General features: G+C 46.2%; 31 protein-coding genes across 31 annotated transcripts; 14 read left to right on the top strand and 17 right to left on the bottom strand.

Annotated features, from left to right (window-relative positions):
• Window positions 1–2,221: 2,221 nt before the first annotated feature.
• NUU61_001616 (uncharacterized protein) lies at window positions 2,222–3,742 on the top strand (the record flags this gene model as incomplete). The annotated part of the gene is made up of 3 exons (XM_056652198.1): window positions 2,222–2,411; window positions 2,472–2,805; window positions 2,860–3,742. The coding sequence occupies 3 exons, from the start codon at window positions 2,222–2,224 to the stop codon at window positions 3,740–3,742; spliced, it is 1,407 nt and encodes a 468-aa protein (XP_056515127.1).
• A 1,999-nt stretch (window positions 3,743–5,741) lies between these two features.
• On the top strand, window positions 5,742–6,296 carry NUU61_001615 (uncharacterized protein; the record flags this gene model as incomplete). The annotated part of the gene is made up of 1 exon (XM_056652197.1): window positions 5,742–6,296. One exon carries the CDS (start codon window positions 5,742–5,744, stop codon window positions 6,294–6,296), a length of 555 nt encoding a protein of 184 aa, XP_056515126.1.
• Window positions 6,297–7,886: 1,590 nt separating this feature from the next.
• On the bottom strand, window positions 7,887–8,803 carry NUU61_001614 (uncharacterized protein; the record flags this gene model as incomplete). The annotated part of the gene is made up of 2 exons (XM_056652196.1): window positions 7,887–8,679; window positions 8,769–8,803. The coding sequence occupies 2 exons, from the start codon at window positions 8,801–8,803 to the stop codon at window positions 7,887–7,889; spliced, it is 828 nt and encodes a 275-aa protein (XP_056515125.1).
• A 492-nt stretch (window positions 8,804–9,295) lies between these two features.
• Window positions 9,296–11,494, bottom strand: NUU61_001613 (DEAD/DEAH box helicase; the record flags this gene model as incomplete). The annotated part of the gene is made up of 3 exons (XM_056652195.1): window positions 9,296–10,381; window positions 10,556–10,726; window positions 10,790–11,494. 3 exons carry the CDS (start codon window positions 11,492–11,494, stop codon window positions 9,296–9,298), a joined length of 1,962 nt encoding a protein of 653 aa, XP_056515124.1.
• A 3,486-nt stretch (window positions 11,495–14,980) lies between these two features.
• Window positions 14,981–16,246, bottom strand: NUU61_001612 (uncharacterized protein; the record flags this gene model as incomplete). Its single annotated transcript, XM_056652194.1, has 1 exon — window positions 14,981–16,246. One exon carries the CDS (start codon window positions 16,244–16,246, stop codon window positions 14,981–14,983), a length of 1,266 nt encoding a protein of 421 aa, XP_056515123.1.
• Window positions 16,247–20,904: 4,658 nt separating this feature from the next.
• Window positions 20,905–21,306, top strand: NUU61_001611 (uncharacterized protein; the record flags this gene model as incomplete). Its single annotated transcript, XM_056652193.1, has 2 exons — window positions 20,905–20,932; window positions 20,954–21,306. 2 exons carry the CDS (start codon window positions 20,905–20,907, stop codon window positions 21,304–21,306), a joined length of 381 nt encoding a protein of 126 aa, XP_056515122.1.
• Window positions 21,307–22,674: 1,368 nt separating this feature from the next.
• On the bottom strand, window positions 22,675–23,349 carry NUU61_001610 (uncharacterized protein; the record flags this gene model as incomplete). Its single annotated transcript, XM_056652192.1, has 1 exon — window positions 22,675–23,349. The coding sequence occupies one exon, from the start codon at window positions 23,347–23,349 to the stop codon at window positions 22,675–22,677; it is 675 nt and encodes a 224-aa protein (XP_056515121.1).
• Window positions 23,350–24,912: 1,563 nt separating this feature from the next.
• Window positions 24,913–25,657, top strand: NUU61_001609 (uncharacterized protein; the record flags this gene model as incomplete). The annotated part of the gene is made up of 2 exons (XM_056652191.1): window positions 24,913–25,375; window positions 25,539–25,657. 2 exons carry the CDS (start codon window positions 24,913–24,915, stop codon window positions 25,655–25,657), a joined length of 582 nt encoding a protein of 193 aa, XP_056515120.1.
• Window positions 25,658–28,627: 2,970 nt separating this feature from the next.
• On the top strand, window positions 28,628–29,134 carry NUU61_001608 (uncharacterized protein; the record flags this gene model as incomplete). Its single annotated transcript, XM_056652190.1, has 1 exon — window positions 28,628–29,134. One exon carries the CDS (start codon window positions 28,628–28,630, stop codon window positions 29,132–29,134), a length of 507 nt encoding a protein of 168 aa, XP_056515119.1.
• Window positions 29,135–30,031: 897 nt separating this feature from the next.
• NUU61_001607 (uncharacterized protein) lies at window positions 30,032–30,829 on the bottom strand (the record flags this gene model as incomplete). Its single annotated transcript, XM_056652189.1, has 1 exon — window positions 30,032–30,829. One exon carries the CDS (start codon window positions 30,827–30,829, stop codon window positions 30,032–30,034), a length of 798 nt encoding a protein of 265 aa, XP_056515118.1.
• Window positions 30,830–37,558: 6,729 nt separating this feature from the next.
• NUU61_001606 (flavin-containing monooxygenase) lies at window positions 37,559–39,629 on the top strand (the record flags this gene model as incomplete). The annotated part of the gene is made up of 6 exons (XM_056652188.1): window positions 37,559–38,089; window positions 38,144–38,308; window positions 38,357–38,522; window positions 38,573–38,641; window positions 38,692–39,384; window positions 39,436–39,629. The coding sequence occupies 6 exons, from the start codon at window positions 37,559–37,561 to the stop codon at window positions 39,627–39,629; spliced, it is 1,818 nt and encodes a 605-aa protein (XP_056515117.1).
• Window positions 39,630–40,758: 1,129 nt separating this feature from the next.
• Window positions 40,759–41,821, bottom strand: NUU61_001605 (Kelch repeat-containing protein; the record flags this gene model as incomplete). The annotated part of the gene is made up of 2 exons (XM_056652187.1): window positions 40,759–41,313; window positions 41,357–41,821. 2 exons carry the CDS (start codon window positions 41,819–41,821, stop codon window positions 40,759–40,761), a joined length of 1,020 nt encoding a protein of 339 aa, XP_056515116.1.
• A 12,909-nt stretch (window positions 41,822–54,730) lies between these two features.
• NUU61_001604 (uncharacterized protein) lies at window positions 54,731–55,210 on the top strand (the record flags this gene model as incomplete). The annotated part of the gene is made up of 1 exon (XM_056652186.1): window positions 54,731–55,210. The coding sequence occupies one exon, from the start codon at window positions 54,731–54,733 to the stop codon at window positions 55,208–55,210; it is 480 nt and encodes a 159-aa protein (XP_056515115.1).
• Window positions 55,211–55,818: 608 nt separating this feature from the next.
• Window positions 55,819–57,769, bottom strand: NUU61_001603 (uncharacterized protein; the record flags this gene model as incomplete). The annotated part of the gene is made up of 2 exons (XM_056652185.1): window positions 55,819–56,006; window positions 56,296–57,769. The coding sequence occupies 2 exons, from the start codon at window positions 57,767–57,769 to the stop codon at window positions 55,819–55,821; spliced, it is 1,662 nt and encodes a 553-aa protein (XP_056515114.1).
• A 4,793-nt stretch (window positions 57,770–62,562) lies between these two features.
• Window positions 62,563–63,849, bottom strand: NUU61_001602 (uncharacterized protein; the record flags this gene model as incomplete). Its single annotated transcript, XM_056652184.1, has 1 exon — window positions 62,563–63,849. One exon carries the CDS (start codon window positions 63,847–63,849, stop codon window positions 62,563–62,565), a length of 1,287 nt encoding a protein of 428 aa, XP_056515113.1.
• Window positions 63,850–66,554: 2,705 nt separating this feature from the next.
• Window positions 66,555–67,940, bottom strand: NUU61_001601 (uncharacterized protein; the record flags this gene model as incomplete). The annotated part of the gene is made up of 1 exon (XM_056652183.1): window positions 66,555–67,940. One exon carries the CDS (start codon window positions 67,938–67,940, stop codon window positions 66,555–66,557), a length of 1,386 nt encoding a protein of 461 aa, XP_056515112.1.
• A 640-nt stretch (window positions 67,941–68,580) lies between these two features.
• NUU61_001600 (uncharacterized protein) lies at window positions 68,581–68,972 on the top strand (the record flags this gene model as incomplete). Its single annotated transcript, XM_056652182.1, has 3 exons — window positions 68,581–68,670; window positions 68,739–68,778; window positions 68,869–68,972. 3 exons carry the CDS (start codon window positions 68,581–68,583, stop codon window positions 68,970–68,972), a joined length of 234 nt encoding a protein of 77 aa, XP_056515111.1.
• A 424-nt stretch (window positions 68,973–69,396) lies between these two features.
• Window positions 69,397–71,483, top strand: NUU61_001599 (uncharacterized protein; the record flags this gene model as incomplete). Its single annotated transcript, XM_056652181.1, has 4 exons — window positions 69,397–69,744; window positions 69,906–70,197; window positions 70,323–70,593; window positions 70,652–71,483. The coding sequence occupies 4 exons, from the start codon at window positions 69,397–69,399 to the stop codon at window positions 71,481–71,483; spliced, it is 1,743 nt and encodes a 580-aa protein (XP_056515110.1).
• A 283-nt stretch (window positions 71,484–71,766) lies between these two features.
• NUU61_001598 (uncharacterized protein) lies at window positions 71,767–71,949 on the bottom strand (the record flags this gene model as incomplete). The annotated part of the gene is made up of 1 exon (XM_056652180.1): window positions 71,767–71,949. One exon carries the CDS (start codon window positions 71,947–71,949, stop codon window positions 71,767–71,769), a length of 183 nt encoding a protein of 60 aa, XP_056515109.1.
• Window positions 71,950–78,672: 6,723 nt separating this feature from the next.
• NUU61_001597 (uncharacterized protein) lies at window positions 78,673–79,614 on the bottom strand (the record flags this gene model as incomplete). Its single annotated transcript, XM_056652179.1, has 1 exon — window positions 78,673–79,614. The coding sequence occupies one exon, from the start codon at window positions 79,612–79,614 to the stop codon at window positions 78,673–78,675; it is 942 nt and encodes a 313-aa protein (XP_056515108.1).
• A 3,581-nt stretch (window positions 79,615–83,195) lies between these two features.
• On the bottom strand, window positions 83,196–84,376 carry NUU61_001596 (uncharacterized protein; the record flags this gene model as incomplete). Its single annotated transcript, XM_056652178.1, has 3 exons — window positions 83,196–83,714; window positions 83,765–84,258; window positions 84,337–84,376. 3 exons carry the CDS (start codon window positions 84,374–84,376, stop codon window positions 83,196–83,198), a joined length of 1,053 nt encoding a protein of 350 aa, XP_056515107.1.
• Window positions 84,377–87,294: 2,918 nt separating this feature from the next.
• On the bottom strand, window positions 87,295–88,023 carry NUU61_001595 (aminoglycoside phosphotransferase family protein; the record flags this gene model as incomplete). Its single annotated transcript, XM_056652177.1, has 1 exon — window positions 87,295–88,023. One exon carries the CDS (start codon window positions 88,021–88,023, stop codon window positions 87,295–87,297), a length of 729 nt encoding a protein of 242 aa, XP_056515106.1.
• Window positions 88,024–92,842: 4,819 nt separating this feature from the next.
• Window positions 92,843–94,017, bottom strand: NUU61_001594 (folylpolyglutamate synthase; the record flags this gene model as incomplete). The annotated part of the gene is made up of 3 exons (XM_056652176.1): window positions 92,843–93,739; window positions 93,791–93,943; window positions 94,000–94,017. The coding sequence occupies 3 exons, from the start codon at window positions 94,015–94,017 to the stop codon at window positions 92,843–92,845; spliced, it is 1,068 nt and encodes a 355-aa protein (XP_056515105.1).
• Window positions 94,018–96,029: 2,012 nt separating this feature from the next.
• NUU61_001593 (uncharacterized protein) lies at window positions 96,030–97,767 on the bottom strand (the record flags this gene model as incomplete). The annotated part of the gene is made up of 4 exons (XM_056652175.1): window positions 96,030–96,316; window positions 96,417–96,928; window positions 96,982–97,522; window positions 97,575–97,767. The coding sequence occupies 4 exons, from the start codon at window positions 97,765–97,767 to the stop codon at window positions 96,030–96,032; spliced, it is 1,533 nt and encodes a 510-aa protein (XP_056515104.1).
• A 3,743-nt stretch (window positions 97,768–101,510) lies between these two features.
• On the top strand, window positions 101,511–102,693 carry NUU61_001592 (GTP cyclohydrolase I; the record flags this gene model as incomplete). Its single annotated transcript, XM_056652174.1, has 4 exons — window positions 101,511–101,740; window positions 101,833–101,969; window positions 102,029–102,333; window positions 102,391–102,693. The coding sequence occupies 4 exons, from the start codon at window positions 101,511–101,513 to the stop codon at window positions 102,691–102,693; spliced, it is 975 nt and encodes a 324-aa protein (XP_056515103.1).
• Window positions 102,694–105,881: 3,188 nt separating this feature from the next.
• NUU61_001591 (uncharacterized protein) lies at window positions 105,882–106,796 on the top strand (the record flags this gene model as incomplete). Its single annotated transcript, XM_056652173.1, has 1 exon — window positions 105,882–106,796. The coding sequence occupies one exon, from the start codon at window positions 105,882–105,884 to the stop codon at window positions 106,794–106,796; it is 915 nt and encodes a 304-aa protein (XP_056515102.1).
• Window positions 106,797–108,845: 2,049 nt separating this feature from the next.
• NUU61_001590 (uncharacterized protein) lies at window positions 108,846–109,307 on the bottom strand (the record flags this gene model as incomplete). Its single annotated transcript, XM_056652172.1, has 1 exon — window positions 108,846–109,307. One exon carries the CDS (start codon window positions 109,305–109,307, stop codon window positions 108,846–108,848), a length of 462 nt encoding a protein of 153 aa, XP_056515101.1.
• A 2,934-nt stretch (window positions 109,308–112,241) lies between these two features.
• Window positions 112,242–113,922, top strand: NUU61_001589 (DUF2841 domain-containing protein; the record flags this gene model as incomplete). Its single annotated transcript, XM_056652171.1, has 5 exons — window positions 112,242–112,322; window positions 112,381–112,585; window positions 112,645–113,040; window positions 113,104–113,286; window positions 113,339–113,922. Coding segments are annotated over 5 exons (1,449 nt in total), but the record flags the coding sequence as incomplete, so codon positions are not given.
• Window positions 113,923–116,251: 2,329 nt separating this feature from the next.
• NUU61_001588 (uncharacterized protein) lies at window positions 116,252–118,303 on the bottom strand (the record flags this gene model as incomplete). Its single annotated transcript, XM_056652170.1, has 1 exon — window positions 116,252–118,303. One exon carries the CDS (start codon window positions 118,301–118,303, stop codon window positions 116,252–116,254), a length of 2,052 nt encoding a protein of 683 aa, XP_056515099.1.
• Window positions 118,304–120,025: 1,722 nt separating this feature from the next.
• On the top strand, window positions 120,026–122,144 carry NUU61_001587 (uncharacterized protein; the record flags this gene model as incomplete). Its single annotated transcript, XM_056652169.1, has 4 exons — window positions 120,026–120,224; window positions 120,273–120,480; window positions 120,536–121,840; window positions 121,889–122,144. The coding sequence occupies 4 exons, from the start codon at window positions 120,026–120,028 to the stop codon at window positions 122,142–122,144; spliced, it is 1,968 nt and encodes a 655-aa protein (XP_056515098.1).
• A 613-nt stretch (window positions 122,145–122,757) lies between these two features.
• On the top strand, window positions 122,758–132,283 carry NUU61_001586 (uncharacterized protein; the record flags this gene model as incomplete). The annotated part of the gene is made up of 3 exons (XM_056652168.1): window positions 122,758–123,049; window positions 123,103–130,908; window positions 130,968–132,283. 3 exons carry the CDS (start codon window positions 122,758–122,760, stop codon window positions 132,281–132,283), a joined length of 9,414 nt encoding a protein of 3,137 aa, XP_056515097.1.
• Window positions 132,284–140,544: the final 8,261 nt, after the last annotated feature.

Genomic DNA, 140,544 nt, shown 5'->3' with positions numbered 1-140,544 from the left:
AGAGAAATAGTGCAGCCATTAAAAACCCCCGGAATGGTTCCATATCATTTTGCCGTTTCTTTCGAACCTCTATCATAAGGCACATTGCATAAAACAGAGGGATATGGCCGATGTCTGCACTTTTGATCACCCGGTATATTTCCTTTTTAATACCAACCCAATTACGCGCTCTGGTATGACCCCTAAACCAAATCACGAAGATTTCCTAGTAGGTCAGCTATGCCATTTCGCCGCCATTCAGATTTGATCCTACCTCGGCAGATAACCAAAGATCTAGGTCGCTAATCATTGCGTGCAAACTTTACTGAATTTGCTCTTAAGGCCTTCTAGCTTTTAATATGATAAGTCCTGGTAAATCTATTTTTGTTCAGTTGTGAAGGCTCAAGTTCGGTCCTCTAGTCCACCACACTGTGGGTGTCCTGCCCCACGGGTACATACAGTCTATTTTAAGTTTGATATAGCGTTGCTTTCCAATATCAGCCTGTCTATGTTCAGAAAGAAAGAGTAGCACCGCCTTCCTCCCTCCCTATCTTTGTGCCCGAGTGATGCCAGCTCGATACTATCGATGTCCCTTAATGCCGATGATATGTGGAGCTCGTCCCCAAGGGAATTTGTGTGCCATTTTTGGTACCTATCTAGTTACGTCAATCTGCTCAGAATTTTTACTCAAACGTAAAAACGGAACACTCCAATCCCCGTTTATTATAAGGGGAACTAGTAGCCTATATGTCTGCTTCAGCGCTGCTATCAATGCTAACAATGACCGCAAACAGCTTTCTGCCTTGGGTTCGGATCATTCATGAAGACGGCGAGAACCCTATGATTGAGCTGTATGGTGCATATGATAAAACGAATGGTCGCTGTCGACCGGCTATCGTGACTTTCATCGGGCATGAGTTCGATCAAGAAGCCGGCGTCCTTGGAATTGATTCATTCTTGCATTTCATTGACCAGCAGGCAGTTGCGTGTAACATTGTTCGACGGGGGATAAGCACAAGAAAAATTCGCAGCCACCGTGTCAAGAAAAGGGCAGAGCTCCCTTACGACCATCCCGAGCTCCTCCTACATAAAACATCCTACATACTTAGTGACCTTGTCTGTATCGTAGCCAAAACGCTAGACGAAGCAGCAGATACCCTTATTCAGTGTTTTTCGAATCTCTCTAGCTCTAGGAGCGCCAACCGACCACAGATTGTAATAGTAATAAAGCATATCCCCCACGCCTGTCCATCCTCTACACATCAAGACACAGCGAAGGAGGACCCTGGCATGGGAGGATGCCATACATATTTCATCAAAAAATGTTACGAAAAGGCCCATCGCGAAGGGCCCTATTGCTTAGATGGTCTCAATGCTCACTCATTTGAGAGAATTCACATATGGCCGGATTTCCTTTTGCCGGCCACCCTACCCGAGGTTTTTCTTCCTATCATACAATCTCACCTGAAGGGCATTCAGAAAAGACGCCGGAGAACTGGATGTTTTTGGACCTTGAGACAGTTTGTCTGTCTGGCGGAGGACTTGTGGACAGCAGCTGATGTCTTGGCGGTGGAAGGGCGAAGCTTTCCCAGAGTAATCCGGGAGCGATTGTGGCCTGGTCCAGGCATGAGGAACCACTCGACCCTCGTCAGTTGGCTCTGTCTATCGAATCAAGAGCGCCCCTTGATATCGTATATAGTTCCTATCCTAGCAAGACTATTTTCTCACGATGCCCGGATTCTACCACATAGTAGGTTGAAGATTTATGCATTTTATCATTCTATCTCGACCATCATCTCTTTCTAACCATTTAATTAGAATTCCCGCCAGAAGAGCTTTTCTATACTCTGTATTACCCTTTATGCCAAGAGGCATGGACACTAGCAGCCGCAAAGTCCCAGATTGTAGCAAATGCTGATCGTGACTTTGTTTATCGGGGCATCGTGCGTAAGATGGAGATGTGGTCGGAGGGGTCGGAAAAGGAGACCCAAAAATTGCTGAAGAATGTCACCGGGCAGTCCTTCTGTAGTGGATGCCTCTGGGATCTCCCCCTTTAATTTCGTTCCCCTGTGGACATAATATCTGTGAGCGGGATGCCTGGATGTATGGGGATCGTGCGTATCACTGGACCACAGTCGTTACCTTCCACACCTGTCCGGTTTGTAATATGTGCTTCACTTGCACAGGCTGGGTATGTCTATGTAGGGATCGAGGAACTTGCTATAAGCCCCCAGAGTCCCTCATGCAAACAGCCAGAACATCGCTTTCGGTGCGTCTTCGCCCACTTCAAGCAGGGTTCCGAGTTGCGACGTTTGATGGCGGCGGTGTGCTCGGGATCGTTTCGCTTGACTCGCTGAAGGCTACTCTTGCTGGGCTTCCTCTCGCTCTCCCGCCTTGCGAATACTTTGATCTGCTTGTTGGTACTAGCACCGGTAGGCCTGTTACATACTGCTCCCCTCTGTTCCTGTAATCATAATAACAGAGGGTTATAGGGTCGATTATCGCCGCAGCATTGGGGTTTCTAAGATGGTCCATAGCACGGTGCGAGAAATCCTTCAATGACACAGCAAAGGAAGTGTTTCCAACCTCAGATAGCATGTTTCGATCGATAGAACGCTTACTGCGACTGCTTTGGACCGGCGCTAAGTATCCGAGCGGGACCTTTCACCAAATCCTAAAGAACATCTTCCATAGAGAACCTGATCCCGGTTGCAAGGTAACCCGAGTAGCGATCACCGCGGCGGACTTTAGCGCCGGGCTTCGATTATTCCGTTTTCATAATGCTGTCCCATCCACGAAATCCCGATATCGCCCGATATGGAAGGCGTAAGTTGCGATCAGCACCCGCGTAATTCCCACCTTGTTGCTAACACCGATTAGAATTGCCACTAGTTGTGCCGCTCCTCTCTACTTCAACCCAGTTGGTCGCCTCCAGGATGGGGGTATGGCTGCAAACAACCCCTCCGCCGTTGCTCTCCAGGAGGTGACTCGTTTGTCTATGATTCCCTCCCGTATGCTAGACTTTGCGGCAAGCTTCGGGACGGGCCAGTTTTGCGGCTCGAGTCCGGGCGGGTTGCTCCGTGTGATGAGGCGCTTGTCGCCGGATTGGATACAAAGACTTGGCAAGGGTGTACTTGGCAATCTGGATCCTGCTGTCTTGTATCAGAGGTTTGAGGGGCAGTTGAGCCCGGAGGAGCTATCCAGACACCATCGCATTGACCCTGTCATCACCAGACCCCGGGTCGCTCTGGATGATACAAATGCTATTTCTGACTTACGCAGGCTGAGGACGGGTCATGATTTATATGGAGACTTGCGATTATCCATACTTGCCACGGCATTCTACGCGATAGTCTTAGCCTCGCCATCCTTTGATGCGGAGGCGGGGTGCTACAATGTACGAATTGCCGTGGTTTCAAGGTGGGAGGACGACGACAGCACTCGCTGGAGCCTATACGGATATCTCTGGTCGTCGAGCTTTCTTGTGCAGGGGGTTCAGCGGTACCGCTTTGCGACGTATTTTGAACTTAAGGTCATGGTTCCATGTCTTTCTACGCCTATTGATATTAGTCTGCAAGTTAAAGGAAGTCCCGCCCGCTCTATTAGCGGCTTGCCTCTCTCGGTTGAGCAGCTTTCCTATCTCCAAGGGATTAGCTACAGTAGGGACTGGCCCGTGAGGTGTAAGCGAAAGCGTGAGACGTTCGATACATTTAATCATCACAAGCGACGGTGCCTAGAAAAGGGCCAGGCAGATATTCTGTAGCGGATACGATAAGACTTCCCCTTTCTCATAGTCATGATAATTAAACCTCGCCTTACACGGCCTGGTTGATAACAATGGCCAGGTGACAACTGGCTAGTGAAGTCGCCATGAAATACAACGTGTAGCTCGCCGGGATTCATTTTTAGCGTCTATGATATAGGCACCAATGCCCTTCATACTGTGTATTTAGAAGCGGTATTTATGACATCTCAATTAGAAACAGGGATCGAAGTCTGGTTTGTTCCAATATTTACTACACCCCTTGGCGATGACCAATTCTGGATGGTGTTCAATAAATCACAACTAGACCATACGCCGCGCTTCGCGCGGCGCGGCGTGTAGGTAGTATACATCTTCTATTCTTCCATCTTTCCCCTACTAAATATAAATACATATCTCTACTACGAGCCGATGATCCTCGCTTCGCTTGGGTAAAACCTGGGTTTAGTATTTAAGGAATAGAGGTTAGGTTTAAATCCCTGATTATGTGAATTCCATGGTTTCCATCCTATACGAGGTTTGATTCTTTATGAAATATATAGATAGCAAAATTTATTTCCTTTTTTAAATTATCTCTATATATATATATATATATTCAGTACTGTAATTATTTAATGTTATAATTTTTCATACTATAATGTTTTATAATTTTTATATCCTTGATATTTTACATTCTTTTATAGCTCATTATATATTTTATAATTTGGAGAGCTTTCATATATTTCCTAAAAGAAATCCGTCCCAAAATATAGACTTAACTTTCCGAAGAGAGATTAAGAATACAAAGTGCTATATCTCTTAATATATATAAATACTAATTTCATACATCTTATATTATTATGTTAATAATAATATATATCAAACGTTACTCCATATTGATATCTATATAACTAAAAGGCTTACTGAATTTACTAATTCAATAGTGGAGTATTATTATAATATTATAAGTAAGAATCTTTATATCTTTATATCTTCCATCTTTCTTTTTTTTTCTGCATTTTTGCGTTTTTGTATTTTTTCATCTTTTTGTATTTAATTTAGATATTTTAATATATAATTTTCTATCTATGTCAAACAGTAAGCGAAAAGAGTGATTGGATAAGAGATAGCGCAATATGCATCCACCATACGAGAGAAAGAGAGACGCTAGGACGTATCAGAGGAGACAAACTAGCGAATAAGAAACAGGAAAAAGGAGGGCGGAGAGGTGAAAGCTAATAAACGTGCTTGAATCTGGCAGGATTTATACTGAAGCCCAAGTTACATTATCTCAAGAAGACTCAAGACAAGACAAGGTCTTAAGATATACGTCCTACCCTAGTCTAGGTGTGACCAGCTCTATTGATCGTTGGATTAAAGCTATGTCTATGTGAAGATGAGAAAAAGATATGGATTCGGATGCAATAGATGGAATTGTTCTATCCGTCCTTTTTCTTTTTCTTTTTTCTAGTAAGCGGAAGGGTTAAGTGCCGTAAGTACATCAAGGTCCTCGAACCGCTTAATTGAAAGCGCACTGTACGTTTTAATCAATGGACATGATCCATGGTCACCGCCACCACCTCAATATGCACCTAGTCCCTGTGGGTGATACTAGATAGTAGGTTTTCCCGCTACTATCACTGCCTTCGAGCCGCCTCACACTCGCCAGCGTGGGCGACCCGAGGGCATGGCTATCGTAATACTGCTAAGTCCAGCATAACTTCTCGCTGCTTTTTCGAAAAAGAAAAAAAATAAACAAAATAAACAAAATAAACAAAAACTTTAAAAAAAAATCCCGATAAAAAAAACCTGACTAAAATTGAATAAAGAAAAAAATTTTCTACTTTTCTCGCAGGCCCTAGTAGGCAAGGAAACCGAAAGAAAACTTAGAAACCAGGAAATACATAGAAAAACGAAAATCGGGCAGCCACGGTCACCCATATATAAGAGATGCCCGGACCGGCTCTAGTCTACGCCTACCAGAGCCCCGATAATTTTCACGCTGACCTACATATAACATATGATGATGGAGAGAATTGAACGCACCAAGACAGGAAAGAATACCACTTGCGATGAGAAGGCTCTTGAACCCTTCGCGCGACGCATTTGCGAATTAATTTCTCAACGGAACGAAGACGCTGCTACGCAGGCGGACATTCGAGAAAAGCCATGTCCCGACCTCCCTACAAACCAAACGGATGATTACAAAACCAAAGAACCGACACCAGCACCCGTTCGGACTACGGAAAGAAATCCATTTCCCGGGGATCCGCCCTCGGCCGAAGTCTCACCAGAGAAACTTACTTGGAGTATCCCATACCACACCGAAGTATCTCCAACTCCAACACTACCATACAAAGACACACCGGCGGGAGAAAGCAAGGAGCTATCAGCAGTAAACGATATCCAGCAAAGCTCGGGTACTGGCAAAAGAACGCGTGACAACAGTACCATGAGCCCCGAGGTCGAGATTCGGCCTGCCAAACAGCAGCGAATCAAGGAAGAACCGGTTACGGACAGCGAAGACACTCTCTCATCAGACGACACCGAGGAACTCTTTGATGTTCTCTGCTGAGGCAAAGGTGCTGACACAGAAGAGGGCAATCTGAAGGAGCGTACTGAACGGCAGGAGGGTCATGTATATATAAAAAAGCTAGGGCGAGCACACAGTGGACTGGAAGCCGAGGAGCCCAAAAACACAAACCAAAAACCATTTGAATAGTTCATCTAGGCGAGGCTTTAGAAAATTGTGGAAGACAGGGGGGTGGGGGAGCGGCACGGAATACCGCGATTAGATTGTTTAATGATGCAGTCTTTCACGCTTACTTCTTTTATTTTAAAGTACATACATACCTTACCATTTTTTCTCTTGTGAGCTACTGGTGATACTGATATATAGGTAAATATAAACACTACCCCTCCAATAGTCTAGTTACACTTAATATCTCCCCTGTAAAACTCGATGCTTTTAATTATAGATATTTCAACAAATTTGTATTGTGTAGTCTTTTTATAAAAGTTTTCTAATATTAAATAAATTGCAGAAAATTAAATAATACCTTTTCTCTATATTTTCTTTTTCAAAGAGCTATACGATCAAAGATAAAGTTTTGAAAATCTATTTTCCACAGTATGCAGGAACGCCAACAAAACGTTCGAAAATTTTCGCTTAATTTCGTATCTTTTATTTTATAGAACTACTATTTTAGAAAATATTTCATGTACTATATTAAACAGATCTATTGTTTTATATATATTCCTATATAAATTTAGAGAAATATTAGAACCTTAAAGTTAATCAGTCGGATTTTAAGAGGCTTTACCTAAAACCAAATTGTCTCTTGTATACTATATTTATATTATTAACAAAGAAAGACATATATGGTTTTAATCGTTATATATTATATTTAATGTTTTAGAAAGACGGAATCTATTCTAATGAAGATATTCGAGTTTGAAAATTTCTAACTTAGTCGAAATTTGGAGTGTAACCAGACTTTTGGCACCGTTGTATTAAACCCTCTCCCGAACTCAAGTAATCAACGCAAGGCAACTACATACAAAATAGGATACATCTTTAACTATTATCCTGTATAGTAATCTAGGCCAGAAAATTTGTAATAAGTGCCACTATTTCCTGCGGTACCAATGCGACTCTCGGAATACCCCGAACATATTTTGTCAATATCACGCCCATGCGCTGAAGATCATAGATGAGGTCCGCGGTAAAAAAATACAGAGGCATAGTCTCTCTGGGGTATTGATAGGGACATATCAACGTTTGGCCTATTGGCACATCGTTTTCTGGCATAATCAAATTATCATCATGATCTTTTTTTTTTAATTCTCACTTCAATGATGTTTATAAGATTTATTATTATGTCTGATCTAATATATCTATAATATACACTCTCTCTTTGAATAGTACAGGATAGCTATGGATATATCTTCAATAGGGGCTTATAAAATATAAATATAAGATCCGATGGTGGGAGATACGATAGCCACTCCTCCAGTCTTTTGGATTCATTTTCAGTTGCACGACGTGGTTTTCGAGGCCCTCTCGGTTGGTTAGTGGTTCGTCTAAGAGGAATACTAGGTTGGGATCTGGTTGGTATTTCCAATGTTGGAGAGGTTTCGACATATTCAGCCTGTGGAATGCACATCAAATGCGGAGAGCCACGGCGCGTCGCTCGTGTAGGAGCCCAGAGGGTCCTTCAAGGTCTCTGGGCAAAGCAGTCGACGGTAACTGCCGCTGCACATTCAAAGAACTGAAATATGTGCGCGCCCACCAGACTAGGAACTGCCACTGCATCCATGCAGCGAGGAGGGCTCTGAAGAGCGTGTTTCCTGTTGTCGAGCGAAGTTCCACGAGAAGTGCCGTCATGCCTTGCACATGACAATAGAATCGTTCGAAGTTACCCATGGAAGCTTCGATATAGCCAAAGAGGACCAGGGTGGTTAGGGCCAGTATGACGTTATTTTGGTAGTCGTCTTGAGCGAGTGAAGTGATTTTCTTAATTGCCGAAGAATAATATTGTTGACCCCTCGTTTGGTGGATCAGGCTTGGACTGAATGATCCCATGGTCGCCAAGGATGCCGAGGACTTTCTTTCGTGGTTGATCCGGTTGATATTACATGATGATAAAGCGAGGATGGCATCTTTTACCACAGGAAGTCCAAGTTGCTCAGAGGTGGAACGGAATATCGGATGTAGAGCTGGTAAGTGATCTTCCCAGTAAGTCGAGTAGAAGACATCTCGATCGGTATGCTGCAGCGAGCGAATTAAGTTGATATCTGGAAGTTTTGGACTCGAGTCGTGTCCGTTGAAGAGCTGTACCTCCGAGCAACTTGGTTCGGACAAGGATGGCCCCCTCCTACGGCTTGTCTTTGTTGGAAGAGCAGTCACCACTTGGAACTTCAAGGGCGGCTTGACACTCTCGCAGACTCTCCCTAGCCTAGCATAATTCCCACATATTGCCCTTTTCTCATTGCACTTGGTCCTCGATGTTAGTCTGGTTCTGGCGGTTCCCCGAATGCGCCATACCTTGGTGCGCCGTTCGCGACAGCTTTTGCCGCCATTGCGCGAGCGGAAAATGCCTGTTTTCTTGGGCCTAGGTGGAGCAGGTTTGTATATTTGATGCTATTAATCACCTGGTCCAGCGATTGTTTGGTGATTGAAAAGATTCCGGTCGTTTCTAGCCTTGGAGGCGTGGGAGGTGGAGGTGGATGACTTAGTGGAAGAGTGCACCGTGAACGCCTCGAGCCACAAACTTCAACTATGTTCTTTGACCAGCATACACAGCTTGGTGTTCGAACATTTTCTGTCCTTGCTCATGAAATGTAATAGACATATTACTGATTAATAAATAGTTGACTAAAAGGATACGATCCACCCAAGGTCTACAAATATACCTCAGGTCGACGACTACAAGAGAGAATAAGACACCAGAGATAAGAATTACAAGTAGATGAATTTTGAGCTCTAAGTGAGCTCGATCTGATCCCTGCACCCCGCCCCTCTCCCCAACAAACTCCCACACACCCGAAACACCCGAGCGAAAGGAACCACAATCAAGCCTTGTCAGTGCCCGAATCCTTCTCTAGGTCGGCACGCACCATCCTCTCGACGACCTCCATGCCGGCCTCCTCGTTCTTGGCACCGCCCGCGTCGTCACTCGCAACCGCCTGAACCAGAGCCAGCTTCGTCTGTCTGAGGGCATAAATCTGCTCCTCGATGGTGTCATAGGTGACGAAGCGGAAGATCTCAATGTTGCGGGTTTGACTGACGCGGTGGGCCCGGTTCTCGGCCTGGACATCCTCCTGGGGGTTGAAGGAGGAGTCGAAAATGACAACCTTATTAGCGCAGGCGAGATTGATGCTAGCGCCGCCGGCCTTGGTCGAGAGCAGGAAGACGGGGATATCCTCTCGCTCGTAGAAGGCGTCGAGGATGGACTGGCGGTCTTCGACGCTGGTGCGACCATCCAGACGCACGAAATCGATCTGCAGCGTCTCTAGCACGTTCTCGAGGATATCCATCACCATCGTGAACTGCGAGAAGATCAGCGTGAGGTCCTCGTTTGCGATAAATCGCGTGAGCAAGGCCCGCAGTTGGTCCACTTTGCCCGAGTCCATCCACTCCTCGTTCTTCAGCTTGAACTTGCCGAGCGATCCCGGGTTGTCAAGGCACATATAGTGGCATTCGAAGTCATTGTACGGCAGCAGCTCCTCGAAGATAATGTTAGGGTTCGACAGGGGCCACTTGTCTTCTTTCAGACAAGCGTTGGCCATCTTGCACAAGGTAGTGTCGTCGTAGTGTCGATGCGCGAGGAGTGGGTGAAACGCTGCTTGTCGGAGGTTCATAAGAATGTTGGATGACTTTGATCCGGTCTTCTTGCCGGCCGCACGGTCCTCCAGAAGCTGCCGCACTTGTTCCTTTTCGTGCTCATAGATACCTCGCTGCGATGGCTTCATCTCGCAGTATTGAACGTGGCAGTGCTTGGCCGAAATATCGATCACCCGGTGCTTCTTACGTCGCAGAACAAATGGCTTTAGCATGGACTTGCCACGCTCGATACGCTGCGCCGATAGCAGGGTCGTATGCGACTCATCCGTCGTCTTTGCTTTGTTCGCGAACACGGCATTCAACTCTTCCTTATGCTAATGGAACACGCCGGGCAAAATAAACCCAAGAAGAGAAGCCAGCTCTTGCAGGTTGTTCTGTAGTGGCGTTCCGGTAAGGAGAAGCCGGAAACGTGCCTTGTTGCGGATGAGCTTTTCGTACAGCTGTGACTGATGGTTCTTGAGTATGTGGCCCTCGTCGTAGACACACACGCAAAAGTTCATGTCTCTTAGAAACTTCGCGTCGGTCTTGGCCTTGGCAATCGTGTAAGTAGTAATCACGACGTTAATGCTGTCGCGGTTATCTTTAATCTGCTCGTGGATTTCGGCGCGCTCGTTCAGACCAGCGTAGTATGGCATGACTGAAAGCTTCGGGCAGAATTTCTGGAATTCGCGAAGCCAGTTCTCGATGGTTGATCAAGGCGCCACCAGATGAGGACCCTTCACTCCGATTTCAAACAGATGTGCAAGGAATGCGATGACTTGGCAAGTCTTGCCGAGACCCATGTCGTCCGCCAGGATGCAACGCAGTTCCTTCTCGAACAGGAGTGCCAACCAGTTGATTCCTACAATTTGATAGTCTTTCATCTCCAGATCATCTGCCATGATGGATGGCTGTGAGATGAGACGAGATTTGCGCGCCGCCGGGACCAGCTGATCATTGTCGTCGGAGTCCACAGAGAATCGGTTCGAAGAAGGCGTGGCGATCCCAGAATCGTGCGACTTAGTGGGATCGATCGATGTGAGTTCCAGCTCGCCCTCACGCTTCCCGAAGAGGTCGATGCCCCATTTCTTCATTTCCATGCCGACAGGCCGGCCAAGCGCCTCGCATTCCGCCACCAGAGTGTCAATGGCCAGGTATCCAATCCACATGTCGATGCATTTGTCAACAATTTTATCTCCGATAGGCTTGGGAGGCTTGCGTCCCTTGCCCTTGCCCTTGGGCTTGGCATCGTCCTTGACTGGTGCACTGATGGTGCGCACATCATCCATTGTTGAATAGGGTCGTTGCGAGATGATCACGTTGGCGGTTTCCTCGGGGATCGCAGCAATATCAGCGAGATCGCGAGCATGGCAAGTGTTGAAAAAATATGAGAACCTTGCGATCCAAGTCGCTAGCGCCAGAACCCCCCACTTGGACATCTGGATCATCCGAATAACTCATGACCGCTTCAGGAGATTCCGAGCGCGGGGGCGACAGCTGCGTGAGCTAACGTATAGGAGCCGAGAGAGACCACTACAATTTGGTCACGCGTTTCACATGATTATTTTCTCACATCGAAGAGATTATATTGCTTCTAGAAATATAGAATTTTAGAAATAAACAAAAATCAAAATCAAAAAAGTAGATTCATAATCTAATATATATATTTCTTTTCTCAATAAAGGCTTTAATTGCTTGAAATAGAAGTTAAGAATATCATGTGATAAGTATTGTGGTTGAAAAACTGTCATGTGATTAGAAAAGAAATAAGTAATTAATTACACAAGTCAAAAAGGGTACCTAATTACTGTCCCTATCAATACCCAGGCCCTGTCAACAATGGAATATCGAGGGCACTCCTTTTCACCCCTTCATGTAGGCGTAAGTCGTCTCCTGTTAAAGCTAAGCGTCCTGTACTTCTTTTCAAGGTAAGAAGGGATATAGGAGATATACCCGATGAATAGAGGCGATCCTAGTCGGCGTGCTGACTAGCAATTATATCGGGACGTGGGGCTATCTTCTCACTTATTGTTATAATTCCCACCCAACTGCCCTCCGGAAAAAAGCCCAGTCGACTCCCGAGTAGAGTAGGTTGGATTCCGATCGCTCTCGATGGGCGGTTCTTTTTTTTTGTTCTGTCTACTTTGTGTTTTGGTTTTTTTGCGCTTCAAAAAGCGCCATGCTAAGTTTCGTATAACACAGCATGCAAAGCAACACATTTAGTTTTAGTTTGTTTTTTTCTACTCGTTAAGCCGAGTGTCACCGTTTGAGTCGAGCTTATTGATAAGAAACGAATGATATATGTAAAAAGTCAGACTAGGACTCCCCATCATCCAGCGCTATTCTCGGCGATGACTACTATTTTTGAATGGCACTAAACCCAACCCCCCCCCCCCCCCCCCCCCTTTTTTTTTACTCAATACCTGCAAGGCAAATAATAGATTTTTTATTGCACAGATGATTCTTTTCCAAGTTGTTATATTGCTCATTTCTGTCAACTAGAAACCTATTTCATCCGGATCATCTACAATGTTTCCTTTCATCCCCTTTTGCTTCGTTTATTCCTATCTCTTTCTTACATGCATCTCCCTCCTCTTACTCCAATACAGTACCGTCCTTTCCACTGTTTGATACTGGTTTCTCTAAACCGATCATTCCTTTACGTTCTCGTTATTTCTTGAAATCGTCATGGCCCATGCACGCGTTGAACTTGAGCATAGTAATAGAGCTGCAGTGTTTCTGTATGCTTTTTCAAGGAAAATGACCTACGTATCACTTCTCCTCCTTGTAGGTCGTATCTAGCTAACTTTTACTAAAAAAGAAGTAGATATAAAACAGTGAGATTGTAGAGACCCAGCAGGGAAGCATGTATATACCTCTGCTACGGATAGTGGGTAGATATCTCATGCCTTATGCTATAGTAAGGGTTGAAAGATAATATTATTAATTTACAACGCTAGAATAGAAATCCTCGTGGACGCGAAGCCTTTTCATCTGCTCGGCCAGGAATTTTCGATCCTAGTTTGGCCATACTGTACAGTCTCAAGTCTACATACACAATTTTATCCATAGCCCTTTGAACCTCTCTGTATGTACCTTATTAGTGTATAGGGTCCATATATTTGAAACTCCTTAAAACTGCCCAAACGTATCTTTTCTTACTATCCCCTTAGCTGATAAGCATGAAAATCCTCTTCACGGAATTTGGTGACTCTGCGGAACCTCAATGGACATCAACCTCATTGTGTCTTACGAACCTACTAAACTATCATGTTATACGAAGAGAGCGGTTGAACTGTATAGCCCCACATATCAAGAGGATGGACACAGATTTAGGCTGCTCATCCCTTTGGCTTTACAGTGATTGCATATGAAAGCAGCAGGTGCCACACTGACTCGGAATGGGGAATAATACAGCATACTTCCTTAGCACAAAGCTTTCGTCGCTTTCGACCCACAGAGGTCTAGCTATTCGCGGAAGATAGGGCTCGTAGAGTAAATATACACTAAAGGCAACATCAATGGCTACAAAGCATCCACTAGAGCTGCGCGCTGCGGGCCTTCAGCGAACTGTGTTTCAATCAAAAGATATCTGGCTATTACAGGCCCGCCTAGCTCCAGCAGTACACCCTGGGCCGGCTAACAGTCCAACCCTTTTGCTACTGTCCTTGATTCAGCGTAGGGGGCACCTACGCTCTGCGTCAGCGTGAAAATGTGGTCAGCGCCGCAGCGCAGCCGACTGTAGCTGAGCAAATAGGTGGTGGTCCCTGGTTGCTAGACGGAGGCTGGGTAACATTGATAAAGTGCTCTGTCCACGACCTCCTCACGAGCTCGGCCTAACTGCCGTTATCAAGGCCCGCTCGCCGCTCCGTCCCGTTACTCGCTCGCTTTACCCTGCGCGTCGCTGACACTAGAGAGGTATCGGTATTGGAGCCATGGCCAGCAAAGGAAGGCCGCGCCGCTGGGGCTTCTTGAGAGAAGACCGGTGAGGAGAGTTCTGGGCTCTTGGCCTTCGAACAGTGTTGAGATGCGGGCTTAGTGTCGTGGTCGACAAACCGTTAAATGGCCCACGACGGCACGTTCAGGGCCACAAAGATGGAGGGACAGGAGTTGTTTTTCGGGCCTTTGGGGCGACTGTTGACGGGACATATCGTAGACATGATAGATTGCGGTCGAGAGTAACGTTGAGTGGAGGTATGGACTGCTTTGAGGGTAGTTGGGAGAAGAAAGAAGGTGGGGTGAACAGAGGAAGGAAACGGGGGCGGAGAGCGGGCAGAAAAAAGGACTATAGATCGCATCTTACCAAGCTCGTTAAATAATAACGTTGATAAAGGTGAGGCAGCAAGGGTAAGTAAGGACGGGACTATACCCTACGCGTGGCCTTGGACCTTTTAGTGCAGAGGCCCAGTGCGGAGGTACCAGGCTTCATATTTCCCCGCCCCGCATGCCCCGATATTGAGCAGGGAAAGAAATGGCCTCCCTGATATAAATTTATCTTGTGTTTTAGTGAATTATCTACGGTCTAGATATGCTATTCGACTCTTATTCCGCCTGGGGATGTGAACTGTGCCGGACTTCCCCTAATGCACTCGACCCGGACTCAAATACGCAGCGTTCCCAAACCATCCTTTGGCGCTCCTGGTGGATCCTCTATATTGTATCATAAGGCGGCCTTCAAATTGTCTCTTTTATATCTATAGGTCACCCTAGTCGAAAAACAAGTCATCGTTAACCAAGCGATTGCTCGAATGTATTTAAGACCAAAAGTTTTCTTACTGATTGTATTGAGGAAAGAATTTTAGGCTCTACTGTATGAAGTGACCTCAATTTAGGGTTACATAGTGAGATGCTAAGCAACTCTTTCGAACCATCTAAGTATTATGTTTCTCAAACAACAGCGTTCTCACGTCGATACAGACCCAGATCTTTGATCTCTAAATCCACCACTCATCTCCAAGCAGTGGTATACTAGGCGGAGGACATAGAGAAAGAAACCGCCATTTGCTCACGGAATCCAAGTCACCAATACTGAGCTGGTCTGTACGAAACACCCCCGGGTAAACCAAACGTTTGGCTTTATGAAACACTCTCTGGGTAAGTGATGGCTGACATACCCGAAAGTACTCTACCAACCAATCCTTTAAGAGATCACGGGGTTGAGATGAATTCCTTGCCCAGCGGAGAATCGATTGATGAGAAAGCGCGTATGACGGACTGGTCTGGACTAGCAGATGTAGGAAAATTCGAGCTTGAGGATATGCAGCCATGGCAAGAAGGAAGGGCTTGTGTGGGATCTGAGGCTCATAGGAAAAATGAGTTGGTGGGGAGTTGTAGGCCTGCTGAAGATCCAAAAGGTACCGAAACAGTCTCTCTCTTCTCTCGTTGATAGCTCTGGTGATTCCGTTCAGGCATGCCTCGCCAGAGAACGTAGGACCGCGTTTCCGTTGCAGGGACGCCCACTCGCCGCTATCACCCGATAAGAACCTTTTTCCAATAGCGCGGCGAAGCAAGATCACAATTTCAATAGACTCCTCCGTCCAGGGGCCCTCGAGTAGGGCATCTGGGATGGATAGAACCCTCACAGTGCGGATTATGTGCGACGCCCCTTGGTGGGTGGATTGATATGATGCTTTGATTATAAAGCTATCTTGCACCGCAAAGTACTTTGCAAAAGGGTCATATATCATGCATAAGTCGGTATTATCCAGAAATGCGGCGCGTAACCCGTTCCCGACTTGGGCATGGCTCGTGTTGAAGTGTAGACAGGCGGGTTGGAATAGGAACTGCCGGCTAAGGGCGTTGAGTGTCAACCCTGGGAAGGTCTCCAGAATTTTCCTGAACCGGGATACCGTGAACCATCGGCAAGTCACAACCTTGGATTGTAGTCTGGCCTGCTCTTTAGGTGGTAACGGTCTATAGAATGTAGGTCTGAAAATAGCGGTAAAGAAATCAAGATCCATATAATCCATCATGTTTGGTGTTGTATCTCTAAGGATTGACTCTCGGTGAAAATGCCGGTTTCGAATACATTGCTGGGGATCGTTCCAGTAGGCCTGGATCACAAAGATTCGGTATATAATTTCCCTGGACACTGCCGCGGCCACTCTGGCAGAGCAGCGAGGGAAGTTCACTTCGAGTGCTTCCAGGTGGATTCTCTCGAGGATTTCATTTGGTAGACATTCCAGAGTACCTGGCGCCATTGGTGCAACTGAAATGTATAGGACTTAGCTCTCTATGCTGTCGGTAATTCAAGGACCCTCCTTGTAAACGTCGTAGAGGTCTACAGTCGCAGATTTATATTCTATCCGTACCAAAAAGCTGCAATGACTAATATTACTCAAGCCATTGAAATTACCGGAGTTAAAATTAAATTAAAATCAGTAAAGACATTGAATATTTTGATAGAGATCCACAATGACCACCCAGATTTTTAGGTGCATCTTTATAATATATTCCTTGTACCTGAGGGCGCTGCCTCACCTCCCGCACATCTCGTCTCACCCCTGCTATAGGTTTTGCCCCAAAAGATATCTATCAAAATCATTCCACGACGTACTGTGCCCATCGCTATTGGATAAAGATATGAGTTTTTCGTTACTAACGCTGTTAGAGGATCTCCGGCATTGACCCCAGCGCAGGACTCACATATCATCCATTCGCATAGTAACTGCTTTAAATTCTGCCATCACAGTATCCAGTTTATTAGCTAGATTGGCGATATCTTCGGATTTTTGTGGTGCATTTTTTTCGCGTATCATGCTCTCAAGGGCTACTAGGCGTTTCTCAAGGCCTTCAATCCGGGAGATCTCCGATATCCTACTCGGAGCAGCTCTAGTGCCTTCCGGCTGATTATGACGCTGCTGACCGGGCTGTTCAACCTTGGCCTTTTTGTATAGCAATGCGGGTATGATATCCTCGGCACGCTTTCGTTTGGCTGGTAGTTGCTGTGGTGGTTGAGTTGGCTTGTAGTATGAAGAACGGGTTAAAGACGGAGGAAGCCTGGGCAGGGCTGTAGTGCGACTGAGGGTGGAAGTACTTGAAAAGTTTGGGCGGGGCAGTGATCCGGGATTCATCGTAGACCATGCAAAAAGGGCTTTGCAATCCCCCTTTGGCTCTATATATATCCCCTTTAATACTCTGTCACTACTGATCTCCTCGCTGGGGTTGTATGCTTAAAATAGAAACACAGACTTGAAGTTCGTATTATTAGGGCTGCATTTAAGCACATTATGCAATGGCATGGATTTATACCAGACGCGCCATTTTCGGCAACCCCCTCTCACGCCGGGACTACCTTTGTTCCCACCTATCCGCCCGGATCAAAAGCTCTTCCTGAGGTAATAAAATGGAAAATGGCCCGGTCTATTTATGGTTTCTGGCTCGTTCATTTGAGTATCTATTTTCTTTACTTCCTGGGCTCTCTTCATCCCAACCTACGATGACTAGAGACTTTGGTCCCTTCTGTTTTACTTTCGCCTCGTTCCTGGCCGTAGCAGACGCGTGACTCCTGCTGGCGGTTTCTAAGCTGCAATTGTTCCTTACAGTAGCCCTATGGAGCAAGTGAGTTCTTTTTCATATAAACCGGAGGTTATGCAGTAGAAAAAAGAATTTTATATGATAACATCGATTGTTTGAGACCTCTTCATCGTGAAATAAGATTGGAATAGACATTGGAGGCACTGTTTCAACCCAAGCCAGCAAATAGCTTATTACAACGTTGATTCCCGAGAAAAAAGTGCCAATAAAACCATGATACATGCGTGAGTGAATACTCTCTAAAAAACCTCTTATCCGACTTTGACCACCCTGCCCAAGCACCCCCAAATCCGGAGAGACGAATGAATCTATTTATAAGATCAACGGGACCCTCTTCCTCATGTTCTTTTTTTCCCCTCTGGGCGGCACTTGAAGGGAGGTTCGATGAAGTATACCTAGCTACCTAGGTAGTTGGTACGTCAAGTATTGTATCTATTTTAGGGCCGCTTTAGATTGACGTGACGAAATTTTGCCTAGTATAGCCTGTTTTGGGGTACAAGCTATAAAATATCTTCGCGGTGTTGATATTAAGTAGCTAAATAAAACAAAAAAAGGGCTAAGTGAAAAGACCTCAAATTATCTACATGTACTCAAATCTAATACCTCCGAAAATCGGCACTTTTGGCTAGTAGGGTAATATCGTGTAATCCCGGACATGTATTTATATAGACATACGTTACATACAACATGCCTGTCATGAGACATGTATGCTGTATTACGTATGCCGACCCACACGCCTCCACTATATCTTACGTATGTAAACACAGTATGTTCTATTACAATACCATAAATACCATCAGTAGATCTATAAAGCAACTCTTGATCCTGTAAAGGCACTATATACCTTTTATTAATCGCTCACAACAAAGCGAGGCTCTGCAGGTTGTCGAGAATAGATAGAAGGACTAGGATCTAACCTTGGAGCATGGCATGGTGACACCTGTCTAATTGGAGGCAGCTTAGGCTTATCCCTTTTTTTCCCTTTGCCTTAAGCCAAATACACAAGCCAATGAAAAGTATGCCCCCGGTCGCCGCCGCTCCGGAAACAATCCCAATGCTTCGCCCGCTCATTGACTGAGACTCTGCTGAGCCATCGGCGGCAACGCTCGAATTTGATGGGGTCGCTGGTGCGCTTCGTGTTCCACTTGTCGATTGACCGATGGTATCAGATGCTTCGAACGAGACTGGTTTGGATCTGTGGGGTGGGTTGATACTGCCTTGCACGACGTCCGGGTCACCCATGGTTTTCATTCCCGGTATATTTTCACTGTTTAACCATAATGAGTGTGAAACAAAATCGAGAAAGGAAGGCAGGAAAGGAAAAGTGTGGGAACTGAGGCCATTTACCTGCTCGATCCGTCTATACCCGTCTTCTGACCCGTGGTAATTTTGTATATCGCTGCATCGTGGGCCGATGTATTAGGTCCAAAGCTCTGGGAATTTAAGACAATCAACCGGGGACTTTCCACTGGAGTGGTGCGAAGTGCGGATAAGTGGGTTGGCGAGAGAAGGTATATAGTAGGCCGAGAAGAGCCAGGAGCCACCCCTTTGTTTAAAGTAGGGTCGACGCTCTGACTTCCCGAGAACGAATCTGTCCTTAGCGATGGAAGGCTCTTTCAATAGTAATATTAGTATTTCCTGCACAAGAGATCGGCCACTTCCTCGCACACACGCACCTCAGTCGAGGAGCCCTTCAGGCCACTCTGTCGCCGTCGAGGTGTCATTTCACTGGCCCCTGGTGTCCACGCCGAGAGAGAAGATCGGTCAATACTTGTAGTAGTGGCCGTTGCCGGTAGCAAGGGCTGGTTCTGGGTATTCCAATCACTTCTACATGTATCGCAGTTTGACGGGGGCTGGACATGCGTCGATCGCGAACGATCATAGGATGCAGTGATGCTTTCCGTCAAGGCTAGGTCCTTTGAATAGCCCTGGTGGGATGATATCCATTTGACGTGCGATTGAACTGGGTGGTATAGAGTAGCGTGCGCTGATCTTGTGGTTGCTGTCGATGGTAGTTGGGAAAAGGAGGTGGTGAGTGGCTGGAAGAATGAGAGTCTGGCTTCTTCGTGTATGCCCAAGGGCTAACTAGGAACCTACCTCATGGCCTAATGTGGACTCGATACTCGCGACCTGAGGACGCTCGCGCCATGACTTTGTTGAGGGAGTGCGAGCCGCATGGTAGGATTCAGTGAAGGAAGAGGTCGAGGATTGCTGCATGGCCTGAGGCCGAATAAACGTGGAATCCATAGAACGATCACCCATATAAAACCAGAACCAATCTAAATACAGTCGGACTGTCTTATTATGGGAAGAATCCCGCATCATATACCGGGTGACTTGGAAGGGGTATGAATTTCTATTTTTATCTCCGTTCATTCTAGCTGGCGACCTAGCAAATCCGGGTAAGGTCTCCCTATAGTCGACTGTCTAGTTGCTAACTATACGCAGCACCTTCCATAATCATCAAACTCTCCAGTGCTATAGGCGGCTATAGTCTATTGGTCGGGATCAATCACTGAATCCACCACTATATGAGATGGCGCTACTGTGACCATGCCTGGGAATTCTTCACTCCGAGGAACAGATATAAACCGCACATCTAGCCCCAATTTGGTTGAGTCTGCATACCCGAGGTAGGCTTAAGTGTGCTCCAATCGAATGGCACTCTCCGAGATGACTGTGATTATTCGCGATCTATAGAGGCCGCCCTAGTCTTGATAATTCTAGAAGGGGAATTTACGGATGAGAGGCGGATAGACACCGATGATCTGTGAGGCAGGTCCACTAATTTTACAGTAGCTAAACGACCGGGGTTGTCACTTGTTCGAGTCCTCGTTAGCTCGACACTTCAGTGCAACTGCCTCCGCCCACGCTTCGCGAGGGAAATGGTTTAAAATATCCCACCCCCCCCCTTCTTCCTGCTCCTCTCTATCCTCTTTCGACCTTCTCTGCACCGGCAAGCTTTACTGCGCCATGAATTCCCTACTCGTATCCCAAGAGGCCCCCCCTCACTGGTCAGCACGCCCGCCTATTGCGGAGTCCAATCGAAAGATACAGGAATACAGCAGAAATTCAAGGGCCACCGGACCGATAGGCGCGCCCCATCAAATCACCCACTACGATACTGGATATTTGGAGCAAGCGATGCCATATTCGATCAATCACCATTCGAGCCTGCCGGCGGTGGCAGCGCGGGATGATTACTCCTGGCAGCTCTCACCCAACCCAAACAAGCCGTGGCAATATAGCCTGACGAGTCGGTTACGCCCGGGCACTGTCCTCCAAGCTTATATCCACACACCTGGGGTAGGTAAATCCCATCATGGATCCGGGGTATATTGCTCAACCTGGTCGGTAGCATTTCCTTCAAGCCACGCAATCCACGTCATTTCAACCGTGGTGCGGGCCCGATATTCTCTGCCCGGGGGCCCAGGCGAGCGACTTCTTTCTCTACACAAAAGAGCGGCTAGGGCTTGCCCAGATCGGATGGCTGGAGCTCGACATCACTATGTACAGCTCTAGGGATCAACTAATGAAGCTGGCGTGGCACAAGAGGGCATTTTTGTGTGAATGGAATGAAGCGTTGCCCACGCACCAAAGTCTGGCTAGCATCCGAACTGAACTCTACGAGCCGGGCCTGCTCCCGGAATATCCGTTCATCCGGGTTATCGTCCGGGCTCGCAATGACCTCCACCGTGGACAAGATCACCAAAGGAATGAATAGGTCGTGCGGCGGTGAATTTGATGGTGTCGGATTAGTGGTCTCTCCGCTCCGCTCTGTGTGGTTTTTCAGGCCGCGAGTCACGGGTTTTGGTGCAGGGCTCGCATCCATTCATTATGTAGACTTAGCATCATCTTCTTACCAATGTTATGATGTCTGCTTTGTCCGAGTCGGTTTTTCTCTGCCTCAATCTCACTGTCTTACTGCCAGAGGTCTCTAGTACTCAATTCGCCTTTTTTGATATGGGACTCTTTTCTCTTTAGTATGGTGGCGAGGCACTAAGTGGCTGCGAAGCCTACTGCTTTCTCTTTCGTCGATCTACCTGCTGTTTCTCTCGCTCGCTACGGTCCGCAATTCTGCGAATAGTATCTCGTATCTCGTATATATAAAGGTCCTATTTTTGGAAGCTACCGACGCGATGTAGTAGTTTTTTCTAGGTTAAATCTGGTGTAGATATTTTACTAAATCGGTTTAGTTTTACGATAGCGAAGCGATATACCTACTGTAGTTCTTCAAAATATATTGGAACGTGCTATCCGCAGCGGTTCGCTTTAAAATCTGGTTCGCACACTGTTTACCTATACGAATTATAGACAGAATTTATAAAGAATTGAACTATCGAATCTAGTGAATAAGTACTCTCTCTTACGAATTATTCAATGATTTATTGGTTGAGGGACGAAAGGATGGACATTTACGACCGTAGAAGCGAGCATATAGTCGGCAACGAGGAACATCGAATTTACGCGCCAAAGCAGAGAAAGTTTTTTTTTTCGCGTTTACTAGCTTCGCAGGCATTAGTAATTCGCTTTTCGATATTTTTGTACGATTCAGACATGATAAATAGAGGCAAAAAGTAGATCGAAATAAAGGATGTGTGTTGAGACGAGAATGTATGTTGAGCGGTGGGTCTGCCTATAGGGGGAGGCTAATGATTTTTATTGTATTTGGAATGCGATAACAAAAAGAGAAGCCTGCTATATAATTACCTTTATAATAGTATCGAGCTGCTATACAAAGGTCAAAAATGGCTAGTTGGGGACGCCTACCTCGATTCATGTATACAGTACTGTATAAAAGAAAACAATTAATTACCTTTATGTTACTGTAGTACATGTATATATTCACCTGCCTTACAGTACGAGGGTAAATACTTACTATAACTCGATAAAAGCAAGGGGGGGGAACTGCTTGCCCACCCTAATCCTTTTTAGATTTTCTACTATCCATACTTAATAAATATCAAAAGTGTGACAGTAGAATTTAGACCTATGTAACTATTAACTATCTAATAGAGGTAAGCGGTAGCTAAAGCGGTGAAATAATATATCGGCTGAGTAATGGATTTTAGCAGAGGTTGGCCACTATCTACTATCGCAGCTGGAGGGCTCTGCGCATTGCATCATAGTCCGGCTTATCCGAGAATGACAACGAAAATGCGAGCCGAAAGAATTCTCGCAGCCCCGGAGGCAATGGCCACAGAAGGAAAAAATTTGGATTGCTGGACGCCACGCGTTTCATTTGGTAGGTCACGTGGAACATCTCCTGGGTCGTCCGAGCCCGAACGTCCTGCCATGGTAGAGAGCCATAACAGGAGAGCCAGGCAAGCATGTATCCTAACGACTGCATATCGTCCCGGCGCGAAAGACTCAGGGCCCTGTGGCGATCCAAACTCGCAAAGCAGGATGTCCCCCCTCTGTCGAAGAGGGGCACTTGTGGATAATGGTGTAGGGATTCTGGGTCACGATAAAAAGATGCTAAGCCATAGTCAAGGAGATAGAGCCAGCCATTGCCCTTGGCCCCAATCACCACATTCGCCGGCCCGATGTCTCCGTGAACCAGTGATTTGCTGTGCAAAGACTCCAGGACCGAAACCAAATCATATCCTACCTTCAGAACTCCTCGGTGGGAAAAGATCCGGCGCGCCTCGAAGATTCTGCTTAGACGAATGCCTTGATATTCTATCACCAGAGGGTTCCGTCGATAATACTCGGCGGTGTGCTGGAGAGGGGTAATCTTCTGGTTTACCCCCTGGACCTGGTACATGGCCTGCCTTCTGAAGATAGATTCCCGATGTTCTTGATGAAGCACAGGCAGGAGATCTTCTCCCGTCCGCGTATTCAGCCCTGCCTACATTAGATCCATCTTTACCTCGGTGAGCATCGGGCCTTCTCTCCTACCACTCAGAATCGTGCCGCGGGTGTCGTCCGCATCGTAGACTTCCTTCATGTAGAGCTTCACTAGTCGAGGAGTGAGTAAGGGTCCCCCGGGGTATACCTCAGCCTTTCACTTACCTCCCGTGCCAGAGGGCCGTTGACTGTATAATAGATGCGGAAAGCGGGCCACAGCCGTAGCAGGAAATGATAGGAATTGAAGTGACGGCCGTGAATGGGGTTAAAACCCTCTTATATATAGGCCGTTAGCAATAATACTCGGGAAAGGCGGTAGTGAAAGAAAAGCACACACACACACACACCTACTACACAATAATCCCCACTTACTACCCTTTTCTTGAATCCACCCCACGTAAGTCTGTTTGACGACTGAGATGCCTGATGCGCGACGGTGGTACCGAATTGGCTCCCATGGATTCGACAGTTCTAAACTTAGAAAAGCGTTTATACAGCTTAAAGAAAATTATGCTGACAATGATACAAGGTCGCTGTAGAACGAGTCTAGTAATGAAGCTAAGTGCCTATAAGTATTGGGTCTGAGGTTGATCCGTGAAAGACGAATAATATCATAATCCAAGAAAAATATAAGAAAACGAAGGGAAGCAAGTCTAAAATGGTTCCGTCATAGTGAGCAATGACTATATACCTGAGAGCATACGGAAATACCCATATATCCGCTTCTTTATGCTTTATCTCCTCTCGGTGGGATTGATTCTTCATTCCTGTCTTCTTTTATATACTAATCGGTAGAAAGAAACTTCCTGTTACTAGGAGGTAAATACAAACTATTTACATGTTGATCTACAATTGAGGGTACTGCCTCCTGCTCCCCGATCCTAAGCTCGAGCTGAGGGGTACATAATGTAGTAGGGGTGTTTAGGAAAACCTGATTTGTAGGTCTGGGTGTTTTGGGAATATCCAAGAGTTTATTGGCACACAGGTGATGCAAAAAGCCGCAGTAACAACAGATCAGTCTACAGGCCATTGCTGAAGTAAATATGGTAGACAAAAACATAAGCCATACCCCAACTATGTCACTACCAATGGGATTACTATATCTTATTGGGTAGCCTATCATAAACAACCTGGTCTTGGTACGAGCCTTGCGATCATGGCAAGAGATAGAGCAGGAAGAAATGGGTGGGAATAAAATAATAAATTAAATAATAAATTAAAATAGGAATTAAAGTAGGAATTAAAAATTGGGAGGAAAAATTGGGGGGGACGGGAAAAGGGAAAAAAAGAAGTGGGAAAGAGTGAGGGGGAAGTCTTACGGAATGCCAACTCGATATCTATTCATATCACCCACCGGGAACCCAGAGCCTAGTCGAGAGGTTAGCGACCGAGGTCTATAATTAGCCGCCTCCGGGGTCGCTATATAGCCTCTCTTCCCTCAAGCCTCTTGATATCAAAATGCTAGCAAATCAGGCTCACCATGCGATCCTGGAAATGTGCCGTGTCCGTAGTCATGAGTCTGCTCAGTGCCCCGGGAGTCATCGGGGCAACCGAGCCGGAGCGACTGGTGCCCCTGGCCAGGGGTGGCTCTTTGGAGTTCATTCCCGTCAGGCCGATCGCTACTACAAAATACGCGGCAAGTTTTAATCTCTCCGAATCCTCTAAACCAGTCTCACTAGGGGATCTCGAAGTTCCGTCCTGCCCGCCGGGCCAGCGGCCCGCTCTTCGGTTGACCTTTAACGCGACGATTCCTTCGGGAACAGGGGCCCTCACACTACACCCGAGCAATGGCCAATCGGATCTGAACTACCTTCTAGACATCCAAACATCCACCAAGTTGAACACCCGGGGTGTTAAAGATCAGAACACCATTTCCGCGTATTGTAATGATTACAACGATACCTTGCCCGCGCAGTCATCTGATCCGCCCTCCGATTCATCCAGTATGCCCCCCCCTCAACTGTGATAACATGGACAGCGCGCTAACAAACTCGAGCCCCTCTAGTGTCGTCGACCCTCGGCCAACCTTCCCCTACCCTGCCATCACTGAGCACAGGTGCGTCCGTTTCCTCCACGGAGCAAGCGATAACATCATCTTCTAGTCAGACCCCTACCTCTTCCTCCCGTCGCGCTTGCCCGTCGAGCCCGGCCATGCAGCCCTCGCAGACGATGCAAACGCCTTCGTCTGGTTTGCCGAGAGGCACTGGAAGCCGTACTATAAGTGAGACAGGCAAAGCAACCAATACCTTGGTTTTAACATTATGCACATGTACATGCTCGGGCTGAACCCCATCTTCATTCTGGTGGACTTGGCCTTTGTTATTCTTTGGGGGTAGAAAATAATAATGTCAATACTGTGGTCGTGCCCTCGAATGGCCCCACACCTTACAGACGCCGCCCCCACCTCCCCCCTGTGCCTTCTGGTTTCTTTGTCTATTATTTAAAAATTCACCATTGGTCAATTTTCATAGCGTCAGAGTATTCGCCGAGGTGGTCCCGCTTTCTAGTCAGGAAACAGTGATCCCTTTCGGGTCCAAACCGCTGTTGTATTTCAAGCGACGTCTCAACCATGCTAAGGAAATGGTATCTAACCCTGGTTTATTTATTTCGGTTCTTTCAATCAACCCAATTCGACCAACTCAGTAATTTAGAAGTTGGAGTATATCTTTATAAGAAGCCGAGGTAGTCGATGGTCCCTTAGTACCAGGCGGAGCGTTTTTACATATATACTGTATCTATGGTGGGACATGGTGTTTCACTAGCTCAAGTAGGTTCTCCTATCGAGCAAGGTTTAGAGGTCGGTCTATCTGTCTATTCAACTGTATAACTATTGATGGGTGATTATTGCCAGATGCAGCTCATAGTGACTAACGAAGCACTTTATTTGTATTGCACACAAGGCCACTTTCCAAGGCTGTACTTGTATATAATCTGGCGACTTATTAGCCATGTAACGATGCTTTTTCCTTGATAATTTCTTTCGCTTTTTATTTTCATATTAGATTTTCTATCTATTTTATTTATTGTCTTCGAGATGGCTGAGTGTGTGCGTCTTGATCCAGCAGCCATCCTGTATATATGTATATATATAAATCCAGCAACAGCGAAATATATACCGGAGGTTAAGCGGTCATATAATTGCCTAGTACTAATATTTGCTGAATGGTATTCCGTGTTGTAAACCAAAGCATTATTCAATTTTTCGGGTGATATATAACGAAACCCTGACTATTGATTGTACATACTCATTGTATGGAAGGGAGACATAGCTGACGTTAAAAATAGAAACACCAGAACGACAGGAAAAGGGCAAAAGAAATATTCGATGAAATAGCAATTGGAAAAAATGGCCAGGGAAAAAAAACTCCAAAAAAAGGATATAAATACTCAGGCTAATTTCTATTAATATAACTTCCTATAGCTCTCTCGTAACAGAGGTTATTTCAATCGCTAGGCACCCACAACTATAGAGCCATCGTTCACTATAAGCCTCACATATTTTCAAAATCCTTGGTCGTATCTCTTCGAGTCTCCTCAAGCCATGCATCGCTCCTCAGCAAATGAATCCGAAGAGGTCTCTTACAGCAAGTGCACTCGACGTTGCTCTAGATGCCATAGACAACATCACCACTCTAGGAGAAAACCCGCAACCACGATTGTATACAACAATTACATCAATGTGGATGCCGAGGGGCTTGATTCCCTGATTAGTCGCCTAGAGGCGGTTCGGTTTCATGGGCCGCCTTCCTATGTCGCGGAGCTGCCAACCGAACCGGACCGTGCTCCACACCCCCGTGATAGCCTATCATATGGCCGTGCCCCAAAAGTGAATCGATATACGAAGCCAACTTGGATTAATAGAGATCGGCGTAGCGCTTAGGTCAAAGTGGTTATATATATAACGGAATGATTCATGTATACTCGGGACTCTGTGTACCCCTACTTTTCTTATGATCTCTTGGAGGGGTTTCCCTGTATACCTTTGCTTTTGGTCTTTCCAATTTTTGTTCATTGTTCCTGACAATTTTTCCTGGCTATTTTTTTTGGGTTATATAAAGTAGGACCTGGCTCGGTCCACTAGGACTTATACATCAGAAATTCCATTTTCTTCGTTAGGTTTATCATCACCTCTTATAGGTTTCAATGCCATCGGCATTGCTAAAATAAGTGGGATTCTATAGATCAGGCATCATTTATAATTCAACATAATGATAAATATACGATACCATAGTTTGGGAATAATGGAATTAGAGCTAAAAAGCAATAAAAACAAAACATTCTTGGGTATTAGTAGGTATACCTCAAGACTTTGGCTATTGGCTCACCGGAACGCTTATGTAACTACAAAGAAAAAGAAATTAGAGGGAAGCCAAAGGGAGAAGGGGAGGGGAAGACAGAGGGGGGAAGAGTAGGGTGAGTGCGAATCAGTGGGAAAAAAAGAAAACAAGTAGAAGAGGGGAAAAAGAATTTACCTCAGTCTCTATTCCCTCTATTTCTTCCCTTATCCTTCTTTTCATCTGACCTGCACGCATTTCCTTTCTATTATTTTATTATTTTGTCTTTAATTTAGAATAAGTAAAGAAAGCAAAAATATGTTTAAAAGAATGATAAAAAGGAAAAAATGAGAAATTAAAAATAATAAAATAATAAAATAATAAAATAATAAAATAATAAAATAATAAAATAATAAAATAATAAAATAATAAAATAATAACATAATAACATAATAAAATAATAACATAATAAAATAATAACATAATGTCATCACGCTTGGACCAGGCCGTTCAGAGAGTTTGACATTTCTTTTAGAAGATCAGCGGAAGATAAGAGTAAATCAATACAATAAATTACTGTCCACAGTGTATTCTACGAATGGCAATATAAGAAGCGCCAACCTCTCCTCGGAAACCATGTCTCTGAAGCTCCAAAATACTTTATCAGTAACTGAACTATTTTCTCGTGAACCAGCAACCGCCGTCAAAGCATACCTAGGAATGGCTAGCACCCCCCTAAGGGCGGCTCCGCGTCCGGATTCTCACCAATCCCCAGGTCCTGAAGCCAGGTCTCCCATCAAAAAGGTACGTACCTATTCGGTATCGAGTTTGTCTTCCACTTACAATAAGAAAATCTAGACACGCCAACAACGAGGTCCCACCACAAAGGACTTGGACAAGGAAATTAGTGACCTTCGAACCATGTTTCAAGAGTCCAACCATTATAATTCGAGCTCTGTGGCCCGATATGAGAAACAGATGGAAGCCTTTGTCTCTAAATTCGAGACGACCATGCCGGGCTGCCATCAGGAAATATTATCCCGCTTATCCTCGCTCGAGGAAATATCATCCCGCTTATCCTCGCTCGAGGAAATACTATCCCGGATACTCGCACACCAACAACAGGCCCCACAGCAGCGTGGACAGCGTAAACCGTCGCTAGCACAGGGCCAACCTCGGTACCACCCGATCATTCCTTCCTCGATATATACCCCGAGGATGTGTGCGTTCCCCTCCCACCTCAAAGTCGGTGAGGGGAAAGATAGGCTAACACTCCAAATAGCAAGGGCTATTGATTTAGCCCAAGCTCAATTGCACTTCTCCAAGGCAGATAGGATAGTCTCGCCAATCTCCCCCGCAGTAAGTCAGGAGAACCAGCACCCTGGCCAAATCAACAACCACGGAGATGTCCCGCGGACCGCTCAGTGAAAGGTCTGACTTGATGGAGACATCGGGGGGGGAATAGGGGGAATTCCGGGAAGACGCCGTGGTCGCGGCCGGTGAGAATCGGATAGCAATGTCTTTATTCCACGCGATTATGCTCTAGCATATACATGTGCGTCACTTCACGTATCCCCGGGAAGGGTGAAGGTGTCTAATTAATTTGTTTCTGTGTTTTTGTTCTATAGTCATGTATAGCTAGTTCCACTTCGACGGAAGACGAAATCAAGGCTTGACTTTATCAGAGCGGACCTTCGCTGAGGCGATCTGGGTATTTTTGCCAGAGGCCCGTTCGCCCTAGCGCTTGAAGACCAATCTAGTAACTGCGGCGAGAAACAATCAATCCACGGACCCCATCGATAGTTTGAGGAGTGACCACGAAAGTCGGGTTTGAGGAACGCGTGCCCAAATCTTATGGACGAAAGAGAGCCCGTCAACACGAACGAAGGGCCTTAGCATCGCTGGACTCACCCAAGGAGCCATCAGGACCAGGATGGAAGAGTGGCGTGGGACGCAGGGGCTGGATAACCCTCTCGGACGATCCAATGGGGCAATCGATTCAAGGGCGCTTAATACCATGCCCCAATTGGATATAGACGGGTGGGAAGAAGGGGGTGGGGGGTACGCCCTGTGGAATAGGAACTACAACAAAAGAGTACAACCCCAAGGTAAAAGATTCATTGGCCATACATGATAGAATAGCGTGATTCATTCGGATACGATTACGCTAATTAGATCATAAAAATGCTCCTGTTTGGTTAAATTGTATCGTCTCCCTCTCTCTTGCTGGGGTCAACGCTTATATTGACCATGTTACAGGTTTTGTAAAGATCGTGGTGGAGTACCCCTGGCTGTGGAAGGGAGAGGGGAAGGGAGGGGGCGGCTTTAATAGGGATTCACGAGGACGTCCACCTGGACTGGGACTCGGGGACTTTCGCCTGGGAAGTTCAACGAAAGGATGACCGAGGTGGGTGGGGCTGGTACCGGAGTCGATGGCTGGTGACCGGGTTTGGGCGCTGGGTTATCAACGGGAACCAAGATGGGCGGGGGGGCAGAGTCCGGAATCTGCGTAATGGCCTCGGATGGTGAAGTGCCTTTCGGAGGAGGGTAAATGTAGGATTCACGCCTGCGGCAGGGGTCAGCCCCGCTAGTATGGGTCCCGGGGGTCGCGGAATCAGCGACCGAGTCCGGCCGTGTTGGTGTAGGGTGATGATCCGGATCAGCAGTGCCGTGCTTGTGGCCTTTTCTCCCCTTAAACCTTCGACCGTGTTTACAGGCCTTGGTCTTTTCTTCCCAGCGTTGCCAGGTCGGGATCCATTGGTCAACCTCGGCCATCAACTGTAAGGTCCAGTGGTTTGTTGGATCGATAGTGCGCCCGAGGTTCGGAACCTGTTGACCCCATTGCTCAAAGCGTCCTGGGCACTGTAGGCGCCGTTGGGTGATCGCTTTAATTCGACGCCGCGTGGGTTCCCACCGGTAGGGACGGCCAAGGGCGCGTGCGAGGTCCGCCGCCACCATTTTGTACCAGGCAACTAGGGTACAAGAGACCCCAAAGTGAGAGGCGTGGCGATTACAGATCCTGAAGAGCAAGGTCTCGTCCTCGATGGTGAGCGGCTTCGCTCGGTCTGGCCAATTATTGGGATTAGGATCGATGCGGTTCGGGCTGGGGGTATCGGCAGGCATTGGAGCGCTCTGGTGATCATCCCAACCTTGATTCCAGTGTCCATTATCAGCTCTCCCAGAGCTTCATCGCCACCGGTAACTCGAGGGGCTCACAAGGACACTTACCGGTCGGACTTTGATCATTCATCGACAGTTCATCGCTGTTCGAGGTGGTCGATATTGTAGTTGATTCTGGGCTCCCCGGTGCTGACTTGGTAGCCTGCAATTCTTGTGTTGGGGATGGGGGCATTGCTGAGTCCATGGCAGACGGTCTGTTGGGCGGTGCGTGGTGGTGTGGTAGGAGCTGAACTGATACAAATAAGGAGTAGTGAATTAGGAAAGGTAGAGAAATATGAATGAAGGACAAAAGACTCGACCCGATACTGTCTTTATATATACCTTTTTTATGTCTATACATCGAACTTTTAGTAATCGATTATAATGACCTTGGAAATGAGTAAATACCATAATAATTTTAAGGAAGGAGAATGTTCCAAACTCTAACCAAACCAAAATCAAAGGAAGGATTATTATTATTAGTTAATTAGTTCATTATTAAATTTTTGAATGACAGAGGAGAGAGAAGGGAAGGAAAGAAAAAAGTATAGACAAAAAATGTGGAAAAAAAAAGCAGAGAACAGTGGAAAAGAAATATAGGGGAAAATACAGGGGAAAAAATGTCAATAACAATTCCGGTTTTAGTTGAGCTAGGATATTTTGGGTTTAGGCTAGTTCGGTCATGGACTTATCAGTCTTTGTTAGCTGAATCCTAAGATATAGACATACAAAGGTATATAAGCAAATAAATATATATAGGCATAGGCATGGAAATATTGTGATATAAACTTACCAAATCTCCCCCGTCCGCTCATACGAGAGAATAGAAACATCATCATTGTTGCCATCCGTGTCAAAGAAGAAGCAGCAGCGACTGTTAAAGGCGAGTTTGGCATTATACGAGTGTTGCAGTGAACCAGACGAATCTTATTCAATAATTGAGCAACCCAAGGTAAGATGTTAGAAAAAGAATCGAAGTACCATTTCAAGATGCAGGTGCGAACATTGTCGACACAGACCCCAACACGCTTAGCAGCCATCACATTTTCTCATGAGCTATGACCAGTGGCGTCTTCTAGTATACCTCTTGCTTTCTCACTTATTAAACCCGCTTTAAGAGCGGACTTAGGCCCTTTATCGACCCCGTATTCTCAGCTGGCCTAACTCAGCCAAAGGTTTTGCAGAAGAGTCCTTGAATATTTCCGGATCTTCTAGTTAGATTCTCAGTTCCGTAGACTTGAGCTGCTCTTCAATTTCCGTGATTTGCCTAACTATCTCCTCGATCTCCGAATTCTTCTCGTTAATCGTAGTTATTATCTCCTCCTTTTCTTAATAAAAATTCTGGCCTAAATTATTTGGAAAATATTGAGAAGGTTGACAGGATCCCTTCGATAGACTTCGGAGGTAAATCAAAAAACAAATCAGACCTGAGAATTCGAGGTCCTTTGGACCGAAGATTCGGTAGAAAAGATAATGTTTTCTAACTCGAAATATTCGCCCACGAACGCGTGATAGCGCATCTCCTTTTGTGTATCTGTGGTGAGAGGGTGTTCCCTTTTTGCTTTTCCATTTTCGAAGCCCCTACGGCTTTAGAACGCGTGGAATTGTGAATTGAGGGGGATGATTCAGGAGTGTTCGCACTAAGAGCTTTATACCTTGCTCGAGGGTTCTCAAGAGCCATCCAATAAATATATGCCAAATAATATAATCGCCTGAATTAGAAGGCCATGGAGTTATTGTAAGCAATCGCGAGTGTAGTAAATTGTACTGCGGTGGAAATGCAAATGGCGAGCGATTTTGGTGGGTCTTGCGCCATTTCTGAGAGCAAAAAGAGGGGTTACGTGTGTGAATTCGGATAATTCAGTCCTTGGTCTGTGATTATCACTAAATGTTAAAATATTGTATATTCGTTGTGGTGGGGAGAGGGAGGAAGGAGGGGGGGAGGGGGAGATCTGAATATGGATTTAACTAATATAGAATAGTGTCGGAATGATTTTGGACCCATTTATAATAGGGGGAAAAAAAAAACAAGTGTCCACGGGTCCACCTAACCTTGGAAATATAGAAAATAGACAGGGATTAGTAAAGTCTTCCAAGGCTGTTTTTTAGTTCTTTCTCCCCCATCTTTCACTCTTTCTAGTTGTCTTAAGTCCGTTATCTTTATTAACAACATGCTATTCGCTATTCATAAAATCCTAGGCCCCCTAAAAGAAGATGAAAAGGAGTAGTGAAGAACATATACCAATGCTGCTTTTCTGCCACTCCTAAACTCACTCAATTTATCTCTTCGTGGAAGTGGTTGGTTAGGTACTGGTATAGATATGGGTTCTTCTTGATCTCCCCACATGGGATATGTTCGAGTGATGCCCGATACGTTTTCAGAACATAGACACCAAGCGTTACGCCATTTGTGAGGTAGGCATTTAATAGAGCATAACAACGCGAAAGGGGGTGGGACTCTTTAATTGGACCTCTAAGCTGATTGGCTTGCAGTTTCGGGGCATTTCTCAGCAACCAGACAAAGTTGTCATATTTAAAGATGGACCAAGTCAATCGACATGTGCTGCAAAAGTGCAGGAAATCGATAAACATCAGTTCTTTGGCGATAAGAACCAATAATTCCTCGGGTAACGCGTCGAAAGGAGCCATTTTGGTTTGGTGCTGTCTTCAAGATGAGGTTGCGATGAGTGATCGAAGGTTGAGGGCTAAAAGAGACCACTTCAACTTGAATCTCTTGTGTAGAAGGGAAGTTCGCCCGAAGACACTTGGGGCAATGCTCATAGGGGTAAATGGGAGATTGAATGAAGTAAAGAAACCTCCAGTTAGATTGAGTCGATTTATAACCTATTTATAAGTTTCCAGGTCGGGTTCAGACAACTACACAAGAGAGGGAGAAACCAGAAGAAGAGATGGTCCCGAAACGAAAATAGAAAAAAGAGGGGATTTGTAAACACGGAGTCAGAAAGAAACAGAGGAAGGAATAAGGAATAACAAAGCGAAAAAAAGAAGAGAAATAACCGAGTTTTTGACAAGTGGGAACTTGTTCTATATGTATTGAATACCAACGTCCAAGCGGAAACCATTCCCTATGGTGCGGTGTTGGAAGAATCACTAGTGTCTTTTCTACAAGGCGAACGGGAGCTTGACCCTGTTTTAGAGAGAAATCTTAGCAACGGACAGGGAGATACAAATGGTGTGCCGAATTCGGACGATCGACAACATCGCCAGTCTGTGTCTCTTACTGGAGAAAACTCAGCAAGAGGATTCCATGAACGAAATAGCGATCCTATAGTGCCTTCCTTATTAATTTAGAATCAAGTTCCTATTGTCTTTAATCCACTAGACTATCGTAACCTCGTTCTGGGTACTCAACTTCCCCTAGGTTCTCAATTTCCTGGTGTCTTTAATACGTTAGATTATTAATGCATCCCTCCAAACGCTCGAGGTTGTACCGCCGATAATTTGAAACGTATGGCATCGTGGGAAAAACTCTTTCACCGTGTCAGGTCTATGCGGACTCCGTGATACGAATTTTCTAGGTATTATCATTCATAATTATTTAGTTAACTATTTCCTCGCTAATCGGCGGAATAAACGGTTTCTCAATCACACAGCACGTATACGCTTTGCATCTGGTGACTCTGACTGACGCAAATGGTCTCTTCGCTGGTCGTGATCGCTTTAATGTGGGCCGATAATCCAATGTAGAGCGATGAAAGTCGATAATCAACGCCCGTCCGAGTTCATTATTCCAAAGAATATTGTCAGGCCGAAGATCCTGATGAAGGATTCCCAAAGAGCGGATTTTCTTTCTTGACCTCCGAATCTCCCGTTGAAGCCACGAGTTCTGCTCAATCGTTGCTGTGCTTTCGCCTCCCCAGCCCATGATGAGCATGTGACGAATTTCACCAGCTCCATGAAGAAAATAAATTTTTTCTAGGTCGATGGTCCCGAGGAAAACAGGTACTGCAGAGCCCTGGACTCTCCGCAGAATTTGGTATATCTGTGCTTCACGTGAGACTTCCTTCCAAAGTCCCGACGTGGTGCCCTTCCCGACAATTATTAATATACTAATACTATATTAATACTATATTATTATATTTGACTTTTAGAAAGTATATTTCTTTTATTTAGGTAAGAAAGAGAACTGTTGCTCAAGATTTTGAGTAGTATTAAGATCGTTTTGAGAGAGAGTTACTATAGTTTTCTGTTGATAGGGTCAAGATAATTAACAAAGATAGAGAGAAAAAGAGATAATATTTTCTAAAATAAATTTATTTATAATGTATTAAAATTGTCTTATTTTAATTATATTAGATAAAATAAAAAGTATTCACTAGTATAGGTATTTAATACCAAGTGTGGCCTAAATCTCTAATAGTGGCCCGAGCTAAATGCCAACTATTCATTTGACCTGTATGCTCTAAGTCCCGACCAGTGTTCTCTAACTGAATTACATTAGCTGGTCACGGATTTCGGCATAAGTATCTTTCCAGAAAAATCAACATTCCTCTGACAGGTTATGTGGATGGATCTTTCCTTATTTGTTTTACCATATTTCTAGCTTACAGTAGGAGCTACGTTATACCAGCGTCTTAGCAGTGATCTTACTAGACCGCGTTAGTTTCGTGCTGTTGGATAATTTGAGAGAGTGGAGAACATGTGACTTGGTAGAAAGAGATCTGCGACGTTCTTTTTGGTCGCGGGACCTGTGCTTTTGTAGACTGTTTCTGTTGTCCGGTCATCTGACTGGATGGAATAGCCAACGCCTTGGCCAAAATTGAACCAATTATATTCAATATCTAGAGGGTTTTATAGTGGACGCCGCTTGCGATTCGGATTTCCAAAGGCGATATTATGTACCACATTACGTGACGAGCTAGTGGGGCCCTTATTATTCTACGACCACCGATATGGCGCTTCAGAGGGGTAGGGACAGTCAAAGCTGTTCTGAAATACGTAGGCCAAAAAGCTATGGAAAGAGTTTGATGTGAATCGGCTGAAAGGTATTCGATCCGAAAGAACGCGATTTATATATCAACAATAATGAAAGCTACTATTACTCCCCTTTTTAAATCTGTCCGGGATTTTTATGTTAACAACCTCGATCTTTGTTATTCTGGCTAGATTTTTAGAGTCGGCTACGTAAGGCTGTACACACTCATAAAGCCACTTCGCACGCCTCTGTAGTTCTGGACTCCCTACCAATTCCTTGTATAGAGCGCAATACTTGCTTAGATCGCAGGATTCACATAATAGTCCTGCCTCTATTTCTCCTACTAGATTGCAAGACTATGAGTGTCTTTAGAAGTGTCTTTTACCGTGATCTCTGTTCCCCTACTCAGGGGATTCATATTAGATATAGGATACATAAAGAATAGGAAGAACCTATATAAGCTTTAAATAGAGTACTCAACAAGCCTCCATATTTACAAAAGTTCAACTCTAAGAATCTATAGTATAGAAGAGGGAAGCCAGGTATATACAAAGGAATACTGTCATATTTTGACCTTGAAAGAAAAAATTTATAAATATACTATTTAATTTATAAATAATATCATACACGGCATTGTTGCTCTTCATTTAACACAGGCGCTAGGGAAAAAGAGGTGAGTGATCAGGCTATTCGGCTGTAGGTTTAAGTGTCTGACCATGAGGAGCGAGATGGCTACTGCAATATCTCGAGGAAGTGACAGCGATTAGCCAGACCAAGAATCCATCTCATCATTGCAAGTGGGGCTGGGGTGACGTTCTCTGCGTCATACCATTTTCCTTATTGCCGAAAAGGTAAAAGGTAAAAACCTGTGCGTATTGATAGAGTTCCTAGGTGTTCAATAGCCGCTGGCGATATGAGGGCGGCTATATAACACTTCAGTCATGTGTACTCAGAATGCCCCCTTGTATCATATACCGGCTAACTGCAGACAAAAGGATTATCGGTACATATATATACTAGCCTGGGCTTTACTAGGCTTATTCAGCTTTTGTAACTGTCTTAGAGTTGCATGATAGATTTTCTTATGCCTTTATTACTTTATATTCTCCTGTAATCCCTTTGCGAAACTCGAAGTTACCCAAGGTATTTAGTATGCTGCTGATGAACTAGGATTCTCTCTAGAGGAGGGGGTTATCTTAACTATACTTAGGCCATGGAGCGCACTCTTAGTATTTTACGAGTATATGTTCGAAGGTATAACCTGATTCTTACGCGTCTGTATACCTTTGTCCCTTTTTTTGTGTTTCGTTGGATTTAGGGATTTGACTTGATTTAATTTTTCTGGAGTTCTTATTATTAAGGTATCCTAGAGCCATATTCATCACTGTATTTTTCCCGTTGTACGGCATTCGATGACAGACTTTTTGATATAGAAGAAAGGACTTTTTACTTACTCGAACTTGGAATCGTATAGTACCTCATCGTGGAGCCGTTTTACGTAACCATGTAACTAACTAGTTAGTTAGTTAACTACCCCGCTGACTAAGCGTTGGAAAGTTTGAGACAGTGCGCTCTAAGCCTGGTATGATAGTAAATAATAAATTGCCGCAATCATGGAAGAGTGCACTATTTATACCCCTAGGTTCGCTTGCATTGCTATAACCTTCACGTTTCGCTGCCAACAGTGATTGGAGAAATATTCCTTGTTTGAAAAGATGTTATTTTCCCTTTTACATCAATTTTGGTTCCATTGTGCCATGAGGCGTCTGCTCCGCGTCTTCGGGCACACCCCTCGCCTACCCCCCTCCAAGATGGAAGCCTCAATAACGGAGGCTAGGGGGAACGTGGCAGACCGAGCTGTTGATTCTCATCGACAGTTAAGGGTGGTGGTCATTGGTGCCGGGATCTCGGGGATTCTGGCCTGTGTGCGGTTGGCGCAGAGAATCCCCAATCTCGAACTATGTGTGTACGAGAAGAACGAGGACGTTGGAGGTACCTGGTTTGAGAACCGGTATCCCGGCTGTGCATGTGGTAGGAACCTATGCCCCTGCCGCCGGCTTCGAGAAGGATCAACTGATAGAGCGCTCAACAAAGATATCCCAGCCCATACCTACCAAGCCACCTTCGAGCCCAACCCGGAATGGACTACTAACTACGCCTTGGCATCTGAGATCCACCGCTACTGGAAATATCTTGCACATAAATACGGTTGCATGAAATATATCAAGCTGAAGCATCAGGTATGCGAGGCGGTCTGGGATGACACGAAGTTTAAGTGGCAGTTACAGGTAAAGAGAGACCCAGCCAGATGCAAAGCCTAGGGGTATCTAAGAAATTGCTAGATTCAAGATCGGGACAGTGGCACCACGTATCCGGATCAATGCGAGGTTTTGATTCAGGCTACGGGATTATTGAATCACTGGAAGTGGCCAGCGATTCCGGGTCTTCATGAGTTTCAGGGTAAGCTAATGCATAGCGCATCCTGGGACGAGAGTTACGACTATATGGTGGGTTTGACTAGCGTTCCGCATAGTCAGGGGACTTACAACTTCTAGGGCCAGCGGGTTGCGATTATCGGTAATGGATCGAGTGGTATCCAGATAGTTCCCGCTATGCTGCCGAATGTGGCACACATTGACCACTATATACGAAATCCGACGTGGATTGCCCCGTCATTCGCAAAAGCCTATCTCGATGGGCGCGGACAGGCACCCGAGAATTGTGATTGGCTCCCTTATATGTTCATCGGCTGCGCTAACACGAAATGGCAGTCGCTTTTCCCGAGGACGAGAGAAAAACGCTTCGGGAGGACCCCCCAAAATATCTGGCAATGCGAAAAGGTAGGCCATGTTTGACGGGGCCTCTGGACGAACTCTCACTAGGTCAATAGGTCTTGAGCTAGTTTTACAGTCTGTTCATGGGGCCACGCTCTTGGGCCACCGACAACAAATCGCCGCGCAGCAGGAGTTTACCCGCCACATGGACCATTGTCTGACCGATCGGCCCGACCTCAGCGACGAGCTAACGCCCAGCTTCCCGCCCGCATGTCGCCGGCTGACCCCGGGCCCGGGCTATCTGCAGGCATTGAAAAACGAAAAGGTGAAGACGATCAAGTCGGCAATAGTAGGGGTCGACACAACTGGCATTATCACCGCAGACGGACTGCACAGGCCGATCGACGTGCTTGTGTGTGCAACGGGTTTCGATACATCGTACAGTCCCCGCTTCCCGGTTATAGGCCGAGGAGGTATCTCGCTCGCAGAGCGGTGGAAAAACACCCCCGAGACATATCTGTCGATCGCTATAGACGGCTTCCCCAATCTTTTCCATTGTCTCGGACCCAATTCCGGACTAGGCGAGGGAAATCTCTTGCTTGTGATCGAGCGAATCGCCGATTACTTCACTGAATGTGTACGCAAGATTCAGCGTGAGAATATTATGGCCATGACACCCCGAGACGATGCTGTTCGGCGCTTTACTCAGTACTGTGATCAGTACTTCTCAGGAACGGTATACAGCGGCGAATGCCGTAGCTGGTACAAAAGTGGCACAGAGGATGGGCGCGTTACAGCCCTGTGGCCCGGTATGCTCTCTATACCACGGGATAACAGCTACGTGTTAATTGTCTATATAGGCTCATCGCTACACGCAAAGGAGGTATTTACACACCCTCGCTGGGAGGACTTTACATATGATCATGGCGGCAATAATCCCATGGGCTGGCTAGGTGACGGGTGGACGGAGGACGAGAAGCGCGGTACTATCAGGGTAGATTATTTGGATGATGACAAGATTGACTTTCCTCCCGTGCCTCTGGAAGGATCCTAGTCAGGGGGCTCCCAACATACGTGGTATCATTCACTGGGAAAGGCGATATGTAGATATCCCATGAATTTCTGACTAAATTGATCATTCCCGGTTGCCTGTTATCAAGAGAAACCGAAACCCGGACGCTCTAGCTCGCTTTGTTGCAAGAAATATATCAATAATGTGGAAGCAGTCGGGTGCATATTCTTTGCCCCTGGTGCTTTGAGCCTACGCAAATAAGTGATGTGGCGTTATAATTTTGTCTTAGTCACCAGTGATTGACTTTGATGGCTATATCCGAGGGTACGCCTCGAATAGTGAGAATATACTGACCATGGCGCCAGGAAGTGCGTGTTTATTCCAATTACTACGGAGCGTACATTTGGAAGTGCATACTTGCAGAGGTAAAGAATCCAGACTATTTGGCCCTCGATGCCCTCTAATCCACGAAATTAGCTTGGCGCAGAGAGGAGGTGTTCGCTTTGTATTTAACGGAACGGAGATACCAGTCCATCTTCAACCTCTGTGGTGTAGGCGGGGAGCTCGCAAGGGCTTGTTGATGGCTCTCCAGCCTGGTACATTTCAGTAGGGGTCTTGCAAATCGAAGAGTGGCCTATGGAGCCACTGGGGGTGATCGTAGACTCCCTAGACTGACTCGAGTGGACGGGTAACTCAACCACCCCACCCACGGTGCGTGTTTGCCTCACTTCCCTATGACTCTCTGACTGAATCTGCCGTCCATCCACTTCACTCGGGCCCCTGGTATGGGGGAACAATCCAACGGCGTGGAGCAATTGCCGAAGAAGCCCATGCCGCTCATAAAGACAGCTAGGGCAGTCACGTTTCCATCGCCACACACACAACCATAACATAGAAACACATACGCAGAGAAAAGGAAGCGAGATTGCTACGGCAGCCGGTACCACCCATTCTGGTCGACCGACATCGCTTCTTTGGTTGGCTGGTGGAGCGGGCGTGGGGTTGTTATAGGGATACCAATGTGGGGGCTGCCTCGGGTAGGCGGAACTAAATAGTGAAGGCAGCTCTGTGTTCGCCCAGGTCGCTGGGGCGGTCCTGGTCGCCTTTCCCTCGCCACTAGAATTGGCGGATTAGCAGGAATATTGATCCCCAAGCTCCTCAGCCGATGGCCTTACCTGCCCCCAATGTTATGAGTGAGCACGGCCGGCACGCGATATTCCTGCCACGAGTCCGGCCGATAGGATGTCTGGAAGTCTAACGAGTTGAGGTTCAGAGACTGAACGATCCCCCCCTTTACGCACTGGGAAGGGTCCTTGAACCGACCGCCCACGATGAGCATTTGGTCCGGGAACACGCGAAAGCACCGATGCCCGCTGCGACCATGCTCGGTGGTTCCGACCCGCCCCTTCACCCAGGTAAAAGATGGGAGGGAGAGAATATACACATCATCATACGGTGTGTGCTCTGCATCCTGTCCGTCGTAACCACCGTAGATATATATATTATGCGAGCTACCATCCGAGGCGGATGCCACAGCCGAGCAGAACAACGTGCGGCCCTGGCGCGGGATATTGCCGGTTGTGTTCTGGAGATGCCTGTAGAGCGTTAGTGTCTCCTCTGGAACCATAACTGGGAGAGAAGGCGGGGGCGTGCCATTTTCGGTTCGCGATATCATAAATCGGAATCGTCTCCATAAACCCTGGACTGACTCGGTCCTAAAGGCGGTCTTAACTGTGGTCCTTGTCGACTAACCCCGTGAAGAGACGTACATTGTCTTCCTTTTGGGAAGCAGAGAGACCCGTGGGATAGATACCCTCTGGGTGAACGACCCCTCCAACGACGGCCAGAACCCCCTGTTGCGATACCGGGATCCAAACCAGCTCTGCATTTGCCCGCCCTGAGATAGCACTCGGTAAGGTGATGTTTTCCCATGATATATCGTCCTGGCCGTTGCCCAGTTTGACAGCCATCATACTCTCGGCCCTCGTACCCGCAGAACCATTATATGCTGCAACGGGACCCCAGTCCTTAGCGTGTATGCCACTGAAGTAAAAGCCTAGATTCTCGCTCGGAATGGAGACATCAGCTCCATTTGTGATATACCTAGTAATACCTTTAGGGAGCGTGCTATTAAAGAAGCCGGGTTTCCAGGATGAAACTTTGGTCTCCGGAGCATACTCCTGATAGACCAAGATATCGTGGGGACCGGGCATGCCGTGGCTGTCACTGGGCATGGTCAGGCCGCTATGTAGTAGTCAGGGTTGATGTGTGCAGAAATCTAGATAGAGGGCACTCTCACCCGTAAAGCACAAATCCATAGCTGTTCCCAAACATCGCACCGTCTTGAAAGTTCATTGGCGCATCACTTGGATGTGGATTAGAGGAGAAAAGGCCGGATATATTGGTGGTTTCGATATCAAAGCCCTGGGCGAGAGGTAGCGTGAGGAATGTATCTTGTGAGCCACCTATTTGCAGGCTGTATGTTAATTATAGGGCCCATTCTGTAGAGGGCAAAACGCACCATCATTCTGCGGGGTTCCATAAGTCCCATCGGAGAGGCCGCTGTAAATTCGTGAGCTGTCAAGGCGCGTCAAGGAATTAAGGTACAAGACATACCTTCTCCACCATAATGAGCCCCCATTAAAGTGTATCTTGTCTCTAATCCAAGCGGCTTGGTTTGTCAAAAGGATGTTCCATAGATCAAGCAGACGGCTTACCTTGATACTGCGACCAGTTACACATTGAGATATTGATTGGCGCCCGCCATTTCTGTCCCCTAGCGGCTGCTATGATACCCGCAAGGATGCAGAACCTCTGTGTGATGGAGTTGGGGAGCATTTTTCACGTCGAATATAGCGAGAAAATGGTAATTTGCAAAGTGATCGTTTCCAAGGTCTGTGTCTCTGCTTATTATATAGCGCAGGCTGGAACCTGAGGCCACAACCTGTGGAGACATGCTTATTTTTCTGTGGTTTTACTTACCAAAAATTACCTGAACCTGTTGGGAAGGCTTACCGAACCATGACATCGCCCTGTCCTTATAGTGAAGACCCGCGTGTGCACGCATTCATATATACATATACCTGAACAGAGCCATATTTCCTTACCATGAGAAGAAAGCCTCCTTTGACAGTCCTATTACTGCTATTTACTGGGGAAAGATCAAAGTTAACTCATGGAAGGGATCAAAATGCGGAAGGAAAACTTCCTTTTAGAGAGAATCTACTCTTTGTTCTTCACTAAAAGCTATATTATTCCAATCTCTGGATAAAATGAAAAGCGCGTCTATACCACCAAAGGACAGGGATATAACCACATCCCTGTTTAATTCTATGTTGGTAAATTATGGCGACGACATACGCTTAGGCAGAGGCCACTAAACCTGGATGAATGCGTAGTCTGTGGTTTTGTTCTCTCTCTCGTAGGAATCAGATATTAATATAAGTTCCGTGGATTGTTTTGCTTCAAGTCTAGTCTATGATAAACGCATTTATCTGATCTTTGCGGCCCCAGAGAAGGGTCCGTCCTTAGAAAAGACACGATAAGAGAAATATATATCGGAGGAACATCTTGACGCTTATTCCGAAGAAGAATGAGCTAGTTACTGGCTTTACAGCGATCCGCGATAGAAGGTGTGCCCAGTCAAGATTCACGACCTGGAGGTGTATATAACTGTTAGTGACTTAATCACTTGAAAGACTTAGGTCTGTCCATAGGGTCCAGTAGTCAAAAGAAAACTAGATGATAGCTATCCAAATAGTATCTTCCATTATAAACAGAAATCGCCATTAAGCTTAGAGCTAGAAAATATTTCTCTCAAACGAAAGAGCAATCAGAACCAGAGGGAAAAGGATAAAGCATGATATGCCAAAGAAATGGTAGACACAAATAAAGAGACTGCACTGAAGACAAGTTGGCATATTGTCAAAGAGCCCGGTGGCATAGTTGATCATGTAGAATGAGCCAATGTTTCGAGATGATGCCTCAGCTAGGGGCGATCGTGGTTGTGGGACACCAGGTGTCTCGGTATTACCATCGTCGGGGGATGAGAGTCGTAACGAATCTTTAGGGTTTTCTTGTGTATGTTCGATTCCATTGGGAACAGAGGAGGACATTGTATCAAGGTTGCTCTTGCTGGATGGGGGTGGATTAAAACCACGATGATCACAATGCAAATAGGTGGGAAGGAGGGGATATTGGCTGTTATTTATAATAACCGTTTGAACCAGCCGGGTGGTATTATTAGTTAAAGAGGAGACGTGGAGTGAGGCGGGGGCTTCTGTTGAACATTGGACTCTAGGGCGGCTGTTTCCCTTATTTCTTATTTTTTTCCCTAATCTTTTTTTAGTAATAACACATTAGACCTGAGCTATCCATAGATGTATTTCTGGTGTATTTCTATTTTTAAACTATCCCAATATTATCGTACGTCGGTGAGTGTCTAGAGCATTGATATATGAATATGGTGCTTTGAGGTTTGTTGTCTCAAAGCCATTCATTGCAGATATGCCCGAGTGGAAGATTTACTTTTGTGGTGATCTTATTCGCCAATGGCCACCCGCAAAATCAAGTGCACCAAAAACATGTCTTCCCTCTTCGAATCCACTATATCATCGGTCTCTCGCATTAATAACGCACCGAAAACCTCTTAATCGGATTATGATTCATAAGCGCCGACGAAATCCCATCCCGTCCTCCTTTACTAGACGCGGCATATGACCATTCTCCTTAATTAATTGACACAAGCCATATAAAGTCATAATTGGAAGAGCCGTATGATGATTTGTTTGAGATTCTGTTTTCAAACCACAGTACAAAGAAATAATTTCAAGACCGACGGCTGTTCTATGTTGATCCATCATAAGACAGTTTAGTTGGCGTTGAGGCGAAGAGTATTAGACCCTGTCTCTGCCAGGGGGGTTTACCGCAGTAGATAGCGGCATCCACCAAAAAACGATATAAACCATAGATAATTATTGATCCATGAAGATTTCGCACTCTACTACACCTGAAATTGCTTGAATAATTACTCTATATATACTCCTTCAGTAGGGTGGCCTTTCACGATGATTTGATGAGAACATATTCGATGAAGGCAGATATGGCCGTGGATATTCATGCATTTAGTGTATCTTTATTACGTCGGCAAGTGTACGATGAAAACGGCAAAGTGGGAGACGTAGAGAATCAAAAAATAAATAGTTAAACATTTTCGGCAAAGAAAGCTTGGTAATAGTATTGGCCGAATGCATTGAAAAAGTGCTAATATCTCCTACGGTAGAAGGTCGGGAACTACGGCACATGCTTACAGCCTTTTTGACCCAGAGGACATATTGAATAATCTCAATAAATGTAATGCTTTGCTGTACGAATAGAATAATAACTTCACCGATTTCTAGTCCGGTAACTTATTGAAAAGATGAGAACTTCCATATTTCTAGATAGTAGCCTCGTTGAAGAGGCACGATGACCACCTATTCCGGAGGTTTGGGGGTGTTTAGCAGGTTCGGGTTCGAGTACAATGGGCAATGTAGAAACCTTGGTAAGAGATAATAATGGCGAATTTGTATGTAGTTGTCCAGAGGGTTGTGTGAATGGCCATACGGCATAATTTATGGCAGGGAAGTGACCGATCTGAGGGATATTATATAGTGGATTTATGCTATGGGACTGGGATTGAGCATAGGGGTTGATAATCTGGCAGGGGTTTGTAAGACACCAATCGTCTAGCATAGGAGTATCGAAATATCCACTAACAGTATATGGTTCAGACAACATGATCACTGGATAAGACCTGTAAGGCTCGTGGGGCATTTTTATAATATTCGTATCATTTGGTTGCCCGTTAAAGGAGGTAGCAATAAGGCCTAGGGTCAATTTATAGATAAACCATTGGAAAATATCTAAAAATAAACAGTGGCAAATCAAGTCCAGTTTTATAGAAATAATAATCTAAGTATTAATAGAGATGATAATAATCATAATGATTATACTGATGATAATGATCGTCATATTAGTGATAATGGTGAACTTACAGCTCATCGCTTTTTCTGCTATTATTGGCTTCATTTTCTTCAAATTGCTTTGTAGGGACATATTACACTAGGTCCTTTCATGCTTAGTATATGGTTTCTTAATGGTAGTATATAAATATAAGATATATATATATATATATAGGCAGATATTCTTATTAACATTGTGATAATAAGTGACCAATGACCAAATACTGATATAGATTGGTATCAACATGCATAGGATAATTATGAGAACAATTAAAGAAGCTTCTGTAAATCTACATAGGTGATATGTAAGAATTTTAAAAGGCTAAAACTGTAAGAGTTATGTCTTTTAGTTCTGATGATTTAGCGTACTATCGTACTAGCGCTATGAAATAGCCAAAGAGCTATCATAGCTATAAAAGAACCCTCCTCCTCGGCCCTTGTTTCACCCATCCTACATATTTTGCTGTGATTTCCTTTCTTTCCTTTCTCTTTTCTACTCTTTTTTACTGCACCATGCAGGGCTCGGGATGTAATTCATTCAACAACCAGGCGACGGGCTAGCCTATAAACACCACCTTCGAGCCAAGGCATAAGAATCTTTCACTCGACGCTAAAGATTACCGAATACCCTTTCCTCAAGCCATGCATCAAGGCGGTATCAATACAATCCATCCAAGTACGGATCTTAATAATTACTTCTATTCACCTAATGGAGCGCTAATTGTCCGCCCAGGTAACATAGTAGCTAACGTGCAGAGCGAAACGGGTAATAACCGCCCCCCCAAAGATCGATATATTATCCGCCATGGTCAGCTATATAAGAAACGCTATAGGAGTCTCTATCCTCGAGGGGGCTTTCAACAAGGTAAGTTAAACACAATTGTCGAAATGGGAAATATGCCAGATTAACCACCGCTCAAAAGATATGCCGTATGGTGTAGTTCGAAACAGGAGCCATCATAACCAAGACTACCTCACACAAGGGATGAATGGACACGCCCCACGATCCTCTCCTGCTGAGGTGCCAAATATCCGTCGCCCAATTCGATCCAGGAACATTGCCCAGTGTAGTGTGTCTCATCAGCAAAATCTTCACACGCTCCCACCCTTGGCAGGCTCTCGAGCTTATTCAAGAAAAGACGGCGGTCAATGCACACTGCCAGGCATAAGGGAGATTCTTTTCGAGTGCCAAAAGCAGCAGGGCTGTCGTGTGGGTGACCCCAGAGCTCTGCGATATCATTATCCTACACCGACCCTACAAAATAGTCCCCCCACTACCTATGCCATGCTATTATCACCCACGACCTAGGGCATGGACCCATGGAACGCGGTTGAGATAGGCATACTGGATATCACAATCAATCCATGTTGTTAGATGTTTAAATGAGTAGTGATGCATCAACTGTTCAACCTTTCTTCGAGAGGGAATTCTTTTCTGAGTGGCTTTCTCTCCTCTCCCTTTCGTGGAGCTTTTAGTTAGGGTCGTTTTACATCGTCGGATATAGTGTATCTCAAATTCCAACATCAGAACCTTATTTCCATATCCAGATATTGGCTTTGGTATATAGTGAGCCTGGCAAGACTGGCAGTTTTCATCACCTATAAAGCTCAATGGCGACATTCGAACTATATACAGCTCTATAGAAGTGCGGAATTTGGGGAAAACTCACCATGGAAGCGGTTTGGTCGGGTGCTCGGCAACTGTACCATCAAGATTGATGAGACCCAGTTCGATTCATCCCTTATTCGGCATTTTGCTGGGGGCGAATCCATGTCGCTATCGCTGGTCTGTAGCTCTCTTGGCTCCCTACCGATGGATCTTGGGATGAGGGACGTACAGATATGAAAGATTCCGGAATAATATGATGTTGGCGCTTTTCGTCCTCAAAGATGCTATGACCCATGGCCCTACAGTATCTGTACCGACATATTCGCATTCCATGCCCCATCAGATTCTCCTGGCGTAGGGCTTGGCGTAAGAGTTTCCCGATTCCAATTCGAGCAGGCAATAGACTGCGGCACGGCTGGGATGATGGCTGCCAGGATCTGTGGTCGAGTGATAACAAGTCATTTCAGCTCTAGTGTTATCAGCTGAGCCACTGCCGTATGTCGTATTGAAACCTACATCTGTTCTCCTTCCTGCCGGGGTGCTATTAGACAGCCTTGGAGTAGTCTTTTCTTCGATAAGGAGCTAGCTTCGCCATTCGCCAAGGTAGTGGATGGAGGAGTTGAAAACGCGTTGCTTTGTGCAATCTCTTCTCCCCTCGAATGGTGATCAGCCTGTTGCATTCCCGTCAAATAGCCGAGGGATGTATTCACCCCTCATCAAAAGTGGGAATCGCAGATAAATGCATCCGCTCTCTGTCTCTGACACTCTGTTCACCGAGAAACCCTAAGGACAGACCGGGTGGGCACGCATGGGCGGCGCAGTGGTAAGTATTAGACGCACCCAGCAGCTCCCTCTCTAATCCCTGAGGACCTTCCTCGAGAAAAGCCTCCCTGTTGATAGTTTTGAAGGAGAATAAGCAAAGCATATATTGACGTAGGTGGCCTAAAGTCGCAGAATATATATTAGACTGAATCTCGTTCGTCGTCTCGTAGTAGCCGATACTAAAATTATGCCCCATTATGATTCACAGTTACGTCTCTTCCGAGGCCCTAGGCAACCTAGCGCAACTCAGGTCGGCAAAGACACCGTCTTGGGTCTGTTAACGTATGCGGGCCCACTTTGGAGATATGAAATGAGCTTCAGATAAAAGCGTGACATTCTAAGCGCAGAAAATCGGCATCCTCTTCTCTTTATAAACCATAGAGTCTTTAAGTCAGTGTCATGGTCAGGGGGCTGCGCGCGGATTATCGTGAATACTGCCAGTGCTTGGAGGAAATCCCTTTTTTCATCCTTGCAGGGTGTCCTACTGGCCCTACAGACATTTTCAATACGTATATTCGGTTTTGTTGGAGTGGTGTAGTGAAGGCTATGGTATTAGAGGAGCTGGATAGCTGGTCCGTATCAGCGTGGAGTCCATCCTCTGCCCCAGAGCCGTCGCTGGCTTGGAAAATTATGGCATTACCGGGGTACATATTTGGACATCTCCAATTCATCAATTGTAGCGGGAGCTGCTTTTTATAGGCGTTGTCCACAGCCAATCGTTAACTTGACGTGCAGTCTGGCATATATATTATATAGATGAAGCTGAATACTACGCGAATCAAATATATTCTCTCTTCACTTTTTGTGATATGGAAGTGGTTTAAGGTTGTTCAATTATCGATTTCGGAAGACCTACTTTTGATAATCTGCAAACTTCTGTTAGATATTACTGTGATGAACCTATCCGGTATGAAATAAGCCTAATTTTGGGGCTTATAATCACATATATAGGGTTTTGAGCTAGTGGCCGTTCTGAGAACAAAATTAGTAACAAAAAGCTAACACTACTTTTTTGGCTCCTAAATTTTTTTTCTGGTTGTGACACCTCCCTGCCATTCCAGACAGTCACGAATGATTACTATGGCTAATTTACTAGGTGTTTAAATTTTTAAATTTCCAATAAGTGTTCGGTTTTTATTCCCAGCTTCCTTTTAGAGGGGGGTTCTTTTGCCTGTTCTTCAGAGGAATATATTTCTGCGATATACGATGTCTTGCTAATAGCAAGATTCAGAGAATAAGATGAAATTAAAAGAAGCAAAAACCATGGACAAATGGTAATAAGAATAATTAAAGCTTCAATGAGCGGAATTGAGAACAATTTCGCAATCTTGGGCTTTATGAAACGAGGCGATTGAGAAGCCGGTACTCTATGATTATCATCGACGCAGAGCCTCTGTATCTACTCAATTTCTAATGCGAAGCGCCGCCACGCATTCCTCAAACGCTCCATTTCCATTATCGCGGTCAAATCCCCATGGATCCACTTCATCTGTGGAGAGATCAGATTTGATGACTCTTCCCTGTACATAACCCAGTTGCCATCCTGCACGCTCCGCCTCGTGAACGGCTAAGTGTCGATCAAATTGAGGAGGGCGTATACCGGACATTTCAATTATTTTATCCATACAGCACTGACTCTCATAAGTCTCCAAAGCATGCCAGATGCCTTAAGAAATTCAGTGACCTTTCTGGGGATAATAGCGTAATGTGTATTAAATCCGTGGAACGTACCAGTCAAGTAAAGTACAGCTTGAATGATTCTAACAAAAAAGATTTTGTACAACTATATGATATTTAAATTAATAACCGACAAGTTAACCCATCTAGGGTTATAGATTGCATCCTCTTGTGACTCGGCCATCACAGTAAATATAGATCCAGGCAAGAAGCTCGCAAGGAAAACTATATAACGTCGTATTTAGAGCCCGAAGAGCAACGTATACTGGCGAGGTTCATTGACTACTAACCAGAAATAGAATTGAGAGACCGAGAATAGCATCCATGACCATTTGCCGAGACGCCTGATGGCAACAATAATATTTATGCTATTCAATATGTCATGGACGATCACGACTTGAATGTTGGCCCTCGGACTGATAAGTAAAACAAGAAAAAGAAAGTAAACGCCAAAGGAGACCCTTTGGTGGCAGCGACTAGGCTTGAACCCACCCTAGTAGAGGCCTACTGCATTATTGAAGGAACGTAGTTTGACATGAATTATAGCGTATGTGATAAAGATCGTCGTATTCCAAGGTGATTATTTACTTGGCTATGGCGATTTTCATTACACTATCTATAAACGCATATCGGGCGTGAATCAGTCGACCGCCTGGGTTATCGCTGTTGCGAGCATCTCCACCGAGCGCTCGGTCGAGCGTTGGCCGGGTCTTAATATCCCTACATGGGGGCATCTGACGAGCTACTTGCTCGCCAATTTTGGACCAGTCCGCCCGCTCGTACAATATCCCCGCTTTGGTTCGACTTAGTTTGAGGCTGCAAATTTCATTCCGAGTAGGTGGCGTGGTGGTCAGATCCGTAGTTCTCGTGGTCAGATGGTATTCGACGAGCAGGCCCAGGCTGTCTGTCACTCTTTGATCAATGGCTGAGTTTTGCCCCGGGTTGTTCAAGGCCCAGTGAGTTTCCGTGCCTCGGGGGAGACAGATTTGGAGGTTGTGAGCCTAGAAAGTGTCGATTAGGTCGCTGGCCTCGGCGCGATGTGATTGCCGCCCTACATCAGATAGGGTCGGTTGAAGTCGCCGGAAACAATAATACTGGTCGACCGCTGCGTATTTTGTGTAGCAGCTGCGATAGAGCTCGTAGTTATTATATTCCTCTACCTAGATATATAAATTCACAGTAATTTGAATATTATATGGATATTGTTATTACGTTAATTTATATATCACGTATATCCTATATGTACAATGGATAAATTTTATCAGGACTGCTTCGGGTGTTGGTTCACTCCTTCACGAACCCCAACAGAATAATTAGCCCCTAATTAATTTGAAATTATTCCACCCTTTGAATTCGTAACTATAATGAACAACTCATTTTCCACCGTCGACCAACGTTTTCGAACCGCCTGCGAAGTCGCTAAGATTCAGAAGGAGCCCAATGCCACGGCATGGGCGCGGGAAAGCCCTAAGAGAGCTTATATTCGCTTATATTCGCTGGATTGAACTGCTCGATCGCCTGTATAAGAGCCAGTGCGAATGCATTTTGCCAAAGCAATACTAGTGCAGACCCTCGGCCACTCAGTAAAACCTAGGTACAATATTGTTTCATCAAATAACCTTCCTGTGAAAGAAAAAAATGAGTTGATGATACTTTACTCCGCGTTAAATGTTTTGCTAACCTACAACCTTCTCAATAGGACAACGTACTCTTGAATATTTGTAATAAATACCTAATTTCATTGAACATGGCTTTTTATTCCGATTTCTGCCAAAATATCAATCTATAGCCAATCAATACCGCTTGATTATCTACACAGTGCGTTCAATAGCTACTACTATGTCCAATTTGTGCACTTTATTAGCCAACGAAGTCGATTTGAGAATTAAATTCTCCTTGAATGACATGTTTCTAGCTAACAACGTCGCCTCTGTTATTGTCAGTATGAATCAGAGTAACACGAGGGCAATCAGTTTCTTTTAATATCGTCTGCTATTTTTTAGCCGTCCCCTCGAGTCGGACCCACAGCATTTTCAGTTGTTGGTCCTCCACACTGATACGAAAACTCCCACCGATACGAAAACTTTCTCTCTTTATTCATCTTCTTCATTATATACTCAATATGCCAAAATTCGACGAAAATATCGAAAATCGCCTTAATAAGGCCTGCGAAGCAGCGAAATGCGAAAATAAAACCCAAAAATCGCTGAATTTGCGCGTAAATTCGACGTTCCTTACGGTCGCCTTCGCGCCAGAATTCATGGTCGTCCACCAAGAACTGCCACCACTCCCACCAACAAAGCACTTGACGATTCGCAAGAAAAAGCAGTTATTTGCTGGATTCGACATCTTGTTTCGCTACAAGTTTCGCCTACAATTAGTATGATTGAGGACTGCGCAAATCAGATTTTAAAACGGAACGCTGCGGATGACGCGTCGCTACGCATTTCGAAGAACTAGGCATATCGCTTTATCGGACGCCTCCCACCAGACCTACAGCTGGTAAAACAAAAACTAATCGAGAGAAGCCGTCTACAAGCAGAGGATATTGGGTATTTAGCAGCTTGGTTCGATCATCTAGAGCCGTACATAGCTGAAATTGGGGCAAAAAACATCTAGAATTTTGATGAAACTGGTTTCCAACTTGGTCAAGGTAAAGCACAAAAGGTCGTTACAGCCAACCCACAGCGAGCACAACGAGGCAATCCTTCGATAGAGAAAGGCGAATCCCTTACGTCTATCGAATATATCGCTGCTGCCGGCTTCGTTCTCCCTCTTTATCTCGTTTTTCGCGGCGAATATCATCTCGAACGATGGTATACAACGACTTCGCTCCTAGACGATTATCGCATTGCTATAAGCCTAAAAGGATATTCAAATAAAAAAGAATCGCATACGACTGGCTTCCACAGTTTCAAATTCATACTGCCTATAGCGCGAAGGGTCAAAAACGGCTACTTTTGATAGATAATTACGGATCGCATTTAACGTACGAATTTATCAATTTTTGTTAACAATTCGATATTGTTCCGATCTATTTTATCCCTCATACTACGTATTTTGCTTAGCCGCTCGATGGAACATCCTTTCAAGCATTAAAACACTATTTACGAAGTCGAAATAGTGATCTATCGAGATGGGGTGGTAGCGTAGATAATAAAGCAGATTTTCTTCGAGAACTACTCCGAATTCGACAGCAAGCCTTTACCCCTCGGACGATTCGAGATGATTTTAAGGATCGAGGTATTTATCCATTCAATCCTCAGAAAGTCTTCGATAGACTCCCAAAATTGGACTCGGCAATTATCGAAGGTCTACAGCCTTCGATGATCAGAATACAACTCCCCACCTCCCTCTAGTTTAACAAACTCGCCTCCTTCATCAATTCGTCGTGTACGGCGAAGTATTGATAAAGCAAAGGGTCAAATCGATGAGAGTCCGCGGCTAAATGATAGCTGTCGATGTCGCCTTGATCGCCTCCTCAAAACCTCTATCGAAGCTACTGAACTCGCCTCGCATTCGTAGTCCGTTCTCGCCCAATATCTTCGTCAAATCCAACCCAAAAAAGTACCCAAAAGTCGAATAAGAATCCCTATATTAGGACCTCTCTCAGTGAAAGATGCGAATCATCGAATTGCGGACCGTACGACGAAAGAGATACACCAGAATATTCCACGAGCGAGAAAGCAGGCAGTTTCGCAGTCACCCCACATCCCACGAGATCGGAATGGGGATATATTGGTATCAGAAGAAGGCGAATTGACTACTGGGGACCCTCCGCTATTTTATTTTTGATTCAGTTGGTGAAATAGTTTAATAATTGATGAATAAAAAGAAAAATTTTCGTATCAGTGGGAATTTTCGTATCGGTGTGGAGGACTAACAGCTGAAAATGCTGTGGGTCTGACTCGAGGGGACGGCTACACTCATTGAGTGATTATTTAGCCCCATTGCCAAGAAGCACTAGACCGCATTAGAAATAGACCCGGAATATCAATATTCCTGTACCAGTCTCAATACCGTTATTTACTTTTATTAAAATACGGTTCCTCGTCTCGTAACTATATTGGCGATCCAAGGGTACTAGAATTTTCCATGGAAAATGTAAACTAGTTAAACACAAGAGCTGGAGAGGCTCGAGAATCTGGCGAGCGTCACTTCCCTTCCGGTCCTATGTCCAAATGACGGTCTTCGGGGGCTTACTCGGCACCCGACCTGCAAATAGTGACTTGCATTACTTGCTTACTGTACTTACAGACTACTCATGAACCCGTTTATCATAATATTCTTCTTCACGCCCTGGAACACACTTGGTGGAAGCTGACACACAACCATGTTAATAGACTCCTTAGGAGCATCTTCTACCTTGGAGGGATGACTTACACTACTTTCAACGATGATGATGACGATGATGCTTACCGACCTGAACTGCCCGATCTATGGGAACGGAGTTGTATGCCCCAACCCCCGGTTACCCGGACCGCGAATGGACGCCATCAGTAATCTGCCCTTCACTCGATCCCGAGGATATAGTTGGTGAATATTCATCTTCCTTACGTCAACATCTATCCGACCAGCAGAATTTTGATCCTGTGGTCGAACGTGCAGATGGAAGTGCATGGGATGAACAATCTCCGGACTGTATCCACTACCAGATCGAGTAGAGGCTTAAATTGAACAATCAAGTTGTGGTCAAGGATAGAGAAAAAGACCTTATTCAACCACATAGATCCTACCGGGAACAGGTAAAAAGGGGTGCATGTAATATCCTAGGACAGAAGACAGCCCGTGGCCGACGGGTGAGACTCGATGATACTGATATGGTATTATCGGTGAACTCCCAACGGAACATCGACAAACACCTTGAAGGTACTAGCGTTGATTGGACAGCGATGAAGAAACAGCTACTAGCGTGGGCCTACCTATTCCGTCGTGGCAAGAACATCCGGCTCCAGGCATCGATGAACTAAGAGGACAGTGCACCTCTTCCTTCTAGAACGGACGAGTGAGGAAAGTCATCGGTGACTACACAGATGCTCGCTGATCGAGACGCTCGGATCGACGCGGAGCAGGTCTCCGGCCAATATTCCGTCTGGCGCGATGTGCTTCGTGTTATGCGATGTCCCAGGCCTCCATGTCGCTACGAAGGACAATACTACTGGCAAGATCCAGAGGGGAAGAGGCACCATAGGTTGAAAACACACTATCTGAAGACCCTCGTCAAATATGTGGAGCAAGCTGGGGTTCTCGAGACCCACGCTGATGTCCCTGATAGTGTTCACGAGCAGCTCTATGCCGAAAACCAGCGACTAAACAAAAAAAAGAAAGCTGCGGAGAACTCTACATCGGGTTCTGTGTGTCCTCCAGTCTATATCAATGTCCTCCCGGCTAGATCATCTCAACCGTCTATACAGCCCTCTGCAAATGATGCTATGCGCACTAGGCCCGGCTGTACTGAATCTATTGTGATCGACGGCCTGCTAGATAACTCTGTGGACGAGTATACTGAATAGCAGTAATCGCGCGTTAGTAACGAGGGAGAACATCAACAAAGCACGCGATGTGATCCTCGGAAATTGTTTCGAACTTATATAGATTTATGAGGATCAAGACCTATGTTTCTTTGTTAAGCACGGCGTCAAAGTAGGTGCCGCCCGGCAGTTCGTTCGCGACATCGACATTTGGGTAAAACGACGCAAAGAAGCGACTTGCAACGGAAATATTCATTTAGTCTGGATATTTTTTATACTGTGATTAGAGAACAGCCTACACTGGCATGCTGCATTTATCCCTTTGTATGGGTTTGGAATGAACTGTAATTTCTTTCGGCGATTATACTGCTATAATAAAACAGGTAAGCTCGCTCTAAACCTTTCCTAATATACTGTTACTGTATCACGGTAGAGAGGATATTGTCGGATCTTAATTTGGCATCATGTATGTCACTATTTTGAGCAGACTTTGCCCGCCATTTAATGAGGTCAATATTGTTTCAGGTTCCGTCCCCACTAGAAGTGAGACCAGTTGGGTGGGGCCAGTCCCCGCATCAATTTTTGGAGGTATCAGATTAATCAAGCAGCCCGGCTTACAGTACACCTGACTTCGCACCATGACCGAATTTCTATCCAAAGTGAAAGGATCCCTTCGAAGGCACCTCAGGGATCTCAAATTGTCCAACAGTGAACCGATTCAGTTCCAGCCCCTCAAGAGAATCTTTCAGTTTCCCGAATACGGATGTGAAGGAGGCATCGGAGCAGCGGTGCAGGGCACTGTTGCCATAGCTCGAATATCTCGGGGAATCATACCACCCTGGCGATCTAAACGCCATTACCCTTTGCACAAAGCAATTGTAATTCAAATTCGGAAAAGGAGTCTCCGGCTTCGGTGAAAGGAGATTGCTTGACTGCATCTGCAAAGTAAGAGCCCCATACATGATTGAGCGACATTCAAAACAGCAGCCTAGAGAACGATGCAAAAAAGCATCTCGTGTTTCATAGAGTTGAACCATCAAGTCGTTGATGGCCTTTTCTCTACATCTGTTCATTGAATCTGCAATTCCATTAGTTTCTCAATACTTGAGAAAATCCGTTACCCTCACCTATGATATTGTCTGGAACCGGAAGTCCCAGGGTATCGATCAAACCTTTGCTCTGGGACATAGCAATAGACGTTGATGATTTGAATTGGGAGGGGAGTTGAAAAAACCAGGCGATCCATAGCCATAAAATCAAATCCCGAGAAGCCGTTGTAGGAACATCCTCTTCTGCGTTCGTGATCCACATATCTTTCAGGAAGTGCAAAGCCTCCTTGCAGTCATAGTAATCTGCTATAACAGCAACTTTGGCGAGCATTTCCACGGTCAGTCTTCTGGGTATAAGATAGTATTGACCATGAATAGCCCGAAGAAGAATCATGAGTGCTTCAATATCCCAGCTTTCTGCAGTGACCTCAACTGAACCTTTTTGAAAGTAGGTTATGCTTTCTTTCCAGCCACCGGTCAATATTTTTTTAAAAACTGAAGAGGCAAGCATCAAATGTTTCGCAGACACTTGAATACGTAAGCAACTGCTGACCGCTGATTTAGCAAAATCCTCTTCAGCGGGCGCAGCGGCGGGGTGTTCTTCAGCAGCAGCCTCGTCAACAGCAGGCGCAGCGGCGTATTCTTCAGCAGCAGCCTCGTCAACAGCAGGCGCAGCGGCGTATTCTTCAGCAGCAGCCTCGTCAACAGCAGGCGCAGTGGCGTATTCTTCAGCAGCAGCCTCTTCAACAGCAGGCGCAGTGGCGTATTCTTCAGCAGCAGCCTCGTCAACAGCAGGCGCAGTGGCGTATTCTTCAGCAGCAGCCTCGTCAACAGCAGGCGCAGCGGCGTATTCTTCAGCAGCAGCCTCGTCAACAGCAGGCGCAGTGGCGTATTCTTCAGCAGCAGCCTCGTCAACAGCAGGCGCAGTGGCGTATTCTTCAGCAGCAGCCTCGTCAACAGCAGGCGCAGTGGCGTATTCTTCAGCAGCAGCCTCGTCAACAGCAGGCGCAGCGGCGTATTCTTCAGCAGCAGCCTCGTCAACAGCAGGCGCAGTGGCGTATTCTTCAGCAGCAGCCTCTTCAACAGCAGGCGCAGTGGCGTATTCTTCAGCAGCAGCCTCGTCAACAGCAGGCGCAGTGGCGTATTCTTCAGCAGCAGCCTCGTCAACAGCGGGCATATCGGCGGGGTGTTCTTCAGCAGCAGCCTCTTCAAAAATGAGCTCTTCATTTAGCAAAAGGAACTCAAGAGCACTCGGATTCACGCCAGACTTACTTTTCTTTTCCTTCTTCCTTTTCCTCCTCTTTTCCTTCGGACTCAGCTCAGGCTCTTGAATAGGCTCTTGAATAGGTTCTTGAATAGGCTCTTGAATAGCGAATCTCGACACATCGGTCACCCCATGAGAACTTTGGACATTACCAAACAACCACGGAAAGGTGTTGGAGTCCGTACCAGTAGATAGGTTTTCATCCACTTGTGCAAACGGACTGTTCGCATTGCGCAATATGATGATCACTTCACCATCTGGATCTAGAGTATGAGTCGGCGAGTTCATACTGATTCACGAATAGGTTCGCCCGAAGTTGAAATATTCGCTTGAGATGGGTGAACGGGAAATGGACTGAGATGGTGCAATTGCACACCCTTAACCCTTGACTGCTGGTAGAGATGGGATAGGGAATGCAGACCAGGGCGGATCGACAGATCGCGGCCCAACTTTTCGGGTAGTAAACTATCTATTTGTACGCTGACTCACCAGATCTCCTGTATCAAGGGAGATAGTTTTGTATGGTGGGGCATAGAGGTGCGAGATGTATTAATATTAGCGAGTACTGTATATGTCTGTTATTATTTGTGAGAAACAGTACAAGACGTACTGGCAGGGATACTTTGGAAAAACCCCCAATACGTACTAGTGTGAATTAGTAATTAGAGTTCGAGAAACAATCAAAGAGTGAGGGTGGTTGCACAGGTTTCGAGACGGACTGACCATGGAAGCAGTTTGGTCGAGTGCTCGGCAACTGTACCATCAACACTGATGAGAACCAGTTCGATTCATCCCTCGTTCAACTTAGGGCTGTACATATGTACTAGATTATTCTTTATTCTTTAATGTATATTCTATTACGGAAGCCATCCATTGAGTATCTCTGTATTCACATTATATGTTGATCCTAATGTCCTTGCTGGGTCTAATAAATTTCCCGATCAGCCAGTGTCAGAAAAAATTACTACAATAAGCACAATATTCTACCACCGGAACATCATGTGTGTAGCACATAGCAAGCTGAGGCTTTGTCACCGAATATTAACCCACGTAGTACATGGAGGTTATTGGGCTACAGTCGTTGTTTCCTGTACGAAACAGTTGGCACTGGATCACAAGCCGATCCACCGCTAATGCTGCATCACTCACTATGTGACTGATGGCCAATCACTTAGCGCCGTCAGCACCAGAAAGTCCACAAGTGTTCCTAGTACCAGTCCAAGCACATTTGGGATCAAGAGCTCCGAGCACAGTCTTTACGCGCCTATCCCAATTTCAAGAGCACCCCTAGCCAATCAATTCGCGCCGTAACTGCATCCATCGATGACCAAGGCCAATCGAAATACACGACCAACGGTGGGCGGTAAAATTCTGGGAAGCGGATGGTCATTGGCGGGTTATATGGTTTGAGAGTGCCCCACTTCAGGTTGACTAAAATTCGATATAAAGGCTCCGAGAACCGGTGCAAGCCAAAGGCGGTCATTTTACATCTCACTTTCTTACCAGACTATCCTTCATTATTCCCCACAATTTGATCGCACAGCCCTTTATATCGCATACTGGCCATCGGCATGACTATTCGGGTCATCACGCCTCCTGTTTGGCCGTCTCCTGACGATAGCCTCGAAAATATAGTGCGCGACATGGTATCCAAAGCGACAGCGGCGGAGGCTTGCATGGAGAACAGCCAGAGACTATTGAAAGACCTTGGTTGTAACCCGAGTCCTGATGAGTGTATTGGCCTGTTACAAAACACAAGTCTCTCCATCGACCAAATCGTTCCCAGGTTCTCCCCACAATCTGACGACGAAGTTATTCGCGAAAGCTGGTCGGCAATCGAAAAAGTCAGAGCAAGGCTGCAATCGGACATCCGAAAGCTCCAATGCCTAAAAAAAGCCCCGGCCGATCAATTGAACTTGATGAGAACAAACAAGGAAATTCGGGGTTAAAATATGTGAGCCACGGTATACCTCAAGGATGGAAAGACAAAGACCATGAAATTAATTGACGTCGCAGGAATAACCTAATGCCATCTCAAATGTTGCGATCCAAGATCAAAATCACGGGTGGCTCGGTACTAAATGGTTTGTTTGACTGCTGCAAGTGCGAGAAGATGGAGAGATATTGATGCTTTTCTTTCCCGACGTTCTCTAGATGAATTTATTCAGCTTCAGTACCTGTCTCCTATACATTATCGCCGGAGTAGTATAGTAATTCGGGTCGATTTAATATTTCCGTGCGTTTTAATCCATTCATTTGGAATCACAGGTTCTGACGCATATAAAGTAATCTTATAAATACCAGAAACACTGCCTTCACATTATAAGTCGTTCATTCTTTGCAGAGGGTGTATGTTGTATTTCCTTTCTTAATTATCAGAAAACTCCTCATCCCCACAATTAGCCTAGTCACCAGCAATTTCTGTTACCTTGCTACTGAGAGATCTCGAAGTACAAAACTGTAGAAGTTGACCCTGAATGATGTCAAACTCTCCAATGACATGAGTCCATCTCGAGTCAGTTATTGACCACCATTACCATTCTCTTCTGCCAGGAGTGAGCAGATTCATCAACAACAAACCTGCTTTTACATATCCTTGTACTCCAAGTCATAAGTCGATCATACTCGACATCGCCTCCTTTGTTACAGGGTCTTAGTTCTTGCCATATTTCCTTACCATAGTCCACGATTAACTGCTTCCGTTAATCGCTTCCCTGGTGATTGCCGTAACGTAACAGGAGTTCCGCAACCAAGGGATATGACATCTTCGTGAGCGACTAAAGTTATATAGTGTTGGGCAAATTACCCGCCGACCATGCATGGGATCTGCTGAAGTCTCTTTCGTCGTATCGAGAGAAGGATGGCACAGTAAGACAGCCAACTTTACAGATGGTGCAGAATATTACCACGAGCAGAATAAATGGCCGATATTATTCGTTTGACGTAGCTTCGGAGGACTGGTCTGTAAAGATGTAGGTTCTCTTACCTTGGTTTTGGAATCTACTATTGATCACCACAGGTATTGTTCCCGTCGAGCTACCCGGAGGCAACCTTCTTAAGCATTTATCGTTACAGTCACAGTATTGCCTCTCTTGGAACGTCGCTCCTTACGACTGGTGGTACTAGCATTGAAACTGGTCTTACTAGCTGCGTGACGTTCATGACTCGCTCCGCCGGTACCTGGAAACAGGAATATCTTGAAAGTCTCGACGCTCTCAAGCGCAAATTCTCTACGGTGCTTGCGTAAGCCTCAGATCTAACAACATGTGCAAGAAACGCATCACTCAAAAATTACCACCCATAGACTTCGCTTGTTTCTAATAGGAGTTACCCCTGGAAGAACTTGGTTTGGTAGGTTTGTCAAATGGAGGCTACTGCCCAAACTGACGCCTGGATAGATCATGACAAGCGATTTGGCCGCCCATCCGGCATATGTCTCGATCGGAATCAACAGAAACCACATGGATATGACCGATTTACCAATGCCGATGACCCTGGGTTTAGGGCTGTATGTGGAGAGTTCAGTCGATGGATTAGGAACGTGGAGGCAAGCAAGACGATCCAGGTGCACCAGGACGGCAATAATAGCAGCTGGCATGACTTAAACGTGGGCTCATAGATATCTGTGGCTGAAAGCAAATAATTGTGGACAGCAGCGCTTTTGTGGTGAGAGGGGATCAGTATTTCTATTAAGAATAGGGTGCCGCCCGGAGGTTGTAGAAATGAAGGCAACAGGGAATTTGTCTTCGATATAGGCAGGAGGAAGATTGATGCCTGCACTTTCCAAGTTCGGAAAGAATTGCTAGAGATCATTGTTGAGCTGCAGACCAATTGGCGACTACAGCATGTGAGACTCTGTATCTAGTTCAGCGTCCCTTCTAATTTGAGGTGGTCCAACCTTGTTGTCCCTGACGATATTGAAATTGTTAAGAATAACAGGAGAACATGGGCTGGTGACAGTACAGAGTGACGAAGAGGGTTTTTTGAGGGATTAAGACCTGACCATTGGATACATATTAAATGTCCATTACTAGACTGTTCCGCATCAGCTGTATCTCTGGCGATACCGAAGATCTCAATATTCCGCACCTTAACTGAAAAAATGAAAGTCCTTCATTGAACCCTTAGACCCTAGTATTACTATATCTTTAGATCACCCGGCGGCTCCGGTTATTATCTAAGTTACATCAGCATTGATGCAGTGGCGATCATCTTATAGCCAGTCCCTACTGTACTGTCAGCCATAAAATGGCTATTCCCTAGCAATGCTATTCTTGGGCTACCTCATACGGCTCCAGCGACCGTAGGCCCGGAAATTATCCGAAAACCCTGAAGAGGATCGAGAGGCACCTCGGTTCTACGGATCGACCTAAAATGTGGGTTTTATTGTGTCATATTATATAACGACCAGCATAATTCAAACAAGACCTGCCCTAGCACAAACTCTGACGCCCGTGTTACCACCTGCCACAACCATATAACAATTGATAAGATACGGCATTTCTCAGAGCGCTCTTCGTGAGCCGGTCCCGGTGCGGATTCCATCCGGCGCCAGGGCGTTGTTCACGCGACTTGTACTGAGCCTTTGGGACCGCGGGAAGATCACGTGGCCAATATGAAGAATATGAAGATTGATATTGGTCACGTGGTAACCAGCCCTAAAGCACATAGTGTTGGGACTGGGTTCTGTCAGCAGTTCTACACCGCCTTCCTGACCGCCCGCAGCGGACCTATAGGCAGTAGATAGCTGCTCCTCTTCTTCTCTGGAACGGACCCTACAGACAGACAATTTGATGCTCTCTCTCTCTTCTGCTCCCTTCCTCAGAGTTCTGCTCTTCCCAGCTTCCCTAGTGCTCTCTAAGATAGAGTGCCTCGGCACGCTCTGCGATAAAGCCTACGCTTTATTGTTCACTACGTAGAAATATATAAAACCACCCCATATGAGTGAGGCGAGGGGTGGTGGGTAGCTGTGGATAAGTATTTCTTATAGCCTCAAGCTGTGAATTGCGCATTTCCACTCTAGATGCCACAATATAGGCTCGGACGGGGTACCATCGGCTTGATACACGAGTCCAGATTGCCTATTCCGCGATTTCATCGTCCGCCATCTCACCGCGAGCCGCCCGCTTAAGCATCTCTTTCACCCGCAGAAATCCACACCGCGACGCAAACTCTGCTTCACGGCTAAGTTGGTTCTGAAGCCAATGCCATTTACTACCCGCGCGAAGCACAGCCGTCATCAGAACCGCCTGGTCCTCCCAAGCCTGATGGCACTCAAAGAAGATATCGTGAGGGACCTTTGACCAAAGGCGTCCAAGCTCCTGGATAAGACACTTTATGACACCGAGGGCGAATTGAATGTCGGCGGGTGAGTCTAGCGGCGTAGCACGCATGATTTCCTCCAATATTTCAACACTATCGCTGGTATGTTGCTTGGTGGCTTGTTGTGCCACGGTTTGTTGTTGATGGTTTTTTGCCCGAGTGTTGCTGTATTTCACGAGCCACTTTCCAATCCCGACGCGGCGTAGGCGGACCGCCATCATCAACGGGGTCTCTCCATCTCGTAGTGCCGGGCGTGAGGGATCCGGGTCGTGGCAAAGAAGTGACGGACCCACGGTTACTGGGTCCGGATGGTACGCGATAAGGGCGTGCCAACACCCCCTGCCGTCCTCATCCACGTCAGCCAGCGTGATGCCCCGAGTCAGGAGGCGGTCCATAAGTTCAGGGGTGGCGTGCTTGCATATCTCGAACAGGTCCGTGGGTCTCAGCCATCCGATGAGATCAAGTGTTGTGTCCGCTTCGAGCTTTTGCCACGCACGTGGAAAGCGGATAGGATCGCCTGCTCTAATCGCGAGGTATGTTTCATCTGGGTCGGAAGTTCCGAGTAGTGGCCTGCGGAGGTACTGAGCATCGAGCGCATCTACGAATAAGCCTTCTATCTCCGTGTCACATGTGGCCATTGCGCAGAGTAAGAGACTGCGGTCTCCGCTAATATACATGGTCGGAAGAATGGCCTTGGTCTGCAAGAGAAAGTCGACGCACGCAAAACATTTGGCAAAGATAGAGTCTGAGGCGGCGTCGACATCCGTGCCCCGGGATGCACTTGGATTCTCGTTAAGGGCGGTTGCATTTGAATCTCCTTTAAGCTGCTGCAGCTTACATATTTTGTTGTGCCAGTGTTTATTGCCAAGGAGAGCTATGCAGACCCCGCCGAATCTGGCGTGCCCAGGCATCGTGATCAGGGTTCGGAGCGCGTGGAGGTCTGTGTGGGTGGCGGGCGGGTCTGAACAGAGGACATTGATTAAGACCATCTCAATCAGCGCATTAGGGAGCGTATTAAGCGAGGGATCTGCCCACGGGGGGTTCATGGCGTCGGTAGGTGTGGTGAGAGGGTAGTCGTCAGGTCTGGTATTCATCGACAGCCGCGGGCGTCACGGGCAGGAGAGATCTGGCGTGATCTGGACATGCTAGCGTTAGCGAACGGCTTGATCCGGTCTCACCTAGTTAGAGAGGACTGTGTACGGTAGTTTCTACCTAGGGGACAGTGAGAGGCAGACCGGGCCGAGTCCTGCCGCCCGGCTCAGTCGTAGGATTGGCGAGCAGCCCACGCGTCAGACTTGTGGATTCGATACCACGGATTTGGGAGGCATATGAGTAGGCGGGGTAAGTGTGAGTATTGAGCAGTAGGGATGACGAGGACAGGATGAGAGGGAGAAGAGGCGGAGGAAGATGCAAGCAAGAAGTTGGGGGCAAAAGGTGTCGAGATCATGGGTGCCGATAAATCACCAACACAGCATTATTTTGATTACAGAACGCCATATTAAAGATAGACGTAGACGTGTATATGAAGAGAGCTGAATACCAGGGCTCCGGTATAGATGGGGTTCTGCCAGGCAGGCGGATAGATCGGTCCTCGAGATGCACGTAGATGCCTTAAGATGCTAGGTAGTTAGGCATAGGTGGAAAAACAGACTGTGGCAAATCATGTCGAATAACTTGGAGAGAGAATAATACATCCATCTATATACTTGACTATGGACTTGAACTTCGGACCCCCAGTTTGATGCCTACAGAGTTAGGCCGAAATAGAAGGAATATTGGAGGAACCGAGGAGAGGAGCCATTGTGCGACCTCATCAAATCCACCACAGGCCAGGTAGGTGTCGAGCGGAGACGGACGGCTGGTCGTTGGACAGGAGTGCTCCATCAAACCTCCTCCCCGACGTGGTGTCGGTGTTTAGATCCTGCGGATGCCTTAGGGTGCGATGGCACGTCCTCGCGTAGGGCTTGATGGGGCGGGCCAGGTAGGATGGTGGCAGCATCCGCGTCGTCGGCGTCGTACACGCTGCCATCAATATACGAGATCGCGGCTATGAGACCAGTCTAGATGGCGTTGTAGTCGGCGAGCGCGGTGGCTCTACGGAGGGACAACTCGCCAGGTTGAAGTGCCTTATGGAAGTGAGCATCCGTGTAATTTGGAAAAATTGGGGGTGTCCCATTCCGTTGGTCGAGCGCCTGCTCGATTGTACCCCAACCATCCACCCAATATTGTTGCCTGGGACGACCCGCGAGTTCAGTTGTATTGAATTTAGGTGGCCACCCAAAGGTCTGGTAACCCTAGAACTACCATGCGGTTTTGCTCTCTCTGTTTACTCTCCTCTGGCCCGTCATTGGTGGCGGTCTGCGCAGCGTTCACAGGTCACAGGTGTGGAGAGAGAGAGAGAACGGGGGGTGGGTGTATGGAGGCAGGACGGAGCAGGAAAAGCCCATCGTCGTTGTAGTCGTCGTCATGAGGGGCCAATAACGCCCGCGGCGTCTTGTGGAGTATTCCCAGCGTCTGTGAATGCGACTCCTCGGTCCAATGTCTAGCCAAGGCAACTATTCGGGAAAAAGAGCACATAATGCAGCGGCAGATATGCATGATGACTCGGGATCGTTCACATCATGTCAGAGACACCCGCATCGTCGCAAAGCGTAAGTTTTATATGGCGGAATTTCTGGTGTCACACTGCAACCTGATCACGGCTGAGCAGGTTTGATGTACGCCGGTTCGTCTGCTCCTATAGGGCCAAATGTAGCAATTGGGTAGTAGTGATGACGAAGGAGAGAAGAGATAGATGTCTGATGGTGGTGAGAGAAGAAGCTATAGAGCTATCTACATAATAGGGCAAGACGGTGAGCGAGGTGCTGGCAGACTCCTCAGGCACCTCTCTCAAGAAGTAGTAAATCGAAAGGTGTGCTGCGGAGCTCCGCGGTGGACGGCTGCCCTTGCGCCGTCTTGTATAGAGCAACCCACGGCTGGCCGCTCCGTGTGATCTCGCTCAAATCGCCAAGCAGGTTCGTTAGCGCGTTATAGATATATCCGTCTTTCGCGGACGGCCGTTCCCCAGAACGCGGGGGTCTTGCGACGCAGCGCTCGCGATTTACAAAGTCTGTGTCGTTAAACCAGACCTGCGCGCAGCAGGGTATGTCTATTGACCTAAGGTCATCATTGAGAACAGTCCCTGGGCGATACTGACAGCGAAAGGCTAGCGGAAGGCTGGTTATAGTGGGCTGTTTATTCTGTACAGTTTGTCGTGGAACTTCGAGTGGCGTGGAATACTTTGCTAGACTCTCTTGTAGAATTATGGACGCACTAACAGGGGGCGAAACCGGTTAGGGATAAAGTAGGGGCGCAACAGAAGCCATCCGATACGCCGCATAGTCGCGGGCTTTCGTCTATATCTAGGCAGTCGAACCATCATCTAGTATTGAAACAAGAGATTAAGAGGGATATTAATCAGAGATGAGGTGAGGGACAAAAGACTTTACGGAGAGAGACGGGAAATCTTGCTATGCGGTAGGGGGATTAAGGACGTCAAGTTCTAAAAAGGAGAACCCTTTTTAGATTGGATATACCTTCTTATATCAATACTCATATTCACCATCTACATATCCAAATAAAGAGCGTCGTAGGAGAGAGACTAGCAACTGGGAACCCAAGACCTTAACGAAAGCTTATCTACCCTTAATGCCCACCACGGCCCTACTACCGCTAGAAAGCCCGAGTCAGAGTAGGCTAACTACCCCTTAATTCAAGCTCGCCTCTGCAATCCACACAGGGGTTGGAATATGCGGGTGCTATGGGGATCCCGCTCGAGAATAGCATGGAGGGTTCGTGTCGTCCGAAAGCAGTGTTTGAGGTTATGAAGAGCCAACCGATGATAGAACGATCCCCACCAGCTAGAAGGGGCATACCGAACCATCATCCGAGCAAACCCATGTATCTCGAATTCTAGGGCCCGACTATACTCCCGACGCCATTTCCGTGCCTGAGCGGGGGAGAGTCCACATTGGACTGGTGGTATCGGGGGCATTTCATGGTCTTGGTGTTTCTGTAGGCCCAGGCTCATAATCCAGCGGTAGAGTTCGCGGTGGTGCTTCATAGAGAGGGGGTTTTGGCGCTTCAGCGCCTTGAACCATGCTTCAAGCATCCATTCGCTCGTGGGCCAAAGTCTGCGCCGAGTAATGAGTTCGCCGATGTTATACGTAAAATGGGAGTCAGGGGGCACGCAGAGCGTGGTTGGATCAGCACGTTGGGAGAGCCACTTGCTGGAGGGGTAGTCGTCTAGGAGAATAGCGGTATGCCAAGGCAGCGGAGACCCCAGTGGAGAGGTCGAGTCTGCTGTATCATGAGAACCTCCCGGATGGTCAAGAAACCACTGGAAGATCGCGAGGGCATTTGGGTTTCCACCGCTAATCACATCCTTCCACCCCGTGCTGGCCCCTCCGCATTTTCTGGCGATATTGAGATTTCTGGCCAAAAGTTCATCGGCGACTTTGACTGTAACCCAAGAGTAGAGTGGCTCAAAGGGCTTATCGAGCCATACATATCGAGAGAGATCTGTGATGGTCGGCGTAGCAGTCGTGATCCGCTGCCAAAAGATGTCCCAATATTCGCCATGGCTGAGCGCTCCTTTAACCGCGGTGTCAGGAAGCCCAACCTCAAGTTGCTGCGTAAGAAGGTCCGTGACTGGGAGATGCTCAATAAGCCACTGGACCGTCGGTAACTGTCCTGCTCGGATCGCAATTTCGAGATAGCCCAGCCCATTGCGATTATAGCCACGAGGTGGGATCAGGCGGAGACTCCAGAACCACTTGAAACAAGGGAAACAGTTTTGCACGCAGTCGGTGATCAGGTCCGTAGCTGGGGGGGCCATCAAAATCGGTATTCTGTCGGCATTGGCTTGTGCTAATTCGCTGTACCATTCTTGGCGGACCTTGGCTCGGAATTGACTCCTGTACAGTGGGTTTTGTGGTCTGGAAAATCTGTTCCATATATTGGTATGGGTGCCTTGGTTCGGAATTGGCTGCGTAGCGAGAAGCCGGAGCGTATGGATTGAGATATGATCAAAAGCCTCAAGGTACTCCTCAATGATTCTGTCGCATACAAGCTCTGGAAGCTCTGGGAGAGTCGCCATAATGAAGAGGGTTGAGGAGAAAGAGAAGTCATGGAGCGAGAATGAGTGAAAGTGCGAAAAGAGAGCCACAGGTAAAGGGCAACTCGAAAGAAAGATAGATGAAGATGGCGGGAGAGGACTGTCTTTGGGACATGTTACTGGCCTCTAGCTGGAGGATTGATGGTAGCCAAAAAGGGCAAACGGTTCGAAGCACTGTATTCAAATAAATAGGGCAATCAAGAAAATAGAGATAGAGGCAATAAACTGTAGTATTCAAGAAAAGGGTTGCATTGATTCTTCCGTTAATGTCTTACTAGAGATATCAACTCTCTCACTATTCGTCGCCACATAGGGTCGCTCGAACTTCATCTCCCCAACGTGTACCTGCAGATAACAATACCAGGCGACCCCGAAGACAGACGGGCCGCCGAGCAGAGAGCCAAAGCGACGCTTTTGATGCATAGAAGGATGCTTGTCTCACGGGCCGCGCAACTCCCGCCGCATCTGCCATCAGATCGCTGTAGGGGACCTGAACTTTTATCATCCCCCCTGGTCGAAAGCGAGGCAGGCGAGCATTTTCAATCAAGCTGCTGATAAAAGTAGGCATCACAATGACGGCAGACCGCCCGTGGACGGGTTGGATCTGCTGACGAAGCGAGGCATGGTCAGCTTTAACGGGCAGGTGTTTGGGAGCGACATGCAGTCGACTATTGATCGTACCTGGGCATCCACCGCACTTGTTGACCGCGTCGTGCGTTCTTCCGCCTATTCTCAGTGGTTATAAGCCGCGGGCCATGTCCGAAATTTGACCTTCTCTAGGCCCCGTCGCCGATTCGTAAAGTGAAGAAGTGGAAGGAGGGTGAGTAGGGAAGCTGGTTGCCGCGTCTCGATGCGATTAGCCAGCATTGGCCGCAGAAAGACATCGAACAAGCTGACCACATCGACACAGCCGTCGAAACAATTCTCGAATCGTTCAACGAGCCCGCCGAAGACACTGTTTCTACGAAGATGGTCTGCCAGCGTTCCTTCCCGTCGTACACCCCGGTCTTCTAACCGAGAGGAAAAAGCGACCAACAGCCTCATGCTTTCCAGCGATTTGCAAAGGCTGCCCGGAAGCAGGAACCATAGCATAAGAAAAAGTGAATTTGCTCCCAAGGCCCCAACGCCGCTCATACAAAAAGAAGGCACCGGCCCAACCCGAAACGCGTCAGGAGGCAGGACGTCTACCCTCGCGCAGCGCACGATATCACGGTTGACGAGAGCAAATACCCCAGCCCAGCATCAAGGGTCCTGTTTTAGGACCCCCAGTCGACATCAGAAGCTAAGCCCTCAGCAGCTAAGAATCCAAAGATAAGGCCTGGAGTAATCAGCATCCGAACCGGAACCGAGCAGCATCCCAGTCAGCTGCATCAGATTCTGACCATCCCCGGCCCCCTCAGCCCACAACAGCCCCGACAAGCGCCGCCAGTTCGCTCGGATGGGCGAATCCGAGTCCGTCGAGCACCGACCTCCACTGCTGAACCAAAGTCCCAACAGGCACTCCGCACAGAAGGCGATGTGCGACGGGAGAAGGGAGGCAGAGGACAAATACCGCCATGCCAAGAACGGCATCTTCGGCAATAGGAGAACCCCGCACACACCGGCACAAGAACAGCAGACAGCAGCTCTGGGACGACGTCAGTGGATGGTAAGATGGCCGGAAAGGGAAAAGGGCAAAGGGCAGGCTATCGACTACACCAAAGGATTGAAGGATTCCCTCCACGCAGCCAACCTCGCCCAGGACCACACACCAGCAGAGCTTGCTCCCCCTCCCCAACCGGCCACAGTATGACCAGGACGCCGCCGAACCTGTCGCTCGACAATATGATGGCTACTATGCTGCGGGACGAAAGGATCCTTGACTATGCAGTTCTGGCTATTCAGAAGCCATGGGTCCAGCACTACGGGCCCTGAGTCAACACGACGCACTATACCACAGAAATCAAGGAGCACTTCGACCTCCTATCGATCACGCACCCTGACATTGCCCAAGTAAGCACCTTTGTCGGCAGAAGCCTAGTGAAACTGCCGGTCCACTACACCCAGCATGTCCTCTTGACATATATCTCCGACCGGGTCCATGGATTCTTCATCCACAACATTTATTACCCACCAGCCGTCATCGAGAACTACGGCATCGGAGATTTACGCAAAACCATTCAGAGGGCAGACAGCGTGCCGCGGCAGAACCACCACATCGCTGTCGGGGGCTTAATACACACGATGGCCTCGGGGCTGCGTCAGGGCTCCCCCAGCTCGCCAAAAATACGGAACGCGCACAGGGCTTCAAAGACCTGATCGGGGGCAGGCCCATCGCAATCACCTCTCCTCGTGGCATCATCACAAGGCCGGTCCGCACCTAAGGAAGCTTCGAAACGACCCTCGACCTCAACCTCTTGTCATGGGAACTCCCGGAGAAACTGTGGCATGTACGAGTGGTGGAAATATCGGGCCTGCCAGACCACCTGCTGATCGAAAGCGAATTTAAGACTGCCCTCACTACCCTCACTACCGGACAGGCAACACCGAAGCAGAAATGGAAGGAGCTTGACGTCGAAAACCTCCGCACCACGCTGTCCCTGCAGCTGACAAGCTTCCCCTTAGTCAACAAACCACAGAAGCCACCGATACAATGGTCCAACAACTCACTGGATCAGCAGTCGATGTCTCGACACCATGACCTAAGCCAACAGCACTCTCTCGCCGGGGATCGACCAACGAGCGTCGTTTGCTGCCAAAGGAAGCCCACCGGGCCCAAAGCGGGATTCTTCTGTTCCAGGAAGCGCTCTACCAGCCCGCACGGGAACCAATATAGCGGGTATTCCGCCACAAGAAAGCGGTGACCCGCAAGCGCATCAAGCGCTAGAGGAACCAGACCGATCTGAAACCTCTCGAGGTGGGCAAGGAACCGCTGTCCCTATCCGACACTCACGCCACCCCCAAAGGCCCGGACCACGCACTTCGCTCTCTCCCATAACAGAAAGCCGCACTACTTACCCATGCCTTCTTCTCGGTCCCCCGACAGCATCGCTGGTTGACATCGAAGGCTTCACTTACCCCGAGCCGTGGCCAGTCCCGCCAATCACGGCGACCAAAGTCTGGCGAGCAATCTACCGCCCCGGGGCCTTCAAAGTGGGCGGGCCTGACGATATCCTGAACGGAATCATGCAAGCCGCACCAGCAGCACCATCAGACCAACACACACCAAACCGGCTTTTCCCAGTGTTAGAAGACCTTTACAACAACTGCCTGGGCGTCGGGTACTGCCCGCAGCACTTCCGCGAAGCAAAGACAGTCGCCCTCACAAAGCCTGGAAAGGACGACAACAAGCCGAAACGATACCGGCCAATCGTTCTGTTCTACACCATCGGCAAGGTCCTCGCAGAGGTACTCGCCTTGCAGCTCAGGTACCTTGCCGAGAAGCATGACCTGCTGCCCCACGAACACTTTGGCAGTCGAAAAGGCCAGGGAACAAAGACGGCACTCTATGCAGCTTTGGAAAGTTTGGCTGTAGGCCGTCGATAGGCAAAGGAGTATGAAAGAAGTGGCACCAGTAAGGTAAATGCGAATGGCAGCTCCACCAATACAGGATCCCAGACAGAGCCACGGCTTTCGCTTCGTTTGGTCCCGGATAATGCGAATTGCGGGGAACGAATAGACCTTTCCCAGATCTTGTAAATCCCACTACTGCGAGATATACGCAAGGAGCATGTCCGCTTCCCTCGTCATCGGCCGAAAGCTGACGACAACAAAGCCATCCATCAAGGAAAAGACGAGCATGCCCTTTTTTGTGAATAAGCTGGGGTCTTCAGGGGTCCTCAGGGAATGGGCGATGTGCGAATTTCATGAGGACTTTCGTCGCCTCCTTCTGCCACAATCGAGGTGCCACAATCGAGGCGACTTCCGCATCCCTTATAGTGCGCGGCGGGCATCCTTTTTCCTCGCGGATCTCTTGTTGAGACAAAGTGCCGGCTGCACTGCCTCTGGACATGGCGATTTCAGAAGTCCTGAATCGAGCGAAAGGGCTCTCGCTTGCGCTATTATTCACTTCCCCCCTCCCCCTGGGGGGATCGTTTGGCCAATCCGTTTCCCTTTGGCGTGTCGACAGGGATATTCTCGAGCAGAATTCCTGTATTTCAGAGGAAGGAATCAATGACATTGGCCGCACTTCGATCATCACCGAGGCTGAATGATCTCAATGGCAGCTGTTACTAGTGGTTCGCCAATTGATGAACTCGCGAACTGCTTCATGGCACCCGTTTTTCCTCTCATAGGCGTAGAGAGTGTGCAGCTTCGGACCGTCGATATAGAACCAGCTGTGGCCATTGTAGCCTGCTTCCACTTCAACCAGGTCAAAAGGTAATTCTTCCGATTGTCCAGAATACTCTCTCATCAAGGCGGTAGCAGATCCGCCTCGGAGGGTTTGACAGTTTACAGATATCGCAGAATTCGGGGTTTAATTGATGGGAGTCCTCATGACGCTTTTTCAGATCCACCCCATTAAAGCAGCCCACCCAGTTTATTGATATTGTGAGTGTAGATACGACCCATTCTTCGGTGGTAGACCTCTCTCCTTTGACGATGATTTGTATTTTTTAGTCCGTCAGATATCATGACGGCTGATAAAACATATCGAATTTCACAATTCAATCGTTTTAATTCTAAATATCTGAACAAATTCATTTGATATAATAATTTTTTCTAATAATTCTCAATATAAGATCAATGTTTCACGATTGACTTCTACATATAATATTTTTATACCCAATTTTTTTCCTTGACAAGCCCTTCCTTTTAAAGATACAAATTCAGGACAATGGAATTTTTGTACGGAACATTAACAAAAATCTTCAAAAATTCTGGTCTATTCTTGTAATGATTAATATATTATTTAGTGATGAAGCATAAGGAGAAGGAACAGCTAGCGGGAGAGCATCAGAGGGAAGAAACAGATTCATGATGAATCTCAACAAACTACCGCGAAAGCGGTCGGACAGGCGGTGGAGGATTAGTGGCAAAACTCCATCTCCAACATTTTACGTAGCCATAGCCGTCCCATAGTCAGACCCACACCTTCGGCGTTGGTCTTCCACTGCTCAATATATATTCCCGTCTCAACACACATTTTTGTTGACTGTCTTGATTGTAAATCGCTACATCCCGTGATTTGACTTTCTATCTAAATTTAAGCTTCTTATTGCCCCATTGCTGCTCCCCACATGTCCTGTAACTATGCCCTTTTCTGCACTTATTTAGATTTTGTCAAAAAAAAAAAAAAAAAAAATACAAAAAGGGTAAAAAGGGTCAAGAAAAGATAAAGAAATATTAGTTCCAGGACGGGCTGAACTGCTTTAGAGCCTCTCTACCCCCATCTCTTGCCACTAATTTCTCGTAACTGAGAGACTCGTTCTTCTTCTGTCCCTCACTATCGACTTCTACCTCTATCGTTGCGTGACGTATGGTCCAATGATCAGTACTATAATACACCCCCTTTACTTGAATAACTGCCGGATGGGTCTGTATATCACGATCAGAGACGGACTAAGTATATCATAGTAAACAAACCTCTTTCTTTTGCATCATAGAAAGATCCCGTGAATTGGAAGTTCCCAGATGGGCTAATGGTGGCTTTTGAGGTACGCTATTATATGGATGGCCTTTATCTATTTTATGAGCCAGAGATTAGCTGGCAAGCAATATTTGGATTTTATAGCATTGGGAATTTCTATTTAAAAGACTGAATAACGGAATTTTCGCAGTCGAGACATGACCTGTGGCAAGTGCTGCACTTGGAAGGGGGATTTGTTGTTTTCGTTTTCTTGAATTATTGAAGAGTAGTGTTTCTAGCAATCAACTCACTGACCTGTATTTAACAACCTATTTCCTATTCGGTCCTCCGCTATATGAGCATCCTCTTTTTTATTAAACCAGCGTAGCGACTGAATTACATTATTCCAAATGATTTTTATGACGTTCATTTTTGGGAAAAGGTATATTCAGACAACAATATCGAATTCTCCGATGTAGGGGAATAAGAGAAGATGAGTGGTATGCCCAAGACGGTTGGACTATATGTATTCAAAAGGTTCTCCGCCGAGGTTAAGAGATGACCTATTAATACGCAGTAGAGGCGAAGGTGAAAACAGTCAACAGGGTGGGCCCAGTAGGCCGGGGATACACCAGGAAATACTACCGCGGCGCTAGTGCCAAAAATAGTCTGCCTATGTATTCCATTAGATCAGTATAGAAGTAGTAGGTCACTCGAGTTGAGTTTTTTCAAGTAGTATTTTCCACCTCAAATGCTTGTGGGACAAACTCTTACAAATCTAGAACCCGAGATCGTCGAAATCTGGGTGATGATAAAAACATAGGTGACTGTTGGCTTCGCGAAGATGAAGTCTAGTACGGTAGATATTTATAATCCTTTGGGCGAATTTTCCCAACAATTCATATTGAAAAAATAAAAACAGAACCCAGATCAGATGAACATTTGCCAAATGTTGAGTCCAACATTCGGAGCGGAATTATAATGTTCTAAATGTAGAGTCAATATTTGGAATGTGGAACAAGCTTATGTACGCGTATTATGATTGGCTAGCTATAATTAATTAAAAATTACTTTCTTGTTCATTTGACCTGCAAGCTCAAATGAAAATAAAGCCTAGAAAAAAGGCGAATGTGTACGTAATTCAGTTTCTATTTCTAAGTAGTAGTAATTCCTTTTTTTTTGGCTTATATCAAGGCAAGTATTCCTTCGTTTCTCTTTTGTATAGTTGTCTAATGCTAATATAATACAAAGATATAGAAAGAGAAACTTTCATCGTTGATTTTGGTTTGTCGCATTTAAGATCACCAAAAATCCATAAAAAAATCCGTGAGAGAGTAAGGATAAATCTGAGTGTAGATAAATGGTAATATGCCACCTATCTAGAAAAGTCTGCCGACACTCGGGATATTTATTCCCCGTAAACTCGACGATTCTTATTGTAAATATGTCGATAAATTTATATTGTAAATAATTTTTTTATCTTTTTGTTTTTTTTTTTTTTTTTTTTTCATCCTGTCTTTGTGTTCTCCTGCAACATGAGTTTGTCAACTATACTCTAATTAGGGATTTTCTGGAGGCCGCAGTGTTTTATGGCAAAGGGAGTAGTACTTTATGCCTGAGTAGCAGGAGTGATATCCCTATGCGATGCAAATTTCTGAATGTGCTTTTTGAAATCCAAATTAGGTTGGCCTAGACAAATAAAGGAAAATTGGGGTCGATGATCCTCTATGATAGATCGAAGAGCGTCTTCTAGAGGCGTTACACGGGACGGCGTTGCCGACCACCAAGCCACTCACGGCAATTCACATGGTCATTTGTAGTCTTCAAGAGACCATAGTATCCCAATGATCCCACAACACAATTTATCGTCCGAATGTTCATTTCCCAGGAAAGGCCACGGTTTTCTGGGTCGCCTAAGGAGCCCACGGGTTCTCTTAGGGATCCCACGACAGACCTGATCGTCGGACCATTTAGGCTAGATCGTGGGAACACTTGTTTCCTGGGAAAGGCCAGAAGGCGTTTAAGATGCTACAAGAGCAGTTTAACGCGAAGTTTAGGGCCATGCGGGCATAGACGGCGTTATGTGTATCTTTGCTATATAGGGGAACCAGTCTGTCTCTGAGGAGTGTGAGTGAATTTAACATTATCTCGTAGATCCCTACTCCGTGCATGCTGTTGTTTTGGAAAACAAATCTAGTATGAAACGGAAATTTGAGAATATCCACGAAGCACATTCTTTAATTATGCCGATCTAGCCATGCTTGCTCCCATCAAAAACACGAACTCATAGACTTTAGATCGCCACATTTTGCCTTTCATTCACGTCTTTTATCTTAATTCATATCCCCCTTTATCTTTGATCTACTTATTAAATTAAGAAAAAAAATTTCTTCTTTTTTTGAATTCGGGTCACCCTCGGTCTTTGAATCCATCTTTAATCTTTATGGAGACCCACCCGGCCCCAGAGGAGGAAGAGGGGGGTGGACGCTTGGCCTGAATATATGGAGGTCTCTCGGGTCTCGACTACGACGAGGATACCTCCCGGCAAAGCGACATGCAGGCTACGATAACTATATGTCCCCCTCTATGGACATGTAGAGTCCACGAATTCTTAAAGAGGAACTTAGAGCCTCGTCCAGGTCCGGGCCTAATTGTCACTCCCCTTGTTAGGGTTCTCTTGTGGGTCGCAACCTCGGAATCGCTGTGACGCCTCTGCGAAGCCCAAAACGGTTGCACCTACGTGGAAATGCCCCATCTATGCCGTAGTTAGTAGCCAGGGCTCGGACAATAGGGTGGTGTTTGCTTTTCCTAGCAAGGCCCACGGCGTGTCTACATTGAGCCCTTGTTTGTCAAAGCGGTTAAAAGGCTGATGGACGTCATGAATGTGCCTTACGGTTACTACAATTGTCAGTTGCCTATAAAGCTGGATCTTGACCGTATAACCCCAGATCCTGGACATAGCCGCGTCAATAATCCGTCGCAGACGGGAGGTTGGCCAGGCCTAGGGCGACTCGGCCTCTGAGTACGAATAGAAGTTTACGGTATGATTAGCCTATTTATAGGTAGTATGAACATAATCTGCAAGAGACTTCGAAACCCTCATTAAGTGTGATATATTAACGTGATAGAGTTATTTCGTTAGCGGGTAAATATCACGCGTGCCTTTCCAGTCGCTCTGGGTCTGTCCACGAAGGCGATACTATTATTGGCGCCTTGAGCATCATTTGGACATCACAATGGCAGGAAGTTTCCAAGTAGAGTCCAGTGGAAAAAAAAAAAAAAAGAAAACAATATAACCATTTATATGCTACCGAGAGTTTTCCTATTAGGTCTTACGGTCAGTGATATCCCTCCGAAGAACTCAACAGGCAAGGCTAGCCGGTAGTAATGAGGCATAAACATGGAAGATAACTTCTATGCCAGAGTGTTTCATGGCAATCGGTACCTTGGAAGCTGGATGGACGTGGCGTGTTGCCTCGCATTTCTGTTTGCTAGTTTCTTAACAACAGTAGCATACAACCAAGGAAGGGGTCATGCTGTTTTCCTTAACCCGAACTTACTAGTTATATGCTACTGCTCTCTCATCATAGATCAAATACGGTCCACTTTCAAATCACGAATAGAGGTGAGAATTTTTGCTATTATGTAGCAAGGGTAATTTAGGCGTGGTAATTATATTAGAGAATAATGTAGAATTATTGTGTAAATTATTGAGAATAAACTCCTCAACGGACTAATACGTTATTCAGCATATAATCCCTCCCTACCACTGTCAATTGATAGCCAATTCAATAGGTGAAATTAATTGCGCAATACCCATGTCCCCCTGATTACCAAATATTCTACTAGCCCCAGAAGCTCAACCAACCTTCCTTTAAAGCGCTCCGGTGATAGTGACATATCTGGGATGGATGGCCTCGTATACGTGCTGGAAGTGTTCTGGAGGTTCTGCAAAAAAAAGAAGGAGCCCCGGGGAAGGAGGCGCGCCGATTTGTGTGTTGGATTGCGAGGTGAGAAATGAAAACATCCGAATCGCATCGTCGGACAGATCTTCCACTATGGCTTCAGTATGTTGTTTCAGGATCTTGTTTCAGGCTACACGTGTCTGCCCCTTTCTGTAGTCTGTTTTCCAGAGATTCTGGCAGGCCTTCAATAGGAGCGTGGTCTGAGCACCGAGTTGGCGCTCTCTGAAAGCATCCGCTACTGCTTGCGTACCTAACCACTATGATTGTAGAGCCATCAAAGGCGTTTGAGCTGAAAGCTGGAGGTCGACTTTAGGACTCTATAAGTTCAATATTACTTGTGAGCGAGGAAGAAAGCACATTCGTCTACCTTGATTCCGTTATCTGCTGGAATGAGAAAAGTAGACTCCGGGGGGCATAGCGATTGAAAGTCTAACACTGAATGGATGCACGGCATTCGACTTAGAACTTTCTATCTATATTTATGCTTCGAAAGATACAGTATACCACAGCACAGATACAAGTTTATAGTTCTTCTAAATTATATGATATTATTTTGCTTTTTGAAGCGCGCGGGACACATATGGGCTCGGTTCACTTTTAGCGGAATGGCAAGCCGACATATGCTGACGACTTGTGTGATGCTTTGGTGTCCAAACAATGTCCACCGACCCTAAGTCCTTCCCCCCCGGACGTGGAACAGAGAATCTGCAAAGTCGAGACCCGTAATTTCTGCATGAAGACCATATTATAGCTTGTTTCTGATCTATCAACCCTCGTGCTCTGTGTTATTTAGGGGATAAGCAAGAGGTTAAGGGGCCAAGAATGAACGATAGAATTGGATGCGTGACCCCTTTGACACGTCACAAATGATCACTGAATTCGCAATCCGTAAGTCTCAGTAACAAATTTTAGTTTCCTTCTCTATAGTTACATGACCACCGCTTCTTTTCTACTGCGTAGCTAATGCAAAGGCAAGGCCACTCTTAAGCCGTTGGGTCAATGTCAGCAAACCCCGTGCCAAATACTTTGATATGGCCACACTGGCATGGTATGTATACTGAACTAATGTATACTGGAGAGATAGAAGCTATGTACCTATCAAGCATCCCTGAGATATGAATGAGCGTTATCTCTAGGGAATAGTAGACTGAATTTTGATTCGCGGACGCCATGTGCTGTCCAAATAGGACAGATATGTTCCTCAAACTTCTACAGAGTTCGAGGTGATCTTGCTTGCAGAGTGCAAAAGCTTGACTAATCCTTCATGTCCTTTTCTTCTAGCCAGTGTTAGGGGTGTCCACCCATCGATATCTTGAGAGTTTGGATTGGCGCCATTATCGAGAAGTAGCTGGACTATTTTCTCCGCTTTCAGCATTACCGCCAAGAACAGAGGTGTTTCTTCATCAAGAATCCTGATCTCGAGATCGACACCTGCAGCAAGCAGAAACTCGACTACAGCTTCATGCCTGTTGAATACTGCATGAATTAGAGGCGTCCATCCGCTGTAATCAGGACAGTCTGGCTCGATAGTAGCAGTATCAAGCAACAGCTTGACAATTGCCTCTCGTCCCTTCCTTGCCGCGTGCCATAATGCGGTTTTCCTATCAGAATCCTGGGAATTTGGGTTGATGCCATTGACAGCAAGCAGTAGCTTGAGTGCATCGGTATGTCCCTTCTGTGCGGCCCACGATAAGGCAGTTCGCCCATCAGAACCCTGAAGGTTCGGCTTGATGCCGTTGACAGCGAGCAGCCGCTTAAGTACTGCGCTATGTTTCTCCTGTACTGCCAATGACAGGGCAGTACACAAATCGGAACCCTGGAGGATCCGGTCGTCGGCGGCAAGCAACAGCTGTACTATGTCTTCGTACCTGTTCCGTGCCGCAATGAATAGATGGGTTTCAAGCTTAGCCGGATGTTGACTGCATGCTCCTGCTGCAAGTGCCTTTTGAACACTCTCGTATTGGCCACAGTCTGTAGCCCAATACAGTGCCCAACCGTCATATCGTGCATCACAACGATAAAGATAGGGATTCAAAAGAATATAAAGGCGTCTGTTTGATCGGACAAGTGAATTGATGTGTTCTGGTGATTGTAGGAGCTCCGCAATATGCAACCACAATTCATTTGGTAAATGACGCAACATTGTGAAGGTATTGGCCTGATTACTTTGCGATCTGTGCGCTTCCGAATCGATAGTGGCAGCAGATGGTGGCAAGGGCGTTGGAGCTTCTGCCAGAACAGAGTCTTGTTCCTGAATGATACTGCGCATTGCATGGTGAAGGACAATGGATAGAGCCAACATCTTATGTCGGTCGAGATGCGGCTCGATGCTCTCCAGAGGTTTTTCGGATAATCTCCGAGCCTACGACCACCGGAGCTGTATATCTAGCCCAAAAATAGTATTACTAGGTATCCACCGTTCCATGTCTCAGGGGTCAGTTTTTTGCAAGTCTAGTCCCTGAGCCACACCGACTCTACGTAACGTTATGGGTGTATACACTGATCAGCACCACTAGTTTTGTTACACGAGATTTATATAAGTCATTGCCCACTAAACGTCGCTTCAATACGACTCATCCAAAACCAGTAAGATTGCTGTAGATGATTCCACAATCCTTTTGAATGTGCGAAGAGAGGCAGCATCTTAATCCACATTTCGACCTTTGCTGATATCGGGCGTGTGCCGCTATGTCTGGACCTGCAGCGGGATACAGGCCCTATCAGGATGATAACTGAAGATGTGTCTATAATATATGTGTTTTCAAAACCTAGTAGTTGATGAAGCCACAGGATGCATATATATTTGGAGATTATCAAGTCTTTTAAACTTTCGAATCGGCTCGCAATAGGGACAGATGTGGCGTGGGGGTTCATGAACAACCATATGCCTCCACTTATCTACCTCACGTTTGAATCTTCGCTGACATTCTTCTTGAGGCCAGTCGTATAATCTTTAAAGTGTGTAGTCACGTGAGAGATACCAGCCCAATCAGAAGAGATCGAACCCATACATAGGCCAGAAGGTACCTTGGTTGATTTTTGGCCGAGAATAGGTCAGCCATACGCCCGGGGTCGTACCATTAGAGCGCATCTACACAATGCTAGCGACGAGAAAGTGTACACACAGCTGGTATAAAGCGGACTTGCTCTACGGTCCACTGGCGTCTCGCGTCGGAAGGGACATCTGGGCTCTCTCCAGACTTCAGGAACGGACCGAGCATATCCCGTATTGGTGGAAGGACTTGGCTGTCAGTGCTCTCAGCTGCTATCTGTTCCGATACAAAGTGCAAGTGAGGTGTCTAGAAGGATATTGACGATGTGTTCAAGCCCGGAGGAGAATTTCTAAAAAAGGGGCGCTGAGTGTTCTGCCCCTTCATGCTTTCTAGATTTTTCAGATAATCCCCGCGGTCAGCCTCGAATGCTAGCATGATCTCAGGCACGGCGCCACCTGGATTAGCCATCATGTTCTGGTCCAAGAATTGGAAAGGGAAAAGAAATCGGAAGGAAAGCGTGATACAACCTTTTATATTGTTTTGCAGGAACAAAGCGCCGCAGGGTGGGTTATGTTTTACCCTATACCCCTAACCTAAGTAGGTAACTGGAGTTGCTATACTACAGGATCCTACATCTGCGTCCGCGTAGGTCATTGGCGCGGAATGGGACCCATGGGATCCCGGCCAACTCGTTACAACTGATGTAGCGGTCGATTACGCATAATTTAGAGGCTCGGGGATTGGGTCCATAATCCGCGCCGTGGAACAGCCCCACTTGACCCGCCGGTTTTCTCCCGACAACTCCGCGTCATATCGTATCAACAAGTTAACCGCTACCATGCAGCGCGAAATACCGGTCGGCTTACCTTGCTATTTTTCTTTTACATTCGGCGTTGGCTGTGCGAGTAATTACATTCGCCAATTTCGGAGCGACTTCACACTAGGCGCAAGATTTAGATATATTGAGATATGTTAATTAACATAGCATGGTCGAGCATAGCTAGTCAAATACATCGAAATAAAGGGCTACGCGATTTCGAACATAACGGACTCTGGAATGTGGTGGCTCGAAAGATTCATAACCTATGTCATATTCAAGCCCAACTGATCCGTCGCCCTTTTTTCTCCATATGGATCCATAGTGCTAGCCGGAAAGTAGCGTTGGCCTATGACGGCAATGATCCGGTCGTAAGTCTCGGGCATACACAAGAGTGGTCTATTTGCGCCAATAATTGCTTTTCAATGCATTCGCCGGAGCTGTAGGGACAAGCCAAAGAAGAGCATTACTAGGGATCGACCGTTCTATGTCCCAGGGGCCGGCTATTGCAGTCTAAGTCCTCAGAAATATGTACTATTCTGATAGTGCCCATTGATCAGTGCATTCGTTTGTGTCGTATCAACTCAGCCCCTATTTTGAACTCGATTAAAATATTAGAGATAAACCGAAATCAGCCACTTTACAAATGCATTTTCAGTCATAATTTGTAGACTGGTCAGAATCTCTAAGAAAAAAAAATACTACTTATATTTTTGGAGTGAAAGTACTTACGATAATCAAGTAGTAAGAGTGTTCAGCCGGGAGCTATGCCAAACGAAGGTACTAACCTAGGAATTCTCGACTCCCTACGGCCATCAGCTTGGGTCTATCATTTCTAGGAGTTCACACGAACGAGGGTTAGGGTTCTGTAGGGTAGATTAATTAATGTAATCACAGAGAGGTGTAATCACAGAGAGGAGAGAAACTGCTTTTCTTCGGCTTGGGGTATCGGTACAAATTGCCTTGAACACCCTTACGAAAGCAATTCGGAACTATGCTCCTCCTCCCTGTACCTACTTATCTAGTCCCCGTGAGTTGATCAATCTTTCCACCCTCGAATGCATCCTAAAACCCACCATTCGCTTCTTGCTCTGCAGTGAAAACAACTGGCCCATCATTCGCGCAGACTCGCACATCCTCACCGAAATCTATTCCAGGATATTTGCGATTTAGCTCCTATTTTATTCTATTTTGTTTCGCGGCTCTGGTGGACGGTTCCCATGGCAAATTCTATATATGTGTTTACATTTCATTTAATATCTCCGAGTGGCTGAGTGTTTTTGTTGCCGAAGGTAGTTGTGGAGTCACAGTTGTTGAACTAAGGCAAAGGTATAGAACTCATTCTCGGACAGCCATATAGTACACAAAAAGCAGAAGAGCTTGAAGAAAATCAATTCACGAAACAGAAAAAGAACGGCCTGAAAAATGAGACACAATGCGATTCGTCTTCGATATCGCGTGGGAAAGAAACATCCTTCAAGGAATTTTGGGAGGGAATAGAATACTCAATAAGGGTTCCTGTGCTTCTGAAATACCCACTAGCAACTGCAGTCGCTGAACTGAGAGAGGTTGAGGACGGACACAACGATCCGCCGGGGTTCAACGAAGCGTTACTTGCCTTAGCATAGAATAATCCAACGTTGTACGCTGCGCATGCTTTGATTACTCTTTGAGCAACCGTGTAATCCCCTTCCCGGGCCGCAATGACAGCAGGCATCAGAAAGTGTAGGCCCGCTGCATCTTCCATGTGCTCTCGATATACCCGATAGTTTTGCTCTACATTCACGAGGTGACCGAACTCTTGTAAAATTTGTCTTGGTCCTCCACTTGCCTGTGTTCCCTGAACAACGGCAGTCAATGAATAATAGTTGCGTAGTTGGTGAAGCGCCTGGAGAGCCCACATCAGAAAGAAACTCAGTTTAGGGGAGTTAGGTACCACACTACCTGAGCAAGGTGACCAATCTTCATATCAATCCCTGCCCCTGCAGCAATGCATTCCTCAACTAAGCGGCAAAGACGATTCCATCGTGAATTTAGATCATGCCTGACCTGATTGGGTTTAAGATACGTTCGCGAGAGGGCGTTGAGCTCGAGCTGTCGATACAATACGTGGTCATCCCTTGATAGGGATTCTGCCATGGCTGGTATTTCGGTTTGAGCAACCTTTTGCAGCAACTCATTGTCCTTGGTCTCCAATGGTAGATCCCAGTTGGTGTCAAGGCTGTGGTATTGTCTTCGGAACCGAATCTCTAGTATTCGCAGCTGTACGCCATTTGCCGATTTAGAATGGCCGAGAACCGTCTGCAGTGGCTGAATGATAAGACCAGATAACTGTTCCAGCTTCGGACTGGAGTAGCGCTCCTTTTCCGCGCCATGGGAAGTGATTTCAATTGTATCAAGAATGAACGGATCGGCCGGAATTTTCTGTATGCTCTGTTGAATGTTAGAGCTGGACAAAAGTGAAGGGATTAATACGACCTTACTTGTCGCACTTCAGTTAGTCTCTTCTTGTTGTCCTGCCTTCCGACGCACCAGCGGTACAATCTCCAACTGAGAGCGTGATATTGCCATCGAAATGATTCGATCATGTCAGAGGATCTCCCGGAAGCTTCGCAGACAAATTCGTCGAAAGGAATGCGTTGAAATATGTTGGAGCTCTGTTGCGATAGAGTACCGGCAACTACATCAGGATTGTCTGCTTGAAGCTGTGATGGAATCCAGTTCCAGGCCCAGCAACCTGTCAGCGGATAGCTTGACTGTGTGTACGGAGCTTCGGTGACGCTCTTCGTCCAAGGGTAAATGCGGTCACAAAACCCGCGGAGTCGACTTATCCATCGTTCATCCTCTGTGGTAGTCGGGTGTGATAATTTGCGCCTCCATTTCATTGGTTTCCTGCGATACCCATTACTTTGCTCGGGGGCACTAGAGCTGATTTCCGTCGCCACAAACCCCGAAGACGAGGAGGTGCGGATAATTGCTATGTAATTTACTGTAAGCCCTCATATATCCCATGCGGTCATTTAGACATGGCGTTCATTGGCGACATCAGACATACCTTTTTCTGACTTCGAGGTGTCTTCGACTTTTCCGAACATTACGTCGGGTACCCCAGGGAGTTGTTATTGAGGGAGGGGAGTAGTTTGCATCCTAATAGGGGCTCAACTGGATGACTTGGTGCGATGGTATATATAGTCAGCAACGGTACGTACACCTGATGCGATCTAGGTTTGTTGGCGAAAGTAAGCCAATTAACCCTTTGGGGCATACTGATCGGAGCTGCACGCAATTTTCCCTTGCAGGAACTCCTTATACGCCTAGCAGAGGCCATGTGGAGTCGCTATAGCGTGAGCACGAGAGTTCTCCAACGCGCATCATGGTTCGGAAGGAGGCTGCAGCCGATATCCACCTGTCCCCGTAATATTTCCTGTCATTACCAAAATTCCAAGACACCAGAAAACAGCTAAATGTGCGATTATAGGTGATTTGAAGCACTTGCTGAAAAGGACAAACCGCAGGATTTGTTTCTCTTTCAATCTAACGAAGTTTACTCGTACTTTTTCTGAATTAGACGAATCACCGTGAACGGCAGCAATAGCTGTCCATCTTTGTCGTTTCTCCAAGATCCCTCCCAGCATATTACCCTGGCTTTGCACCTCCCGAGCCGAGAAAGATGCCAGACAATGGAGTGGGGCAATTTTGCGGAGAAAGGAAGTCGAGTTCAGAAAAGAAATTTTGTACGGATTGTTCGTCATCTTCTCATACGTCAGTGTCTGTTGTCTCAAATACAAAGAGGAATCGGAGCATACCACAGCAGGGCATAACACCTTTTGTTCGATCACAAATCTATTCCAAAGACCAGCTGACCAAATGTGACAATTTCGTCAGGAACACTTTTTCCAATGTCTATTTAGTAGCTTTCGTAAAATATTGATATAAAAGGCCTTTATAGACTTCATTACCTTTCTTTGCAAAGCGCTCTTTCTGTAACGTTTTTAGTTCGGGGCCTAGCTGCAGGCACGCCGGGCAAGCAATATTGAACTACAACTTGTTTATCTAGCGCAGCAAACAGTAATGTTCCGTGTGTGTACCATCTGTGTGTTTTGCATGTTTCCGTTTAATGAGAACACACTATATAGTGTCTGGTCGGTCTGACTGAATCTTAGCAAGTCAAGATATATTCGATATCAAGTCAGGCTGCAACATCCTGGCTAACTTCCAGCTCCGCGAAATCCCAAAAGTGAATTATCCTAGATTAGAATTAATTAGGAGAATAGCTAGTAATCAGTAAGCGAGTTAGCCACCCCATAACACATAGTAAATGCGATAAAATACCACCTCGAATTTCATCATTTATTATTTAAGAATTATATTTAGCTATGTAACGCTATTATATAATCATCTTATTGTACTATGTAAATCAAAGCTCTATTAATATGGTGGTTGTCGGGATATATATATATATATATATCTTAAATTATCTTAGACTTAAATATGATACTATCAAGGTCTTGAAATATCTCTATTCTTAATATTAAAAAGAACCAATATTTGTTGAGATAGTCAATCAACTATTTACTATATGTTATAGGGCGGGCAACTCCTTACTGATACGTTAACGTGTTAAACAGAACAGGCCCACTTTCCTATTCTTAGTCAACCGAACGGCGACTGGGGCAAAATTTTGAAAGTGAAACTTCAAATATTGGCCAGTTAAGCATTGAACTCGAATGGCTAGTCTGCTTGAAAATAAGATACGTCCAGCACCTATGTATGAAATAAGGGGCCGACGACGCTAACGGACAATTGGGCTTCGAAGCACAACAATACCCAATCAAAATCGTGCAGATTACATCTGCACCAATTATCAATGTGATCAAGGATAGCCAGCGCGAGACGTACAAAAAGCCCCTTCAACGGTGACGTGCCTTACGTTGATAGTTTTACTGCTTTGGGGTTAGAAAATCCTAGAATCTGCGCAGGAAAAACCTGCAAATTGAGTTGAGATAGAACACCGTTTTGACCTGTCGCCTTGACCGCACCTATGATTTACTTGGCTTGTATAGGAGTGCACTATCAATCAAATCTTGATTGACTTAATGATATTGCCGTGTACAGGAAAACGAGCCAGGGAACGAAGACACCCACCGAATGTAATTTTTCAAAATGGCTACATATAAACATCCCAAGTCCCTGACTATTTCCTACCAAGAAACCTCTTTTTGCTCTTCTGATATTAATTCCCAACTATCTGAATAATTGGTAAGACAGCGTCCCAAAAGACTAGCGACAAGAAGCTGAGATACACTAGTATCAACAGTGCGTTCAGGATGCCTTCTCAGATTGTTAAATGCCAGCATTGCGGGCAGAATGTCTCTACTACCCAGACACGGTGTCCATTCTGCGACAAGCGCCCGCATGGTCCGGCTACCACCTTACCCACTTCACCAACCAAATAAGTATATCGTGAGTGATTTGCCAATAAGCACTCAGCTTTTCACCTATGCAGTTTTGACATTCCAAAGGACTCAGCGCCCACCGAGGCTTACGAAATCCGCGAAGATAAAAGAGGGGTTTCATTCAGGTCTACGGAATTCTGCTTAGAAGGATATCTCTGGCAATCTTAAGTTCCTAGATCAGCTTGGATGCGTCTACACAGTTATCTCATTTATTGACCAATATTCACTCCTTTCTCAATGGACCCATTCCTCCAAAGCCCAACCAGTTATGGTGCAATAGTGCGTCAACCTAAGGAAACAATCTCCTAAATAGTGCAAGTAAAATTCTGGGAAGATTTCAAGCCAGCCAAAAGATGTAAAGTGCAAAGTGTAGCAAAGGGAGTTTCGTTCGGTGATATATGGATAGGGCCTAGGAAGCCCAACAAACATTACTGCGGCAAGATACTTCTAACTAGGAAGAGTTATTTATGTCCGGATACATATCCCAGGATCCAGGGCTTGGTTGTAGATTTCACGCTATTTGAGTACAGCTCGAAAATGTAAGAAGTTTTACTAGTTCACCATTTGCTTGTCTGCAAAAAGCGCAGTAATCTCGGAATATCATCCACTTCATCGCCTATCGCAGAAGAGGGGCCAAGTCGCTTATAGAAAGGGGCCTCAAAAAACTGTGGGAAGAACCCTGCGTACTCCCAATCGATGATAGCCTTAATCTTCAATGTGCACGGATCCACAATGATATTCGGCTGAGATAAGTCATTGTGACAGAAAACATAAGCCTGGCTATCAGCGGTGTGTTGAGGCCAGACTTCATCATCCGTACATTCAACCACGCGGCTGGGAGGAATGACGATTCCGGAAGGTCCGCCAGTTTTGTTTGACTTGATCCCACGAAGGGTGTGTAGGTGCTGGCAGAGTTCGCCCTGAACGATCACTTTCTGACCTTCCTCAAGCTCAGACATAGAGGAGCCCTCGATGTATTCCGTGACCACAAAATACGCGCCGTCGACTTCGAATGCGCCGTACACAATTGGAACGGGAATATCACTGATGCGACGGATGAACCGTAGGCTCTCAGCCTCATTCTCGAGCCTTTCTCTATTCAGCCGTGGGACGTAGGTTGTTCCCTTTTGTGTGGTTATGTATTCGCTTGGTCGCAAAGTTCGTTTGATGAAAAAATTGCCTCTGCGGTAGTATCCCCTCTCGGCAGTTGTGTCACTCCAGTCATCAGGTGAAGAGGTAAAAGCAACATGAGACAAATATTGATTCGGCAGATTGAAGTCAGCCATCTCATAATTCTGAATGTTCGAGTGAATAGGGGAATAAAGAAATCAAAGGTGTCGCCAGTGTGCGGTTGGGTAAGTATTGCAAAGATGGGATGAAAGAGCGGTGAAATGCGACGAGCCATAACCTCCTTAACCTGGGATTCTGACTTGCACAATTCAGCGTACTGAAGGACCGGAATCGAGATACTCGCACTTTTTACCCAGTGCAGAGTGGGCCGCTGCACCAAAGGCTGGTATAATATGATAGAGCGATGGGATCCGCACTAATGGCTGGCGGAAAGGGAGTAATACACATGGATGACTAGCCAGGATGCAGACTATATCTGCTCTAATGAAATTCAAGAGCCCGACAGCAATTGCCGACACAAGGATCAGCAGAGACAGCCAGTAGTACATGTGCAGGTTTTATCTGCAGTTCACTGATGAGGACATACAATACTTAGATTTAGTATGTGCCTGTCGCAAAATTTCAGGAGTAAGGATATGGCTCGCGTTAATTTCTTTTAGCGGTATTGCACTACCTGTAAATTACGGTGGCTTTTCCTAACAATACATGCCTGGCCTACTTATCGCTGTTTTCTGGTGTCTTGTAACTTTCCCAAATACTGTAAGTGGAATGAATGGGTATTGAAACGGGATATGCATAGATCCATGGAGCCTACAATCCTTTCCTACCGAGACAAGCTCAATTGTTCAAATCACTTAGCCTATTTTCGAGCATACTGCGATTCTTGGGCGGTTTCTTGCGAATTTAAATAGAGAAACTACACCCAGGGAAGGGTGTGTAGAACCTCGATACAGCATGATGTGACTCATTACTAAAATGGGATCGGGCCAAGCTTCCGTTGTGAGTGCAGTGTTCCGGCTTTTGGGAGTTACTCATAGCAGTGACAATATCAAAACTCGTCACTTACTCATCGACGGGTCTGGGATGCTGTAAGTCCATGGATCTACTATTACTGGTGATTCTGCTTTAACCATACCCAGACTACCAGGGCAGTTGAATTTCCAAAATTCCTCTAGATCGATATTGTCTGCCGTTGAGAGCCTCCCCATCGGCTCAATTCTGGTGCTTTGGGAAAGCAGCAGGTATTATCAAACACAGCTTCTTCCATTTATATCTCGCTAATTCGCTTAGTAGATGTCATAGCACACAATCAGACTGCGCAAAAATATTGCCTACGGAAGGCCCAAATATACAGATAATCATATTCAAGGTCCCGCACGAAGAGCAGAACTCAGGCCTATGGGGAGCTTTCTACACTTTTGTCTCAGATTTACTCCCACGCACTTTATCACAATGGCCCAAGCAACGATTCTTTAACGATAATACGTCCAACCGCCTCGAATTCTACGACAAGAATATACGACCAAATGTTACGGAGAACGATAAAAAGAGAGTTCAATGCCTCCTCCGTGTCTATGCGGATACGAAATATGGAGAGCTTGGTTACGCAGTTGGTGATGACGACATTTTGGAAAGCATCTTCTTTAATGTGCACCTTGCGATTTTCTCCGGCAACATCTCTTATTCCTTGTGAAATGATCATTTCGGCACACACTCGACTAATTCTTGCACGTACACCTCGTCGCCACTATTGAGCGAAACCATATCGAATTAGTGGATTGTTTCTTGGTCAAGAAACTAAACTCCGGTCACAATCTTTCTTTTGCCATCATTTCCGGGCTCGCAATAGATCAACATCAATGAAAGTTCTAAACATGCTTCTCACGAGTCGAGTAAACCATGCACATTTTTTTCGGTCTTTTGGGCCCCGACTTAAAACCCTATTCTTCGAGAAAGGGATTCTATATATAGGAGTTGAAACGGCCAGGCTCAGGACTTAAGAAAAGCGAGATAAACTATTTTGATTTATATATCCAAACAATAGGGAATGTTTGAATAAGCACCATGATAGTGGGTTTCTTCAGTCCCACCATTACCGTAAACTGCTAGCATTGACGGGTATTGCAAACAACTCCCATCACATGAATATGCAAGTGGTGCAGTCTGGAAACTGGTAGGCTTTGTCGAGGTTCTGAGGTAATAAGAGTTGCAACGTTCGACAGTGAAATGGGGAGCAAATTGAGTCGACTCCCACGAAATAGCCAATTCATATAGCTCAGCGGAGTTGGTGTTTTGTTTATCCATGTGGGAAACCTGGCTGCGAGGCATAATATCTTTGAAAAGTCTCCGGATTTACGTTTGGACCATTTGACAGTCTTCATTCAGAAGCTCACCCCCTCCTGTTCCTGTGAGTCCTTCGAGCACCTCTTGTCTCGCGTGATAAACGATCTCGCGTGATAAACGAACTCATTTACGGTCTGGGGAAAATTTGCTTGCGACCTGCCAGATAAAGTCTTAATGTTGTATCCCCCAGAGAGCATCGACAGAATGGTCCGGTGGGCACGGATTAAACATTCAATTGTCTCAAGCGTCAACTTGAACATGACTTTATGCTCCACACGCATATCAACGTAGACGATAAGCCGTGAATTTGTACAGAAGGTAAAACGTGTGCCGAACGGCCCCCAAGCTTTTCCAAGATTGAGTCGGGCTCAAAGGAGCATAATGGCCAGGTCGCGGTCCTTGAGGATAGGAGATCCTTGAGGTAATGAATGCGGTCGTTCCGGGTAGCCAACGAGCGTTTTTCGTGATTCAAACGTTTCAAAACCCTTTCCAGTGGCGTTCTTGGTTCGAGATCTAGCACTAGGATAGGTGGCGGTCTCCCCTTAGAAAGATCAGAGGGCGCAGCCGTAGAGGGAAGTAACAGCCTAGACATCACGGCCAGGCCTTGCAGGGACGCAGTCAGCTGGAGATTCGCATTTGAAGAAGGTTTGTGATTTTAGGCCAAGTTGCAATATCCTGGCCAACTCCCATCTCCACGCTAAACCTAAAGGGTGGGCTGTTCCAGGTTGCATTGATTGGGAGATTAACCGATGACATGGTAAGCAGAACAGCCCCTGCTTTCCAATTACATACTTAGCTGTACAAGCGGTGACTGGAGCATACTTCTGCAGGTAGAACTCCGATGTTTGGCTAGTCGAACGTGAGTAGCTAGCTAGGAGACTGGTGCTCCTAGAAAATAAGGTTCGGTCCAGCGCCTATGTATTGAAATAAGGGGGCTAACGAGGTCGAAGTGATCACTCATAAACCTCAATTTAGGTGGGTAAGTGTACTACACTACTAGGCCTCAGTGCTTGCTTGAGAAATGTGTGCAAAGGGTAACAGATGAGCACCAGGTTTCAGCCTGTCCGCAATATAGTGACTCTATTGTTTAAGTGTCTAGGAGACATTTCCTCTCGTCCGACCGGGCCTCCAATATCTGCTCTAATGATCCCGAAGGCTGACTGAATTAAGGGGGGCGTTTCCTGAGCCAGTAGGCGGGTATATCGATTACTGCATCCCACTGACCCTAACGCTTTTCCATGTTTGTTGGGAGCGCAGGTCTCGGTGCACTGGTAACTTTGCAATTTATAATTACGACCTTGGTGAGATAATACGGCGACTTGTAGTGGATGAAACAGTCTCGCCCCAAAAGTCGTAATTTCAACTCAATAGTGACGCTTTATAGAAATAGTACTGTTCGCCAAGCATGTTTCCTCGGTTACACCTCGCCTAGAGCAGCTTAGGCGCTATGCCTGAGACTGGAAGGCAAAGGGCGCTTGGATAGTGCTTTCCAGTGGTGTTACATTGAAAAAATTTCGAAGCCCGGCATCAGATATACCACGACGACCAGAGCGAACACCGAGTTGCGCTTCTTCGAGGAAGGAAATATATCTGACCGATGCAAAGGGATTCTTTCGGCGAGGGCAAGTGCCACTTCTGCAATGCGTTAAGGTGGCAACGGAGGTATATAGGACGACACCGAGTGGGTAATTATTGCCTGACTTCACATCTTGTAATGCACTTCATATAACTATATTACAATTTATATAGAAAGAGATGGCAACGTAAAAAGGTGGATAGTATAATACTCGTCCCTCAACCAGCTGTGCCAAAGCCTAAGTGAGCCCGCATAAAAGGGGTTATTGTGTCATGGTCAAGCCGATTCAACAATAGACTATAAATGCAGTCTGCAAGTGTTGGCTGTTCTCAAATCATAGTGCATTAAATATTTAGACTAAAGGAATGACTTCGTTGCAAGTTATTTCTTTGCGTCGTTTCACCTAAAGGACCATATCACGAACGAACCACCGGGCGGCACCTACTTTCACGCCATGCTTGACAAAGAAACGTAGGTCTTAATAAAGTTGCATAAGGTTCAGACAATGCTCGTGTTATATTACCGTACAGCATCTTCAAATCTCGGGTCGTAGAATGTTAAGAGCCCCACCCACTAGATAAAGACTGCCTGTTATGAGAACTTGACTTTGTGTATCCGAGGATCCTTTCTGTCTTGCAAGTTGGATGGCTTCTTCAATGGTCTTTGCAATTGAAACTTCTGCTGGCTGGTTTCGGGCATCCAGCTGCCCCCATAAAGACGAATACGAATCGAGATGACCAGACCATGTGAACTCAGGGTCTTTGAGAATTTTGCCTGTAGAGAGAGTTCTTTTGTTAAAAAAAAAAAAAAAAAAAAAAAAAAAACCATGAAAGGGACTGGAGAACCAACTGAATCTTGTTAAGTCATCTGTTCTCTCCTGGTATGTTGTGAAGATAACATGATCTGGTGGCGTATTATTGGAGAACAAAGATTTCGTTAATTCCCTTAGAAGAGCTATACCGTCTCGTTCTTCGGAGAAATGTGTGAAAATAAGGACACGACAGCTTAGCCAAGTGTATTAGTAGGCTTTTTCTTCCAAAAAAAAAGATTAGTACTTACCCCACAGGGCAATTTCGCGTCACATTAGCATACCACTCGGCAGCCTGACCCACACTCAACTCGTTATGCGCGCCGTCCACGAGCCACGTAGTAGTAGCCTCCGTGATGATCTCAAACCTCCCGGGCCAGGAAAAGCGCTCCACACCGCACGATATATCGCCATTTGTGAGCATGTTTCCAGGCGCTTTCGCTTGTAGCAAGATCCTAGAAAGCTCAATGGCCAACGAAAAATTTATCCGTTGTACAGGCACACCAAGAACTTCAACATCGTTCGGAAGTAGGTTATTGTTGACTGGGACAAAGTCCAACGTGGTTCCCTTTTCCTCAGCTCGTTTCTTCATAACATCCCTGGGGCCTTGTTCTTGCTGGACAGAAAAAGCGGGAGAGCCGGTCTTGAATATTCCAGCTTTGTGCCAGGCAATGTCTTCCACCGTGGGGCCTAGCTGCGCGACATGATCCAGACCAAGGGATGTGACTCCTGAAACAACAGGTCTTTCTATAACATTCGTAGCATCATATTCCCCGCCATGGTGTGTTTCAAAGATTGCCGCCTCGACCTTTTCGCTGAGGAATGTATGAAAAGCCGTGAGAGCTAGCAACTGCAAAAAGCGCGGTTGCCCAGCAGGTTGTATATTTGGCTGACCATCAAGAAAAAGACGTTCCCAAACTTCAAAGAAATATTTGGTGAAAAGGTCTTCTGTGATAGGCTGGTCATCGATTTGTATTCTCTCCCGAATGCATCGTAAATGAGGAGAGGTATAAAGCCCGATACGCCGGGGAAAGCCTGTCCTCAATCCGTGGGCTCGAAGAAGACACCGAGTAAATGCACATGTGCTTCCCTTGCCTTTTGTTCCAGTGATGTGCACGATATTCAATCCATTGATGTCCCTTTCCTACGACAAGTGAGATGACAGCGTAAATTCACAATACAACCATATGCGTACCGTATAACCAAGTATTCCTAGCCATTCCTTCATGCCGTGAAGGCTCGGTAACCCTCGCGGATGATAGTTGTTTTCCCGTGACCCTCCCGAGGACGCAATAACAGCTGCAGGTCGACCATTGCGCCGTCGCGTTTCAAGGAGCCTGAGCGCACTCTGAAAACCATTAGAACCAGAGAATTAAATAAGCCAACAAGGGGGGTGATAAATACCTCGTAATTCCGTTGCATGGGGAGCACTTCACTGACGGTTTTGATCTTCGTGTGGATGGATACTGGAGGAAAGTGCTGGGGAATATTGAATTTCGGTTTGTTGGGGTCATATCACGTGATAAAAATAATTCTCCGCGGTAAATTTCCTTAGGGAAATGTTTGTGGTACCGAGTTTTTAGGAATATATATCCATTTAATATAATAATAAACAAAATTTACCCGTGGGGCACTCTTACGAAATAAATTCTGTACGCATAACAGTGCTTATCGGTCGGAGCTAACAAACTCGAATCTCCAAAGTGTGGATCGAGGAAAGTTTGGCATGCACCAATAAAAATTAATATTAGAACTGAATAAAACGAGATCAAAGTGTCTGCACCAATCAGTATACTACTTGCGGCCAGTCCACCATCCCACCGTCTACATCCATATACAGGGCCAAAAACGAAGTCTGCGCCAATGAAATTTCCTTGACCTGCATTTTGGGCTATCCCTTGGGTGATGCAGCCTTGCATGTCGTTGGTTCTTTCTCTCGTCATTTAGCGCTGCTCACTGAAGACTCGGCCGCCTACCCTAATGATCCAATTAACCCTAGGAGAATAACTGAATATGGAATACATATCAAATAGAAAGGAGGTCTGAATTCCTTGGTCCCGTTGTGTGTTCATGCGTGCTAGTTCCACTTAACGGCGGAGTGTCGAAGCGAAATACATAATCCACGATAAACCAAAGTACATTGGTCAAAGCCTCACCTGCAGAGGTATTTACCTTGGATAGTGAGATAAAGGTTGCGTTTTGGTTGAACTGCCAGGGATGGCCATTTCCTACCAAGTGCTTTATGGGATATACTGATATCTTTATGCTTCCAAACTCTTAAAATTATTGCAAGTCAGAGCTTTGGACAAGGCAGAGGTCATAAATGTGCGATAAAAACAGACCTGGTTCACCTTACTCCTGAGAACGATGAAGAGACGCATCAACCAGGGAAGAGCAGGAATGATGTTATAATAGTGCATAGGCATAGCAGGGAAGCAGTGGGCATGGAGAATGCTGATGATGATGGTAGATGCTGGAGTCAGCTCCCTATCTACCGCAGTGATAAAACCGGGGAGCCTTGGAGGACAGGATTTCCTGTTCCTTTTCGCGAAATCTTGTAGAGAGAAAATCATGGTGTTTATCGGAATAGTACCTGGGTATTTTCACCCTATCGAGGAAGGTCAGAGCCGATCGGTCTGATTTGTCAACCATATCCATAGTCTCCAGGGCTCCGAACGGGGAATTTAGCGAGGGCTAGTGTGGTATAGATAGGCTTTGTGCGGAAAGCGAACTGGTCGCATGGTAGGTGTTGAGTTAGGTAGGTCCGCGAAGATTGTACTATTTTTGTGAGGCGTCTTGCTTGTGGATTACGTTCAATGGTCAAATATTAACCACGTCACGGCATACAATTTAGATTCTTGCCTTTTATCATGAAGCGCTGACACAGAAGATCATTTTAACCAGTTAATACAGACGAGCCCCTGGAGCAAAACTTGTGCAAGGAAGTTTCAGCACCTCTTATGGGAGCGAACTACCAACCCGTTAGAAGCCACAAAGTATTCACGGGGCAACATTTTATCAGCAGCTAGCAGATTGACAAATTCGCAGCTCTATCCGAGATTTGTTTCAAATGATACCTGATACCATGTTCATTTGTGCCAAAGAACTGTCCAATAAGTCCAAAAAGTCCGATCCAACGCAGGTGAAAAAATACTCTCGCCCACATGAAGCGAATTGGAGTTTCGCTTTGCGTAGGTGATGGTGTGCTTTGTTGAAATCGTTTTGTCTGGAAGCAAGATCGCTCAAGCAGTAATCGATGACCACTTCCAGGAAAGGAGTAATCTGATGTTTGGATGGACGGTAGCACGCGGGTATTCTGAGATTTTCCCAAAGAGTGGTCGCTTCCTTGAGTTGTCCTTTCAAATAAGAAACAAGAGCTTTTCCAAGCAAAGCTCTCAAATGCTCGAAACGAGAGGACCAATCTCGCTTTTGGTTCACATCAACTTCTGATACCAATTGACCAAATATAGCGTCTGCTTGGTCCAAAGCAGGAAGATTTGGATCATCGCAAGCGGTTCTTGCAGATATTCTACCAAAAATAGCCTTTGATACCAGTGTCTCGGCGAAGGTAAGCCGTAGCAAGCGAAATCGCTTTTGACGTCTTGGAAAGATACCTTGCTCGCGTAGGTCCTCGTAGCCTTTGACAGCCCAAAGTGACCAACTTTCTGCTTGCTGGAAATTGTGTAATTCGCAGAGAGTCGCAATATGATGTGACCACAAACTACAGCCAGTTTCATCAAAATTTGAACCCAAAATATCGGTGAGTCGAGTGAAAATCAAGGATGCGGAACGGAATTCAGCTTTCCATCGTTGGATCCTACCCAAAAAGAATTCTCTCAGGTTCAGTTCATGCTGTTCCATTTCACTTGGATTGAATGGATCCCAGGCATTAAATTTTCCCAGTATCTCTACCGGTTCCTTCAGCTTAGAAGGATCGGACATGATACAATCCTGAGCTTGAGATCGTAGAATTGCGCCGCATATTGAATTTGAGCGAGGGTCGATGGGATGTGACGTTGCACCTTCACAGTTCGTTGTATCGAAACGAATACCTTCCAGTCTGCGAGAGATGTCTCTTTTTCTGAGTTCTAAAAGACCTTGGAGGTAGGTTGTGTCGTTTTCTTCGATGCCTGGCTTTGAATCGAGAATGTCGGTGGCCATGGTCAGGGCTTCTACTTTCCAACAAGTGCCGGGGATTTTAGACGACAAAATCAGGGCCAAAAGAACCCGAAAGCCTTCGAAAGGGTTTTCAATAATCATTGACTTCAAGTTCGGACATTTTCGAATTGCTGCCTGAAGTTGAGGCAGTAAGACACGACCAGTATCGGCAAACCTAGAAGTAATCAGCTGAGTGGAATGAGAGGAGATTTCGTTAGAGGGCCTTACCATGGTTCTTCCAAACGACCTGGAAATGCGTGAGAAACAAGCACGAGCCGTTGCCATTCAAGGTGTGGGATTGGCGCTCCTTGAGCGGCAAAGATTTTTCTAACGCCTTGCGGAATTACGAGCAGAGTTCGATCGAATTCACCCGGTTTCTCCAAGATCAGTCGCTTCATGAGAAACATCAAGGTGAAGTCATACGCTTTCCCGGAAACTAGATCATCGAAAATATGGATATAACGTGGAATTTGCGTGCGCAATGATCTCCCGTTACAATCCCATCCTTCATTCTGCTTCATCATGCGAAGAACTAGAATTTCGGGAATATCATCGTGTCCGAGCTCACAAAGAAAGTTAAAAAATGTTTTTGCAGCATTGGATGTTTTTCGCCAGAACGTTTCCAGGTTCTGCGAAATAACTTCAGTGTCTTCGCTAATGGCTGGTCGTTCTTGGTTTTCAATTATTGGGACCTTTCCTTGGTTAGGCTCTTCGTCTAAGGTTAGGTGCTTTCGTTTGGTTGGGACCGTAGAGTCCAAGTCATTTGCTGCTAAGAAGGATATCAATTCAAGGCTCCGATGAGAGTAGACCGACTTACATACGCCAATCGTGGTCATAAACCTCCCAATGCTTGAGTGCATCCCATGGAATCTCCTTTGCAATAAAGAAGATTATTTGCGCATAATCCCGTGACCTCAATCGTGGGAGATCGCGCTTTTTAGCCGCGCATCCCATAAGAATCGCCGCTCGAGCACCCAGTAGATGTGAAGTGAGCCACAGAGCGTCGACATACATTTTGGAACTCTTTATATCTGAGTTTGGCATGTGTTGAGAGATTGTTACTTTTGTCTCCTGAATCTCAGTCTTGTACCGCTTGGTCGCAGCGTAGCTGTCTCTGATGAATTGTGAGGCGCGATCTTGCAAAGAAGTAAGAAATTGTTCCAAAAACGAATTGCTCTCTGATTTGGAATCGCGCAAATAGCTAGTGAAAAAGTGGCCTTGCAACATCAGTTTGCATCTCTCGCTTTCGCTCATGCTGCTTCTGTCCGGTAACTCAAGCCACGAATAGGGTTGGCCAAGGGTGGGTAACCGGAAAAACAGTAAGTTTAGAGGGCTTTGGTCCATGTCGATGATAAAACCAAGATGTACAGCGTAAGGATATGATAATGGGATTCTGTTCTGTTGCGAAAAGAAAGGGGCTTGAGGCACTCCTATGGTGGTCACGACGAGGGACCGTGCGCATGCCTAGTTTAGTCCACAATCACATCACATACAGTGACAGTGCAAATTTATCGACACCCCTACCTGACCCACTTCTAGACTCCCTACTTTCGTAGCACGCTGAATATCTGTTGTTATCCCCAAAATTATTATTTTCGCTATACCACATCGATCGGAAATGACGCCTTTGGTTCCAGAGCACAGTTTCGAGCTCTTCAAAGCACCTAGGTGAGGATATAACCAAGGAATTAATTCCTATGTTTTTTTATACGGCATACGGCAGAATATTATATGATGTGGGGAGGGTGCCGATAAATTTGCACTACCACTGTATGTATGATGGGTGTCGCGGGCTTAAATTAGCAATTCAGTTTCATTTTGAGGATTCTAGCCACATCGCGGGCCTAGACATGGAAATAAAAAAAAATAAAAAATTCAAATCCAAAATCAATCCAGATGGTTGACCAGTTGAAATTTTTGGTTCGCTCTGGATTATTAGTCTCACGTGAGCCTTCCTCTCAGCCGACACTACGTCTAAAGGGGCTAGCTCCGTGGTATGCATAGACAGATTGAAAATTGTTCACAAGGTTTCTTGAATTGACTTTTTTTGGGCGTGCCTTGTTCTGTTTTGTACGCTGAACCTCCTGCCAAAAGAAGACGTGAATCTCCGAGTGCTGGCTAGTCTGCTGTTCGAAAATGAGATATATCCAGCGCCTATATATGAAATGAGGGGGCTCACGACGACAAGGGGCAACTGGGACTTGAAACACGATGATATCCAATCAAATCGCGCAGATTGCATCTGCACCAATTACCAGCGTGATGAAGGATATATGTAAAGCCAACACGAAGTGCGTTGTTTCTGTTTTATACTAATTATGAGAACCACAGAGAGAGTAATATGTGTGCGTAGAAGATAACCAGCGAGGGATATGCAGAAAGGCCCCTCAACGGTCATGGGCCTTACGTCAATAATTTTATTACTTTGCTTAAAAAGATGAGGTGAAAGAGCGGTGAAATGCGACGAGCCATAACCTCCTTAAACTGGGATTCTGACTTGCACAATTCAGCGTACTGTGACGGACCGGAATCGAGATACTCGCACCTTTTACCTAGTGCAGAGTGGGCCCCTGCACCAAAGACAGGCATGATATGATAACTAGCTAGGATGCAAAATATCTGCTTCAATGAAGTCTAAGAGCTCGACAGCAATTCCCGACGCAAGGATCAGCAGAGACAGCCAATAGTACATGTGCAGGTTTTATCTGCAGTTCACTGAATGGCAAAACTATCTGGGATAGAACCCCTCGAATACACGATGATTACCAACTTCGTGTTCTAAAATAGCGGGCTCGAAAACGCCGCGCCGTTGACGAATAACAGCATTGGGTGCGCGACCCTTGTGCATCACCGTAGATTAAGTAACCTTTAGATTATATCTATCATTCAACAATTCTTCTAGGTCTGGTTTGATCCATAAGACGTATATGTGACCCTACAGCACCTTCACCTCACATCCCCTAACCCCCTGTGAGAAAGAATTCGCGACCTAACGGAGGATTCAATTTAGGCATCTGTCTGTTAACTAACGTATTCGGTAAGCGAGCGGGCCACCCCAAAACACATAGTAAATGCGATAAAATACAACCTCGAATCTCGATATTTATCATTTAAGAATTATATTTAACTATATAATTCTATTATATGCAATCATCCTATTATACTGCATCAGTCTAAGCCTTATTAATATAGTGGTTGGGGAGATATATATATATCTTTAGATATTGTCAAAATTATAGTGTATTTTTTTTTGTAATTTCGGTAGAAAATCATTTAATTTATCTAAGACCCAAATATAATTCTATGAAGGTCCTGATATAACTCTACTCTCAATACCAAAGAGAACCAATATTTTGTTGATGAGATAGACAATGATATTTACTATGTGTTTTGGGGTGGCCCGCTCGCGGGTATTGATAGGGACACCCCAACTTTTTCGCCATTGGCACCCTAAAACGCTTATATAAGCAAATTATCTTCCATTATTTCTTAATTTATATTTTATAATCATATTTATAGGATTTTTATTAGTGCAGCTATGCTAGATATATAATCAATACTCTAATTTCTAATAAGTAACGAGAATTATATATATATATATATATATATATATATTGTAATCGGGGCTTATAAAATATAAATATAAAGTCTACTCCGCGAGCTGAAGTACAAGAACCGAGATAGACCACTAGTGTACTTTTAAGGTTATATAGGTCATGTGATTATTTCTTGCGTTGAAGAGATTGTATTATTTCTATAGATATAGAAGGGGTAAAAATAATTAAAAATAAAACATAAAACATAAAAAAATAGACTAATAATATAATGAATATATTATTTCTAAATAAATGCTTTAACCACTTGAAATAGTTATAAGTTAAAAATATCATGTGATTAGTGTTGTGGTTAAAAAATTGTCATATAATTAGAAATAAATCGAGGAAAAAGATTATGTCAAAAGAGATGATATATGCGTTTTGGGGTGCCAATAGCGAAAAAGTTAGGGTGTCCCTATCAATACCTCCTGCTCGCTTACTGATTACATCATGGCTCTCGGAAGCCCTTAGTCATGCCCACCCAGGAAACTAACTTACAGGCTTCGAGAAGGAAGAGATATAATCAAATAAGAGAGCCACTTCCGAAAATGGTACTCAAAGGTGGGGTTGGCGGAGACGGACCAAGATGTGAAGCCAAGGCCACCAGAAAACAGTTGTTCAATAACAAGCTGCTTTTTCACTCAATGATCTACTCAAAAAAAGACAAGACTAGATCAATAAAAGCACCTACCTTTTTTTTTTTTTTTTTTTTTTTTTCGGCATCCAGCGCTACTAGCGCAGAGTATAGTTGATGGACGAGCGGCAAATGAAGAGACAGCAAAAGCGAGCACGATACGAACGAGTTGTTGCAGGCCTATCCCGAAGCCAGTTGAACAGGCACCGCCATTTGCTATTTTGCCACCCCCACCAGCCAAACATGCAGACATACTAAAAAATACTGATTGAATACTACTTAAAATAATATTAAATAGCATTAGAAAACATGAAACAATGAAATAATGAAACCGTTAGTGGGAAGAAAGGCGGGCCAATTAGTCAAAGACAGCCTAAAATAACTAGAAGTGGAAGACAAGTTCAATGTTCACTTGCTTCTCTTCTTATCACCTGTCTTTTGGGATTTTGGAAGTTCGACATTTCTGGAGCCCTGAGCTCTACAGCCCTGACAGGGGTTCATTTCATTGCCCTTGGGCCCATCTCATCATGTCTGGCTCTCCACCTGACCCGAAACCGTCGGCGATCCCCTCCTATATGCTGAACGGCAGCAATCCGTTATATGCTCCTGGGGGAACTCACGAACGCGAGAGTCTTAATTCCTCTATTCGATTTTCTCTTGCGCCCCTCATCCCTATTAAGTTCGACTTCCCCGTGGCAGAATCTGGTCACGTTGATATCAGCGAAACTCTAGCAGTTCGCAGCCCGGTGGCCGCGCGGTATGTTTTCTACACAGAATTCAACATGGTCACTTCCCTCCCACCCCCCCCCCTTTTTTTCTCATAGCGACGATCTGACACTTCATTTGCAGTGGCCAGTCTATATTAAATGCCCAGCCCCGCGACCCCGGAGATGAAGGCCCATTGACGCTTCCCGCGACCGTGAGCCGACCCGCCAGTCCCTACATATTGAACCCTCCGATCGACTTTGACGGACTCAGTTGGCCTTGTAAGACCCACGCCCTTCTTGCTTTTCTCTTTATTTTCTAAACCAAAGTTGCCACCCAGGCCCTGGAACCCGACAGCGATTGGAATCGACACTCGAGGAGACCGAGAATCGGCTCCAAAAGCTGGCGGGCGCCGTGCAGACGATCCTGGAATGTGTCGGCGAGGACCCGGAAAGAGACGGTCTTCTTGGAACCCCTGAGAGATACGCCAAGGCCATGCTTTTCTTCTCAAAAGGTTACGAGGAGAACGTTCGGGACTTGGTGAATGGGGCGGTTTTCCACGAGGACCATGACGAATTAGTCATTGTCAAGCATATTGATGTTTTCTCCCTGTGCGAACATCACATGGTCCCCTTCGGCGGAAAGGTATAGCTCGCTGCGCCGTACATTTTGCCATCGAATCATTCTGACCATGTAGGGCAGATGCATATCGGTTACATTCCGGATCGCCGAGTGCTTGGACTATCCAAATTGGCTCGTCTGGCGGAGGTGTTCTCTCGCAGACTCCAGCTTCAGGAGCGTCTGACCAAGCAAGTTGCCCTGGCGATCTCCGAGGTCCTCAATCCTCGCGGTGTTGGTGTCGTCATGGAATCCGCGCATCTATGCATGGTCATGCGAGGTGTGCAGAAGGTCAGCAGCAACACCACCACTAGCTGTATGCTGGGCTGCATGCGCACGTGTGCCAAATCCCGGGAAGAGTTCTTGACACTTTTGAACCGGGGATGATCGTGGCAACTCGATATCGATCGATCCATTAGAGGACATTTCTGCGGTCGAAAAGGTTGCCGGCGTGCTTGATTATTTGGAACGATCCGATACAGAATTTCGGGTTTCTTCTTGGAGGGTTTTGTTGCGGGGTTTCTCCTCGATACTGAAGATTTAATCTTTGACAGTCTTGATGAGACGGAGAAGTGGTTCAATAGCCGGTTTTCGCATATGCCCCGGAGCTGACTTTCCTGGGTTGCGAGCTCGTGCTTTGGCCTCTGAATCGCCAAGAGTAGCGAGCTAGTTCATGAACAAAATCGTCTTCCGCGCCACCCCTTGGCCACCATCGAAGATGCAGGTTGAGTATTTGAGCTGTTTTCGTTCGTTCCTACGCACCCAAGTTAAAGAAAATGTCTTCCGTGGAAGAGGCCTTATGCCGGTAGGATGATTCCGAAAGCACCCATGCCTCCTTCGTATTTCAGTCTGTATGGGGGGAGGCGTCGCGGCAAAAGTAGCGAGGAATATCATCTACAACCGTCCTCCTATCCCGCTGCCTGCTTGTGGCCAGAATAGTAGTTGTTCTAACACCTTAGGCCCATCATCCAAGCAGGTATTTGCCATCGACACAAAAAGAAATGTACTTCATAATATGTAGGCCATAACGACGTTGATTCAGATGTTGGAAAGGGTTTAGCCTATATAGCGATCAAATCACTCTTCCCCATTGTCCCACCAGTAAACCCTCCCGGGTTACCTACTCGGGGTGAGGCTCGGCGGGCGCTACAGCTCGTGATAAGTTATTTCCAGCATTACCAAGCTAGTATCATGCCGCAAGAGTACGTGATCATTGGCAAACTAATGGAGCATCTTGAGTTAGGCAAAGGCTAGCAGAATAATACACCAATAGACGAGTACGGGGGTATTTCTCGTAAGCCGATTCCTCCACCCCTTCTCCCCTTCCATCCAATCTACTTTCCATATATTTAGTATTTCACGCATCGCTAGTTTTCTCCCTGTCTATGGGCCCTGTGATCTCCCTGGCCCATCCTCGTATCCCTTCATGTCTTGTGCAGTTTACCAGGATTCACTTATACCATTGATGCTTTGTCTTACCTTCCCGAGTATTTCTATTGTTGGTAGTTAGATGGTTTTTAGGTGGTCACAGCCTGGCGGTTCCGCTTTTACGTACATAGCTTCACTTTTACAACTTTAGTATTATCAACTCTGTCTCTTTCTTCCTTTGCCTCCCAAGTTTCTCTTGGTCCGCTCGTTTCCTTCCGTTTGCATTGTGACTGTACAAACTTAACCACAGCAACATAGGTGACCTCGATGCCCGTAAGTTGGCAAACACTGATTCCATATACGGAAATTGTGATCTTCATCAATAATCTGTATCATCCTGACACCATGATCTTGAACATCCAGTATGAATCATTCCCGCTGCTCGACGATGGAACCGCCTAACGTTTACCCGAGGATTGCTTGATTCGAAGACAAGTACGCAGTCATCTCTACTACCCAGAGCTTTTTGGGAGCCCTAACCGAGGATGCCTAGCTAGTGGCTGAGGATCCTTCTGTATAATATCTTAGAGGTACCGGTGTCTTGGGCTGGGAGTGCGAATCGCACCGGTTTGTAACCTCATTCTGCCTCAGTAGCTATGGCTACACCGTGTATTTGTTATACCTATTCCATGAGCGCACACAAGAAGCCAACTAGTATGCAAGTTTCGCGGTGGATCATATACGAGATCATATACGACTAAACTTCTTCGTGATTTACAGAAGCTCTATTACCACATGGATATGCGCCTATCGCGGAAAGTTGTGGACAACAGAACAACAAGCGGTATATAGTTCAAGGCATCGCCTTCCGATCTTGCTATAATTTGAATGTAGAATTTCACCCAAAAGAAAAAGATAGCCACTGATGCTTAAGCATGCTTAGTATAGGCGATTAATTCAGGATGCGGTGGATACTTCTGCTGGATATCACGGTCTCCATCACATATGAGAGGTCTATGAGGCCCTGGATGGTCGAGCAGATTATGGCCAATGAGGGACTATATCACTATAGAATCTCACATATGTGGATGGCTGAATCAAGTGTCTTGATCTGATCACCCCTGTCAAAGCATCTTGACATTGGAAAAATCACGACATCAGCAATATGATAATCAAATCATCGAGAGCTGAGGCATCGATGACATACAGGTCAGAATCTTGAAACACCGTGAGTAACTCATGGGTGAGGACGGCCAACATTGACTATTGAGGCAATGGGACAGTTCAGCATCATAGAAGACTATTATTCTTCAATGACTGATATAGGATAGAGGGTATAGAAGTCGAGAATCGAAAGACAGCAGCAAACCTTCGCTCGGATTTCATAAGCTCAAGATGGGCATAATTACAGCATAGCCAGCGTGACGCCACCTAGAGGGGGCCTGAACTTTGTTCCAAAATTGGACAGGGGATTTCCAGCAAGCTAGCCCATACGTCGCCGTTTTCTAATTCCTTTAGTAATATGATGAAATATTACAAAATATTACGACAATATTTTATTCGCGCCTCATAGAATCTGTTCTAGACTCGTGAGCGCTTGATCTTCGAAATTAGTACATACAGGGGTTGTACGTTGGTGCGGATAGTGGGGCCGAGTCCAAGAACGAGGTTCCTCCGCGATCGACCACCACGTCAATGTTCCCGGGGTCGTATTTCGGATCGCTCTTTTACCTACCGCATAATGTTAACCCAACCCACTGTCTTGGGGTTTTGCTAAAATCGTTTTGTTGGTCGTGGCAGGGGTCGCGGCTAGTGGCAAACTCTGTCAAGGGACTCACCTAGATTGTTCTTTCTAGTACTGAACTCCACCAGAATATATTTGACCATTTCTACTAGCCCAGCTTTACTCATAGGGCTAGAGACGTTCACTGTTGGCAAATTAGCCCTCAGTAATATCGTAAATATCAGCTGATATCTCCACTTTTGTGCTTCCCCCTGATGCCACACTCGAGCATCCTACATGCCAATAAAAAGCCGCTCGATATCCTCAAGTCTCTCCCCTTTGGACTCATTATCACCGACTGCTACCATTCCCTGTAGCGAGAATCCACTAGCTCCGCTTCTCCCATAGTCTGCAGATGGAAGACAATTATCCGCAATTTCGCGGTGCAACGCCTCAGACAACGCATCTGACATCAAGTGACCGCATGGCTCTACCACTCGACAACATAGACTTCGACCAGTCTACCTTTGCCAATCACCTCCAGGTCTCCAACGACATGACCTATAATTATGCATCCAATCATTACCCCCATCAGGCGTCTATGCTGCAGTACAACCAGAGCTCTCCGAAGACGGGCTATCCACTTGAACCCGCCCCCAATCCTTTCTTGTTTCAACCAACCTCTTACCTGCCGGAGGGGGTCTCTAACTCGGTGTCAATGTCCGATATGCTTCCGTTGATGCCATCGAACAGATCCATGGCTCCGCATGGCATCACCCTTTTAAATTCCTTCCCTCAGGCCCCAGTGTCTTTGTCTTCCTCCCACTCTCAGTTCCATACGAGCCTTCGCACCTTGAAGCCGAAAAAACCCTCGGCTCCTATCTCCTCTTTGGGAAAACACTCTGAGATTGGCAACATCTTTACTCAGTCTTCCGGCGGACGGCAAGAGTATAACGAGGGATTTCCGGTCTCTCCAGTGAATAGCGATAATTCTCTGCAGCGGTCTCACCACCAAGCCTCGCGCAAAAGCCCCAAGACGCGGCTCGAGAACGCACAATCTATCATGAAGCAGACACAGTTCAAGTGCAATGAGCCCGGGTGTAGGTGGTCCTTCAAGTATAAAGGCAACCTGACGCGCCATATGACGCGCCACTCCAAGGAAAGGCCTTACATCTGCAGGGTCCCTGGGTGCCACCGCACCTTCACACGCACAGATACCCTCAAGGACCACTACACGTCACACAGCAAGCGGGGTGGTCGCCACCGCTATGTTGCTAGCCTTGATCCAATGTGCGCAGACTACGACCCAGCTTTCTTCTATGGCCAGTTCAAACCTGATGGGCGCCCGCTCGATGGACACAGTCCCGCAGGTCTAATTAAAACGCAGAGTAACAAGTAAGTCCTCTCTAAATTATAAAAGGAACACTGACCAATGAGGCTCTGGAAACAGTACTTCTACGACGAACTCGAGAGGTGGAGCTGTCCCGAATAGGACATCATCACAGTCGTGGCTGGCGACTACGTCGTCTGTTGAACCAGATCCTCAACAAAACAACCCTATTGGAATACAGCTACCAATTCCAAAAGGTAAACATGTTCTATGGGTTCGTTTCGGAGTTAAGATTGACTTCTAGCAGATGAATTTAGCTCAAGGTACCCCGTCATCAACGATGTGCCTATTAGTGCTCAATACTCCACGGCCCTGCCCAATCAAAGTTCTCTACCAACAACGGAAGGTGCTTTACATGAGACCCAGCTGCACAGGAAACAAACAAACACTTCGCGATGTAAACCAGAATGCTGGGAGCACGGATGCAACGGTAGAGCGTTCTCGACTTTTCGCCATCTGCTTCGCCACCAGCGTGAGAAGTCGGGCAAAGATAGAGTGGAATGTCCCTTTTGCAAGCGTCTATATACTAGAAAGGGGAGCCGGGACAAACACGTAAAAAGGGGATGCAAATGTAAACCTCAACATGTGTTCATGGAATGATGTGCAATTGTCTTCTAAGACTATTCCAAAAAAATTATCCATTTATCGTGCGTCTATCTAGTATCTTTTGCAAAGAAGCTTCGAGCTCTCTTTTCCTAGTTGTGATTGATCATATGTAGATCTCTGACCAGATTGACCTATCCAGCCAGGACGGTGCATACTGTGAACTCTTGGACACTATCCAGTTAAGTGCAAGAACCTTGGCCTAGGGTGGATGAAGTTCGAGCATAATACCCGTATCTCGCCGTTAGGGTAGAAGAGGGAGCGCCCCAACAATAGACAAATTGTGGTCAAAATTGCCTAATCTAATTTACTCCTAAATGCAATATAAGACGGCGTAGCTTGTGGACTATTATTGCTACGGTCACGGTTGGTTGTTTGTTGTAATCTTCTCAACTATCAAGAGTCTCCAAGCTCTCGTGTATTTAGTGGAGACCATTGAATTCTCGTTGCTATATCCTATTCCTGAGACTTGTCGATTACATCTCTGCACTTCGTCGCAAGGGGTGCAAATTCACGGGCGAGCTGAGTTAGCTCAAACCGGGGAGGGTTGTGGCCGTACGTCATCCAACGGTTAAACCATCATTCATGTTAGCTTACTATTCTACTTGTGTGATATCAATCATAGAGATGAAGGGATTCCTATCTCTGGCTGAATGGGGGGTCACAAACCGTTGCGATTCGCACTCCAAGCCAGAGACACCGGTGTCTCCTGGAGATTACTGCAGACAGGCCCTCGATGGCCGGTCTGTCGTCCTCGTTCAGGGCTTCATCCAATAAGTACTCTGGGTAATATCGCTGACTCCATAGTTGCCCTCGAACGAGAAAGTCCTCGGGTAACTGTTTAGTGAAACCGTCGTCGGGAAATGGAAAAATCTCCGCTTCAATCTTTGGCAGGATCGTGTCGGGGCGGAGTAGGTTGTTAAGGAATGCCGCAATTTCATTCTTTCATTCCGAAGGAATTTTCTTCTGCAGTCGTTGCATAGCGGGCGGGTGAAGGACAAGGCACCAGAAAAAAGCCAAGGAGATGTCACATGTACCTTTGATTATGAACTGATTTTCAATCCTCTCTCCTACCTTCTCGAGTGGTCGTACGATTCTCGAATTTAATATAGGGAAAGAAAGTGATCCAAATTCAAATATTCTCAAATATACCTTCGTACGATAACAAAAAGTTGCTCCAGTCTAATCATCAACCCTAGACTGTGACCCCCTCCCCCTTGGATAGGGAACTGAACGTGGCGACCTGCTAAGCAAGACCAAATACCAGACACACAAATTTCGGTATTCAATTGGTATCCAAAAGCACCGATTAAATCTCCTTTATCCAATATTATATCGGCGGATTCCCCAAAGCTCTAGCCTCTTCGATCTAATGTTGCTGTTACCCATGGAATTGAATTGGATGGAGCAGCGAGGTTTCAGACGAGAAAGCTCGGCCAACAACGCGATATATGCTCACACATAAAATTCGCGGGGATTGGCGTGTACGATGCGCGAATTATGGTTTTCCAGGAAAGGCGTCAGGGTATCAAACCCATTGACATTGTGAAGATCGGCTAGGCTCGCAGCAAGGGGCCCATCCTCTTGAGGCCACCTTATAAGAGTCCAGGGACGGTTTCTCCTACGCTGCTGGAGCACATAGACTGGAAGAATGGCCTTTGTTTTGTGCGCCGTGTGAAAGTCGTAATCGTGATGGTTGATGTCAATAACCATAAAGGTTCGCTCACTCCACACATCAATAGCAAGGAAGTGAACCCGAGAGTCGCGTTCCCACTCGGGAAATATTTCGCTAGCAACGCCGTTTGCCGAGGCACGATAGTCCTGGGAATCAAGAATATTGGTATTCACTTTAATGACAATTCTTTTAGTGTCGTCGCTTCCGAAGATCTCTTTCCGTATATCGAAGAGGTTGGCCATGAGTAATACGCAATTGCAGGTATATGATCGGAGCAAATAGGATGTATTGAACAGATTTCGAGAAAATGGCAAGTTCTGGAAAGGGATGAGAAATTGTGCTTGACTCTAGGAGAGACGCTTCGAAACGATCCTTCTTATTTCTGCAATTAGGCAAAATGATGCTAGTCCGAAACTAGAAAGTTATACCTGAGACAGAGTATAAATGCGACTTACGTGATAAACCAAGGGGTTGTATTGTAAGCCCGTACTATCAAGCGTAACGTTTACTGTTATTTTAGGAAAACACATATGGTCGCGTATATGTTGCCATGCGGAGTGCACTAAATACATGATAGACACCACTCTAGTATCATCCGAACTCATTGTTCCGCTTGATGGACTCCATCAACTGCCCCTTGGTGAATGACAGTTACCTCTCGTAGTAAATTGCCAGAATTAAGGAAAACTGTTTTCCGAGCTGGATGGACTGAGATATGAGTGCTGTGCGCATTTGCCTTGCACCCAGACAATCGTCCAAGCTTGCTGGACCTCGGTCGTAGTTGTTCAACAGTTGCCTCGTTCACACGAACGACCCTTGTCGACACGGTAAGGGCACCCGCAGCCTTGGTAGTACTTGACGTGCCACTCACACATCTACTGAAATATTAGTTTCCTAAAACTATCAAATATCTCAAGCCATAACTAACTTTCACTGGTTCTTCGGATAAAAGTGGTGGGTTGTTTGACTGGCAAGTGTTCTCGTTTTGCGATGCCGCAGTGTGCTCTTCTAGCAGGGTCAGACGGGGGATACCACAGCCTTATATGCCTTTGTGGGTGGGCGATTGGTCTATCGCCTAAGGTTCTGGGGCCCCTGCGCGGGAAATTAAGGAGACATGATCTGTCTCAACTTTCACGAGCTACCGATCTGTACATGAGGTAATACCATTACCCAACAGGTAGGCATCGTAGACGCTTGAGAACCTTCGAAACGACTGGCGAACACACTATATGAGAGGTGGATTGGGCAGCCTTTCCTCGCCCAACGTGAAAATCTGACGCCGCCTGTAGCCAACTAGGCCAGAACATGAGTTTAATATATCCTAAAAATATATCCTAGGAATAGCAGTTAATGTACCGAGTTGCAGCCTTACCTATGTTAGTGAAACGTATTCTACACAATTGCTTAAGAGCTTCACACTGCCATCCGTCCCATCTGCACTGCCATCCAGCTAATGGGGCTAGTCTTGACGGGGTTCGCATTATCTTTCCCCGCTCTGTCGCCCCTATATCCCGTGACTACCAAGCTGTTCTTCAAGTGACTGGTCCGATGCTGATCATTCTGGAGCGTAGGGTTACTCCTATCACCCCTCCATTACTTGGTCGTTTCCCTGCGTCATCACAGCTTTACCTGTTAAAGAACCTACGTCCAATAATATAAGATTGTATTTTAACTTTCAATGTATTGAAGTGGCTTAGACCTCATACTGATTGGGAATGGATAGGAGCAACGGACGGAGAAGCCAAGTGTTACTCCATTCTTGAATGTATCTGACCAACTCGTTTTGCCTAATTGTGTTCGTCGCTCGGGTGTGGGGTGAAGGCTTGTCCAGTGGTCGCGGGTTTGGGATATATTGACAGTGGACAGAGTGGACAGGGTTGGGCAGAGTGGATAGGATGGATAGGGACAGGGATAGACAGGATGGATAGGATGGACAGAGTCATAAATAAGGAGAGGGTGGAGTGTCGCATAATATATGGCCTAGACACAGCCTAGCGCTAATACCCAAAATTGTACTTCTGATTCCGTAACACAAACCATCCCTAGCCCGATCCTCTCCAGCCAATCGTAGCGATTATATTATGCTGATAGGAGACTTTAGAAAACGGTAAACGCTAAACTAGACTCGCGGTTGAGCTACTAAATCCATTGGCTGTTAAATAAGCTCGGCGCCGCGCTAGTGCTAAACTGTGGTGTCTGTGTAAGGGTACTTTATCCAGTCGCATGTAATTGTCTCCCTGGCGGAATACAACCCGTAACGATGCAGGAAAAGCCCTAAGTAATCTGGAGGCTCCTCAATAATCCTAAATACACAGAAGAACCAACATAACTTTAGGATTATTTAACTACCCGGTTCTCATTATGAAGTTATTTTAAAGACCCTTCCCCCCGTCCCTGGTTATTTCATCCTTCCCGTCCTATTTCGACCCACCTATCTTCGGCTCTCTGCGTGTCGCACCGTATCGTGTATACAACCAGTCCAACCCGGCCTGTGTCACTACTGTCCAATATCTACAAGCTGGACTTCAAAAAGAACCACTAATTCGACCACGTTCCTCCCTCTATTCCATCGGTTATCGGCAGCCCATCCTACAGTTCTCACTCGAATCCCCGAAATCACTACAAACTGCATTCTGCATCGCTGTCCTCGAGTCCCGTAAGTAGATCCTTGTGTGAGCCCCCCTTTTCTTTACAGCCGGCTATGTCGGTAAGAGCTTGGTTGATGCCGTGCGCGGGATTACCTTCGTTTGCCCTACACCTCGCGGGGAACGCAGGGAAGGCTTCCCCCGCCTTTGGGGCGGGCCGGTTTCCCGCTACCGACTTTTCGGAGTGGATTAATGCCGCTTGCATTGAATTATCCCGGAAGACAAGAAATAAGAGCATGAGACTGACTACAAGTCGCCAGGATTTGCGCCACGCTTTTCTAGGCCCTCAACGTGCTACTATATAAAACGGACGACTCCAGTCTCTTAACAGATGCTTCTGCGTTTCTTCGTGCCTCTCCAGATTCCGATCTCGATAGTATCTTGATTTTGTTCTTCTTGCTTTCTTGCTTGAGAAGGCTTTCTGATTGAAACTGAAAACCGACTTCGAGACGAACTAGGTCTCCTATTCACCTATACTGTCCTGTGACTAGTATTGGGCATGCCTTCGCGGTATCCTAACGTGGTTTACAGCAAGACCACGTTGGAACTAGCGCCATGAAACGCTCAGCCTCGGCTCTCAATGAGATACCATCCAGGTGGGACGTTACTCCGGTGAACCTATGACTGAGAAGCTCACAGCTGGTGGTTCATTCAAGCTAACATTTGCTAGCCTATGATAGCTCCCACGCGTTCATCTCTACGCCTGCCTTTCGCACACTATGCCATGGTCTACCTGGATGACGAAGGCGTCCTCCAGGTAGAAGAGTCGCCTTCAATCAAAGAGCAAAACTCGACGGTCTTCACACCCGACGTACGCCATCACTTCCTGGAGATTCTGGGTGAGACGAGTAGCTACTACCAGTCGTTTACAAGCCGTATGTTTAGCCTAGTCAAATTTTTAGATGTGCAGTTCTCGCTAACACTCACCAATCAGCCACACTAGAGTCCTCGCCCCGTCGAGTGCGACGTCGCCAGGGGAATGCCCCTAGTTCTTCTGTCTCCAAGGAAAGCTTGAGCAAGCAATCTTTTGACGGTGATGACTACTCACATGGGTCGACTAACATGGCTCCCCTCCGCATTGGTGATACCCAGAAGTTGCTCTCGTACTATAAGGGCGCCCTCAAGCACTTCCGACAGCTCAACTGCCGCATAGTCGCTAAGGCTTTCATCCGGTTCGTCGAGCCGCGCAAGCAGACCCGACACCCTTACAACGGACGCAAGCCCTCGGATGGCTCGGCCCCTGGCGCGACCGGTGACCCTGAGAAGACCAAGCCTGAGTGGTGGCCGCTGGGTGTGATGCACAAGGAGCCTGACCACTTGCGGACAGAGTGTATGTTTCTTCTCTCATTGTTTTAAGAGATTCCTGCTGACCTCAACCTCTTTCGCAAAAAAGCCCGTATTGAACTCCTGCTTCACATCGTGCGTAAGCTTGGCAGCCAAGGGATCACCGCGGACAAGTTGAAGGAAGTCGCTGGCGACACCAAGCGGAGTCTGAAGCACCCATCCAATGTAGAAATCATCTACGAGATCCTCCGGGTGCGAGAGATGGAGGAACGATTCGAGCGAGGCGAAGTTGGTATGTGCACTCCGAAACCCAAAAACTTTGTTCATGAACTAACACACCGCAGATGCCAACAAGGTGGTCTATGTTATGAAACGCGGACCTAGCTCCAAGGATGATGAAGACGAGGAGTCCTCCGATGTAACCCTGGCAACCAAAAAGTCCTACCATATCGAACAGGGACCCTTGACGCCAACCTCAGTCAAGCAAGTTTCTGCACCACGTACCACGCCCATCGACACCCTCAAGCCGGTGACATCTGGTCGCTCTCTTCCGGGTAGCCTCTTGCAGCTAGAGTCGCTCGGCTTTGATGGCACCGGCTGTCAGGACCAGCCTTACTACGCCATGCCCCCGCACTACACAGACTCCTGCTCGCAGCCCATGCTTAGCATACCCGTGGGCACCAAGATGATCAGCCCGCACAACATCTCGGTCTTCGACTACCCAGCCCACAACGCCTTCTGGATCTCCACACCGAACCACCAGCTCACAGAAGCTACCGGCCAGTACGACCCCTGGACCCCGGCCTTCCGCCATAACATCTTCAGTCGTGTCGATTACAGTGTCCCAACAACCAGCCCGCCAGTGGTCCCCTCTTCCATGTCTTACCACATGCCCGTGACTTTGCCTGCTCAGGCGCACGGTATTTAGCACCCCCATGCCCAATCCACTATGGGCCCCCTGAGTTAAAGAGCCCTGCCCCCCTTCCGCACTGGATTCATGGGCGATCCCTGGGCCACCTTTCCGGACTGCCATTGGCCCATCCCGCCCGAAATAGAAACGGAACGAAACAAAGAAATCAAATAGAAAAAAGAAAAAATACTAAAGAAAAATGGAAGTCCAAGGGACAGGCTAGACCTGATTAAACAGGCCGGTTACAACGACATGAATATTTACCAACGGCAATGGGTGTTTATTTCTTTTCTTCACGACTATACACGACCTGATGGTTATAATTAACCCTATAACGTTATTGTCAATGTGTTTGACACCCTGACGCCTTTCCAGGAAAACCACCATTCACGCATAATTTCCTGTATGACCTTTTATCGTGTTGTTAGCGGAGCTTTCTCTTCTGAACCCACGCTGCTCTATCCGATTCAATCCTAGGATAACAGCAACATTAGATAGAAACAGCTAGATTGGGGATTCCACGGGAATGAGATCGAACAAAGGGTAGTTGGTAAGTGCTTTTGGATACTATTTAAATAGTGATATTGTCTCTAGACTGGTATTTGTTAAGGAGGTCGTGACATCTATTTCCCTGATCTCCTAGCAAAACGCGAAATATTGTATTGTATATATCAGCACTATGTTTAATGTTTTTATTTCTTCTGTGAACTCTAATTTACCTTCCAACACGAGAGACAGGCATCGATAATATCCCCAGTGAACCACTTTCCAGGCCCACTCAAACTCTGAAAGGAGAAACAGCCTGTCGACCCCCTCTCTAACTTCACGATAACAAATACGGCTATATATATATCGTTAGTGACAGTAGAATTTGAGTCTGCTTATCGATAAATATTAGGTAAAAGTCTTGTTGAGTAGATATATCGTGCACCCCATCCTTGACTTTTTATCCCTTCCCACGAGTGAGATAATCTGATTCCGAAATAGTCCAGAGTGATAAATTTGGTTGAAATAACAGAAAGTATTATGAGCTATTGAAAACTATAGAGCTCTCTTGTGTTCTCCCCCTTTAAGGACTACTTCTTTGAGTGCTACTTCTTGAGACTCCCCAGCCACTGACGCCCTCGTTGGCTTATATATCTATTTTAGGTGTCGAGGACGCTTAGCTCAGAGAGGTAACACCTTATAAAGTGTAGCAATAAACGGCCTTCTAATTGCACTAATTAACCGGTGGATCTTTTGCTAATTATATCGGGCGACGGTATATCGAGACTAATCTGTATTTCTACGCTAAGGCGTATATACCTTCTGATATGTGGCAATTTGATATTTAGGCCGGGATACAAAATATTAAATAGATAGTTCTGGTTCTAATATAATAGTTCTTTGAGAATTCTGATTCCAGTGACTCTAAAAGCAAGAATCGGTTTAACTTAGATTATATCTAAAGAGACTATTGATGAGTGTGCAAAACCCTTATCAAATTTCAATAAAAAGTCCTATTAAAGAGACCTGCCAGGTTTCTTAATATTAAAAATACTTTTTCTTTAGGTGTGATCGAAATTTTCTAATTTACTCGGTGCAACCACGAAGACGTATATACATATTAGTCCTCGCGTAAATAAGGTCGAAGACCTCTACCCGGCAATTCTGTCGGTATCGGTCGGAAAACGCACCCAAAAAATGTCTGTGCGGCCCAGACGTCTAGTGGTCTTAGCGGGTATTTCCTAGAGAGGCAGATAGAGCCTTAGTATCGGCTGTATGATTGGCCCTGCCCGATACCGAGAGAGTATCGGGCGGTTAATTGGTCGCTGGTGTTCCTAGCTAACCTTTTCCTTTTTTCTTCTCGCTGTCCCTCTCCGCTCTCTCTCTCTCTGTCTGTCTTTACCCCTTCTCTATCTCTATAACCCCCCTTTCTCTATATACAACTCCTAAATTATAAATACTACTATCAAGTCTAGTAACTCAAAAGTAGGGTTTCAGCTAATATAGTCTATAAATCTTAGAACCCTAGTTTTAATACAGAAATAAAAACAATAGAAAATCTTTTACTATTACTACTATAGTGGTATTAATAATTTATATTTATTTATATATAACGTAATCCACAAGCGAGTGGCCCACCATACTAGATATTTCGAATATAAATCGCTATATATTCGCCACAACGCCTTTAAACCCTAAGACCGGTAGGAAAGGTACAGCAGAACAGACAATCATGAGCTGTTCACAAAGCAGATGTTTGTATAATTTTATTTGAGAAGTATTTGACTAAAGTATGAAAAACATTGACCCGAAATTTGGAAAATATAAATAACTTATCCCCGCCAGACATAAAGTTTCCTCCTTATTCCCAAGAAACAGTGCAGAATAGTCTGGCTCCAGTGTCCGTTGGGCCTTTCCCGGTGTAGCTGTTTTCGGAAATACGTAAAGCAACAAAAGAGAGTTGTTCAAACGAAGCTAGTTGTTGTGCCACCCTGCTGCGCTGGAGCAAGCTTGCTTGAACCACTCCTGCAACGACCACAATACGAATGCAGGCATGTAGGCTACGGATGTGACGGACAAATTCGAGGATTGTGTCGCCCGTGTTGATCACGGAATCCACGAGCATCACAGTGACCATGCCCTTCAAAGATTTGACGCAGATATCGTTCACTTTTTGTGCGTGTAGGAACATTGCACTTGGGAATGCTTGACTGACTCCTAGCGCCATTGGTTCTCCGCCACGCATCAATGCGACTATCAATGTTTCCTTCTCACGGAAGAGGCGATGACCGTTGGTTACATAGCCTTGAACATGTTGAAGGGGGTATGATTCTAGGCCGACAATAGCCGTCACATACTCCACGGCTAGATATCGACCAACCTCCTGGTGTGCTTCTCGCAGTCGTGGACCAGAAATAGTTGAGTCACGCATGGGGGTCATGAGTACTTTAGCAGTTGCTTTCTCTGTTGCATGGGATATGTCAATGCGTCGATAACGATTATGTCGCGTGAAAATGGACTGGATAAACTTCGGATCCGTCAAATCGGCAAGAGGAAGCGGCTTGGTGATGATGCGAGGGGAAGCGTGATGCGGCAGAGTAACCTGGCGAGGCTGAAATCCATTTATACCAATCCGATCTTCGAGCTTCTTATCCATGGACTTGCTCCTGGTCGTCTGTTCTCCCGTCACAACAATGGCTTCATCTGCCTCTTGCATCATCTCCAAATCGACAGGGCTATCACCGAAAGACCACGTGTAAGCGTTGTAAGTCTGTCGAAGCCGGAGAACAAGATCCTTCTTGAGGCTGGGTGTGATAATCAATCCGTTCTCAATGCGCCCTCCACCAAAGACTTGCGCCAGCTCCGATAGATTCTCGTTCTGGAGCACAATCTCCCAAATGCGTCCAATCCCACAGGTAACGACAATTGCACAAATGTGCCGGTGTGCTCGAAGCATTGCAAGAAGAGAACTAAACTCTGCATGAAGAGTTATCCGGGATGCAACATGTTGGCAAAGTTCTTCAAAACGTGCATTGTCGGCTACCTCTTCGTTTAACATCGTAGCTTGACTGAACGACGAGTAAGAATAGCCGAGGGGGCCACTGAAAAGATCTTGGAGAGGATTCTTTCTAGAAAACGTTTTCTCAGGATCATTCAATTGCTCCCAAAACATCGCGCCTCCATCGGCTGCAGCGATAGTTTTATCAGCATCCAGAACAAGCACGGTCTCCGGCCGTTCAAGTTGATGCGAGATGAATTGATCCAGGAGCTTCAGAGCATATGAGCGGTTGTATTCTTCAGTGTGGAGATGAAAGGATTTCACGAGGTCGGTAATCTTATCTGCGGCAGATAGATGGCTGGATAGATTTATGAACAGTATCTCGCGATGATAGCACGAGCGACGCAGCTGGTCCCTCTCATATTTTTGCCATCTTGACAGATGATCAATGGATGTCGTCGGTCGGAATCTCTTCTCATCCTCCTGCCGGCGGTTGATGATGACCTCCACAGCTGTATCAAGGTACAAAATATGGGTGTAAGTGGCGAGGTCACTTTCCGTACAGACCACCTGGCCGGTATCCTCATCATCTTTCCAAAACATGAAGTGGCCGGTAACTAAGGCGGTCTTGGAACTGTGCGAACATTCACTGCGTACGCGGAGAATGGCTTCTCGACGCCTTGCATTTTTTTCATGCTCTTCCAGGTGCTGGAAAGCTTTGAGCCCCCCTGGCGTAACAGTGGAGATAACCTCACTCCCCTCGTACAAAGTGAAGAGAGAACGATCAAGGGTTTGTCTGAGATGATCCAAGATGAATGTCTTCCCAGAGCCAGGTAAGCCGTACAACCCAATAACCATTGGTTGCTGGCCACTGGCTTTCTGGTTGTCGGTGCTGTTCTTGTTTTGGTAGGACATATTTAATGGAATGAATCTTAGAAGCAAGACTGTCTGCACTTGCTTTATTTAAGTAAACTTCCTTTTACTGACCCTTAGACTGACCCGGTGAGCTTGTCGGTCTTCTGCCCAATCTTTCCCTGGACTTAGACCGCACTTGCGTATCAGGCCCTCTTTACGATCTGAGGTACTCACAGAATTCCGAACCGATAATTGCCATTTTGGGAGGGAACAGGGAAGGCGTCACGTTGGATCACCGCAGCTAAGGAGACTTGTTAAACATTGAAAGGTAATGATTGCCGTCTGCCGATTAAGCAGGCGGTGGCAATTTTCGGCCTTCCTTATCTTCCAAGGGCTGGTGACTTGTCAAAGGCACTGCTCACAAAATTCCAGTCAAATCAAAAACCCCTCTGAAGATCATGGGGTCTTTTCTAGATAGATTGGTACAATGCTGGATACGAAGGCTCTCTCTCGATCGCCAGCTTTCCAGAGCGTGGCATCGTGCACGCATCCGCGAGGAGCTTCAAGAGAGGCGAATGGCAACCTCTCCCTTACACAAGCTCAGCGAAACTTCAGATGTCTTGTTTTCTATCCACCGGGCCCAACATGACGAAGTCTTTGTGCGGAAATTACCTCTCTCTCTATCATTCCGCCACCTTCCCGTCTGCGTATATATGATCGCGAAGTTCTCTCTACGATGGGGGTTTTTTCGAGCCGCCGCGTTTCTCAGCCAAGAGAAGAACGATCGAGCCTTGTCTGAAGTTATAAATGCTAGCAAAGACCAAAAGTTGGTCCAGGTGGCCGTTCGTCACAGGATGAATCCAAAATTTGTGCGGATTTGTCGTCTGCTGCGACGCTTTTGGCCGCTACTTCCATAAAAAACCACGAACTGCATGGCTTGATATTACGATACAGGCGACAACCTGAAACCGTGTTCAAAATTGCCCTATGTCTGAATGTGGATGGAGAAGATCGGGAATATTTGGGGCAAACCTTCTTACTGCGCTACTCTATATTCTTGATCGCAATTGCACGCTTGATGAAGAAATAAATTGTGACCAATCATCTTTCAATTATTATGTGGCTTTTGGCGGGGTAAGTTTTTAATGAAGATTGGTGTTGGTTGACTCCCTCAAACTCTCCCCCCACCTTTGATTCGAGGATTGATGACAGCCAGTAACTAGAACATGAACGACGTTCAATCAATTTCTCACAAGAGATATTTTTCATGCCTGCCGAACGAACCGTCGATCCGACCTCGATATAGTAATTAAGACAAGTCAATGTCCATAATTCCGAAACGGGATGACCACCAAGTTGCGGTGAAGGCCTGCAGTCCAGCTTGTGTGACAGAGCAAGTATGAATGCGATGTATTTCTAGGGCCTGACAATGGTTTGCAAAACTAAGTCATTCGCTGATATCAATCAACAGTTAGCATTCAGCAGAGTGAAGAGAGCAGTGCTTGGAAATGTGCTTTAAGAGGTAGGAGTGGTGCGGACCAACACGTTATCTGGTGGTCAATAAAAGGAAATCTGACTTGGATATTGACCAATCTTCCCATTCTCTTATAGGTTGGAGGTCCGAAGTTCCCGCGAGATGAATGTTCCATAGAGTCCATGTATCTTTCAAAATGTCGGTGAGGGAGAAATAGACCGTTTAAAGATGCTCTTTGCCACTCTATTTCTTTTCAGAATCCCACGACGTAAACCATTTCTGTTCCCTTACTCTGAACACACTTTGAAATGAACGCCTCGGCAATCGAAAGAGTCCGAACACTTTTTGGAATTCCGGATGTGCCCGCGGATCTCATCCAAGAAGCTATCACTGTTGCCGGGGCCAGTCCGAAATATCCTGATGGTTTCAAGAACCTCTCTCAGCTTGGTGTGACCAGCATCAATGCTTGTGTTCAGGAATTAGGAATCAAAACCTCATCAACCAGAGGTTTGTCACGTCTTTATATAAGGTCCATATTACGCTCACAAAATTCAGAGGTAATTTCCGATGTCATGACCAACTATAATACCATGGAATATCGGGCAGTCGTAGCGAGAAGGAATGGAATCCAGGACTTGATCGAATACGGTAACAATGGAAGGAAGACCGAAAGGAATCTCGCTTTTGCAATAACCGCACTCGTTGCAACTGTCTTTCTGACACAAGAACGAGATTTTTTTCGAAAATCTGTGATCAAATTAGGGTTTGTTCTAGTAAGAGAAATGAGAGTCTGATATTTGCTTAACGCTTCACTTTAGATTCCTCGACGAGGGAAGTGGGCTTCAGCTGCGACAAAAGTATGAGGCCGTTATGCGGGAGCGCTCAGTACCGCGTCCTACTAGTCCACCGTCTGTTACTGCAGCTTCTGTTCAAGACAGGACTACAATGGATGAGCAAAGCCTACTACCGCCCTTCCGGCAAAGCTCCGAGGCCAGCTTCAGTGAAGACACTCGCTTACCAGCGGCCACATCTGAGGCATCGTTGACGAGCGAGTGTAGCAGCTTCGTCCCGTTCAACCTTTCGACCGAAATTGATAGCTTGGACATAGTACATTGCAGTGCGACCCAATCAGGGAACAGTCAAGTTATCACCCAGGCAACTGACCCTGCGCAATGGATGGATTTATTCGACTCTGAACTTTGTCAGGTCTTTGAGGGCCCTCGGAGCATGAATGAAATGTCTCCTCCAGCAGAAAACTGTGCATTTTCTCTTCAAGCAACAGCACTCAGAGAGCCGATAATTTACCAAGACACATGCGCGGTGAATGTCAACGCCGCAATAGCTTTGGTAGAGGAGCAAATGAGTACTGCAGCTTTGAGTGGCACGACGCGCAAAAGAAAAAGTGTTAATGACAATAACGCCCAAAAACCCAAACGCGCGAACACGGTAATCACTGCCAGATGGGTCAGCTCTTTGACAGAAGAGATGGAAAGATGCCAGTTGAAAGATTCCTTCCTTCCGCCGAGCGTCTTTTTCCGAGAAGAAATCGAGTTGCAGTGTTCCAAGTTGGATGGTCGATGGAATGAGATGTTAACCTCAATTTTGGTTCAAATCGCGGACTCAAATTCATTCGCATGTCTTCGGGAAGCAGTCTGTGCTTCCAAGTCGATGGGGTCAAACAATGCCCGAAAGATTTCTACGGACACGTCCGTGGCCGATCGACTCCATATACTGGAAAAGTTGAATGGAGAAAATGTCTACAACTGTTTCTTGGCGCGGTATCACACTCTGGAGCTTTTCAGAGACTGTGGAGGCAATGAGGGGACAGAAGACCTGAGAATTATCCCTTACGCTGCGGACAAAATGGTGACTCATTCCGGCAGGAGGGGCAACCCAACCCGCATTGCTCTCGCAGAAGTCACGGATAGGATGATGACCAGAGAATTCCCGTCCCTGGCTTCTAATACAGTGGAGTATAAACGGAAAAGGGCGGCAATGAAACGACACCGATTGTTAGCAAGCCGTTTCCAGACATTTGTTGATGCGTTTGGTCCCGCAATCCTCTGCTTTATTCAACCTTTTAACGGTCAAATTGCTTCAAATGGAGGAATTTCCGACAATAAGTATGTTATGTAAGGGATCCATTAAATTTCATTGCTAATCACAATCAGAATCCGAGAAATCAACGAAACCAGCTTGAAAGCCTTTGTTGATATCTTAAATCGGTCTCAGGGTGACTATTTAAGAGAAGTCTGTCAAGCTGCCGAACCGTTGCTGCAGTACCTAGTCTATGAAGACTCCACCATAACTGAATTTGCCATTGAGCGTACTGATGTCGATATTCTACAATTGCCCAAGGGCTCCAAGGGGCTATTGCGCCTGCTTAAGGGCACATCAGGGAATGGTGAAATTGATGAAATCTACTAGCAGAAGTCATTTACGTGCAAAAATTGAGATGGAGAATTATCTACGATATCTGAATTGTGAACAGTAGCACCTCCATAGATAGCAAGACTAAGCACTATGGCCTCATGAATGAATTGCGGTTTGAATACCACTCAGATGAAGAGATCCTCAGCTAACGGCACCTAGGTTAAGACCAAGACTCTAAGTGATTTGGCACTTTCCGTCCGCAATTGTCTTGGAACCTTTCAGTATCTTGGTATATCTAGATATCAAATCTTTATATCCGGTAGACTCGTGCCGTAATTTGCGGATTTTGGATGGCAATGCAGTCTAAGAATAAATACGTGATACACTCGAGCGTGGCCAACCCCTCCTTAGCTGTCTTGACATTCACAGGACATAATTACTCTTAAAGGAAGTATTATATCCACTCAAGGGGTTTCTTTCACTCATAGAAAGCTCTGAGGAATAGGGAAGGCGTCAGTTAAAGATAGACCGCCCCTTGCTACTCCCATAAAAAATATATAAACTTCACCACGCGGCCTCTGTAAAATGCTTTCAGACAAATCTCAAAGAAAGCACTCTATCACCCATAACAGACACGTTGAGGCACTATATTGCTACAAGCACCGAAATGGACCATTTTCCGTTGACAGACATGCAGGAAATATCGTATCTCTTTCATCATATCTTCCTCCCTCCAAAGCTCCCGCAGGAAGACGACTACTGTGTCGGCCATGAGGTTCTCCTGATCGATGTGGTGATCGATGCTCTTCATCAATTCAAGCCCTACTTTTCTTCAGTCGAGGCTGAAGTTATTGGACTAGCTTTGACGATGATCACTCGACTGCGACAGGTTCACGGTCCCAAAGGCGAGGTAGATGAAGTGCAGCTTGAAAAGATCCTTAGACAGCTGAAAGAAGAAGGTGAACTGGAATTCAGCCTACATGGTATAGTCAAATAGTTAATAAGTCTCCAGGTGGTTTCCTACCAATTTACGTCCGCGAGCAAAATGCTGCTATCTTGATCAGCAATAAGGACATGAGGACCCATATCGAATGTTTTGAGCTCTCTCCTGTGAATGAAGCGGTGATGACAACGAAGGGTCGACTTCAACGCACATTTCCTGGCCCGACGTTGGCTTTCGATACCCGTGTCTTCAATGAGCCTGACCTGCTTACGATGTTGGCGCAAACCATTTCCCGCATGAGTCAACAGCCCGTTGCAGGTACAAAGCCGAAAGTTCGAAAAGCAAAACGCAAGCACGACGAGGACAGGGATACAACCGATCCGAAAATGGTCATCGACTTTCTCATGGCCACACTTCGACCGCTGTCTATGGACATCACGGACGAACAAATTCTGAAACGCTGTCGTGAAGAAGTAATGTGGCGTGATTGTCGTTTTCCGTGGCGACGGTCAGCTTTATGGCTTCTCATTCGTGTCGCGCTTCAATTGGCTTTTTCCCGTTTATCGGATGGCCGAGGACCGTCTCAGCTGTACAAGTCTTTTATGATATATCTCATGGGCTCCATCATCGACAGAACATCCGAAACAGCCTCTCATGAGATGCTTCACCTTATGGCGGCTAAGGTTGTCCGTCGACTATTGAAACTCGCCTCAGCGGGAGAGCCGGCGTGGTTTGCTCCGATCCAGTCGATTCTTCAGCGGGTGAGTGATAAAACCCAGACTGGGTGGCAGCGTATCGTGGATCAGAACGACTGTCAAATTGATTTTGAGTCTCTCCTGGAATTGAGATTCACAAAAGATACAGAGTGTTCCTTGCCTCAGCTGGATCGCTTCTTACGGAACATGAGCCGAAAAAGCGAGAAAGATCCGTTCGAGTCGTTCCAGCCGTCTTCGCAGCTTATGTCTTTCGAAACCGGAAGGCTGCCGATGGGCTTGGAATCTTGCCGCCCTGAATATATCGTACAGAACCTTTGTGGCTTTGAAGATTGGGTCGAGTCATGTCTGGGAAACTGGATAGAGGATCATCTTGAAGACGCCGCAACATGCACCCAGCTCGGCCGTTTGATTTCCGAATACCACAAAGTGGCGCTGAGGGCATATCTGCACAACCCCGAAGCCATGTCTACTATGCTGCTTACACTATTGGAATTGTGGATTTCCTGCGACAAGTCAGCCATTCGCTTGCACCCACACTTGAAAGACTATGATCCCTGCATACCCACGGACTGCTTCTACTCCCTCCTACTCCCGTTCAAATCACAAATGATGCGACTTGCCCGTGCGGAGGAGTATCTCGATAAACGTCAGAGACAGGTTCTAAACCCGGGGCCTGGGATTTTCCATGATTTTGGAACCCGGTCTTGCTTCTCGGTTCGGTATTTCGATCAATCTGATGAGCACCAACAGTTACTTCAAACCATCGAAGAGCAGGCCAGCCACGCCAGGAACCAAAAAAGAGCCGAACTGGCAGAGAAACACGCACGTTATATTCACTTGATGACTTTGGCGTCTAAGACCGAATGCCAGTCCGAGGATGTGCTCCTGGATCGAAGGTTTGGTTTCCGCGAGTCGCGGCATAGCCATTCCTGCCCATGCCATGGCTATAAATCACGGGCAAAGTCAATCACGATTGACATTCATGAATGGCCGTTGCCGACCAATCCTCAACAAGCAAAGTCCACTGTCTTCGAGCTGCGGGTCCCAGAGCCATTCGGTGGGTGGAGAGACACCACGCTGTACGTGCTTCACAATTGCTTAGGTGTTGCATATTCCAAAATTGAGAAACCGAGGTCCGAGTATCGACTGAAGAAATATCAAGGGCTCTCCTCATTTTTCTCTTGCCCGACTGACTCCCAGCGGCTCTGCCTTCTATCGCAAATTAAACCTCATGAGAAGACCCATCGCCGCAAGAGATTAATCATCCATGTCGCAGAAGATGATGTTTGCTTGAATAATGGTTTACATTTCCAGTACTTTGACAACACTGCAGGATGCTTTGTGAGCACTTTTGAGAGGAAAGAGGAGACCGAAATCAGGTGTACCTATCAGCTGCCGCAAAGGAGCTCCACGCTGCAAAAATTCCTGTTTCGTCCAGCCAGTAAACCACACGGTCCGTCGCCGAATACCGTGATTGCGACCCAGAATGCCACACCTGTGGAAATGTCACTGGCGGAGTACAAAGCACTCGCAGCGATGCCACTTGGCCTGGAGATTCAATGGCAAAACATTCTTTTGGAATTGTCAATGCCTTCAATTGATATGAAAAAGGTGGAGTCCGCAATATTCATCCGTCAGATTGTCAACCAAGCGGGCCTGCCCAGCAAAGACACGTGGATGAGACGAGGCCATGCGATCTTGCGTAAACCGGATTTCACAGCGAGGTTGTTCTCCTCTATCAGCGAGGCAGCGGAGAGGATGAAAGAGAACTGGAACCTGATCCATGGATACCACACGCTCATACATCTCCTTCTCCGAATACTCAGTCTGTCACCCTGTGAAACGGACCGTCGAAGATGTCTCGGTCTTCTGAGCTCAATGCGCCGAAACGCTTTTCAATGGGTCGAAACCGTCAGAACAACGGCCAGTCAAGAGATTGACGACTCACGCAAGGTTGACCTGGTTGCGAAAGCGGTCTATATCGCTCTGGTCTGTGTTCAAACATTTGATACCGAAACCCATTCGCAGAGCTTTGCATTGCTGTCAGATGTTTCGATGTTTCTGCGGTGCTGCATGATCATCTGGAATGGACGTGACTCTTTGCCCTTGGAAGTGGGCTCCCTGCAGCGCATATTGTACTATCGCTGGCAAGTTTTGTGCTATCACAGCCGTGCAGTATTAGCCGAGAAATGTTCCAATACTTCCCCTTCCCCAATGGACACTGCCATTTTGGGAGCGTGGGCGGCATACCCAGCTGGTTCTATATGGTCAGAGGTATCTCCATCTGTGGAATATTGGCTTCACTCCGCATGTTCCGAACCGACTGAAGAGTGTGTCCGAATGCAGGTACACTATAACCTGCTGACGGGAGAACTTCTTGTCAACGGACTTCCACTCGCGCATCTGCCGGCTGAATATATGTCAAATCAGGCATATCGTATCCTATTTGGGGAAAGATCGCAATTGGAAGTGATGCCAAGTGACCAGCCTGGAATGGAATTTTCGTGCCGAGCGGAATGCTGCGGTCATACGGTCCATTTGGGCATAACCCCCGTCCCCGAATCACCAGGATTCGACTTGTCCGTCAAAGCGGTGAGAGGTGACCAAGCGTGGGTTCTTGTGCCACAGAGACTCTTCTCTGGACATTTCCCTGATGATTTCGTTCGAAATTATACCCACTGGTACGCCATCGACAGAGGGTACATTGAATTCAGACCTTTGTCATCCCCGTGGGTATCATCCGAGCACCATTGGAGATTGCGCGAAGGGGATTCGGACAATTCATGGCGTCTGGAGAATCAGGAATATCAACTGGTCGGCAGCAGAAGCACGACCGCGGATACCTTGGCTAGGATCTTCAACCCCTTGGAAAAGCCTTCCGAAATACATGGCCGGCTCAACAAAGTCAAATCCACGTTGCATATAGACCTTCCGCGTTTGCGATTGGAGTTCGTCCTCCCGGAGCGCTCCACGTCAGTTCAATGTCGACAGTATCCGGGAATGATCATTGATGCGAAACAAGCATGCAATACGCTAGTCGGACTTCACAGTAAATTGATCCTTGTCAACACTGATTCTTTTCAGCGCATCATTCTCATACCTGAAGGCGATGTTGCTTGGTCAAAGGCCGGCGATCATGTTCAAGTCAACGTGCTATGCGAGGCTCAATGGCATGCATATTCCATTGATGAGCGGCTTGGGCGTTTGGTAGATAACGGAAGCTTACAGAGCAAGCTGTTCCTTACTTATTTGCATGCCACCACTTCATACTTCCTTCCAGATCCATTGACCAGACGGACCGGCACCGAGCAGGCCCTTTCCATCCTGCGTTCCGCATCCGTCCGATCATTCGATCGACTCCGACCAGAGAACGTCGCGATCCTCACCAGAATCGCTGCCCTGACCCCACAGAGAAGATTCTATCCAGATAATGAGCAGGTGATGCAGAGTGTGGAGTGGAGGCACGCTCTCGGCTGCTTGTCACAACACCCAGGGTTTCACGAAGAGGTAGCAGCCATTCGGGATCAAAACTCACGCGTCGTCTTTTACTACCCTGGAGAAGAACCTGCCACGCCTTCTCTTCCAAAGGCTGACCAACATCTGTTACTCCGTGATAAAATCCGCACTTCCTCGTTCCGGGTTTCTCAATTTGGCTCAGAGGATCACACAGGGAAGCACGACCGACATTACGCAAGTCGTGACGCCAATCGCTCGTCCCCAAACAGCACTCGAGCGTTTACAATCAGCAAGATGCTATGCGGCAAGATATCTCGCACGCGAAATCTTGAATCGGGGAATTGGCTCTCCCACATCTGGAAGTTTCTTTCCACTTCGTGTGAAATACGTGGCCCTGGGGCTCAGGTGGAGAGCGCGAAGTTGCGATATAGCGCAGAGTGGATACTTACCTCCCGAGACTTTATTGTTGAGAATTGGTGTGCAATACACCAATTGGTTTCATCACGAAATTGTCGCTTCAACAAGTACCAACTCCTAATCTGGTTGTCAACCATCGCCTACTCGTCCCAGGCCGATATGATTGTTGTCGAGACTATTGCATCACTGTACTTGAATCCAGAAATCATGTGCGAGTATACAGCCATACAAGGACAATTTCAACCCGAGAAAGGTTTTGAATGGGACCGAGGGAAAATTCAGACCCTCATACAATCTGCACAGCTTGATTCAACACCAGAAGATAGACTTGAACCTTTTCCCTACGAGACTTATAGCAGTTTTGGATCACGCATCAAGAAGCTACGGAAACAGAATCGGACACTCGCCTGCAAAACTGCGTCGGATCATTTTTCCCGTCAGTGGCCTACACACTCGCCGTCGCGTCCTGCCTCACAAGAAGCTGTGAACTTGGATGAGTACCTGAACATTTACAAGATCATGTCCATGGTGACAGACAGGTTCTGTATTTGGGTTGATAACGGTCAGCTTCGGCAATGCCTGACTAGCATGATAAACCGGCTATGTGCACATCCAGTCAAAGCTATCCAGCCGCCGCCCTATCCGGAGCTGTCTCATCCACAGCCGGCTCAACCACGGCGAGGGGACATCTCTTTTGATGACTTGATGACGGTATCTCCACTGCCTGATATACAGGAGCCCCTGTTGGCGGATCTTCTCCGGGAGAGCTCAAATGAAATTGACCCGACCGGTGATCTTAGGAGTCTGATTGACTCAATGGGTAGCTACGCCAGTTCTCCGTATGAAGAATGGTACGTGAAAATGTTAAGAGATAGTGTCACATCGCTGGCATGCACCAAAAGCCGAAACCAGTTCACGGTTGCCTGTGGCGATCTCGAACGGTCTGTCGGCACCTACCTCAATTCGTGTGAGAGGTATGTCCAGGATGTTTATACAGCTCTCATATCGAGGCTACTGCCACCTGGTCCAATAGACGGGTCACCGACATCCAGCACTTTCAAAAAAAACGTTTCCGCCCTGGCTTTCAGGGTTCACCACGCCCCAAGATTGTCACCTATTCTCCTGTTGGAGCAGCTAAGCCGGCATCGGTGGCCACAATTAGCCATTCTGTGGCGGAAGTGTTTCATACTCTACGGTCGTTCCATCACAATGCTCCAGCGAGCGGAGCGACTTTGCCGTCTCGTCCGCAGTCCCGAGGATTTTCTCAAAGAGATCCGCAACCCGGGCCATACCAATTGGGATCCATTTGAAAAACCAGAGAATCTTCTTTTAGAGATCGAAAGTGGTATTTATATTCGAGCGAACCAGGAAAATATTGCCCGAACAATGACGTGGTCCACCCGAGGGCAGAATATCGTGCTGCAATTGAACATGGGGGACGGAAAATCATCGGTGGTGGTGCCTATTGTCGCCGCGGCGCATGCCAATGGCCGATGCATTGTCAGAGTTCTGACCCCAAAGCCCCAATCGCGACAGATGCATCAAATGCTGGTTGGAAAGCTGGGCGGCGTCCTGGATCGTCGAGTTTATCAGCTTCCATTCTCGCGGTTATTGAATCTTGGGGAGGCTGAAGTGGATGAAATTCAGCGCATGTGTCACGAGTGCATGTCGAATGGCGGCGTCTTGCTTGTGCAACCGGAGCATATCCTGTCGTTTAAGCTAATGTGCCTTGAATGCTTCATTACCGGGAAGCCCGTGGTAGGGCGCTCGCTGCTCCGAACCCTGAACTTCTTTCGCGAGTATGCATGTGACATTATCGATGAGAGTGATGAAACTTTCAACGCCAAGTTCGAGTTGATATATTCCATGGGAGCTCAGCGCCCTGTTGAGCTCAGCCCGCAGCGATGGGTCCTCATTCAGGAACTGTTGCATTTGGTAAAAGTACACGCCAGCCAAGTGAAGGTCGATCTACCAGACTCCATTGAGGTTATTCAGCAAGAGAATGGGGGTTTTCCACGAATCCGCGTGTTAGACTGCGATGCTGAACATGCGCTGCTCCAACGAATCGCGACTCATATCTGTGAGAACGGAATTGGCCCTCTGCCCATTGCCCGACAACCTCGCGTGGTCCGACAGGCGGTTTTGATCTATATCCTGAAACCGGAACCCACCGCTGACGAGATATCCGCGGTAGAGTCCGACAGTGGGACAGGCTTTTGGGACGAAAGCATCCAGAGTCACCTCCTGCTCGTCCGGGGCCTGCTCGCAGGAGGGGTGTTGGCATTTTGTCTGGGGCGAAAGCGTTGGCGTGTCAACTACGGGCCCGATTCGCACCGAGACCCACCGACTCGGCTTGCGGTACCGTATCGCGCCAAAGACAGCCCTTCACTGCGCTCGGAATTCAGTCATCCCGACGTCGTCATCCTCCTCACCTGCCTTCAGTATTACTACAGTGGACTCACCAACGATGAGATCTCCCTTGCCTTCGATCATCTGGCCAAATCTGATGAAGCAGAGGCAGAGTACCAAGCCTGGGCACAGGGTGCACCAATGCTCGATCCAGACTTTCGGCAATTAGTCAGTGTCAACCTAGATGATGAGCATCTTTGCGCGAGCCGAATATTCCCTCCACTTCGGGCCTCGAAAGCTACAGTGGACTATTTCCTCGCTCAGATAGTGTTTCCTAAAGAGATGAAAGAGTTTGCAGACAAATTATCCGCGTCAGGCTGGGATACGGGGGAGTTGAGAACGAACCCCACCGTCGGTTTCAGTGGAACAAACGACTCGCGGAAAACCCTGCCTCTGGCCGTCAATCAGCTCGACCTTCCGGAGCAAAATCATACAAATGCCTTGATCTTGGAATATCTACTGAGGCGAGAGAACTCGGTGGTGGACATCCCCACAGGTCATCGATCAGCTCAATCGGATGCTTATGTGTTATTGGAATTGGTGACGAAGCTGGCTCCGCCCACAAGGGTGATTCTCGACGTGGGTGCGCAAATATTAGAGCTAACCAACCTGGAGGTGGCAAGGCAGTGGTTATCCATTTCTCAGAATGACCAGATCCAAGGCGCGATCTTCGTCAATGACCAGGACAACATTTGCGTGGTGGACACGAAGGGTCGAGTGGAGCTTCTACAGACCTCTCCGTTTGCGTTTCAGATGGAAGCTTGCTTAGTCTTCTTGGATGAGGCACATACGCGAGGCATAGATCTCAAGCTGCCGGTGGATTATCGTGCGGCGGTTACCCTGGGCCCGGGTATCACTAAGGACAAGTTGGTTCAAGGTTCGAACTCCTTCCCTTTTGTATGGTTCCGAAAACATGCAAGCCCTAACGCCGCATAGCCTGTATGAGGATGAGAAAACTTAGCTACGGTCAGTCGGTCATTTTTTGCATTCCTTGCGAGATCAAGCGCCAAATCCTCTCCTTGAGGAAACGGGACAAGACCTCGGACATTGAAGTGTCCGACGTCTTGCAATGGGCGATCTTAGAGACGTGGAAAGACATACGACGCAGCATGCCGCTCTGGGCCGTTCAAGGTTGCCGCTTTGCGAAGCAAAAGAGAAAATGGCAGGACTACCAAATGCACGACGGCGTCGGTTTGGCCCCGGAACAGGCTCAAACATTCCTCGAACCAGAATATCAGACCCTCGAGCAGAGGTACAGACCGTCTCATAACACCGTGCAAACTGTGGATGAAAATATCGAGGTTTTCGAGGCCATCCACGAGCGCTGTGGTGAATTTGGTGGCCTAGCCTTGTCCGCTTCCCTCGATGAGGAACAAGAGCGCGAGCTTGCACCAGAAATCCAAACCGAACGCGAAGATCAGCGCCCGCCCGCGGCACAGCCTGCCGCGCACCGTATCGACAATGATGTGGTTTCATTCATTGAATCAGGCATGATTCTGCAATCTTCTAACGCCTACCAACCCGCCTTCATCACTTTGCATAATCTATCTGCCGCATCGCAGATAGACCTGAGTCGATTTCACTCGAATCTGTTGGCAACTACTGATTTTACCAATACTGTTCAATATCCAGAAGGTTCTTCATTTGTCGCCGATGCTTACCAACGATCTGTGCGATTCATTCTGTCCACTGCTCCTTCTTTTCCACGGAAAGGAGATAGCCTGATGTACATGATGATCATCAGCCCGTACGAGGCAAACGTGTTGATGCCAGCGATTGAAGAATCAAAAGCGGTTGCACTTCACGTGTATGCTCCTCGCCAAAATCGGGATTTCGCACCTCTCGACACGCTTACGCTCTATACCACCCCTGCGGTCCTCGACATGGGCCCTATCCCCGGCCTCCTCCGGATGCAGCTAAATCTCTTTGCAGGCCAGCTATACCTTGAGTCTTATGGCGATTACCAGGAGCTTTGTACTTTCTTAGGCGTGGCATCAGCCCCAACACCAGCCGGTTTGTCGGTTGCGGCAGACGGTTTCATCCACAAGAATTCGAATGGAACCTTCCCTCGAAGCCCTCTGAAGTTCATCAAGTTTTTGCTGTCCCAGATTCGGAAGGACTGCCGAGATATCCGAAGGACCCATTTAGGACTGATCGTGGATGGTCAATTGTTAACCCGTTCGGATCTGGAAGAATCTGCCCTCGCTATTACAGAACGGGGTATCCGGGCGCTGCAGCTCCCATCCACATAAACTGGCTATGTCAGCGGTGATAGTATGACAGCAGCATTAGTTGCAGGGGCTAGAACTGAGGTGGTAGTGCCGGTATGGTTCAATTCTGAAGGGAGCTAGCCAATCAGCCCGTGGGCCCTGACTCACCCGTGACGAGGACCTCCGTCAAAAGAATGAGTTATGGGGACAACATCGTAAAAACGATTAGACTGAGTGATCACTTTCTTGCCTCATGATATTCGTTCGTTCTCCCAATCAATCAAATCTATCATCTTTAATCACTAGTCCGTACTGCAGACATGTTTTGAGTGGGATGCTATTAATGCACACATGGGTGATGTTAGACAATTTGCCTTAAATCGAATCTCCTCACTATTCTCTCGCTATTCCACCCTACCAATCGAGTCTGGAACCCGCTTTTTTGATTATTTTGATTGTTTTGACTATTTTGACTATTTTGACTATTCTGCCAATGTGTCAAACCCCCAGTTGCCCCCTTTTTTCATCTTTTTAGATGAATATCAGGTTTTGATCTACGCGCAGTGCCAGCATGCGATTGGGCCTACCCAGGCAGATAGGCACCTTCGCTATCATCTCAACGCTGCCACCCCTGAGCGAAAGGCCTACCAGGCCTCGCTTTGCCAGTTGCCTCTTATTTCGCTTACGGGGGTCTATCGGGGTATTCAGGCTAGGCAGCCAGTCCCCCCCCTCGCAGGTCTATCGCCCCCTCAATCGGGGGTTCGCTGCCAAATCGATAGCTGCCCCGCTATTCTCTCTAACCAAAACCAAGCGAGAGATCATCTTACCCGTAAGCACCGAATCTTCGCTTTGGGGCGCGGGGGGGTCCTTACTCGCTGCTACTACCAGGCCTTGCAGAAGAATACATACCTATTCGAGACCCAGTCTACCCCGGTCCCCGCCCCTGTCCCCGGTACGCAGCCGCCTATTCACCCCCCGCCGCCTCGCCTCGCGCGCCCCCAAATCGACGAAATCGCCGCCGCCTATCGCAGATCTCCCGGGTAGCCCGATGCACCCTCAACTCCTTTACCGCCGAGGGGACGATCAGGCCTACCAAGGCCCCGCAGCAGGGGTCGACCATCCAACGATATGCGAGAGTCTTTCGCAGTTTAGTGATCTTTCTACTTACCTCTTACCCGTATCTTCGGGAGGGGGTCCCCCGGGAGACGCCTGCTTCGGTGAAGGGTCTCTATACCCTCGGGAGTAATCATACCGAGAGGCTCGACGAAATCGCTGGTTTTCTTACCCGCCTCGCTAAGCAAGAGGCCCCTACGCAGGCGCCTCGCCAGGAGGGTAATCACCCCCCCGAGTGGGACCCGAGGGTGATCAACCCCGAGGACCCCGATGATGAAGAGATCCTCGGGGACGAGGCCCCTAGTGATAATGAAGATACCCCTACCGAGCAGCGCGAGAGAGAGTACCGGGAAGGCCTCGCCCCCTACCAGAATCGGGGGTATGCCTATACCGATATCCTTACCGGGGCTCGCTTACTCGCCGGCCTCTTTTTGGACCTCGCCTGCGTATCGACTTCGGAGGGGTATAATAACCCTCTCTATACCTTTCTGGCCTGCCTCGCATTCGACTATCGCCGGGGTGTCTTCAAAGAGTTGAACCAGATCACCCAGCTCTATGCAGCTATCATCAAGGGGTATCAATTTACCCTGCTGCATATCGAATATCAGCGGGGTCTTGATGAGGTATGTTGATATTCTATATTTTTGATATATCTGATATATTTGATATATCTGATATATTTGATATATCTGATATATTTGATATATCTGATATATTTGATATATCTGCCTACTGCTTTGCCTACTATTTTATCTACTACCTATTTTGCTTGCCTCTTTGTTTACTATTTTGTTTGCTTTTATCTTGCTCTCACTTTGCTCTTACCTTGCTCTCACCTTACCTTTACTAATTATATCAATATAGACCCCCCCGAACCAATCTCAGAGAGATTGGGGACCTGGATGAAGAAGTGGTTCTGGAACCAATCGGAAGCCCCCTAGGCGATATACTCGCCCTCAGGGTCTATGCTAGGGCAGTTGCTAGCAATACGAGCAACCGAGGGCATGAAATCACCCAATACCCTAATAATGATATAGGGATTTGGGGGATTCGCCTTGGTCAAACTGACCTATAGGTCTTTTTTCGTCGATTTATTATTAATCTGACCAATCGGCTTGCTCAGGATCTCTGCTTTGGATTCGATATTTTTCATCATCTCTCTTGCCAGATCGATATTCAGAGATATTCGAAAACTGAAGATTTCACGGAGATCTCGAAAGGATTCAGTTTTTTGACCCGAATCGACCCTTCGTATCGATTTGACGGGTTCCTCATCAAGCATATGCTAGAGCATCATCAAAGCGAGTGGCTACTCGCCCAACCAAGGTATGATATATTTTGATATCCTTTTTGATATATTTTGATATATTTTGATATATTCTGATATATTCTGATATATCATACTAATATATATCGATTCTAGCAACCCCCGGCAAGCCTACCAGCTGAATCATGCGAGAGCAAGCAACTACCTCACCAAGGTAGAGGCCTTTCTCACTGACCTACTGGTCCTTATTCATATGGCTAGTGGGGCCCCAGCGAGGGGCACTGAGATCAGCCAGCTGCAATTCATGAATTCTGCCACTAGCACTCGCACCCTTTTCTTGGACCCTAGCAGTTGCCAGTTTCTGATTCGATTGAAATATGGGAAGACCTTCTCCTATACCAATATCGAACAGAATGCGGTTCGCGCCCTACCCAACTGCCTATCTTACCTCCTACTATTTTACCTAGTAGTAGTTCTACCCTTTCGTCGATATTTGATTAATCAGATTCACCCTGATATATCGAAATTTCGCCCCGAATTGGTATTTTGGCTTCGCTATTCGCCAGTTTCGTCAAGCCAGTTGGCAGCGCGGATGAAGATGCAGACGAACCGATATCTCGAGCAATCGATTGGCCTTGCCAACTGGCGCCAGATCGCGCAGGGTTTCATCCGATATACTCTGAATGAAGAGATATTGGATGATCCTAGTGATGATGATAATCTAGGGTCAAACGAAGGCCTTGGGGCCAGCCAGATGCATCATTCGCAGCGAACCGGCTTGTTGGTATATGGCAGACACTCGCAGCAGCTGGCAAACCTCACTAGCACCGTTCAATCTCGCTATATCGCCTTCAGCCAGCGTTGGCATGCATTCATCGGTTTAGGGGTCGATTTTACCCAGTTTGGGGATATCTACCCTACTATCCCCCTACCTATCAGCGAGGGGGGTAGGCGAGAAGGGGGGCGAGAGAAGGGTATGCGAGAGGTAGGTTGATATTCATGATATTCATGATATTTTTGATATTTTTGATATTTTTGATCTTTTTGATATTTTTGATACTAATTCATGCAAATAGAGAGAGACTCTGGTATGCTACCTGGGCAACCAGTCCTACGAGCAAGACTCCGGGGACCTAGTCCGCCTACGCAGCAGCTATCAACCGGTCAATTCAACGACTATTTAGCACTGCATACGGGGACCCCGACCCCGACTAGCTTAGGCACCCAGGCCTATTCTAGTGAGGATTTCGACGCTGCCCACCTACTAAAACAGTATGGTTTGGCAGCCCCTACCCAGCATCAGCAGGGGGATCTTCTGTTGGCACTACTTCGGGAGTTCTTAGGTACGTCCTCGCTCCCTACTCGATATATATCATAATATATATATATATATATCTACTATAGTATTCGATATATATCATGCTATTTCGATCTATATTGGTATATTTGCTAATATCCTAATCCTAATATTCTAGGTAATTCAGCAGTGGAATTCAAGCAGCCTGAGCAGCGAGATGCTCTGTTTCGCCTACTAGTGAGGAGGGACCCTACCCTACTGCTTATACTCCCAACCGGGGGAGGCAAATCTACCCTTTTTCTACTGGCTGCCTCGCTTGCTATTAGCAGAACTACTATCCTAGTAGTTCCCCTAGTGGCTCTCAAGGCAGACCTAATAGAGAAAGCGAGGGTTCTTGGGCTACCCTTCACTATTTGGGAGGACCTAGACCCTAGTGAGATAATAAGGTCTACCCCCAACCTTACCTTGATCTCACTAGAGAATGCTGCCAAACCCTTCTTTTTAGACCTTATTCGCCAGATAAGGTCTAGAATCGATAGGGTTATCGTTGACGAGGCGCATATTATTCATCTCGCTCGCGATTATCGTCATACCTGCTACCAGTTGACGCAGCTAGCCTCACTGGAGATCCCCCTAGTGCTCGCTACTGCCACGATGACCCCCGAGACCCTTAGTGGTATTCAGACGAATCTATTAGTCTCTCGCTACTATACAGTTCGCGCAGAGATTAATCGGTCTGATATTATCTATAAGGTCAAAAAGGCCCCCCCGACCAAAAAGACAGAGAGATCTCGCAGATCCCCGGTCCTATTTTAGGGCTCGCTGCTTTGAATTTATCGAGAGATTCTATACCCGCAAGACCGATGAGAGAATTGGTAAGTCTACTATATTTCTGATATTTCTGATATATCTGATATTTATATTTATGATATTTTTGATATATTCTGATATATATATATATATATATATATACTAATATCGATATAGGGAAGCAGGCAATCATCTACTGCCTTAGTAAGCGAGATGTTGAGAGCTTCGGTGAATGCTATTCGGACCGGGTTAGTATCTATCATGCAGACCTACCAGACCCTATCAAGGAACGCCACCTAGGGGACTTCACTAGCCAGCGAAGGCCTATCTTAGTGGCGACCTCTGCTATCGGGGCAGGGTTCGACTTCGCCAATATTGGCCTCGTGATCCACTTTGGTGGGAGCTGGTCGATATCCGATTTCATGCAGGGGACTGGCCGGTTGGCACGCAGCCCTCAATCTATAGGGTATTCCTATATCCTACTCGATGATAGGGGGACCCTCCCTACCAATTCTAACCCTACTAGCGAATTAGGGGGTATTCATGAATATATTCGGGAGGGTCTTTGTCGACGACGGGTTCTGCATAAGCACTTCAACAATCGTGTGATGAATGCCTGCGAATCACCTGATTTAGCATGTGATCTTTGCATCAAAAGGGAAAAGGAGATGACTGAGCAGAGTCGAACGGCTAGGCAATATCAGCGAATTACCCAATCGAACTACCAAGAGCTCCTCGATATGATTGGTTTTTGGCTTGATCAGGGTATTTGCCTGATTCATTTCATTCAGCAACGAGGTAAGTCGATATTCTATTCTATATATATAGTATATATAGTATATATGTATACTAGATAGATCTATTCTCTATCTTGATATATATATATATATATATATTATAAATATATATATTATAAATATATACTAATATATTCTATTTTTATATAGCATTCGCCTTTGGATTTCGTCCAAATTGCCCCGATTCCGATTCCGACTGGCGCACCCACTCGACTATCCGATGCAGCGAATATACGACTTACCAAGAACGAACCAATTTTATCAGAAAATGGCTTGTTTTTAGGGATGATAGTTGTTGTTTCACCTGTTTTCTCCCTACCAAGGTATGTCAGCCGAATAAGGTCAATAATCGTTGCCTAGCCCAGGGCTTATTAGTTGCCTTTTTTCGCCTTATCTGGGAGGAGCAAAGCCTATTCGCTAGCGAGGTTAGTGAGGTATGGCAGGATCTAGGGGTCCCCGACGATGCGAGGCCTGCCCGAATGGCCAATCACCTCTTAAAATGGAAGTGGGGGATTATTGATACCGAGGTAACCCTAGGGGTTTGGGTGTTTTGGGAGTTTCATCGGAAGGTTTATTCTATTACCAGCGAGGGTCTACCGGCAGAGAGTCGGGTCTAGTATAGATCCGTTTTCTACCTTTTTTTTAGTTTTGATTGATATTTTGATTGATATTTTGATTGATATTTTTAATATAGTAGATTAGTAATATAGTAGATTAATAATATAATAGATTAATATAAATAGGTTTTGATAGAAGATATTGATTCTCTAGACCGAGAGGATTATTTTGATATAGGGATAAGGTCTTGAGGGTCTATATTGGTAGAGATATGAACCCTTCTTCCTTGATATCATGATATACCCGGGGCTATACCGGGAGCGTATACCGGGAGCGAGGCGTTCCGGGGGGTTAAATAGGGTAGTGTGATAGATTACCGGCGTTGATTTCAGGGGCGGTATACCGGTAGCTATACCGGGAGCGAGATATACTAGGCGTCGCCTTTCTTTGTTAGGGGGTAAAGTTGATAGATTAGTGATCGAAGGTATATGATCACTATATATTTAGGATGCCTACGGCCTATATATACTAAATCTAGAGTAAAATTAGAGATATTCTAATCTACTTAACTTTCGATCGATTTCTAATAGTAGATCTATTTTTCTAGAATATTTTTCTAGTATTTTACTTAGATTCTCTAGAATAGAAGGAGGATTTTGATAATTCGTCGGCCTCGATACTTTATAAAATCAAAATATTAAAAATTGAGAAAGATTTTTATATTATATTTAGATTCTCTACGTCAAGAGTATTATTTTGATATAGCTATAAGCTATAGGGGTAATATAGATCCAAAGATATAGGGCTTTCTATTTTCGGTAAGATCTATACCGGGAGCTATACCTAAGGGATATACCGGGAATAAGGTACTCTAGGGGTAATATAATAGATTACCGGGGTTAAGTTAGGGTAGGAGGCCTAGAGCTATACCGGTAGCGATACCGGGGGGGAAGGTAGTCCGGGCGTAGTAGATGTTTGCTAAGGGGTAAAGTCGGTAGATTAGTGATATAAGGTATATGATTACTATATATTATTGATGCCTAAGGCCTATATATACTAAATATATAGTAAAATCGTCGATATTCTCATATATTAAAGTATCGATATATTCTATCTATTCTATCTATTTTTGTAGAATATTTTCTACGAAGGGTTATACCCGGAGGGGACCCTAAGCGTAGGATATTCCAGGGGTTAAAATCAGCGAGGATCTCCTATTTAGTAGTAATCTAGGGGTAGTATACTCGAAGCTCTACTACAAGAGCTATACCGGGGGCTTTCGAGTCTAGGGGTGATCTATTTCCTTCGGTGTATCACTAATTCGATTAGTAAGAGAATATCAACTTCTACTATATATTTTTGATCGAGAGATATCGTAGAATCTTTATATATCAGAAAAAATAGCGAAATTACCAAATATAGTTTTCGATTTTGGGCGTAGATCTATACTCCCAGCTATATATATATATCGTGGAGAGCCGAGGGAAAAATATATTTTGTAATTTTTTCAAAAGTGTTTTTATATATTTTAATATTGTAATATATATTAGATAGGTAAATTAGGAGAGATATATATATATATATAATAGAATTTATTATATTAATAGTAAGCGTAGCGAACCGCTATAGAATAGGGTAAAAAAGTAGTAAGTTAATAATATAGTAGATAATAATAAAATAAGAAAGAAAAGAAAAAAGAGAAATTATATTAAGTTTATTTTTTATGATTAGAAATAGGGGATAATAGGATAATTTTTTAGTAGTAAAATAAATTAATAGAAAATAGATATTAAGGGGTATAGTGGTTAGGGAGATATAGTGGTTAGGGAGATATAGTGGTTAGGGAGATATAGTGGTTAGGGAGTATATATTTAATAGTGATTAGGGGTTTAAGAGGTAATGATAATAGAAAGTAGAAAAAAGAGGATAATAAAAAAAGAGAATATATTATAGGATAGAGAGAGGGATATATATTAAGTAAAAAAGGAGATTTTATAATTAAATAAGTAGAGGATATAGAGAGAGAGATATATATAGAAATAGAAATAAGAATAGAAAAGATATAGATAGTAAAGGAGGATATAGAAGAGATAGATAGGGGTTAAAGAGTAGTAGTAGTAGTAATAGTTAGGAAATAGGGATTTAATAGTAATAAGGGTAGAGAGAGGGGTTAGGAGTAGTAATAGTAGTAGTTAGGGAATAATAGGAATAGTGTTTAGGGGGAATTATAGTAATAGGGGATAGGGTTAGGAATAGTAATAATAGGAGTAGTAGTAATAGAAGGAATAATAGTGATAGGGGATAGGGTTAGGAATAGTAATAATAGGGGTAGTAGTAATAGAAGGAATAATAGTAATAGTTTTTAGGGTTAGAAATAGTAGAAATAGGAAGGGTTAGTAGAAATAGGGAGAAGAATAGGAATTAGGAATAATAATTAGTAGTTAGTAGTAAGGAAGGGAAT

Source organism: Penicillium alfredii (assembly GCF_028826965.1).
Source record: "Penicillium alfredii strain IBT 34128 chromosome Unknown utg000003l_segment0_segment0, whole genome shotgun sequence".
NCBI lineage: Eukaryota > Fungi > Ascomycota > Eurotiomycetes > Eurotiales > Aspergillaceae > Penicillium > Penicillium alfredii.
Note: the sequence above shows the minus strand (reverse complement) of the source record. Positions and strands in the feature narration are given on the sequence as shown.